Source organism: Pelodiscus sinensis, chromosome 2 (assembly GCF_052426305.1).
Source record: "Pelodiscus sinensis isolate ZL-2025 chromosome 2, ASM5242630v1, whole genome shotgun sequence".
NCBI classification, from domain to species: Eukaryota; Metazoa; Chordata; order Testudines; family Trionychidae; genus Pelodiscus; species Pelodiscus sinensis.
This window is the reverse complement of record NC_143053.1, coordinates 42,677,166-42,806,809: the sequence shown is the minus strand read 5'-3', so window position 1 is coordinate 42,806,809 and position 129,644 is coordinate 42,677,166. Positions and strand designations below refer to the sequence as shown.

Sequence of the window (129,644 nt, the reverse complement as noted above, 5' to 3'; positions counted from 1 at the left end):
AGACCAAAACTTTCAAGAAGCTTATGTGCCCTTACATTTCAGGTAATACATTTATGATGAGCTTTTGCTTTATTAGAATCTCTGATTATATGAAGTTGTTACAATATATAGCAATACCATTGGTAACATATATAGTAATGCTATTATAAGAAGAGTTATATTTCAAAGGTTAGATTACATAAAACACTGTGAACTCTAAATATATCATGTGGCTTTTCTTATGTTACCAGCTTATTTTGTGCATAAAGAATCATTGACTCCCTCAGTATAAATGTCTGGCAGTAGATGGCAGTAAATGCATGGTAAATGTATTATGTTCAACCTTGTTTTAAGAAAGACTTACTATCTACTTTTTTCATATTGATTTTAATGTTATTTTTTAATCTCATCATAGTCCAGACTCAGTACTGAATCTATGAAGCATGAGAATAATTATGCCAACATCCTAGCATTGAATACAGTCTGTTCTCTGGAAGTCCAGTATTTATAATAATAATTCTTCTTCAGGTGATGCCCCTATGGGTGCTCCACTGATGGTGACGGGTCATCCCCGGAGCCGCAGTTTGGAGTTTTTTCTAGCAGTTTACGGTGGACTGCACGCCTGCAGCAGGTGTCTTGCGCTGGTGACAGTTGGACACCTCGTGTGGCAGCCCCACTCCCCCTTCAGTTCCTCTTCAACCACCCTGGGCCTCGGATGGACTTTCAACCTCTCTCGCCTCAGGCGGTGTCCCTCCTCCTCCTTACCTCCCTTAGATGCTTGTTACTCAATTGCTTCTACCCTGGGCTATTGCCCTTAATTGATTGACAGTTGCATCTTCAAAGGAAAAACAGCAAGGGAAAGAACAGACTGTCCCAGAGGCAGTCCTCATGGACCGCTGTAGAGGCGGCAGCTTTAATCTCGCAGATTGCCTGTCACACCAGTGGACAGACGTTAAAAAAAAAAAAAAAGAAAGAAAGAAGAAAGAGAAAAGAAAAGAATCCAATTGGAGGGGAAAGAACAAGAAGGCAGCCTGAGACCAAAAATCACTCAGTATGCTGTCCTCTACCCAGTTCAAGAAATGTGTAAACTGCAGTGAGCCCATGCCAGTGTTGGATGGGCATGCATAGTGTATGAGATGCCTGCGGGAAACCCATGCCCCCCAAAAGTGCAATCACTGTAAGGGGCTTAGAGCCAGAAAGGACCGCAAAATGTGGCTATGGATGTTGCTGTTTGAAAAAGCTGTGCAGCCCTCTGGCAAGCCTGACGTTTTGGCAAGCCATGGAGACCTGATGCGCAGGTCCGCGTCTTTGGTGCCTCGCAAACGTAACAGGGCAGCAGCCTCTCTGGCCAGGTCTCTGCCAGCAAAGCCTTCCCCCAGGCTATCCGCCAGGGAAGCTCTATAACCGACAGCTGCAGCCCGAAATATCTCGGAGCCGGCGCGTGGGTCGGTGGCACCACAGAGGTTGGGCAAGCACAGCACGGCACTGAGGCAGCCGGCACCACAGCGTTCGGTGCCGCACAACAAAGCGGAACTGCCTGCCAAGCAGATCCGCAAAGTTCCAGCACAGCCTCCTGCAAAACCATCACAGGCAGAAAGCCTCTCCCCATCAGAGAATTTAAAGCAGACGCAGCATAGCATAGCGCTGCAACGCAGAATGAAACCAACTTCCCAGTGACAGCTGGTAACTACAACAGTGAGCCGAATCCCTCACGCCCCCCTTGAGGGGTCTCCCACAATTTTTGGACTCTCCGGGTTCACCACAATGTCGGGCTAGACCCTGTCTGATGCAGGGGAATGCCGCAATTAATGAAGCTAATCGGAGGAGTGTCTTCTCGCAGCATTCATCCCCAACTGTAGCTCGTCATTTTCAACAGCACTATGAAAGAACTCATCATCCTTACTGGTACTCAGAATAGCAATATCCTCCTCCCTATTACCCTCCCAGGTGGACACCATGGGACTATTGGGAGCCACGCAGACACTGCCCACAGGGCACGATGGCCTCTGCTAGGGATCTCCCACTACCCTCTCCACCTCACACCCTCCCACTTTCGATAGATTCAGAGGATGAGGAAGAGGGACAAATTAGTGACAGGGAGAGTATCATCAAGACCAGCCGACAATGGAGAATAATTTGTCACCATCCTCCAACGACGCTGTGGTACCTGAAATATCGAGTTCTGCAGATGACCTCAGACAATTCCAGGATTTTTTTAAGAGTAGCCACCAGTCAGAAGGTGCACCTCCAAGAAGTCAAGGAGAAACAACATCGCCTCTTGAAGAACATCCGCCCCTCTTCTCAGGGAAAGATAGCTCTTCCCATCAATGAGGCAATAATGGAGGTGTCTGATGAAATCTGGCGCACACCTGCCTCTATATAATTAACCTCCAAAAGAACGGATAGGAAATACTTTGTCCCTCCTAAAGATCTGGACTTTCTCTTCTCTTACCCTCAACCAAACTCGCTAGTAGTGGATGCAGCCAACCAACAATCCAAAGCTCCCCAGTTCAAGGCTGTAAACAGTGAAAAGGAATAAAAGAAGCTCAACCTTTTCGGCAAAAAGACCTATTCATCAGCCACTTTACAGCTAAGAATAGCAAACTACTCCACACTGCTGGCGAATCACGATTTCTATAACTATTCTAAACTGGCGGAACTTATGGAATACCTACCCAACTCCAAGAGGCCCATTGTTAGGGCAGTCATTCACGAGGGACATACTATTGTCCGTACCTCCCTACTGACAACCATAGACGTGGCTGTTATGGCAGCCAGAGCTACTGCTACAGCTATAGTGATGAGAAGAACATCCTGGCTATATGCAGCAGGGGTGCTCAGGGAGCTGCAGACGAAAGTGGAGGATCTACCCTTTCGATAAACAAAAATTGTTCGTAGCCAATACGGACGAGATTCTGCATAGTAGCAAAGATTCTAGAACCACTCTACACATACTTGGCATGTACACACCACCATACAGGAGAAAGAGATACACCCAGTATAATAGAAACAAGGACAGCTATTACAACTGTCCACAATACAGGCGATATGACTGCAATCGATTTTGACAGCGGCTCCAGAGGAAGAGGCCTCCTCAGTCACAATCCTCTGGTTCCCAAACTGCCAAACAGCAGATTTGAGAACTTGGTCGAGGTCTGCCTGACCTCCCCAGTCATCCAGTGACAATGAGCCAAAAACATCTGTTCACCCACAGACTACGCCCCTTTCTCCATCAATGGGTCTCAATAACATCAGACCAGTAGGTGCTAGAGATCATACACGTAGGATACTCCATACCCTTCACGGCACTTCCCCCTACCTTCCCTCCTACCCTGTCCCTCTTCAGGGACCCCTCTCACGAGACCCTCCTCAGACAGGAGATAGATTGCCTCCTTCAAATCGGGGTGATAGAGAGGGTACCCAAAACATACAAGCAAAGAGGGTTTTATTCAAACTACTTTGTCACCCAGAAACAAATAGGGGGTTGGAGGCCAATTCTAGATCTCCACAGGCTGAACAAGTTCCTACGCAAACAGCATTTCAAAATGGTTACACTGGCTTCGATAATTCCAGTGCTGGACAAGGGGGACTGGTTTGCAGTCCTCGATCTACAAGATGCATATTTCCAAATAGCAATACATCCTTCCCACTGATGTTATCTCCAGTTCACATTCGGAGACGACTGCTTTCAATATATGGTCCTCCCAATTGGTCTTTCCTCAGCTCCATGTGTCTTTTCAAAGGTACTCACAGTAGTGGCAGCCTGTCTTCAACAGAATGGAGTCATCATTTTCCCGTACCTTGACGATTGCCTTATCAGGGGCAGATCACATGCAGAGGCATCCAAGAGAGTCTCCAAAACCAGACATCTCTTCGATTATCTCAGACTCATTATAAACCAGAAGAAGTCAACCCCCAATCCAGTTCAAAACTTAAGAGTTTATCGTGGTGTGCCTTGATTCCATATCGGCCCAGGCCTACCTACAAGACAACCAACAGTTCAATACACTCCGAGACATAGCGACTACCTATGGACCCATCGCCTACAGCCCATACCTGTCTACAATTACTGGGTCATATGGTGGCCACTACATATGTGGTACACTATGCACGGCTCCAATTCCGAGCCATGCAGAATTGGCTCAATTCAGTCTACAAGCCCTCTCAACAGTCTCTTGACAGATGAGTCAACATCCCAACACCCGTAATAGACTCTCTCAAATGGTGAACTTCCCCTCACAACCTCCTTTCAGGGGTTCCCTTCCTTCAACCTGAACCATCGGTGCAGATTATGAGAGACGCCTCATTAATAGGATGGAGAGCACACCTGCAACACCATACGGTGCAGGGGAAGTGGCTACCACACAAGGCCCTATTGCATATCAATCTCCTTGAACTAAGAGCAGTCAGAAATGCATGCAGGCACTTTGCCCTCTTTATCAACAACTACACAGTATGAGTCCTAATGGACAATACACCAACCATGTTTTACATAAACAGGCAGAAGGGCGCTCGCTCTCAATTCTTTTGTGCATAGTCGATTCGCCTCTGGAATTGGTGTATCTAACATGGAGTTACCCTCAAAGCATCATATCTACCAGGGATCAACGATGTCACAGCAAATACTTTGAGCTGCAGCTTCCCCACAGATCACGCGTGGGAGCTGCATCCATCAACCATAAAACTCATCTTCTGCAGGTGGGGCTACCCACCGATAGATTGCTTCTCAACCAGGGACAACTCCCAGTGCTCCCAATTTTGCTCTCAAGCGGGGCTTGGTCAGGGATCCAAGGCAAAGCATTTCTGATCACCTGGAACAAACCACTGCACTACGCATTCCCTCCAGTTCCACCAATCCCCAGGATCTTGCAGAAAATCTGGTCAGACACAGCACGAGTCATCCTGATAGTCCCATCATGGTCCAGACAGACCTGGTTCCCGTACCTTCAGCGCATGTCAATCGAGCCACCCATACCATGACCACATCGGCATAACCTTCTCTCTCAAAATTGGGGTAAGTTGCTTCACCCCCAGCCACACATTGTACACCCGCACACTTGGCTCCTGTATGGTTCCAAGGGATGGAAGCCCAGTGCTCAGAGGAAGTAAGGAACATTCTCCCCAACAGTAGAAGGCCATCCACTAGAAGGACCTACTTGCACAAGTGGGAATGGTTCACATCTTGATGTCGGCAGGCACAAATCAACCCCAGTCAGCCTCCATTCCCTTTCATCCTAGAATACTTTCATTATTTGAAGAATAATATCTATCTCCTCCATCAAGGTATCTATCTCCTCCAGCAGCGATTGTGGCATTCCACGAGCAGGTCGATGGTTCATCCGTATTTGCCTACCCGATCACTAGGAGATTCCTCAAGGGCCTCCACAATCTCTATCCACCTCGCAGGACCCCAGCACCCTCATGGGATCTGAATCTGGTCCTGGACTGCCTCATGAGGCCTCCCTTTGAATCTATAGCCATATGTTCACTCCAACTTTTGACAGTGAAAGCGCTGTTCTTGGTGGCGATCACCTCCACAAGGAGAGTTAGTGAAATAGGAGCCCTCAAACAGCACCATTGTACACTATAATCACAAAAGACAAAGTCACACTAAGACTACATCCATCATTTGTGCCTAGGGTCAGTAACTCTTTCCACATTAATTAACCCATAGTTCTGCCTACATTCCATCCAAAACCCCACACGTCTCACAGAGAGGCTATGCTCCACAACTTAGACATTTGACACGCTCTAGTCTAGCCTTTTACATTGACAGAACACAACACTTCTGCAAATCCCCACGCCTCTTCCTGTCTACTGCAAAACAATCCAAGGGGACCCCGATCTCAACGCAACGAATTTCCAAATTGACTGTAGCATGTATACAACACTGCTATGCTCTTCATAATAAAGATTTACCAGGTCCAACTAGAGCACATTCCACTCGTGTCACTGTGACATCTACCGCCTTCCTGAACGGGTACCCCTCAAGGACCTATGCAGGGCTGAGACATGGTCATCCAACCATTCCTTCGCCAGGCATTATGCCTCAATTAACAAATGATACAACAGTGGCTATAGCGGTACTATAGTCTGCTATAAAGCAGTAACTTCAAATCCCACCATCCTTAAGGAATATTGCTCTGTAGTCCCCATCAGTGAAGCGCACCCACAGAGACATCACCCAAAGAAAAAAAAGTAAGTTATTCACCTTGTGCACTAACAACTGTTCCTTGAGGTGTATGTCCCTGTGGGTGCTCCACGACCTTCCCTTCCTTCCCTCTACTCAGAGTCCTTGTTAACTCAGGTGTAGACAGGAACTGAAGGGGAGGGTCAGGCTGCTACACGAGGCGTCCAACTGTCACCAGCGCAAGATGCCTGCTGCACATGTGCAGCCCAACCATAAACTTCTAGAAAAAACTCTGAATTGCGGCTCCAGAGATGACCCGTCACCATCAGTGGAGCACCAATGGGGGGGGACACAGCTCGAGGAACAGTCGTTACTTCTGTTATAATCTCATGGTTTTAGTTCATAATCCCAGAAAATTTCAGGAGAGATATTATTTTTTTAAGTTTGAGTAGTATTTTGCTGAGTATGCATTCTAGAAAGGCAAACACTGAACTTCCTGTTTCAAATACATTTTTCACTGCTTAAAAATAATCTGAATGCTACAATTAGAAATGCTTAAAATGGCTAATCTAAAATATATTTTACATGTGCATTGGTAACTTTGGTTAATGCTGGAAATTATAGGTTGAACCCCTTGTCCGGCACACTCTGGTCCAGAAATATCCGTGGTCTGGCATGATTGTAGTTAGCCGGATGTCCACTTCATTGTGTGGCCAACTTTCTCACAGTCCCTTACATTTTGTTTACAGCCACCAGTCCTGGCTCTTATTGCTTTGTGCTGATATTTAGCTCTAATTTACCCCTAAATGTCTTCTAAGAGCCCAGTAAGCAGTGGAAGTGTTGGTAATGCTGCTAGATAATACTGACCTCTCATGGTCCAGCAAATTCGCTGGTTCAGCACTGGTAAGGTCCCAAGGGTGCCAGACTAGAGAAGGTCAATGCGTAGTATAAATCAGAGCATTATCAGCAGTGAGCATTGCAGATAATATCAATATAGAAAATATTTAGTGTAAAATCACTGTCTGTAGACAGAATTCAGGGAAGAAATGAATACTGAAATCTTTCTGCTTCGGGCAATACTTTCTGAATAGATAAACTAAATAGATTGATCTCTTGAATTCTCTCACTTGAAGGCCTTGTTTCCCACGTTAGAATAATTTTTGTGATTCTTCAGCATTCTCTTCAATTTTCAACATCATTTTAAAAAATGTGAACACCAGAACTAGAGGCAGTATTCCAGTAGGGTGGTTTCACTTATAGCATATGCAGAGGCAAAATCACCTCCCTAACTCCTACTACTTTTTCGAGTGGGGTCCCCGTGGGTGCTCCACTGTAGATGTCAGGCTTGTCCTGGTGCCGCAGATTGGAGATTGATCAGCAGTGGTCTGCCAGACCGTGCATGCGTGTTAGGCACCTCATGCTGTTCACACCGTTTCTTAGAGCGTGCAATCCAGCTCCCGCCAGTTCCTCCTAACCGTCCTCGGTCACAGACGGAGTGAGCTCCCTCTCATCAGATCCTGTCAGAAGTTAAACAGTTGTTATTTAATCATTGGATAGGTAGTTGTAGTGTTAATAGTTCTTAGTTTAGTTAATCTTAGCAGTATAATCTAAGATTATAGCTGTTTTAAAAAAAAAGCAAAAGAAAGGACAGATGTCGCAGTACTGCGCATTTTTGTTTGTTTGCTTGCTTTTTAAGGAAGAACAGAGAGAAAAGAAGAGAAAATCACCTGAGGAAAACCATGCTGGGATCACCCCATTTAAAAAAAATGTGACACTTGCTAGGAACTCATGCCTGCTTCAGATGGGCACTCCCGCTGTATTAGGTGTCTAGGTGAGGGGCATATCCCACAAAAATGTCCTCTCTGCTTCACGTTAACAGCACAAGCACAAAGGGACAGGGAGATGAGGCTCAAAATGCTTTTATTTAATAAAGCACTACTGCCTTCATAGACAGAGCCCTCCCTGCCCAGATCGGACTCTGTTAGAGCCGAAAAGCACTGGGCTGTCTCGCCAGGGCCTTGTACTCTTGCGAAAAAGAGGCCCTCTCCAATTTGCTCGCTGCCACTGACTCGTATTAGCATCAGAGATAAGCCAAGCACTTCAGGGATGGCTCCTACTTGCCATCTGGATAAAGCGAAACCAAGCCATAGCACATCGGCACCTAGGCCAAGCCTACCATGAAAATTGCGAACTGCGGCACCGCTACCAGTCTCGGGGCCAGATTTGACACCTACAATTACAGCTGCACTGTCGGTGCAGTGAGCACAATTGGCACCGCTAGCACAAGATACACCAGCAACGTCTTTGGCACCACAGCCGGCACCGGCATCGCAGCCAGCTCTGCAATCAGCACCGGCACCGCTGTCAGCACTGACTAGATTTCACACAGTTCGTCGCGTGTAGCCGCGGGCACGGAGTCCGCACTAGTGGACATTTAAAAATGGCAGCGCCCGGCAACATGCAAATGAAGCCTGGGAAATTCAAATCCCGGGCTTCATTTGCAAGTTCGTATGACTACATTAACCACCCTAATTCGAACTAGGGTGGTAGTTTAGACATACCCTAAGGGTTTTCCTGGTTCTACTTGTAGGTTACAGGACATTGAGGGACACATGCAATCTGAGTGATCTTGGGCAGTCTGAAAAGAACCATCTTGGAGCAGCCTGTGGTGTACCTCAGTGGGCTGATTGGGTTTTGTTTCTTTGGGGAGTGCTTTCTGGGGAGAGAATGATGTGTGTGTTGTGTTATAGTTATAGTTCTGGATATGAAGGTTACTCACTTTGTGCAGTAACTGGAGTTCTTTGAGATGTGTCCCTGTAGGTCCTCTACACTTGGTCTGGGTGCTGTCCTGGCACCTGGATCAGAGATTTTTCCAGCAGTCCTGCATAGATCGTGCACGTGCGTGCCATCACAGTATGCCATGGTGGTCTAAACCACATGTGCACATTCAAAGCCTTCCAGTTCTTCCTGTATATCAGAGGCCACCATCTCCAAAGCAGAGGAGAAGAGGGTGGATAGTGGAGCACCCACAGACACATTCATCTAGAAGAATGCCATTGAGTGCACAAGGTGAGTAATCTTCACTACTGCTGTGAGAGATATCCTGGTAGGTGCTCCATGCTTGATAACTAAAGAGCAGTTTTCCCCTAAGGAAACTAGGGGCTTTGGAGTATGTCACAATGCTGAAGAGAGCATGACACGTTCTTCTTCAAGGAGTGTCCTTGTGGATGCTGCCGGTGTTGGTCGGAACCACAGTTGCTCTCCAGCTTTTCAAACTTTATCTTGTTCTTGCAGATAGTAGTGTGTGTTATAGGGTTTGTATTTAGTAATAGTAGTAGTTTTTTCTAGTTACAGTTAGTTGTATTTTTTAAAAGAGAGAGACTTCTATTGTTGTTAAGGCCATTTTTTGCCTTAGCAATTTTTTTTTCCCCAGGATGTCTGGTTCCCCAGGATTCAAATGCTGCCTCTCCTGCAGGCTCTCAATTCCTGTCTCCAGCACTCACAGTGTGTATGGTGTCTGGTGCAGACACACGCTACCTCTCAGTGCCGACACTCTAAGCAGTTAACGGCCTGCACGCACAAGGGAAAGGAGCTCCAACTTAAACTTCTCTCACTGGAGAATACAGTGAGGCCAACCTCAGACCCAGAGCACTCTACTCCACCTTGACAGCCCTGTTTTCCCACCTCTCCCCTAATTCTTGAGTGGTGGACTTGGTCCACCACAGGGGAAAACAGAGCCCAGCTAGAACCCTGCCGTATGATAAGGAGTGGAAGCGCCTAGATCTCATGGGTAGGAGAACATATTCCTCTGCATCATTACAATTGCATATACCCAACTACATGGCAATGCTCGCAAAATGTACGCATCATATCTTCACGTAACTTTCACATTTTATTGACAGCCTTCCTGATGACAAGAAGGAACAGTTCAGGGCAGATATCAATGAGGGCACCCTAGTCTCTCGTACGGCTCTGCAAGTGGCCATAGACACATCCGACCAAGGAACCTGGTCAATTGTGAATGCTGTTCTGATGAAAAGGTCACCATGGCTACCCCTCTCCAGTTTGCCCTGTAAAGTACAGGTCACAGTTGAGGACCTGGAGAGATGGTACATGTGTCTATAAGGGCATGCTTATCTGCTATAGTGCCTCTTACAGGATCCCCATGGGCTCTGGTATTGCCAGTGTGAGGGATATGGCATGAGCAGAGGTATATAGAGATGCCCATACCACGGTGGTTCCCAGGGGGTAGACACTGCCTTTGGGGATGGATGTCTGGTGGAGAGAACTGGTGAGGAGAAAAGATAGCCTCATCTCCATCATCATCTTCACTTGAAAAATGGGATGGTGCCAGAGATACATAATGTGGTGTAGATGGTTTAGGAGAGACATCGGTACCAAAGAGTGGAGATTGTGGCATTGAGGCAACTGTAAAATCAGCGTGACTCATAAATGGTGGTGGTACCAATGATAATGGTGCCACCGTATTTGAAGTTGTGAGTGGCAATGGTGTTGAGTGTGGTGCCGGAGTCGTTGGTGCCATTGTGGTAATGGTCTGTTTGGCAGTCAGTGCTGTTGTTTGGTGGTCAGTGTTTTGGCAGTAGCGGTCGATACTCTCGCTGTGGGTGGCACCATTGGTGCTAACTTTGAGGCAGGCGGTTCGGCACTCTTAGGCTTGGTACTGGTATGGTGGGTGCTGGTCATAGCAGCACTATGACTGGAGGTGCTGGGACTCAGGAGTGTCATAAGTGCTCACATGAGACACTCTGTGTCGCTGAGCAAGATCTTGTGACTGACCATTTCTTAGCATTAGGGTCCCTCCTCTTCTTTGAGAAGGCTTTTGAATTCAAGGCGGCTGGAGGTGAGGGAGCCAGAGTAGGCTGCTTACCAGGGTCCGAGGCTGGACAAAGGGATCAGTACTAATTTCAGTGTAGTGAGCAGAGATGGTCGCTCACTGACCCAGACAGGGGAGGAACCCATCTCCCAGCCTGGATGGACAGAGCCTGGTCCTGCCCCTTTAAATCTCCAGAAGCCAAGGGACAGGGCAAATAGTATAAAAATCCAGCCTAGGAGCTCAGTAAGGCCCCAGCCACTGGAGGAGAAAGAGGCTTGTCCTAAGCTCCTGAGCAGGAGCACCACTGATGACCTTGCTGAAGCTGAGGACTGCCCTGGACTGCTGAGCCCCCACACAAAAGAGGAGACCTTGGCAACCCTGTAGGAGGGTACAGTATCCAATAACCCCCAGAACCTGCAGCAACTTATTTTGGTGAAGGTATAAGCATGAAAATAAATTTTGGACTCCTGTTATAATTGCTTGTCTATTGCCCCCTTAGTCTGTTCTTCCTGAGGTTGTTAATGGTTATCATGGATAAACATGACTGTTATAGTCAGGCAGTTTAGTTAAAATGGAGTCTCTGATGGGTTCCATTTTGTGTGACCATGAAAGCAGGGAAAGGAGTTTTCCTGCCAAAGCCAGTGTTTGCACTCAGTCTTCTTTTGCACCCCTCTCAAACGTTGTGCACTTAGCTCCCTAGAAGCTGCACAGCCCTTCACAGCTGCACACCATCCTGTGGAATCTATGCACACGTCACCGAATTATGCACTCAGCACCCATGGACCTTTTCCCGTCCAAATGTTAATAAAACCCCTCTGTTCAGTTCCATTCGGGTTCGCTTGGTTCACTTGTTGTGAGTGAGTTGTTCATTTGTCTACTCCGTCTGTCTGTGTCTATGTATGAGTGAGTGAGATTGGTTGAGTTTTATCATCTTCATGAGTGTAGTAGTGTGGCCTCAGCTGTATAGCTATCCCGTGGCCACAAGTCCCATGTTTTGGGTTGAGGCTAGGGATAGTGGCAGTTAGACATTTACATCACCGCCGCCACCATTTTGGACTTAGTGAATGTACTGAAGGGTTATTCGCCCCTGGATACAGTGGAGAGCTACATTCCAAGAGGTCAAGGATTCCTGGACGGTCCTGTGTCGGAAAGGCCTGGATACCAGTTTTGAGGGATCTCCTCACTGATCTTCCGCTAAAGCTTCACACTAGCCACAGCATTGTAAGTCGTGAGCAACGGCTGTACATTAATAATTTGTAATGTATATTTCCTTTTGTTTGAGGCATTTTCTGTCTTCTTTCTTCTAAGTTTAGGGTGGGTTTGTATTTCTGTTTGTCATTTCCTGTGTATGCTGTTTTTGAACAATTCTGACAATATATGGTTTGGCCCTAAATTTGGTGTCTGCTTGTTTATTAAAGAAATCATCGGTGACAGATACAGATTTATAGGCGTTCCTCGCTTCTAAATCCAGGGACATATAACAACTTTAGTCAGAGCAAGCCTAGTTTATTCTTAATTAAGTTAAAATTAAACATTGCAGCGTTCCCTGTGCAACATTAAGGAAACACTAACGGACCTAGATATAACTTCCTGATAAAGTAATTGACAAAAGGCAGTATTCTTTCAAAAACCAAAGTTACCTTTTTATTGATATAACTAATAATCTCCAATACAGTGTATCCTAAAAATCCTAAAGGAGGCACACAATTCCTGAGACATGAATCCCTTATTGCAAGTTAAAGAGCATTTAAGCTATAATAGTATATAGATAAAAGATTCTAAGTAAAGTAATTTATTGTAAGTGGGCAGTTTGCAACAAATTGCTGACAGATCTTAAATTGCTTTGAAGTATACATGGATGTTTTGCAATTAATAGACTTTTATGCATTCTTATAAACACACACATACTAACTCTATATACTATCCTGCACAAAATATTATACGACATTATAAATCCATTGCTGCTTCCTGTTGCTGTCCAGTTCCTGGTTAGTCAGCTGTACTTCACACCAGGTTTCTTTAATTTCTCTCTGCAGCAGTTTTTCTTTGGCTTCTCTTGATCTTCCTCCGTAGCACTTTCCTTCTCAGACACAGATTTCCTGACTAAATCATCTTCTCTTTGCACCATCTGATTGCTCTACTAAGTGTCTGGCTTTATGTACTGCTATTGGTTGTCAGGTCTTTGCCTAAACATGGTTTGGCACATGCTCAGGGTTGTGGTTTCCTTCAGATTTATAATTCTACCAATCCCTATACACACTGGCTGTGTCTACACTGGCCACTTATTCCGGAAAAGCGGCTGCTTTTCCGGAATAAGCTGCGAGCTGTCTACACTGGCCGCTTGCTTTTCTGGAAAGCAATGACAATCTACTGTAAAATTGTCAGTGTTTTTCCGGAAAAACTATGATGCTTCCATTCGGGCAAAAGTCCTTTTCCGGAAAAACTGTTCCGGAAAAGGGCCAGTGTAGACAGCACAGTAGTCTTTTCCGCAAAAAAGCCCCGATCACAAAAATGACGATCGGGGCTTTTTTCCAGAAAAGCGCATCTACATTGGCCACGGATGCTTTTCCGGAAAAAGTGCTTTTCCGGAAAAGCATCCTGCCAGTGTAGACGCACTTTTTCTGGAAATACTTATAACAGAAAACTGTTCTGTTTTAAGCATTTCCGGAAAAGGGTGCCAGTGTAGACGTAGCCACCTCGTTTCTGCCAACAGAACTGAATTTTTCACCCTGACTTAGTATTGAGCTTGCTCAAGGTCTGAAGCATCCATCTCAGGAAAATTTCTGTTGTAATACCTCGAGGCAGCCATCCCTTAACCCAGATTAACTACTCAGTTTTTATTAAGGTGTAGGGTAGGCAGGGCCTTGCTGAAGCTGTAGTCTATGTTATATCACCATGAAGTTCTCTATGACAGCTCTTACAGGAGAAGGAACCAAGGGCATTTTTTAGGACCTTTGAGCTGAACCTTGGCTGCTGCATATTGAGCTCTTTCACCTCTGAGCCCTTCTGGAAGCCCGCTAACACCTCCCCCCAGTCCAAGTTCATGTCCATTTATGATGACTCCCAAGATGTCACGAGAGGAAGTGTGGGTAAGTAGCCTATGCAAATTAAGCTCTTTTCCCTTTCTCCCACAGAAAAATTATAGAGTACTTCCCCCTTTGGAACTCCTGGCAGTAAGACTTACACAACCTGGAGTAAGTTTAGCTCAATATGTGTCTGAGGCATCTCTGAACTGCTTTTGTAAAAACTTGGTGACCTTCAGACAATAACTGAGGTTTTCTGCTTTAAAAATAATCCTCCTGGATTGTGTTGTGTGTTACTCTTCTGACAAGCAGATTCAATGTGACAATGGCTGCAAAGAATCACTTGCAGTTTAAAAAAATTATGAATATACATATTTTTTCTAAAAAGCACAACTCTGCCCAAGCTACAACTGTGTTGGAACAATAGTTCCCACCCTGTCCTTTACCATTCAGGTCCCAAATTTTTCTTTCCTACAGCAAGGAGGGAAGAGAGAGTATCCCTTTTCTTCTCCATTCTCATCCCACCCAAAATGTTTGTCACACTCCTGAAGGCACTGTCCTCTTTTTCACTTTAAACATACATACAGCAGCACCGGAGGCTGAGACAAGGGACACTGACTACCTTCAGCCCTACAAGTTAATTTGGGTACCAGCTTATTAGAGAATAGCAGCGTCTGAAGAACTGACAAAAGCTCATGTTGAAACCTCATCAATTATTTAATTCCTATTTCTGTGTAGAGGCACAGACTCTGAAAGTGTTTGTTCCAGAAATATGTAGAAGTAAGATTAATTATTTAGTGGGGAAGTTATGAGTGTCCCGATTAAATAATGCATTTATAAAATATAATTTTTCTTTAGAGTATAAATGAATAATAAAATTGTAATCTGACCAAGACTGAAACACAGACATTTTTAAAGAGCTTTGCTTCAGCTTATGTAGTCTTGGAGCAGTATTGACTTTGAAATATTGTCTCACAGGTTTCCTCATATAAAAGTTTCAGTCTTTTTTCAACAACATGGTGAGAAAATTCCTAACTGTCCAGTTAGATGCGGTCAGATAATCCCTGTAGATTTTACGGTTCTGATTGGGTAACCCTCTAAATTCCACAGTCACAAGTGGGTGGTGCTGTTGTACTGAAGGGTGAATGCTTGTATTGTCATTGTTTTCCTGTATTCCATCCTGCTCCAACTGGATAATTCCTGCCTGAACCTCAAAATTGCATTGGTAAGGCTGAAGGGAGAATGCTTTTGCAGGGCACAAGGAAATATGCCATTTCTCTCACTTGTGGTTTTGAATGAAATGCTGAATTATAGGGGCTACCCCAAATTGAGCCAACACAGTAGCTTGGTCTCTGCTAAACTAAACCCAGATTTCCAAAATGTACAGTGAGAGTCAGTTAAATCAGAGGACTTGAGAGGGCAGCACAAGTGACAGCTTTTGCTAAGGAGATGAAGTGCTCTTTGTCAGAGTGAGGTTACTGTTAAGGCTTGGCTGCACTACTGCGGCAAGCCTTAACTGAATTACAATAATTCAGGTATGTGAATAACATAGCTGTAGTCAACATAGCTTAGGTTAACTTACCATGGTATCTTTGGTGCACTGTATTAATGGGAGACTCTCTCTGGTCAACTTAGTTTACTCTTCTCTGAGAGGTGAAGCACTGAGGTGCTCTGCCATCCATTTAGTGTGTCTTTACTAGTCCTGCTAAATCATCAACTGCTGCATCGATTACAGCAGCATCGATCTCATCGGTAATAAAGACAAGCCCTTAGTGCAGAGTAGCTTCTAAGTGCTGCACATTCCTTGCAGGGCAGGAGGAGACTTCACAGGCTTCCCTCTGCTCCCTGGGAGAAGTCTTTTGCTCCCTACCCTCCAGCATGTGGCGCTCAAAGTCAACCGCCAGTGTTGACTCTGAGCGCTGTGCGCTCTCCTATACCTAGGCCCTGATTGGCCTGGGGGCAGGAGAGTAACAGGACCTCTGAGGGCAAGATGAACCAGCTTGATAGGCCGGATCTGGCCCCCGGAGGCCCTTTTGCCCACCCCTGCTCTACAGCTTGAGCTAAAAGCCAGCTGATTTTCAGCTAAGCGTGTACCACACTCATTCTTTCTCTCTGTAAGTGGTGCCACTAGATGGGACAGTGAACTACACCCAGCAGGTATGGGGATTGCACTTCTAGGATTTGAATTCAACACATTATTTTATACAACAATAGAAAATGTAATTGAACAACAAATTGAACCGCTCTACTCCAGCACCCTCAGGACCTGACCAGCGCCAAACCAGAGAATTTGCCAGACCACAGGAAGTCAATATTGTCTAGCATCATTATAAACACTTCCACTGCTTACTGGGCTCTTAGAAGATATTTAAGGGGTAAATTAGAGCTAAATAACAGCACAGAACACTGAGAGCTAGGACTGGTGGCTCTAAACAAACTTTATGGAACCACAGGAAACTTGGCCATACCCATGATAAGTGGACATCTGGATAACTAAATCATGCTAAAATAGAGAGGTTCAACCTGTAGGGACATATTTCCTTCTTCAAAATCCTTCTTATCTTCAAAGTACAGCTTCAAGGTTCTAAAACCCACATGCTTTCTACAGCCTGCATTAAAAAAAAAGTGTAGGTCAAGTTTTTCCTGGGGCTATAGATTTTGAATACGATGGAGATGAATGAGTAAGCAGTCATTTTCTGTTTTGATCCTGAAATTCAGTATTGTACTCTTTTATACAGCACCACAAAAAATTATTTTAAAAAGGAAATTTGGACTGCATGCTTTTTGAAAGAATTCAATGGCAAAATGAAGCAGCGATTGATCTCCACCCCCTTTTTTGTTAAACAGAAACACCCTTAATATTCCTAACACGCACCAGGCTCTGCTCCAAAAATATTTTACTTATGAGTAATTGGGGGAAATGTGCTTTTCCTCTGTGGCACAATTCCTGCGCATTTTACTTATATGACTCATCAGATGATTCAGAATGAGTTTGGAAAGCAGCCTAGAATAGGGATCATTGAACAACTGCATTTCTATTTTGCTGTGAAGCATATGCCATCACAGTGCATGTGTTGCAAGATAATTAAATATGTATTAATCTATTTCATATCATCAGTATGCTTTATTACTTATTTATACTTTTTTCTTTTAAAGCTTCATTTTAATATAGGAAGTCTGATAGATACAGGATTTCTTAATGTTATACCAGTACTGTGTGTAACAGTATAAATCCATACTTTTGGGAGATTTCCAAGTTAATAATTATATTTGCTAGTGTTACTTTATGTGTATTTGTGCCAAGTGGTCAGTCGATCAATATTTTAACGTAATCTGTGCATTCCTCTTGCATCAGAAAAACCCAAGGAAAACATTTACAAAGAGATGAAAAGTCTTATATGCACTGACTTCTGCCCTCTACTGAATGGTAAGTATTACAACCGTTCATAGGTATCAGTCGGGTGGTTGTGTTAGTCTGTAACAGCAAAAACAATGAGGAGTTCCCTGATACCTTAATATTAACCCATTTCTTTCAGCATAAGCTTTTGTGAGCAAAAACCCACTTCATCAGATGCATTGGATCATGTTCATCAGCTGTCTGTTTGCTCTCACTCCTGGAGCAAGATTCCTTAATGCACCAAGGAACAACTTGTATTTCTGCAGCCTTTGGTCACAACTTCTAACCTCGAGGCCACGTAGAGGAATTTGACTAACACCTGTAATTTCTTATATGACTATGGATTAGGCTTCTGTTTCCCAACGAAATCAAGGGGTAGAACAAGATACACTAAAAGCCCCAAAGTTAACAACATCATCATTGGTGGCTCAATGCATTTTCATTGTGACATGTGATCCTGGATTATTATCCATTATTCACAACTATGGAAAATTTCATAGAGACATCATTTTGATAAAAGGATATGAGAGTTATATTTCCATCTGAAGGAATCGGACTTTGTTTTGCTGTATATGTTGTGTCAAGTCAGACACTGTTCTTCTTTGCTATATTCCATCTTAGAGTCTCATCCAGAACCCACTGAAATTAATGGAAAGAATCTCTTATTAACTTCAGCAGGTTTTGGATCAGATCCCTAGTGAAAATAAATGCTAATATAATGTAATCCCATAAAGGCAATATAGAACATATTTTATAAAAATAAATCTGGAAAACTCTTGATTTATTTTATGGTATGTAAATATATGGTGTGTAAATATATATTTATTTATGACATGTTAAGCTACCCAATTTAAATCAGAAAAACAGGAATACAATATATTGTGCTACTGCTAGCTCATAGTAGGCAAGCTACCTTCTTGTATTTTCTGATCTAAAAATGTCTCTAAGCCATTATCTAGCCAAATGCAATTTTAAATGAATGAGAGGGAAATCTTCACTATCTGGTATTAGAAGGTAGCCATGTTGTTCTAGATCTGCAAAAACAACACAGATTCCTGTGCTATCTCAAAGACTAAAAGATTTACTTGGACATAAGCTTTCACATACAAAGACTCACTTGACAAAGTGGGATGAAGTGAGGCTTTGCCCATGAAATCTTATGTCTGGGTCTTTGCCCATGAAAGCTTTTGCCCAAAGAAATCAGTTAGTCTTTAAGGTGCCACAGGACTCCTCCTTCACTATCAGAGTTAATTAACTGCAGATACAGTTAAAAATGTGCACCAGAGAGTGAGGAATTGTAGTAAGAGGCTGGAATTATGATCAAATACATTTAATTTTCAAATTCAGCTGTAGCTATGATAAACATTCACTGTATTTAAGAGTCTGTATAAAGAACTGACATTTAACTAGACAAGAATGTCACATAGCTCTTACACCACCAGTGGTTTCAGTGGGATAGGCATAATTTAAAGCAAGTCTTAGTGTTCCCTTGTTCAAGAATCACTTGAGTGAAGCACTGGTTTCAGTGGTGGGTTAATGCATGGGCTCATGGGGCCCTTGCCCAGGGGCTCGCGCCAACCTGGGAGCCTCCAAGAGCTGCGGATCCTGTGTGGAAGTAGGGTGGACACAGGTGCTGGAATTGTCGTCCTGTTTCCTTCTCCTCCTTTTTTCCCCAAAGCCCTACTGCCTGGCCAGGCTGGAAGCTGGACCTGGGCCATGGTAACAGCTACTCAGGGAGCCCAAGTCACTGTGGGAAGCCTTTGATCCTCCACCTGCCCTAGGCAGGGCAGGCAGAGAGTCCAAGGCTCCTCATAGCAGCCTGGGCTCCTTGGAGGCTCTTATACAGTCCAGATCTGGCTTCTGACCTGGCCAGGAGATGGGCTTCAGGGAAGAGAGGAGCAGGGGTTTGTGAGAGGCCCAAATGTTCTTTATGCCCAGGGCCCCAATAAATCTTAATCCACCTCTGACTGACTTCAATATCCTAAACTTTGCCCAATACCTTCAGATTCCAAATCTTTCTCAGGTTCCCAACAACAAAGTACAGAGTGTTTTATTCTGATGGTGAGATGATTAATTACCTTGCTTGTTTCTTTCAGAATGCAACAAAGATCATGCTGACCTTCTTCTCCCATATCTGTCGTTCTGCTCTATTTTATATATCATTCTTGTTTTCTGCCTTTGTGACAGTTATATTGTCATGGGCTGGAGTTTACAAAATCAGAGGCTAGGGCTAATAAAGTGTCCTTTTGCTATTTTGTAATGGGCAGCCTGTGACATTTTAGGGATCATAATGAGGAATAAAATAGCCACGTGAGTCCCTGAATTAACTACTTATGTACTATCTGTTTTTATGTCAATTTCTTCTGCCTGCTGCTCTGTAACATGGGATGCATGTCGACACTAGGAAATTATTTCAAAATAACTTATTTGAAATAAAAAACAGGACTATGTAGCACTTTAAAGACTAACAAGATGGTTTATTAGGTGATGAGCTTTCGTGGGCCAGACCCACTTCCTCAGATCAAATAGTGGAAGAAAATTGGCATGACCATATACACCAAAGGGATACAATCAAAAAAATGAACACATATGAAAAGGACAAATCAAATTTCAGAACAGAAAGAGGATTGGGGGGGGAGGTAAATGTCTGTGAGCTAATGATATTAGAGGTGATAATTGGGGAAGCTATCTTTGTAATGGGTAAGGTAATTAGTGTCTTTGTTAAGACCTAGATGTAAAGTGTCAAATTTAAGCATGAATGATAGTTCAGGGGATTCTCTTTCAAGCCTGGTGTTAAAATGTCTTTGAAGCAAGATGCAGGTAATCAAGTCGTTGAGACAATGCCCTTTCTGCTTGAAATGGCAAGAAACTGTTTTTTCTTTGTGATCCTGTCTAATATCTGTTTTGTGGGCATTGATTCTTTGGCGAAGTGTCTGAGACGTTTGTCCAATGTACATAGCAGACGGACACTTTCGGCACATGATAGCATAAATTATATTTCTAGATGAGCAGAAACAGTTTCTTGCCATTTCAACCACAAAGGGCATTGTCTCAATGACTTGATTACCTGCATTCTGCTTCAAAGACATTTTAACACCAGACTTGAAAGAGAATCCTCTGAACAGTCATTCATGATTAAATTTGACACTTTATACCTAGGTCTTAACAAAGACACTAATTACTTTACCCATTACAAAGATAGCTTCCCCAATTATCACCTCTAATATCATTAGCTCACAGACATTTACCATTCCCCCTCATCCCCCTTCTGTTTTGAAATTTGATTCGTCCTTTTCATATGTGTTCATTTTTTTGATTGTATCCCTTTGTTATATATGGTCATGCCAATTTTCTTCCACTATTTGATCTGAGGAAGTGGGTCTGGCCCATGAAAGCTCATGACCTAATAAACCATCTTGTTAGTCTTTAAAGTGCTACATGGTCCTGTTTTTTGTTTCAGCTAGACCAGACTAACACGGCTACATTTCTATCACTAGTTATACCAGGGATTCATTTGCTTTTCATATAAATTCATAAGAAAAATGAATGGCAAGAAAACCCTTTTTTTTTAAAGTGTGTAATGGGTGCTGATAGTTTTGAGAACTGTCTGGTTTCATATCACTACATCCGATCACTGCTATCATTTCACTTCACATCACATCACACCCGTTTCATATCGCTATAGTACGACCAGCTTCTACATTTCTAGCACCTCAGCATATGTGCAAGAAAAAGCTTGAAGGAGCATAATTTATTATAATACCATCCTTTATGCTTGTTTTGTCCTTCACTGAAATGACTGTGGTGATCCTGATGTCCTCAGAGATCTAACAACTGGCAAGCATAGAAAATGAAAGCTAATATCTGGCATATAGCATTAGATACACAGCTGTACTGTATGTGTGCCAGGGTAAATTTGTCTGCAGTACACATGGTATTCCAGTTGCCTAACTTCTAGTAAGGTCAGAGGGAAATGGCTGTATAAACTTTTTTTTACTTAAGCTTCCATGTCATAAGAAAAAGTGTGTTGTCAGTGCAAGCAGTTTTAGTTAAAAATATGTTCAAATACTACTCTGCATATGTATCCCATGTGTTACCATTTTGGATTCTTTGTAAAGTGTCCCTTTCTCATTTTGATATGAGAAATACATTCAAAGTTTTTAATCACATATGTTATACTAGGAGACTTACCCAGCATTGGCTGGCTTCTTCAAGGCAGGGGGTGGTAATGTGGGGGTACAGGAGTCAGGACAGGGAATGTAGGGGAGGGAGGGCAAGGGATAGGGTTGTGGGGGGATACAGGACTCAGGGATTGAGAGGCTCAGGGTAAGAGACTGGGGATGGGTACAGGGTGCGAGAGTGAGTTGGAGGGTGAGGAGGGGCTCATCTGGTGGGGCTTCCCCCTCAGCCAACAGAGACCTTTCTCCTCCCAGACCTCATGGCCAGCAAAGGCCTTCTCCCCCTTCCCATCCTCCCCTGCCCTCTCCCGCCCAGCAGATGGGGGCCTTCTGTCCCCACTAGCCAATAGGAGCCTTTACTCTCCCTCCAGCCCCCTCCATCTGGCAGGGGCCTTTCCTCTCCCTGCCCCCTCCAGTGCTGCAGCCAAGGGTTTTGGGCAGGGAGGCTACTTACCTGGTCTGATGGCAGGCAAGATGGTGAGCCCCAGCTAACCACTGTCTTGATGGTGTGGTTGTGCCCAGTTGTCACTGCAATATAGCTCTCCCTGTGTTCACTGTCCTCAGTGACCACTCTCAGTATTGCATCCCTCCTCTCTGTGCCCCCTCCAATTCCATATTATGGAAAACAGTCCCATTCTCAGTACTTCCCATTTTCCTGGCACAGCCAAACCCTGGCCTTGCTTAAAGTTAGAATAAGAGGAAGGTGCCTACCAAATTTGGTGGTCTTAGTTATTACCATTTAGGATGAGGTCTTAAACAAACAGGCTCACAGACAGACAAACAGATGCACATTTCTAAAATATATAGATAGGTCTGTGGATGATTTAATTACAAAGGAAATGGAAGGGAAAACACTAGGTTTGTTCTTTATAATTCCTTCTGGGATTTGATTACATTATTTTTATTCATACTTCCTGATGCAAGCACCCTTATCTTATTTATGCTAATGGTAGATGCAATCACATGAAGATTACTAACATTTTGAAACATTAAACTGGAGATAAAGATTAGCAAAATGGTAGATGTTGGATTCAGCAAACCAAATTATTTCCAGATAATTCAGTATCTAATTATAGTTTATGCATTTTCATATTTCTTATCTGAATGGTGTTAATATCCTTGGGTATACAACTCACTGCAGGAGTTGTGGCGAGAAATTGAGGGATGGATATAACCCCCTGTTGTTGCTTTGATGGAACACACAGCTCAAAACAGGTGTTTTGATAACTGTAGGTTAAGAAGTTAATCTAGCTCTTGCCTTTGAAAGATAAAAAAGAAAAACAAAGGTTGAAGTAATTAACTCCAGTAATTATCAAAGGTGAATGATTATTTTAAAATGTGGCTATGATGGTGCTGCTTGTAAATATATTTGGTATTTTAAAACTACCATTAATGTTATCAGGGCTGAATTAACTCTTCTGGAGGCCTGGGGCTATTAGATTTTATAGGAAGCCTTAGACTCTGGGGTAGGGCCAAATGAGGGCTTCAGAGTGCAGCAGGGGGGCTGCGGGTTCAGGCAGAGGGTTGAGGTGTGGCAGGGGGAGCAGGCTCTGGATGGAGATACAGGCTCTGAGGTGAAGTTGAGGATGAGGTGTTTGGGTTGCGGGGGGTAGGGCGGGGGAGGACTCCAGGCTGGGGTCAAGATGTTTGGAGTGTGGGAGGGCCTCAGGGCAAGGGAATGGGGTGAGGATGTGAGATCTGAGTGGGATTTAAGATGCAGGAGGGGTTCATGGCTGGGGCAGGGGTTAGGGTGCAGATCACTTACATGGGAAAACCCCCCTTTGGTGGCACAGGCCCTGGGAGGGAGGGGAAGTTGTCTGCGCACAGCCCTGGGCTCATCTCATGGCCAATGGAAGTTGTTGGGCAGCAGAGCCTGCAAGCGAGGGAAGCTTGTGGACAGAACTTCCCAGCACTTGCAGCTGCAGCCAGGGGTGGGGCAATGGCAGTGTGCCGCATCATGAGCCCCTTCCTCTCCCATTCAAGTGGGATCAGAACAACAGGGGCGTTAGTGGCTGCAACCCAGGGCCCTAAAGGTGCCCTTCAAAAAGATCTGCATTTTTGGCAGCCCAGAGATCTTTTTGAGGAGTCCCCCTTAGCCTGTGGCCCCTAAACCCCTTTCTTAATCTGACCCTGAATGTTATAAACATGTAAATACACATAAGAGAAACAGGAATACTTACTGCTACATGCTAGTGCAGTTTAACAAGCTGTCCTAAAGTCTGATTAGTATGTGATAGCTAAAGCTGAAATTTACACCATACGATGCCACCTCGAGTTTCTATGTACAGTATCTTATACTGGCTGGTCCCCAGCATGTGCAGTTTTTAAATAACTCATTCCCATGACCTTTGCAGCTCACCAACTTCTGCAACAGAGACAAAAACTTCAGAAAATGGTTACATTTGTATTATTTTATAGCTTACATGTAAAACTTGAATGTAATGAGTTGCTTCACCAAAACAAAAAGGCTGCCAAACACTAAACTCAGGTAATTGTAGGAATTAAAGGCCTTTTGGAGGTGCACAAGTTAGTGAGAAGGAGGTGCCAAAAACTTTCAATGTTTATTAATTAATACTATTTTATTTCAGAAGCACTGACAGGCCTTTGTCAAGACCAGAACCCCCTTGTGTTATACACGGGACAAGCACACCAAATGAGAGTTCCTGCTCTGAAATGTATAACTTAAGCAACCAAGACAAAGGGAACAATGCAGTGACATCATTTTTCAGAAGGAAAAATTGAAGCATAGAGAGATTAAGGTTCACATTCAAGGTCATGCAGGTAGAACCAGGATTTGAACACCTATCTCCCACCTCCTCAGTGCCACTCACTTTCCTCCCTTGGCCTCAATTTTCTCATCTGAAAATGGAAAGAAAATAATACTGCTCTCCTTTGTAAAGTACTTTCATCTCTACTAATGGTGGTATCTGAATTATGAAGAAGGCCACGTTTCCTCTCCTTATAAGTTAATTGGTGGGAAAATATACACATTCACATACACTCTCTCTCTCTCTCTCTCTCTCTCTCTCAAACCCTCCAACATGACTATGTAGACTCAAGTACAACAGAAGACTCAACTAGCTAAATAGACAGGGACACTGATGCTACTCCATTGTCTGAGCAATATACTCTCAGGCTTGAGGTGTATTGGTCATATTGCTAACACAAGTAACTCACTCTCTCACCAAACCTTTTCAGCCAGTGGACTTTGATTTTGTCTTACCTGTGGCTTCTTTAGTGAAGATAACACAGTGTATCTGCTACAGCTGACATGGAGCTGGTTGCAGCACCTGGACTAGCCAAACATCTAAAAGAGCCCAAAACACACAGCATCATCTACTTTCCATGAATGAAATGCAAAACAAAGGCACTTAAAAATTGAGGAAGATGGGTGGCTTACCTTATTGTTTAAAGAGATCAGGAACTAGTTTCAAATTTTGGCTTCTATGAGCTAATAGTTAAGATTAGCAGTCGTTATAATAAGATGGCATTGTTTATTGTCAATTCTATTTACATATCACCTGATAAGAGCCTGGTGGGATGGAAAGGGGAAGTAAACATATACTAACTCATCTATTAAGAAAGATTTCTGTAATAGAAAATTAAAAGCATAAAAATACTTAAAGATTGTAATAAGTGCTAGCAGAGATAGCATTTTTCTACTGTTATAAAATGCTAACTGCTATGCACAATATATTAGTTTACATAGTGAAAATTAGAGTAATAGCTCTGACAGGAAGGCAATATCTGTTTGTTTGCACAGCAATGAAACATGCTGTCAGTGGTGATGAATAAATAATTTACCCCTGAACATACTGGCTAGCCAGTTTCCTGGTTGGAGCCTGAATCATTAGAGCTGTTCTAGCTGCAGATGAGAGAGGAACTGGATTTGTGCGAAGTGGCGCTGGTACAGAAGTCAGACACACCCTGCTTTACTCATGGAATCAGAAAGAAAACATGGGGGGTGATAACAGTGAGTCTGTCCTGGTACAGATTGCAGAATTTGGAGGCTTGGCAGATAGTTGGGTATTTTTAAATGAAAATAGGGGTGGGGAGAAAGAAGGGTGTGGGAGACAAGAATTGACTTCAGAGGATGAATAAACTTATTCCAAAGTATGCTTCCCTTTAACCAACCAAACTTGAAAGAGGAGAAACTGAAAAATGTCCAAAATAGTTTAGTAGTAGTCAGTGAAATTATTCAGATCTATTAATATGACTAACATTTATCATAATAATAATAATGAAAAAGCTCTAATCACTTAACCTCCCAGACATTTAAAAATATTTTAAATACTGTATTGTAAAACCTTAGGAAAATTCTGCACAGAGAATGTTATTTCACTTCAAAGGCCTGATATTTAGAAGGGATCTTGCTTGGCCTCCTTTTTGGCCTAAACAAATGCCTGAAAGCAGAAGTAAGCACACAAACTGTTTTATGCCTCTGTTTACTTGATGTATAAAAACTTTTACTAGACATCTGGGCAAGAGACAGAAGTGGACTGACTATACACTGCATGGACCATCCACCTGCCCTGCCCAGCATGGTTTATTATAATTGCATCTTTTGGGCTTGTTTTGTCTTTCACTGAAATGACTATGGTGATCCTGATGTCCACAGAAATCTGACAACTAGCAAGCGTAGAAGATGAAAGCTTTTATCTGGCACATAGCGTTAGATACACAACTATAGTGTATGCATGTCAGAGATGATCTGTTTGCAGTACGTGTTGTATTCCAGTTGCCTGACTTCTAGTAAGGTGAGAGGGAAATTGCTGTACTGGAGTATGAGGCAGACACTTTCTCTTTACTGCTTTCTTTTCTTTTCCTTAAGCGTCTGTATCTTAAGAAAAAGAATGTTGCCAGTGCAAGCACTTTTAGTTACTAATATGACCAACCAAAGGTGAAAGTAAGCTGGTGTGCCATGTTGCAGTACGCTGGTATGAGACTGGCAGCCACAGCCCCCACAACCCCAGCGCTCAGGCAGTGTGGTCCCCGCCATCTCAGAGATCCAGCAGCCATGCAGCACAGTGGCTGCACTCCCAGTCCCAAGCTCCCCACACTCCAACCTCCCTGTCATCAACTCCCCCATACCCACACACAACTCAGCTCTCTTTCATGAGTGTGCTTCCCCCCACCACTCCTTTCTCCCCTTGGACAGTACCTGAAATAAATTTGTTACTTTCACCTGTGTCCGAATACGACTCTGTATATGTATCCCATGTACTACAATTTTGGATTTGATGTAAGGTTTCCCTTTATCGTTTTGATATGAAACATACATGCAATATTTTAATCACATATATCTGTGCATGTATTTAATTGCAAAGAAAAAGGACAGGAAAATCACTGATTTTATTCTTTCTAAATTCTTATGGGATTTGATTAAATTATTTCCCTGATGCAAGTACGCTTATTAACTTATTTATGCTAAGGGGAGATGCAATCATGGGAAGATTACTAATATTTTGCTACATGAAACTGGAGATAAAGCGTACCAACAAAATGGTAGAGGTTGGATTTTGTAGGCACTGAGGTGGGGCTGGGGATGAGGCATTTGGGTTGCAGAAGGGAGCTCCAGGTTGTGGCTAAAGGATTTGGAGTATGAGGAGGGCTCAAGGCAGGAGGTAGGGATAGGGATGTGGGGGGTCTGGATGGGATTTAGAGTGCAGAAAAGGGCTGAGGCAGATTGAGGTACAGATCATTTGTATGGGACAGCTACCCTTTCATGGCACAGACCCTGGGGAGGAGAGGGGGCAGGTGGCTCTGCACGTGGCCTTGTGCTCATCTGCAGGTGACCAATCAGAGTTGGCGGGGAGTGTGGGGGTGTAAAGCATGCAGGCAAGAAAAATGCATGGACAGAGCTTCCCAGCTACTGCGGCTCCAGCTGGGAGGAGGGTGGATGACAGTGTGTGGAGCTATATTCCCTTTTACCCCTCCCCCCCAGTCAGGCAGGGCCAGAAAGCAGGGGCTTTAGTGGCTGCAGTCCAGGGCCCCACACAAAGATGTGCACTTTTGGTGGCCCAGAGACCTTTGTGTGGAGCCCTCCTTAGCCCAGGACTCTAGACTGCAGAGCCTAAAGCCCCTTTCTCTATCTGGCCATGAACGTTATATACATGTCAATACACATAAGAGAAATAGCTGTATGTTAATGCAGTTTAACAAACTGTCCTGACTTAAAGTCTGATTTGTCTGTGATTGCCAAAGGTGAAATTTAAACCATAAGATGCCTCCTCAAGCTTCTATCAATCTTGTACTGGCTGGCCCCCAGCATGTGTCAGTTTTTAAATAACTCATTCCCATGACCTTTGCAGCTCACCAAATTCTACAGCAGTGCAAAAAGAGCTTCACATAAGTGCTTAAGACTGCCAACATTTAAGTCAGCATATCTCTAAATGATCAAAAGTAAAAGGAAAGTAAAATATTGATTTATATAATATCCAGTCAATTCAAAAAGAGTTCTACAATGGTGTCAAAGAATGTTACAGAGGTGAATCTGTAGTCTCAATAATTGCAGCTCTGTACAAGGACAGTTAGCTAGGCAAGTAAGCAGAGGCTAAGGGCAAGGACACAACAAGTAACTTGTATTTGTTTTTTTAATGCACATAAACTAAACAGGCAAAGTTTAAAGCAAAGAGTAAATATTTATGTGAAAGGGGTTTACATAAGATAATAGCTCTACTTATTAACCAAGAAGGAAAACATTATAGCTAACTCATCAATCCGTTAATATCAAAGATGTTCCTAAACAAATAAAGTTGTGGGAGCACAGGGCTATTGTAAGTAGGTTTTAAATTAGAAACTCTTATAAACTCCTTTTAGATTTTGTTTAGTGCTATTGCAATAGTTGACAGAAATCTTGAGTTTACACCTCCCTGTCTCCTGCCACTGAAAGAAATAGTAGTGGGTAGCAGACCACTTTTGTCTAGTTAATATTCTAATCTCCATTGTTATAAGTGCAGATGGACCTAACCTAAAACCTTAGTTCCTAAAAACTTTGAACTCTGAGATAGTGGATCAGAATTCAAACCTGAATCCAAATCTGAATTTCTGGGCTATCCTCTATTTCCATAAGTATCTTCAACTCAGAAGCAGACCTCCATGCTAAGAAAAAGCACTGGACAGTACTTAGCTGAGAGACAGTACCATTTGCTTCCCAGAACGGCTATAATCATTGCTGTTTGGTTTCATAGCAGCAACTGCACTGACTGAATGCTGGCTGAATATTGTGCAATCTAATCCATCTACTCCCACCCTCCAGCTTCCTCCACAAATACATAATGCATAGCACATTTAACTATTGGCCATATGTCAACCCTGGATATTTTATAGTGTTGTCAAGCTTTTAATTAAGGTTTTGTATTTTACTGTAAAAGAAACTGATATGTCTATTTCTTTATCAGCTGAAGGCAGAAAGTTCTGTGTGACAGTGTGGAGTCTGTTATTAGTGGAAGTGGGCTGTTTGGCATTAGGTAATGTTAAGAGGTATCCCATAATTTGTTTACTTGCTTGTAGAGTTTGCAATGGTGAGACATCACATTTAACCTTATTTCCTTTTTTAACAAAATTTTTGTTCATGGAAAAATCAATCTATGTCTCTATATCTGTCTATCTTTAGCTAGATAGAGAAATATAATATGGTGCTAATCTCAGCAAGTTAAGAGTGCTAGCTGAACACATTTCTATCATCTTCACTTTGATGGGATTCAAAATGATCAACTATATAGCATTTTAAATGTACCAAATTAGTAATAAAGTCCCTAGTTCTAATAGCTAACAGGCTAACAGCATGAGTGGAAATAATGCAGTACAATACAATAGAAAACTGTGTCTGTGACCCTAATGCTTCACTGAACAGATGACTTTATTGAATAGTTTTAAAGCAGGAAAGAGAAGAGGTTGGGCTCCATAAATCAGGAAGTTGGTCAAAGGGAACTGGAAGCCTTTATACCAAGTGGAGCTGTATCGGTTATTAGTAAAAATGGCAAAACCATACTATTAGAAAAAGCTAAGAGAACATTTTATTGGTGAGTCTCAGTGTCCTAGTCCCACAAAGTGCTGAATGCCCTTATCTAACATTCAACTCAATGGAAGTTGAAGGTGCTCAGCTCCTGAATGCTGTAAATAAATAAAGGATTTCAGAACAGATCAAAGTGTAACAGTAAGGTGAGTCTCCTCATACTGCCCTCCAATGTGCCTTTAGTCTGACTTGGAGCACCCGTTCTAGCCGGGAGAGGATAAATTAGTCTCCATGCTCTTCCAGACCTTAGTTGTCCCATTTAGAAAGAGCACTGGATTGCAGCCAGACACATTTTTGGAGAGAAGAATTCTTTCTTGAACTCTCCAGTGCATGGGAGCAAGAGCACATCCACTGCTATTCTTTTTCATTAACTACAGGATATTCTTACTGTGCTGCACTGATCCCGCTCTCTGGGCCAGTGCAAGGATAAGGGATCATGACCATCTCTTTCTTTCCTACTGGAATTAACTTCTTAATTTCTTCCTCTTGTGTACTAATAGAACTGTGAGGCACATTCTGGCCCTCATTCCTTAAATTGCCCTTGCTGCAAGTCCACAGTGGTACCAGTTATGATGGTGGTTTCTATAATACTCTGAATTCATTGATCCTGTTATGAGGGAAGATGACCTCATGCTGTTCTTTCCTTCCCATGAATTAGGCCTCAGTTGGGGTAGTGTGTCTAGTTCTGGCCTACTGGTTGGATTCTTGACTTCCTACCATTTATTTCTGTGTTCAAAGTACCACAGTCTTTAAAGCAGGGGATAGGGGAATCCAGGACATCCTACTCTACTGGGACCCAACCCAGGGCCCTATGTAAATCAACCCTGAGTTGGGGAGCTCTCAATAGGGAGTCTACGTCCACTGCCCTGGGCTACTTCCTACTTTTGTCCCATCAGTTTAGGGCATGGCTTTATTGTCCAAGTGCCTGTGGTGGCTTTTTCTATTAGTGCCCCCTTGAGGACTGCAGGCAGCATCATGCTTAGTCCTGTGTTCCTTTGGGTGGAGCAACCATAAATTTGATGGAGTCATAACCCCCATAAAGTCTCCAATCTTTGGTCACATGTGTTCTTCTTCGGGTAGTGTCCCTGTGGGTGCTCCACTGTGGGTGTCGGGTCCCACCCCGGCGCCGCAGATTGGTGATCTTTTAGCTGTTGTTTGCTGGACCGCGCATGCGCGGTGGCCGTCTTGCGTCTTTTCGCACTGTTTTCCATCGTGCGGTCTGGCTCGCCAGTTCCTCTTAACCGTCCACACACGCAGACGGAGAAACAGCTCCCTCTCCTGTTCTTTAGTTTTCCTGAGAGGAATAAGTTAGTTTAGTGTAAATAGTTCATAGTTACTTGTATATATAGTTAGATATTGTTAAAACAAAAACAACAACAACAACAAGATTTTCTTCGTAGTTATTAGTTAGTTAATTCTACAATGCCTGGCTCTCCAGGATTTAAGAGGTGCTCACTTTGTAAAGACTCCATGCCTGCTTCAGACAGGCATTCGGCGTGCATAAAATGTTTAGGTGAGGGGCACATACCACAGAAGTGCCCTCACTGTTCGAAACTCATGGCCAGGGCTTGCAGAGACCGCGAAATGTGCCTCAAAATGCTGTTATTTGATAAAGCCCTCACACCGCAGTCGGACCCTCCGGTGGAGGCGCTTCGTCATGTCCTCACGAAGGCCACTTATAAGAAGAAATCTTCCTCTCTGTCTCGCTCTTTACCATCAAGAGTGAGTATGGCTGACAAACCGGGCACCTCAGGCTTAGGCTCACTGGTGACCTGCAGGCTCGAAGGACAAGCACGTCCGAAGTGCATCAGCACCAAGTCCATCCGAGTGCGCACCACATCGAACTAAGTCGGCTACAGAGGCACCGTCTTCGGCACCGGGGTCCGTGGCACCGAGACCCTCATCCTTGGACTCTTCCCCACAGAGAACCAGGACACCGCCCTCGTCACCGGCACCAAGAGACAGGGCACCAGCATCACCGCTGGCACCGAGAGACAGGGCACCGGCATCACCGCCAGCACTGAGAGACAGGGCACTGGCATCGCTGCCGGCACCGAGAGCCATGGCACCTACGAGTGTGTCGGCACTGAGACCCACAGTGCCTCCTCCTACTAGTACCAGCACGGCGCCAATACCATTCCGAAGGTCGACCCCCTCTGCATCGCCCATCCAGAGGTCCAACGGAGTGAGGGCGAGAGCTCAGCGGCTTCCTACTCTGTCTCCTAATCCAGGACCGGAGACATTTTCACCTGAACCACCTTCTCCACCGCCCCGCTCTCCTAGGGTGACTCACCATCACTCTCCTATCACGCACCACTCTTGTTGTGCCTCCCCTACACAATGTTACTACCGCAGGTGCTACTCTCCATTGCCCTCTTATTCTAGGCGACACTCCAGATCCCCGAGGTCTCCATCATATCACATACCCTCATATTATGGGCACCGTTATGTGCATCACTATGATTATGCGCCATATCATGACGACCGCTGGTACAGGAGATGACTCCAGGGATCGGTCGCCGCGATCACCGTCTCACTCGGTGGCTATGTCATTGTCACTGGCTCCATCATCCTCAGTACCACCCAAGGCCGTATCCGTTTCCCAATAGCCTGACAGACTACCCACACCTTCAGGCAAGCAGTCCATGCCTTTTGAGCCTATGCAACCAGATGCAACCTACCCACCCGATACAGAGGATTCCCATCGTCAGTCCCCAAAGGAGGTGGCATCATCGTTCCCTGATGATGCTGTATTCCAGGGGGACACCTCTCCCATGGATGACATCAAAGATTTTCAAGATTTTTTCAAAAGGGTCGCTAAGAGTCAAAATATCAAAATAGGAGAGGTACAACACAAACAACATCACTTGTTGAGAAATCTTCACCCCTCTCAGTCTGCAAAGATAGCTCTCCCACTAGATGATGCTATCTTAGAAATAGCCAATCTATCTGGCAGATGCCAGCCTCTGCCCCACCCACAAACAAAAAGGTGGATAGAAAATATATCCCTGCTACTTGCATGGAATTTTTGTTTAACCACCCTGGGCCTAACTCTCTTGTTCTTGATGCAGTCCAACAAAGAGCAAAAGCACCCCAGTTTAAGAACACTGCAGAGGATAAGGATGTTAAACGGCTGACCTATTTGGCAGGAAAGTCTACTCATCCGCCACCTTGTCGCTCCAAATGGCTAACTATTCCGCCTTGTTAGCTAACCATACCTTTGACAATTATGTCAAACTGGTTCCTCTCCTGGAACATCTTCCGGAGTCTAAGCACCAGATACTAAAGGGCATTATACAAAAGGGCTTCATGTCCTCACAATCAGCGCTTCACATCGTGCTAGATGCGGCGGACAAGGCAGCCTGCACCACAGCGACAACAGTCGTTATGCGACAAGCATCCTGGCTTCACATGGCGGTGACTCCCAAGGAGCTCCAAACCAAAGTAGAAGATTTGCCTTTTGATCGGCAAAACCTGTTCGCAGACAAGACGGACCAGGTTCTGCATTCTGGAAAGTACACGCGTACTACTTTAAAAACTTTGGGGATGTACACCCTGCCTTTCAAGCACAAACGCTACATGCCTTATCAGAGGCAGAGACCATTCCCATAAGCACCACACCAGAGTAGACAGTACGATGCTCAAAGAGGCCGTCAACGTCCCCAGAGACATCGCCCTCGGCAACATAGACCAACACAACAGCAGTCGAGCAAACAGCAAGTTTGACCTGAACGTCGAGGGGTTACGAACCATTCCGTTGATACCCGACTCCAACGTTACCAAGGCATTGTTCCACCATCGCTTAAGGCCCTTCCAACATCGCTGGGCTGCAATCACGTCAGATCAATGGGTCACACAACTAATAACATCTGGTTACGTGATTCCATTTCTCTCGTTCCCTCCCACCTCCCCTCCCTCTTCAGGGACACTTCTCACAAACCTCTTCTCGCTCAAGAGGTATCCCCACCTCCTCGAATTAGGGCCTATAGAGAGGGTCCCACAGCCCTTCCACGGCAGAGGGTTCTATTCCTGTTACTTTCTAACGGAGAAGAAATCAGGTGAGTGGAGGCCTATACTCGACCTTTGCCAATTAAATCATTATCTCTGCCGACAGTGCTTCAGGATGGTGACACTGGCAAACATAATTCCAGCACTGGAACAACACGATTGGTTTGGATCCCTCCATCTCCAAGATGCCTACTTCCATATCGCCATACACCCAGCACACCGGCGGTTTCTGTGTTTCATAGTAGGAAACAATCATTATCAGTACAAGGTCCTACCATTCGGACTATTGTCAGCTCCGAGAGTTTTCTCAAAGATTCTCGCAGTAGTTGCGGCTTACCTTCGTCGCCTAGGAGTTATCATTTTTCCCTACCTAGACGACTGTCTTCTCAGAGCACACTCGTTTGAAGAAGCCTCTGAAGCAGTCACTATTACCACCCAGCTATTCGATATACTGGGTCTTATACTCAACATTCAAAAGTCTACACTGACTCCTCAACAGTCCATAGAATTTATTGGGGCCCACCTAGACTCCACGACGGCACGTGCGTACCTGCCTCTCTCCAGGTTCCGCACCATCCAGGAATTAATACAGATTCTCACCACAAGCCCCACTGTAGCTGTCCTCACGTCTTCAACTGTTAGGTCATATGGCGGCCACAATGTTTGTGGTATCCAATGCCAGGCTCCACCTCCGCTGTCTTCAGCACTGGGAGTCCAAGATATATGCACCTGGCAGACGCAGCCTACACAGGTCCGTAGTAGTTCCCGTCATAGTCAAGCGTTCTCTTCATTGGTGGACGGCACCAGGCAGCATCATGACGGGCATACCCTTTCACAAGCCGCAACCCACGATACAGCTTACAACGGACGCCTCGTTGATCGGATGGGGAGCGCACACTCAAAGCAGTCAGGTGCAAGGTCGATGGTCCCCAGAGGAGTCTCTTCTCCACATAAACTTACTAGAATTACGGGCCATCTTGAATGCATGCAGACACTTCCTTCCCTGCCTTCGCAACAAGGTTGCCACAGTTCTGACAGACAATATTACCACCGTTTATTATATAATCAGACAGGGAGGAATTCGATCCCATTCCCTGTGCATGGAGGCCGTCCACCTCTGGAACTTCTGCAATCTCCACAAGGTGACTCGGATTGCTGCTTATCTACCAGAGAAAGACAACACTACGGCCGACACACTCAGCAGGCAATTCACTCACCAGCAATAGTGGGAGATACACCCACACATACTACGTGCTATATTCAACAAGTGGGATCACCCACTAGTCGATCTCTTTCCACGCAGTACAACGTGAAATGCGCTCACTATTGCTCCAGAGCGGGCATAGGCTGAGCCTCTCTAGGGGATGCTTTCCTTTACAACTGGAGCGGGAAGTTGCTGTACACATTCCCTCCTATCCCACTAGTAGCCAGAGTCCTAGAGAAGATACTTGCGGACAATGCAATGGTAATTTTAATAGCACCATTCTGGCCCCGGCAGATGTGGTTCCCTTACCTCTTTTGGATGTCTCCACATCATCCCTTCCATCTTCCGAATCTTCCGGACATTCTCACGCAGGACTACAGCCGCACTCTCCATCCACAACCATATCGCCTTGCTCTTACGGCTTGGCTCCTGTCTGATTCAAACAATCAGAGATTACTTGTTCTCATGAGGTAGAGAATGTACTTCTGTACAGTAGAAAACCCTCAACACAAAATACTTACCTTCATAAATGGCGCAGATTCCAACAATGGTGTACTGCTAATAAATTACTTCCAACCACTTCAACATTGCAGTCCATACTGGAATACATTCTACACCTTAAACAAACAGGACTCGCTAATTCCTCACTCACAGTACATCTAGCGGCAATTATGGCTTTTCATCAGCCTGTAGAAGGATTCACCCCCTTTTCTCACCCAATTACGAAGAGGTTTCTAAAAGGAATTACTAATCTCTTCCCTGAGTACAAGCAACCCGTGGATTCTTGGAACTTAGAGCTTGTCTTAGATACGCTGATGCTCCCTCCACTTGAGCCCTTAGCTACATGTGACTTTAATACACTCGCCATGAAAGTCATATTCCTTTTGGCTATTACTTCAGCCAGACGGGTGGGCGAGTTGTCCAAACCTCTGTATACCATCTTCACCCCTCAGGCAGTTATCCTTTGTCCTCAACCATCTTTCCTGCCAAAGGTTAATTCTCCCTTTCATATAAATGAACCCATCATTTTACCGGTTTTTTATCCAAAACACCATACCTCTGAACAGCAAGCAAGGTTGCATTCCCTTGATGTACGTAGAGCCCTTGCCTTTTACATCGAAAGAACTCGAGAAGTAAGGAATTCCCACCACTTGCTCGTTTCCATGGACGCTCGTTCTAAGGGTTCCCCACTTTCCTCGCAGAGAATCTCCAAAATAATCATTTCCTGCATAACTCAATGCTACAAACTGAGAAATAGACCATTTCCACACACCATGACAGCTCATTCTACCAGAGCAATAGCTTCTTCAGCGGCTTTCCTTAAGGAAGTTCCTCTCAAAGACATCTGCCGAGCAGCTACTTGGTCTTCGGACTCCACATTTGCAAAGCATTACGCTCTACAGAATATCATCATGGCTGACGCGGCTGTAGCCACAGTGGTGTTAACCTCAGCTAAAATCCACTGATTCCGAACCCGCCGCCTTTGTTAGGCTACTGCTGTGAAATCACCCACAGTGGAGCACCCACGGGGACACTACCCGAAGAAGAAGTTACTCATCTTGTGCAGTAATGATGGTTCTTCGAGGTGTGTGTCCCCAGGGGTGCTCTACTACCCGCCCTCCTTCCCACTTCAGAGTCTCTCTCTCTTATGTCTTTCAGACTTCGACGGTCACGAGGAACTGGCGAGCTGGACTGCATGATGGAAAATGGTGTGAAAAGCCACAAGATGGCCGCCGTGCATGCGCGTACCAGCAAACAACAGCTAAAAGATCTCCGATCTGCGGCGCCAAGATGGGACCCAACACCCACAGTGGAGCACCCATGGGGACACACACCTTGAAGAACCATCATTACTGCACAAGGTGAGTAACTTCTTCTTCCTCTTAGATTGAGTGTTTCTAGCTCTCTTCGGCTAGGCTAGGAAGCCAGTGCTTGGTTCCTAGTAGCTAACTCTACTGGAATACTAGTGAGCCTTCCCCTCAGATAGGGAGAAAACTAGTTCCTGCCTCTTCACCAGTCAGGTCCAAATTGAGCCAGGCTCCCATCTTTTTTCCCCCCTCTCCTGGCCTAGCACTGGCTAATTGTATAACAGGGTGGAGCTAGCTGTGCTGAAAGGCTCTATAACTTCTGTGGTGGTGGACAGTTTCTCCCAATAGCCAATTTTACAGCCAGAAGCAAACTTTCTGGCCACTGTGAATGGGGCAAGAATCTGTCAATCTCATTCTTATTTGTAGTGAAATGGACTTGGAGATTTAAGAACACACCCAAATACAGTAACACTTCTTTTGGCCTCTGAACAAAGAGATTGATTTGGCATAAATTCTTACACAGATACTATGTCAATCACCCAGCACACCACAATATTATTTTTAAACTGTGATGTTTTGAATTATTGGAGTATTATTTTTAAGGATAATACTTTATATTCTATTATATTCTACTGTTTGACCTTTATATGAAGTGTTACCAGAAGTTTCCAAGTACACACATTCTGACATCTCAAAAGTACCTAAGTAACATAACCTAATTTCTTCTACTGCTTTCACTGCAGAAACGTTAAATATATTGGCAGATACAAAGAAGCATAAAGGTGCAGATAGTGCTAATGTTTTAATTTTATCATTTTCAAAAAGATTACTTCCAACATTGCACAATCTAGTTATTTAAATGCATCACCTGCTGCCAGAGCAAAGTTTCAAACAACTTGTGAGTGGTCATTCTGCCAGCCTAAAAATAGTAATGGGTGGAGACAATCAAAAGACCATGTATGTGTTAGGGAGCAAGTTAACAAAAGCTTTGTTCATGTTAAGTACTGTACTTTAAAGTTTCTGGTACTAAGTGAGGACAAAACAAGAATAAGCAAAGTAAAAAGACAGAATATCTAAGCTAGTGCAGACTCCAATTGTCTGCTGTGACGTTAAGGTACTTTGCAAACACCAGAGGAAAATTATACTGTACTGTAATTTTAAAATTAATTTATGCTCACAAACAGTACTCTTGCCTCCTCCTTCTCCCAACAAACAGTTGCAGCAAAGGCAATACTTTGAGTAAAATACATTCCCCTCAGTATTCCTCAAGCACATCAAGATGGGCAACGTCCAGGGTTGAGAAGATAATTTTGTTTCCAGGGACAACACAAAATCAGTTTTAATGATGATTTTTCAATCTGAACACTATCAAGCAAATGGGCACTTCCAGACATTTCCTTAGCTTTAACTTTTCAATCTTCTTCACATCACCCTTTTTTGTGACTGATAGGAATCCCAGCAATGATCCCCCTAATCTCTTCTCAATGATTGTACATGTCTAATGTTAAAAGATGCCATCTCTAGTTCTGTAAACTCAACATTTAATGCCAAATAGATATGATTAAACTGCAATGTACAAAGAGGGTAAAAGCTGATTGAAAGGATTTCCTCTCTTCTTCTCTCTTTATGCATAAAATCTCTTAAGAGGGAAAAACAAAAAAACCTCAAGTTTCCACACTTTAGCTGACTGTTGTGAGTAGCACTCATTAATGGATTTCAAAGTCACTGTATTATTTCAAACCAATGTCAAAAGCAAGCTCAACAGGGAAGCTACAGAATTAATTTAGTTTACGAGTTTGATACCTATAACAGAAATCTAAACAAAGACATTGGCTGGATAGCCTGCTACATTCCACATCCTAATGACATAAAAAAGGGTACTTAGAGTGGGTACTTAGTACTCTTATCACCTTAATTTAGCATGGACACTCTAATTGACAATTTCCCCCCTTTTTTTCCCCTCTTCCCCCCATCTCCTCTCTGTGCTATTTATTTGAAAACTGGACTCCTTAAATTCCATCTGAAGAAGTGGGTTGTGCCCACAAAAGCTCATGATACCATCTATATGTTTTGTTAGTCTCTAAGGTGCTACTAGACTGTGTTGTTTCTTAAGTTTTTCCAGTTACAGGCTAACTTGCTACCCCTCTGAAACTATGGGTTAGCAGAGTGTGATAGAGCATAAGGGGCCTTAGCATATAGAAAGAGTACAGCAGTGAGTCTGAAGCCCATCCATAAACCAGAAGTGCAAAATCAAAAGGGGATTTCTGAAATTTGCAAAAAGCTCTTATTCTCCAGTCTGCTGCCAGGCCCAGAAGGTACCTCTGGTGATTTTCAGCAGTGGCATGTAAATGGAAAGGCAGTAGGCAGGTGTTAAATCAAATGTTGCTTTACAAGAAGCTCACTTTTTGAGCCACGTAGTTAGTACTGTAATGAGCAGAAGGAAATCGGCAAGCACGCCAGGAACAACCCACCGCAGGCTGAACGCAGGGGGCGACCGGGCTCGGGGTGCCCCAGGCTGAGGGAGGAGACAGGGCAAGCACCGAGGCGGGGTCACTGAGGCTCGGTCTCTCTGCGTCTGTGCCTGTCAGGAGGAACATTGCTGCCTGGCGCGGTGCGTGGAAGAAGCCTGGGGAAAAGCAATTACCCCGCACGCAGCGCGTGAGAGAGGAGAAGCGAGGCCCGGCCCGGCGACTGCTCTTCCGGAGAAGGCGGGCGCGGAGGGTGCGAGGGCGGCTGCTGAGACAAAGCAGCCGCATCCTCTCCCGTTAGGCGGCCGTTGAAAGGGGGAGGGATCCGTTTCTCGAGCGGCCGGCCCCGCCCTAAATGGGCAGGGCTGTGAGCGCCCCTCCTGCGCGCCGGCCCCGCCCGCTCCGGCCGGGTCACGCCCGGGCACTCGGAGGGGACGGGGCGCTACGCTGGGACCGCTCCGCGACACCGCCGGTGAGTCCAGGCCTCCTGCGTCACGCAGCCCCTTCCCCTCTCGGCCAATGGGCGGCCCGGGGTTATAATCGCGGCGCGTCACGGCTGCTTGTGCGGGGCTTCTTGCTCGCTGCCGGGAACGGGGCGCGCCGGTCTGATAGTTCCGCGTCCTTCCCCCCGCTCCGCTCCCGGGCGCGCGGAACGAGTCTCCTCAGCTGCGGGTGGCAGCGCGTCCCTAGAGCTGGCCAGGTGCGTGTGTGCATGGGCCGGGCCGCGGGGCTGCGTCACCCCGCCGTGCCGCTCGTCCGGGCGGGGGACTGGCGCGGTCGTGGTGAGTGGCGGGGCGACGCGCGCTGCCTCCCGGTGCGGCGGGGGAGGCCGATGTGCGCGGGGCCGTGCTGCGGGGGCCGCTGTGGAGTTATTCGCGCTCGGTCCTCAACGATGCGCGGCGCTTGCTGCTGAGGCTGCTCGCTGGCGGCGCAAACCGCCGGTGTGTCTGTCGCCTGGCTCCTTGGTGGGTTGGAGAGCGGCCGCTGCTCCTCTTTCTTCGTGCTCCTGTGTGGTAACCTCTCTGCCTTGCTTCCCCGGGCTGCTGCTGCTGCTTTGTGGATGTTGGCGGCTTCTTGTTGTGACAGGAGAATGTGTGTGTGTCCTGGGCCGAGGCGGATCGGTAGGTATCTTGTTGCGCTCTTCTTTGCTGAGTGGCTGGGACCGGGGTCGGGTGGGAGTTAAGGAAGGGAGGGATGCGCATACTGCTCGAGAGAAGGACTCTAGCCTCTGATGGGGGCTAACACCTGAGAGGCTAAAACGCCTGCTTTTTGGTTCGTCTCTCACCCACAGCCTTCTTAATAGGGGAGACTGGTCGGTTCACTTTTAAGCACAGGTCGATTTAGCATTTGATACTGGCACGTGGTAGCTTTCATACTGTAAGATATGCAGTTAATAAAACATACAATTAATAAAAACCAGCAATATTTTTTAGAGAGGAGCCATTTTTGTGTAGCACCAAAATCCGGTGACTTAATATCTTGACTAATACAAATGTCCCAATGCCTTAAAATGTTATTAAACTATATATGTATCTGTTATGATAGTGAGTAGCCCTGTAATAAGTACTGCACAAAATCCAGAGGCTCCACAGCTATGAATACAATATCTACAGAATGGTATAAGACAGTTCTGCACTTATAAATGCATTTATTGTATGAAAATGTTATTTCTAAGCCATTTGTGTACTGGGGGGCTCTTTTGAGGTAGGCTTGGCTCTAAAAACTTGAGAATTGGCTAGGAATATTTCCAGCTAATTTTGCTTTTGAGTTTTTCCTGTGTCTCTATCTTCTCTTGGACCAAATTTCTCAGTACTTGGTTTTTTTAGAATACTTTGCGTAGGCCATCATGAAAGTGTCCTGTAGGGATGTAAACGAGTAGTCAAATATACAATTAACTGAAAACAAGCCTAGGCTTCTCTGTTAATCTTCTCCATTACTTGCCTCTCCCCCATTGCCTCTGTATCAGGGGGGGGGAAGCAGGAACCAATGCTGGGGAGGGGGGGGGGGGAGAGCCAGCTTTAAAACAATTTTCCCTTAGCACCAGCTCCACGATGCCGCCTATCCTCTCCCCACCACTGCTGCCTCTTTCAGATGCAGCAGCATGAGTTGGGGAAGGGCTAGAGGAGGCTGCTTTGCAGTAGCAGCCCCTGTCCATGGGGGATCCGAGCTCCAGGTAGACAAAGGCTGCTCTGCATTCCATGGAGCAGCCTCTCTCCGCGGCAAACTTGGGCCCACTGCAGACAGAGTCTGGTCTGCAGGGAGCTGGGATGCCACCCTCCCCCATTCCCATATCAGAGGCAGCAGCGTGGGACAGCAGGCAGCCAGTCCGTGAGGGGGACTTGGTTTTTAAACTGGCTCCCCTCGTGGACCAGCTCCTGTCTGGCAGCAACACAGGGTAGCAGGGTGCTCCCCGGGCGTGGGACCAGTGTGTACTGGCTGCTGGCAACTATAGAATAATCAAGTAACCGTGCCATTACTCAACTATTCTGTTACCCACTATCTAACATACCTAGGCTATGTCTACACTGCTGGCTTTTGCCGGCAGAGAGTATGCAAATGAAATGCTGATTACTTAGCATTGTCACACTTCATTTGCATCATCTATTCGAGCCGTTTTTGAGCAAGGGATTTTTGCATAAACCTCTTTTTTTGAGGAAAAGCGGCTTTTCGACAAAGGGGGGGAAGGGTCACCAAAAAAAGCCGCATCTAAACTACTTTCACTTTTGAAAGCTCCTGCGGAATTTGCATATCCTCTTTCAAACCTTTCCCATAGTCTAGACGAGCCCTCTACGTCTTCCCTATGTTGTTGAGGGTGTGAAGTTTTTTAACTGATAGAGATAATACGGTTTTCAGTAACTTAACCGCTGGTGGCACTGCAGAGCAATTATAGCTGCAAAACATGAGTTGTGTTTTTGCTTCATCATGGAACAAACAACAAAAACTGTTAGAGTTCTCTCTACAAAACTGTTCAAATAGGGTGATTTGGGAACTGAACACAAGTTTGAAATTAGCATTCATAAAATCTTAATGAAATAAACTTCTGACGAAAAACAATTACATAACGCCCAATATCCACTCTTCTGACCATAAAAGTACCTAAAGAACCTATTGAGATGTTTTTCTCCAAAAAAAAAAAAAAAAGACGCTACATAAACAAGGCACTCAAAACGAATATGTATATGAATTTTTTTGCATATGTCTGTAATGGAGGGGACCACTATAATTTGTTGGAGAAGTGATAATGCAATGCTTTGTGTGTGTTCAAGTATGTCCTTTTCAACCTACTTGCTCTGGTCAGATTGGAAGTTTTCTTGAGTTAATACAATCATCTTGTACAAGTTATAAGCTTTCATTCTAATTTAAAAAATAAATCAAGTAACTAGACTGTATGGTCCATATATGAATTGTGTGGAAACCAAATAGAGAACGATTAGAGTAGGAGAGACATCATCCTGGTAACTGAATGCAGAATGATTAAGGGAGGGGCAAAATAGTAGAGACCTTCACATCTACTTAGCTCATGGCAGCCAAGGGGTGGAGAACATGATATGGCATATTATCTCTTCTAGAGCAGAGGTGAAGGAGAACTTCAAATTTGACAAATGCCTGTTATCATTGGATCAACCTACAGCTACAGCCCATGAGTAAAGCCCATGAGACTGAGAGTAGAATGGGTAGAAGAGACTGAGAAGCTAAAAGAGGAAGAAGATAGGGAAACTTTGACGGGAAAATGGAAGGGGAAAAGCATAGAGAGAGAGAAGGAAATGTGCTGCTGATATGAAGAAGAGATGCCATGATCATATAGAAAAGAGGAAAAAGTAGAATGAAACTGAGAAGGAAAAAGAGAGAATGGGGATGGTTGAATTCTAATCACCAAATGTTACATTGACATTGGTCAGTTTATTCAGAAAATACTTTGTTCATCATGTGACTACTTTGATAACTGGGCAAATGCATACTTTTTAAAATGAATACTTTTACTGTTAGTTGCATCAAACAATTCTGATTAGTAACATTACTTATGTTAAATTTTTTGACTGTATGACTTTAGCAGGGACCATGATCTGGAGCAGGCGTGGGTAATAATTTTTGAAGGGGGGGCACTTCACAAATTTCTGAAGTGGCTGTGGGCGAAGCCGGAAGGGGCATAGCCTTGGGTGGAAGGGGCGGGGTGTGGGAGTGCATGAAGTCTTTTCCCTCGTCCTGCCTAAAGTGACCTGCCTGCTGTTCTGAACATCTGATAGTTCCCTCTGGTGCCTCACACCCCTGGAGGGGGAAAGAGCTTGCACAAGCTCCCCTATCCACAGGTCTTGATGGGTCTGGGAACAAGGGAGCAGCAGGGTGGCTGTGGGCTGGATCAACCTGCTTGACGGGCCACATCCGGCCTGTGGTTGCTCTCTTGCCCACCTCTGACCTGGAGGGATATGGTGTTTAGTGCAGGCATTTTCCATCTAGCTTCTTTGTAGGAGAGATGGTTTTGGGTCATCTCTTCTGTTGCTATGTAGAATACTTCTGTTCGATTCCTTTGTAGTAGATCTGCTTTGAACCTTTCTAGCAAGAAGCTACTTCTTAATTTGGGGGTGAGGATATGAAATCTGTCCTTTTACATAAGGCTTGTAAGTAGAAGGCTTAACTTAAAAAAAAATCCATTTTAGTTGATCAGTGAGAGACCTCTTTTGTAATGTTTGTTCTTTATAAAGAACAAACTCATCTTATTTGGGACAGATTTCCCTGATAATAAGACATTGGAACAAACTATAGTTTCTGTTAATAGTATGTACATTTGCAGTTAAGTAGCTTCTACAAGACTTAAGGCTATTGTTTTAAGACCAAACCTACAGGGTATGCTTCACTTGGCTCAGTTGTTTGTTCTTTAATCTTTGTTTTTTAACTTTAGGAATGTCCCCTTAAATTGAATATTTAAGACAATGGTCAGTACAGATAATTTTGTGTAGGCTTCTCCAGAATGCCTAATTTAGACAGGTAAAATTGCCCCACAGTGTGTATCTAAGTGTTGTTCTCTAACTCCTCCATGTGGACAGTGAGGGCATAAATCTAAAGGTGTCTACATTTGCACTGAAGTTCTCTTCATTGTCTAATAATTTTAATAAGGAAGCTTCCAAATTATATTTCGATAGTTTGTTTATTTACTAGCAGGAGCCTCAACATTGGAGAGGCTTCAGATGTAGAAGAGGCTTTAACTCTCTTAAGAGACTAAGTATTTCTGCAGAATCTTCAGAGGACTACATTAGTGTGCACTTTGTACCTTTAAGTTTGCACCTGCAGCATTCGCATAGGTGAGTTAAATCCCAGCACTTTGGTGTGTACTACTTCTTGTGCCTCCGTTAGTCTGAATGTATATTGGGAACCTGCCTAACAGTACAAGGATGGTATTCATTTAACTTCCTTCCTTGTGTCTGGTTCAAAAGACTAAAATATCTAAATCAGATATTTAAATACAATATAGTTCATGTTGCTCCTGAACAGGATGATAGACTTCTGCAAGCCTTTCTTACACTGCCTTTCCCTCTTCCCTAAAAGGACTCTGGGTATGGCTGTATCATAGTGTACAGTTTCATCAGCTTTACCAATTTTTCTTTACTGCCTCAAAACACTAATTTATTTTGTTCTATTATAGCTAAGATTTCTGTGATACAAATCTATCTATGCTAAAGCTCACTGCTTCACTAAACCTACTGGTGTGGTTTTTTTTCCCTCTTGTCTTTCAGCAATTCCTGTCAGAAGCTCCAGACTGCCATTATTTTCTGATGCCATGCCAGCACCAACTCAACTATTTCCATTGATTCGTAACTGCGAGATTGGCAGGATATACAGTACAGTGTGCCACTGCCATCACAAACATCTTTGTTGTTTGTCACCTCACTTGGCTCACAATCATTTGAGATGTACGCCTCAGAAGAAACTTGCAGCACTCTGTTGTCCAAAAGAGAATTTTAATCCCTTTATCCATACAAGGAGTTACGTTTCCACACCACAGAGATTTTACCTCACCCCTCCACAGGTTAACAGCATTCTGAAGGCAAATGAATACAGCTTTAAAGTCCCAGAATTTGATGGCAAAAATGTAAGTTCTGTTCTTGGCTTTGATAGCAACCAGTTGCCTGCTAATGCTCCAATAGAAGACAGGAGGAGTGCGGCCACCTGCTTACAAACAAGAGGAATGCTTCTAGGCGTATTTGATGGCCATGCAGGCTGTGCTTGTGCTCAGGCTGTCAGTGAAAGACTGTTCTACTACATTGCTGTCTCTTTGTTACCTCATGAGACTCTACTTGAAATAGAAAATGCAGTGGAGAGTGGTCGTGCCCTGTTACCCATCTTACAGTGGCACAAGCATCCCAATGATTATTTTAGTAAGGAAGCTTCCAAACTGTATTTCAACAGTTTAAGAACTTACTGGCAAGAACTCATAGACCTCAACAGTGGTGAGACGACTGATGTAAAAGAGGCTTTAATTAATGCTTTCAAGAGGCTTGATAATGATATTTCATTAGAAGCTCAAGTAGGAGATCCAAACTCTTTCCTGAATTACCTGGTATTACGAGTGGCCTTTTCAGGAGCAACTGCATGTGTGGCTCATATAGATGGTGTTGATTTGCATGTTGCTAATACTGGTGACAGCAGGGCAATGCTTGGTGTTCAAGAAGAAGATGGATCTTGGTCTGCAGTCTCTCTGTCCTGTGACCATAATGCACAGAATGAAAATGAAATAGAACGAATAAAACTGGAGCATCCAAAGTCTGAAGAGAAAAGTCTTGTAAAACAAGACAGGCTTTTAGGCTTATTGATGCCTTTCAGAGCTTTTGGTGATGTAAAATTCAAATGGAGCATTGAACTTCAGAAGAGAGTGATAGAATCGGGCCCAGATCAGTTGAATGACAATGAGTATACTAAATTCATCCCTCCTAACTATCATACTCCTCCCTATCTCACAGCTGAGCCAGAGGTCATACATCACAGATTAAGGCCTCAGGATAAGTTCCTGGTGTTGGCTACAGATGGCCTGTGGGAGACCATGCATAGGCAGGATGTGGTTAGAATTGTAGGAGAGTATCTCACTGGAGTTCATCACCAACAGCCAATAGCTGTTGGTGGTTACAAGGTAACTTTGGGACAAATGCATGGTCTCTTAACAGAAAGGAGAGCCAGAATCTCCTCAGTATTTGAAGATCAGAATGCAGCAACTCATCTAATACGTCATGCAGTGGGAAATAATGAGTTTGGCACTGTTGATCATGAGCGGCTGTCCAAGATGCTTAGTCTTCCAGAAGAGTTGGCTAGGATGTACAGAGATGACATTACAATTATTGTGGTGCAGTTCAACTCTCATGTTGTAGGTGCATGTCAGAATGAGGAATTCTGAATTTTAAATGGATGTACAATTTACCAAAGTTATAACAGTGACTAGCCTGATCAGAAGATGAAAATGTATGTGGTGAGCAAATCAGAGGGTCTGCTCATTGGAATTAAAATGTGTGCAAGTGCATTTCTCCCTCCATTGCCCACATTTTTATTAGCAATGTGGAAAGTGCTATTGAACTAACACTGTCTTCCAAGAAGATGGCACAACTTGGAAAGAGAGACTTGAAATGAGTTTGTACTATTGAATCAATGAATGCTGCTAGAACACTATTTTTGGGTATGGTAGGGGTAAATAAGAGGGAAAGGGATAAGTAACTGTTAATCATCACATTGTTTTGACTAGTCATAAAACAAAGCCCATGTAAATATCAATACAGCTATCTTACTAGATAAAGATAGGAATATCGTTAAATATAGGAATTGATAGCAATGACATTTGTCTGCAAAGTAGATTTGGTTATTCTGCATGTGTGTGGTTTTTTGTTTTTTTTTCCACCCTATGGAAAGGAAGTTGCTTTAAGTAGTAAGAAACTATCTTGATAAACTCTTCCCTTGAGTTTTCCCAATTTTGCTTAGTCAATGTCATTCTTCACTTATATATGTATTTTTAACTTCAAATGCAAGTCTCTTAAGCCATACTCAGCCAGAACTTAAGATAACTGGGCTAAGCATATTAGGATCTCGTAACTTACACAAATGCAGTCTTAAATTCCTTCATGTTGACAGTCTTCTGAGGTGTGTGTTTCTTGGAGGGGGGATTTTTTTTTTGCACAACTTTCAGGGCAATATCATTTTTTTGCCATCACTGAATACTCAACTGCATAAGAAAATTCCATTATGGAAGATTTCAGCTCGAAGTATGAAATCACAGCTCTGCCTTTTGCAAAACATGGAAGTATTTTCAGTCAGAACTGTAATGCCTGTCCTAAAGGTCACATCCTTGGCAGTTCATACTATTATCTGGTACCAAAAATCTCCTCTAATCGCCTGATGAAATCTAATATGAACTTCTCAAGAGACTAGAAAATCACTGTTGCCTATTTGGTGGCTTAGTAATTAACATTCCTGTTAACTTTGTTTGTTGTAGTACTGTCATCTGGGTCACTTGTATATCTTAAATATTAACATCAAGAGAAACTAACTCATGTTATAAGTTGGTAAACTGAAAACTTCATGAAGATTAAAATTTTCTCTATTAGCGCACCTGTTTACAAAAACTAACTGGCTTGCATGCTGTATGCATAACAATTGTTTGGCATTATAGCATCAGTTACTGTAAATCCTTTGAAAAGTCAGTAAATACATGTTTTCTTGCATCCACAATTTCATGATAGAAGTCTCTTAAATGGCTCTCTATTGTAATGACTGAATTTGCAGAGTTAAAAGGAGGAGATTACATGGTATTTCATAGTAAATTTTATACAACTGTTACAGCTGAGAACGTGACTCTAATAGGCATATAGGCCTCATAAAATGTTTTCAGTCCATCTTCAACTATATCCAAATAAGCATAACATGAAAAAGAAAGCTCTCAATTCAAATTGGCCCTTTATGCACTTAGTGATGTTCCTGGAATTGAAAAACCTTACAGTTCTGATTTTTTAGAAACCTTTTTGATTACATGTATTCTAGTAATTAGCTGTGATCTTGTTTATAGAAACCCTAGAGCAGTTATAGGTCAGCATGTTCAGTATCTTCTATGTTGCATTATTAAATACCTTATTGACTTTTTTTAATTCCTTTTTGGGAGTTGTCCATTATCTACTTAGGGAATCTTCTGAGTCAAATTAATATTTATATATGTTGTCAAAGCAAAGTTTATTGTCTCAGTTGGTAATTAAGCTATTTGAGCTTTCCAATAAACATTAGCACTGCTAGATAAGCTTACTGTTACATATAATACTCCTAGGACAAACACCTGAACTTGTTTATAGCACACACTTTTTTTCATCTTACAAATGCTGTGCAGCCTTAACAAAATATGCTGGTCTTCCTGTTCTCTGGGTAGAAGAAACTTGATCTTTTACGGCAGATTTTACTTCATTCTCCTCCTTGATATCCTCCCTAATTGAGAATGTCGTCAAGATGTTCATATTTTTTTGGAATGTAAATGACAAACTGGCCCTTCGAGAAAAGTTGAGAATGCTGTCCCAAACAAATGCTGGTTGTTATAATCATTGATTTTTATGTTGCTTATTGATGACTAAATGTCATTAGATAGGTCAGTATGCTCTTTTGTCGTCCTATGTTGTCTTTCCACTATACAATGTATTTAAGCTGTTACATTACTTACTTTACACTTTTTTACTGTTCAACATAATATGTATATTGAAATGCTCAATGTGTGACTTGTTATGGGTTTGGTACAGTCATAATTGGTTAAACCAACACAATCCTATGTACAGCATTCACTTATAAAAGGCTTTCTTTAATACAGAAATTGCATATAGACAGGATCAGTATTTATATATGGGCTGGCAATTTACTCATGTATGCAGTGAACTGAAGCAGTATAACTGTACTCATTGAACACCATATAACAATCTGCAGCCGTCATCTAATAGACTTCAATAAAAAGATCAGTTATACAGCTATCGTTTAAGATAATATTTTGTTCTACACCCTAAAAGGAACATTATTTCACCTTTTGTCCCCTAAAAGCTTAGCTATGGGTGTACTAAAATTACAGTACAGGCAGTCCCCGGGTTACGTACAAGATAGGGACTGTAGATTTGTTCTTAAGTTGAATTTGTATGTAAGTTGGAACTGGTACATATTGTAGGGGAAACGCTAGCCAAACATTTCTCCAGAGCTCAGTTTTATTCTCCCACACCTCACTTCCCTCAGTCCTTTATTCTCAAGCTGAGGTGTCTGCTGAGAAAAGCCGCTCTGCGACTCCCTGGTCTGCTGGGCGGGAGGGCGCTAGCTTCGCGTCTCCCTGGTCTGCTAGGGGGAAGCAGCTAGTGCGGGGTTGCCTCACCCCGTTTGTAAGTAGGGATCCGATGTAAGTCGGATCCATGTAACCTGGGGACTGCCTGTACTACAAAAATTGAAGCCACATTCTTAGGCCTTGTACAAAAATGCCTAGTGTGACATTCTCTGTTCTAAAGAACTTATTCTAAATAGACAAAGCAGTGGGTAGGGAAATGAAGTGGTTTAACTTCTTTGCTGGGGTAATCAAGCTGATTTCAATGTACCTCATTGGGGCCTGGGTACTTGATCCTATTGAGGGCTCTAATTCTGATTCCAGCTATCCTGAAGCTTGTCTCTCCCATGCATGTTACAATGGTGTGTATCATATAAAGATCTTCCTTTACTTGTCATAGGTAATGACACCCTTGCAAGGTGAACATGGGTATAAACAGGCAAGAAGAAAAGAGGGTAATACCAAATGTCAAGCTCACACTATTCAGCTCTATTAAACATGTGTCCTGCACCTTTTCTACTAAGACAACGACATGCAGTGGAACATCCTCAGATAGAAGAGTTTAATATGCACAAATAATAGATGTAAGTCATTGCTGTGAAATTCCCAAATTTTTTGGTGGTGAGGTTTATTTCCTCTCATCCTCTTCTTCCACGTTCTATTTCTGAAGTCAGATAGAACTAACTTCTGGAATAATTTCGACTATAAATAAAATGTAAATGATCACACTTAAATGCTGTGGAAGACAACCCTGTTGTAGAGTAAGAACTGACATTTGTGGAGGCACTCCTGCTTCCTAGTTTACCTGAAGCAGCTTCACAGTTACTATGACAGTTTAAAGCAAATATGCCCTTACCATTCTTTGTCTTGCTGTAATCTACCTTCTAAATAAGCTGTGTTTACATCTAGCTATCTGATATGACATGACTTGAGCTCCAAAGCACTGTGGTTAGTTTTCTACCACTCAACCCACCAGTTTTGTCTCTACTGCAAAAACTAATATATCCTAGATGGCAGTACTAAAGAAAACAGTAAGGCTATGTCCTGAAAATAATCAGCTTAGCGGCATTGTGCAAAAGGGTTTTTCTTGCGCAAGAAGGGACAGTGTAGACAGCTCCTTCTGGTGCAAGAGCCTCTTGTGCAAAATGGTGGCTCATTAGATATGCAAATGAAGCTCAGCAATATTCCAAGCTTAGCCTCATTTGCATACTTCTGGCACAAGATCACGCCAGTGTAGAGACAGCCTAAATTTGTAGAAGTTGCCTTGAATAAACTTACTACACTTGATAAATAGTAATTAAGCAGAATATGAATCAAATATAAATTGTGAAGATACATCCATGTTAAAAGTGAATTTCCCATCTAAATCCCCCTTGCTGCAATTTAAACCCATTGCTTTTTATCCTATCAGAGGTTAAGGAAAAATAATTACTCTCCCTCCTCTTTGGGTGTGTCTAGACTACATGCCTCCTTCGACGGAGGCATGTAGATTAGCCAGATCGGAAGAGGGAAATGAAACCGCGATTAAAATAATCGCGGCTTCATTTAAATTTAAATAGCTGCCCCGATCTGCCGATCAGCTGTTTGTCGGCAGATCGGGGGAATCTGGACGCGATGCCCCGACAAAGAAGCCTTTCTTCATCGACACAGGTAAGCCTCGTGAAACCAGGCTTACCTGTGTCGATGAAGAAAGGCTTCTTTGTCGGGGCATCGCGTCCAGACTCCCCCGATCTGCCGACAAACAGCTGATCGGCAGATCGGGGCAGCCATTTAAATTTAAATGAAGCCGCGATTATTTTAATCGCGGCTTCATTTCCCTCTTCCGATCTGGCTAATCTACATGCCTCCGTCGAAGGAGGCATGTAGTCTAGACACACCCTTTGTGACAACTTTTTAGGTACTTGCAAGCTGTTATGTACCCTCTCTGTCTTCTCTTTTCCAGACTCAAACCAATTCTTTCAATCATACTTCATGTTTTCTAGACCTTTTAATCATTTTTGTTGCTCTTCTCTGGACCTTCTCCAATTTGTCCACATCTTTCTTGAAAGGTGGTTTCCAGAGCTGGACATAATTCTCCAGTTGAGGCCTAATCAGCATAGAGTAGAAGAATTACGTCTCGTGTCTTGCTTACTACAACACTCCTGCTAATGCATCCCAAAATAATGTTTTTTTTGTTTTGGTTTGGTTTTTTTTGCAACAGTGTCACACAGTTGATTCTTATTTAGCTTATGGTCCACTATGACCCTTGGATCCCTTTCTGCAGTACTATTTCCTTAACAGTCATTTCTCCAGTTTGTCCACATCATTCTGAATTATAATCCTATCTTTCAAAGCACTTGCAGTGCCTCCCAGCTTGGTATCATCTGCAAACTTTATAAGCACACTCCCTATGCTGTTATCTAAATTATTAATGAAAATATAGAACAGAATTGGTCCCAAAACTGATCACTGTGGAACCCCCACTCATGCCCATCCAGCATGACTGTGAACCATTGGATAGCCATTCCCAGAGAATAGTTATCAATCAGTTATGCACCCACCTTATTTAATCTGGAATAAACAACTTGCATCTCAGGGCATGTCTACACAGCAGGGCTACATCTAGACTGGCATGATTTTCCGGAAATGCTTTTAACGGAAAAGTTTTCCATTAACATTTTCAGAAAAGAGCATCTAGATTGGCATGGACACTTTTCCGCAAAAGCACTTTTTGCGGAAAAACGTCAGTGGCCAATCTAGACGCGCTTTTGCGCAAAACAAATCTCAGCTGTCTACACTGGCCCAAAAGGGACTTTTGCCCAAACAGGAGCAGCATAGTATTTCCGCAAGAACAGGGACAATCTTACATGAGATCATCAGTGTTCTTGCGGAAATTCAAGCAGCCAGTGTAGACAGCTAGCAAGTTTTTCCGCAAAAGCAGCTGATTTTGCGGAAAAACTGGCCAGTCTAGAAACAGCCCAGGGCTAGAGCCAAAATAAGCTACATAACTTCAGCTATGTCAATTGCATAGCTAAAATCAAAATAGCTTATTTTGGCTTTGTCTACACAGCAGGAAGTCTGAGGAAGAGCACTTCCTCATAAAATGAGGGTTATAGGAGTCTGAGTAAGAAGTTCTCCAGCTTGACATTATTTAGACATGTCACATTAGGAAGGTCACATTGTCAAAATAACTGCTTGTAGAGTAGATGCAGATTGTTATTTCAGAACAACATCAGTTATTCCAAAATAACACTGCTGTGTAGACGTACCCTCAGTCTGTAAGTGATGGAATATTTTGCTTCAACCCTTTGTTTGGTCTAGGGAGCAGTAAAAAGTCCCACCATTGTGTTAGTATACATGTTAGCTGATGTGTGTTAGTGTATCTGTAACCATTGAGAGAGGGGGCATTAGCACTTGTGCTTCATTAGCAATAAAGCTGGCCCAATGCCTTCACTGTTAAACCAAATCTTTTGGTCTTATTGGACAGTTGGATGGGAGCCTGCTGCACAGTTGTCTGGCCAAACCCAGTTTAACACACAGAACACACGCACACAGCTGCATGTCTGACAACCACCTCAGAGTAAAGGTATGTCTAGGCTGCGTTGCTATTTCAGGATAATGGAAGTATCCCAAAAGGGCAACACCACGTCTTTAAAAGTGCCCACTCTTTCCTGAAACAGTGAGCACGCTATTCTGGCATCCCTGTAACCCTTGTTCCACGATGGTTAAGGGATGTGTCAGAATAGTGCTTTATTTTGAAATTTGGCTCTGTGTACACAGCATCCGATGTCAAAATAAGCACTTTTGACTTAGACTGAAATTGCGTAGCTTATTCTGACAGAAGTGTCTAGACACGCCCTACGAGAAGAATATTTCCTTGACCATGCTCCTCTAAGGTAATCTGCACAGGCATTCTCTTTGGCTGTCCAGAATAATCAGGAGCTCTCCCCTTCATCCATTCAAGTTATATAGTCAGTCCTCTCCTGTCACTTGTCCAGATGTCTAGTAAAAGTTTTTATACACCAGGGAAACAGACAGTACATTGCCTTACCTGAATCTGCACAGATATAAGACAGTTTGTGTCCTTACTTCTGCTTTCAGGCATTTGCTTAAGCAAAAAAAAAAAAAGGGGGGGGGGGGGAACCCAAGCACAATCACTTCTAAATACCGAGCTTTTGGAGTGAAATAACATTCTCTGTGCAGAATTTTGCTTTGTTTTTCTTTTTAATATTTAAAATATTTTAAATGTCTGGAAGACTAAGTAGTAATTAGAGCTTTTTCATTATTATTATGTTAAAGGTTAGTTATATTAAAAGGAGATTTGAATAATCTCATGACTGCTAAACTTTGACAGTTTTCTGTTCTTCCTCTTTAAAGTTTGCTTGGTTAAACGGAAGCATATTTTGGAATGTGTTTATTCATCCTTTGAATTCTTCATTGGAGTCCATTCTTGTCTCTCACACTCATCTCTTCCCACTTCTATTTTCATTTGAAAATACCCAACTACCTGTCAAATGCTGAGCCTCCAAATTCTGCAATCTGCATGAATACAGAATCTCTGCTGTCACTCTCCATGTTTTATTTCTCCCCACTTCACCAAACTGGCAAACACTTTTTTCCTCTCTAGCGCTCATCCCCAAACTTTTTGATTGCAACCCTCCATCTTCTACTGTTTAAATGAAATGGGTTGATCAACTAACTGTCACTCCTTTTGCACTGTTTACACAAGGAACAATCTCTCTTCAAGAAGAACCCGACTTGAAGGGAAGTAGTATCAGGAGCCAGATAATGGTCTGGCCACTCTGTTATGGGCAAGGGCATTACCTAAATCAGTGGTCACCAACCAGAAGATCAGGATCTACCAGTAGATCTTGGAGCCTCTGACCAGTGATTCTGACTGGTTTGGTTGGGAGTCTATAGAGTGCTGGCACTTCAGCTTTCCCTCCCCATGCTGCCTTGCTACTCCTGCCCAGAGCCACCTCCTGGGAGCCTCCTGCTTGTTGTGCAGAGTGGGGGAGACCGAGGCAGGGGGCACTGATGTCAATCTGTCTCCCTTCCCTGTACCCCATCTTGACAGAGTAAGGAGGGCAGGGCCTCAGCAAAGAAGAGGGGCAGGGCCTCGGAAAAGGGGCAGGGCAGGAGTATTTAGGTTGGAGGTAGATCCTGGACTGATTTAAATTCAAAAAGTGATCTTGTGCTTTAAAAGGTTGGAGACCACTGGCCTAAATGTTTGTGAGAGGCTGCTGATTTAGGTCAGACAGGTGCAAAGCAAACATGATATTGACTAGTTTTTTTTCTGTAAAGATTCAATGAGACTAGAAATGGGAGTGTGCAGTTCTGTTAGTAGCAGCACATACAAAATATGGTGCTAACTTGAGTCCTTTTCATTGTTCAGGTTGTTTTTCTTGCTTGTACTCTTATTGAACTCATTGTAACTTGCATAGATACAGACAGAATATCACTATTCTACATGCAAGGCACCAAATTTAGCCCTTTGGAATGGAAATCCATCAACCATATGAAAAAACTTGCACAGATACAGACATATCACTATCCTACATGAAAAAGTAATGTTTGCCTTATTTCCCTGTGAAGGTAAAGCACTAGTGATTCCTCGGAGTCCATGCAGAGTTCATAACTGATAATCCATAATCAGAGTGTGTTATGCACGGAAGCCATATGAATTACTCCAGCTTGAGAGCAGAAGTAGACAGAGAAATTTTTAACAAGAACCTGAACCAGATTTTTAGTTGTAGGACTGTGCTAGAAACATTTATATGGTTGCATGTTTCACTTAATGTTTTTGTTGTGCTTGGAGGGATACCCAGCAATGCCCATTCTATCCCCTACCTCCTGTGAAGAGACCATGTTGACAGTCTTAAAAGTCAATATAGCATAAACTTTTTCCCCGAAAAATTCAGATTGAAGTTGAATTGTTTGATAGAAAAAAGTTAATTTCTCCAAAAAAAAATCAAAAGTATTAATTTGACATTCTCTGAACAAACTTTTTCAATTTTTTTGTTCAAAAATGACTTAATTTCTAAATTTAATTCACTTTTATTAGAAAGTATTAAAGGGTTAAAAAAAACCTCAAAAAAAGTGAAATTTTTTTTACCCTAAATATTTTTTGAGTTACTGAAAAAAAAAATTCATTTGATGTCAAACAAATTTTTTTTTTTCAGTTTAACTAGAGCCAGTGAACTGAAGAATCAGCTGTTCACACAGCTGTATATGCAAACAATTCATTACTTTTCAATACCCTGAAGCAAATGTGAATGCTGCTGTTTCACGTTGCAAGTTGTGGTGAGGACTGGCTCTGAGACACTACAGTGATAATTCAGACAGTTCAGTTTAAGCTCTTTCAAGTCATGAATGATTAAGTGAACTGAGCAAACCACAAAACGTTCCATGTCTAGAGGTCTATTGTGCCTCACCAGAACTTGGCAGTGCAGAGAAAGAAGGTAAAGAGGACTAGTACCTGCATTATAGGCAGTAGAGAGGAGTAGGGTGCTGCATGCCTGATATTTTCTGAGGTGGTGGGAAGAGAAGAATGAGAATTCCTCCCATTCTTCCAACAGATAGCAGGAGGAGAGAAGGTAAGCATTTTATGGGTTGCAATGTTACTTCATCTCCTTTTCTCCCTTATCCTGGAACAAGTTTGGAGCAGGGAAGTAAAAATGATTCTTTCTGAGGTATTTTCCCCTCCCTCAGCGCTCCTCTTAAGCTAATGCCCCTGCTGCCCCTTACTCAGGAGTTAGCTTTTGCTTAATACAGCCCTAAAGGAGTAGGTCATTCATTGGATTGACTTCATAGTGCCTTGAGACTGTCTAATGCAGGAAGCACATTTGACTATGCCAAAGGTTCTCTGCCTGTACCATCCCACTCTTGCCTCACTGTGATATATAAATAACACTTTCCAGGATAGTAACAGACTGTGTTAGTCTGATCTTAGTAAAACAAAAGGAAAAAATATGTAGCACTTAACTATCTTATTAGTCTTTAAAGTGCTACATATTTTTTACTTTCCAGGATGACATACATCCCCCCTTAGTTTCAGACAAACACACAGGATACTCATCGAGCTACCCACAGCTTGTCAATGGAAGACTGGGAAATTGCAAAACTAGTATCCAAAGGGGCTACAATAGCTGTAACATGATATTTTCTCATTAGGGAAGAATTTGATTTGTCCCTCACATCTTAATTGCAAAATTAATCCAATTTGACTTGGCCCTGCACACTGTCAGAGAGGCTGAATGCTGGCAGAAGGACAGCAAAAGAAAACATGATGAGAAATAGCAGGAAGGTGATCAATGAACTGGCACAATGATTGTATTATGCCCAGTATTATTCAAAAACTGTGCTAGTGATTTGGATGAGGGTTTCCCATACCATTTCTGCATTATAATGGCAGCGAACATGTAATCCTGGATTTCCTGGAGCCGGTGCATGCCCACCCCCAATGCCACTATATAGGCTGATTGCTGATTCACCCACCAGGAAAAGAAAAATAAAGCCCTGCTACAAGTCTCTTCACTTCCTTTTCTTTAGGGCTTCTTTTCTTTCCAAAACAAACTCAAAACCAGAACAAATCAGTTCAAACTACTAGGTAGTAACCAGCCAAGGCCTTACCAGTGTCAGCCAGCTGGGAGAGGACAGGACATTCTCTTCCTTGTGGTAGCAGGTGCCTTGATGGGAGAGAAGACACATTAGCAGCCTTTTCTGTCTACCATAACGAAACACCTCCCACACTGCCACCACCAGGAAGGCTGCTCTGACCCTGGGTTTGCCTTTTTTGCTGCTCTCAGTTAAGAGTCAAGAAGCCTTATATTTTCCTGGAGGTCACATTTTTTATCTTAATCATTTATCCTCAAGCTACCGCTCCTAGTTTTAAAGGGTCCAAGGGCAATAGTAGGCATGCTCCCCCAGGCCTACTACCTAGTTACATACTCTTTGTACCAGCCTACAGAAGTGGTACAGGGCCTTTCTCCTTGGCTTGGTTCTCAAGGGATGCAGAAGAGGGGTATTGCATCTCCATTCCACTCTGTCCCTCTGTAGAATTCTTAAATTGCCCAATTTTGTATGGGTCCTCTATGCAGGATGAATTTCATCTATGGTAAGCTACATGTCCCTTGTCATAACCTCCAAGGACAGTCCTTCAAGAGAGTTCACCATTACTGTACATTGAAACTAGTAAAGCACCATAATGACTAAAGGTTATAGTACCATAAATAAACTTTGTATGCTGCATTGCTCCTTCCATCACAAAATAGGAGAGGATTCAAATTAAAGTCCGTGTGAAAACAGAATCCATGCTTAGCTGTCACTGCTTCCCAAGATCAACAGTGCTAGTCACCTAACTGGTGAAGCAAAGAACCCTGCCCAAGAGAGTAGCATAGTACTTAAGACACCAAAATATGAGTCATTAAGAAGAACTAAAGCAGAAAAATATTAAGCTGCTACACAAGAAATGCCACATTAGCAGACAACCCATTAGAGTGAAATGTGCAAAATGAAGGTAGACCCATCAAATACACAATTAATTCCCATAATCTGGAAGCAGAAACCGGCAGGTACAATGTACAGTCTGAACCCTGAGAAAAGCGATTGTGCAATCCTTATGACAGAGGAGATATTGAGACAGAGAGATACTTTCTACTCCAACGTCATAACAAGTGTAAGAAAAAAAGTGCAAGAAACAAGCAAACAAATGCAAGGAAAAAGTTCACATATAATAAGATATTTCAAAAGGTGACTGTGTCTGACCCTGGAAGGAAGAAGAGAGATGAGCAACTTGCCAAGAGATCAGAAATGAGCATTGCTGACAAGTAAACACAAGAGATCAAACACAACATGCAGCCTTAGCCTGTGTAGAATACAGCTGCCTCTTACTGACAGACATCTGCAGGTCTCTCTCTCTCTCTTTTTTTAATGTTTTGGCAACACTTGTGTCCCATTTCATGCCAATTGAGCCTTAATGAGTTGAACTGAATTCTCAGACTTCAATTTCTTATAGCTCTGGATGATTACTGACTATCCATGACATGACAAGGGTGTGAGAACTCCACAGTGGCAACTCAACAAACCATGAAATAAACAGAGAAAAAAACAGAGTAGAATGGATATGATAAGAGTAAGTCTACAACAACCCTGAAATTAATTAGAAAGATGGACGGCAGCTGGCAAGCATTCAAACTGGTATTATTAATTTATAGCCACTGAGCAAACAAAAAGTTTGATAAACTAACAGTGGCCTTATAATTAATTGTGGCAGGGTTTCAAACAATTGGAATATACAATATTCTTGATAATAGATACAATCCAGACAATTTAGATGTCATCCTGGGCAAACATGATGCCTATTGTTCTCTCTAACCTGCACTAAAATAGAAACATCAGAATGCTGAATGCTGTTTCCAGATGCAGCAGTCTGCAGAAACCTTTGATGCTTGTCACAGAGGTGAGATTAAAAGCTTATTCCTGAAGTAATGGAGTCATGAGAGCCTTTTTGATATGACATCAAGTGTTCTTGGGGATGAACATAAAGGAGGCTTGGGAGCACTTGCTTAGAGAATCAGCTAACTCTGGGGGTTACACTAAGACATCTGTCAAGCTAGTGACTTGAGAGAAAAACGCATTATGATCTTTGGGAGAGGCCCCTGCAAAACAACAGGCAGAAGTGGGGACACAATCATAGAATAGGGAAAGCACTGAACTGGGCATTCTTTCTACAACACTGAGGGAGGCAAACTGTGAAACTATCCCTTAAAAAAATCCTTCCTATAGTCAAACATTTACAGGGGGGATATTATTTTATAAGAATATCCTTTAAAACAATGGAAGCATACATGTGTTCAGAAAGCTGAGGACAGAGTTATTAAATTTATAGGGGACACCAAGACGGCAATGCAAAAGAAATGAGAAGAGATGGCTGTAAAGACAACTGGACTATATCACTCATGGCTGAGGGGACAGTACTGTCTGGACACAATGCAAAAGCAAACCAGACTATACTGAAGGATCAGAAATGAATAAAGTTTAAGACTTAGATAATGGAGAAACAGGAAATCCTGAAAAACTGAGCAACTGACTGAGGCACAGTCAGGCTCTTCATTTAATCAGGCTCTTCACAAATGTTGTGGTCCTGAGCTAGGCTTACATAGTGATGGGAAGGCTTGTCTATATTTCAGGCATGGTTCAAATGAATCATGTTCTGCTTTTCATGAATAATCATAAAAACATTAAGTGAGAGAGGTATTCCCTCCCTAGTGGTCTGGCCACATATTTATGGCTCTCACCACTCTGCCAGGTTAGAACATTACTGTGCAGTGTTTACTGGGTAGACAGTTTTTCCAGCTCCCTCTATTTAGGGGGAGTATGGGTATTCTTAAGCATTATGAATTGTTATATTAAGTGGCATAAAATAAATAAATAAGCTCACTACAGGGATGAGTTTTGTTTCTCTGTGTCTTTTTTTAAGGGCCCTCAGAATACTCATGGATCCCAAAGAGCCTACTGAGAACATAAGCCCCCAGTGTATTGTTAAATACCATTTAGTAATTAAATAATACTGAGATGGCAGAGGCAGAGCTGCTAACAAAAACTAAATGCTTTACAGATCTGCAAACATTTGAAGAGTTTGTTGGCTCTATGCCAGACTAAGTTTTCAGATACTTCCTTGGAGATCTATTTAGTTCTAGAATATTCTGTTAACAGATTGTAGCTGAGTCTATGCTGATGGTGTGGTCACCTGGGTAAAACCTGTAAAGAGCATAACCCCAGCATGCAGATAGTCTTGGAGTTATATGAGCTGGAATTCCAATATAATAATAATGGCATTCCTGAAAGCCAGATTAATGTCAACAGTAGTGTAGCCAGACATGGAATACCAAACCCAGAAAATAAAAAGGTGTAGGTGTGATAATTATATAGGCAATGTTATCCCTAATTTGACAGTTAAAACATGGGTCTTCAGGATAAGCTGAATATAAACTGTGCCTAGGTGGGGCTTCTAACTCATCATGTGGAATAGAACTAAAACAGTACTTTGCTACAAGCCCAACGTTAGTCTTTTTCCATCTATATAAAAAGAAAGCAACTTAAAATAGACTGGATGTGGTCCTACGCATAACTTCGTAAAGGGAAGCTAGTAAGAAGGTGTAATTTGTAATTTACTGTAAAAGATCAACACAAATCTCCCAGGAACAATTTTCCCTGGACCTCCTTTGAGGAGGTCCCTATCTGAGTAGCTCTGTGACCCAGTGCATGGGGTCACAGCACCACTTAGGTTTGGCCAAGCCATGCCTCTGTCTCTGTCTTCAGAAGGGAGGATGAGCCAAACTGTTACGTCTAGACTACATGCCTCTGTCGCCAGAGGCATGTAGATTAGGCTACCAGGCATAGGAAAATGAAGCGGCGATTTAAATAATCGCCGCTTCATTTAAATTTACATGGCTGCCGCGCTGAGCCGATCAGCTGTTTGTCGGCTCAGCGCGGTAGTCTGGACGCGCGGATGTCGACATTAAAGGCATTTGTCGACCACCCAGGTAAACCTCATTCCAGGAGTAATACCTGGGTGGTCGACAAATGCCTTTGATGTCGACACCCGCGCATCCAGACTACCGCGCTGAGCCGACAAACAGCTGATCACTCAGTGCAGCAGCCATGTAAATTTAAATGAAGCGGCGATTATTTAAATCGCCGCTTCATTTTCCTATGCCTGGTAGCCTAATCTACATGCCTCTGGCGACAGAGGCATGTAGTCTAGACGTAGCCTAAGACTGTGTTCCACTTTAGTCACCTGAAATGCTGGGAGATGTGTTAACACCACAGAGAGTGTCTTTGCAGGCCGTTTCTTCAGGGTACAATGTAGTGATTGCACAATCTTCAACAAACCTCCCAAAAAAACAATGCAATTTAATCTAACAGCTTATTTTCCCCTGACACAGGCTTCCTTGTCAGAGCCCTGTCTGTTCCAATTCTCTTTAGGCTATCTGCCCAGGAGTCCTGCTCCAGGACCTGCCACTACAGTTAACCTGTTTCTTGGAGCTTCCCTTCCTCAACAGAGCTCTTCCAGTCTTTACAGAAACCAAGTGCTCATCGGGCAATCATCCAGCCCCTTCCTAAGTGACGAGCTACTCCAACAGGCCCAAACAGCTATTCTTAAAAGGGTGCTATTAGCAGAACTGGCTGGTTCCAAGCTCCCTGGCCCTTCAAAGGGCAGACTACACCTGCCTGCTCTTAAACTTTCCCTAACCCAGGGCAGATCTACAGCTGCCTTACATCACAGAGTCTTTTTCTTTCATCAAGTCTCAGGTTTCTGTATAGACTGAATCATTTTTCCTGTTCTAGTTCTAAACATCCTGCTTGCATTTTACTCAATGGAAGTGATCCTTTAGCTCAGGGATGGCCATCCTAAACCTGAGAAGGAGCCAGAATTTATCAATGCAGATTACCAAAGAGACACAGATCTATGTCACTAGCCCTGATCATCTCCCCACCATCACTCAGCACATTCCACCCATGGGCAGCCTCACCGGTCAATGCCGCTGCCTCCTTTCCCTCATGCCCACTGTGATCAGCTCTTTCTCAGTGGGAGACACTGGAGGGGGTGTGGCAGCATGGGTGTGACAGGCTCAGTGGAGAGGGTAGGAAGTAGCAGGATCCTTGGGGGAAAGGGCCTAGAGCAGAGCCTTGGGTTGAATAGTGAGCACCCTCCAACCCAGGAGGAGTTGGCACCTGTAACTCCAGCCCTGGATTAGGTACCTATGTAAGGAGCTGCATATTAAGTTCTGAAGAACTGAATGTGGCTCTGGAGCCACCGGTTGGCCACCCCTGCCTTAGCTTGACTAAACTTTTTGTAACCTCAACATTTTTAGTAATACTTCCTTCTTCAGTGTATCTGTGCCTGTCACCCACTGGTTTTGCCCATCTGCTAGACAATATTTCACCTTTAACTTTCAAACTTTCCTACTTTAACCAAAAACTATTACAGTGGTATTCTGAGGAGATACTACATTCTAAGAAGGCTGTATTTGCCACTGTCAGCCGACGGTCAGGGCAGTGTGTGTGTGTGTGTGTTTCTGAGAAAAGGTTTAATGTCCATGTCTTTACTGCTAGGACCAGGGTCCCATCGCAGAGGGTAGCCAGCAAGCCAACAGACGCCCCTGTTTATAGGAAGAGCTTATTACACCTCAGAATTTAGCTGCTAGAACACAGGGTTCCTTCGCAGTGGGAAGCCTAGGGAAGGCTGAGAAGTGCCCCAGCGGACCTGTCACCTGAGAGTGACACAAATCCAAATGCCCAAGCTCCTCCTATACCTGTCCCTTATGACCAGCTGAAGTTCTTTTAAATTGTGCTTGGTTCTGTTACAGCAACTGAAGGAGTCAGGTTAAAAACGTAAACAGTTACAGGTTTATTTAAAAGAAGTATAAAAGCATATGGTTACAATGGCTATTGCTCTATTTCTTAACTACTAGCAAATATAGATTTTAAAAATGGTTACAAAGAAAGTAAAGATAGAAAATAGAAATAATGGTACCAAGTGACAGCTTAATCTTTAAAGAGCTCTAAGTCTATGTGTACACTTAAGACAAAGGACCACATCCAGGTACAATTTTTACCCCTTTCTGTGCCTCTTGACTCCAGCGTGTCAGGCCAGGGCTGGTCTCTCAATTCCTAGGAAAGACGAATACGAGGTGGGCGTCCCCTCTTGAACCTCGGGAGATCAAACACCTAACCCGACCAGCAGATAGATGGTAGATTGACGCTCAGAGTAAATGTGCTGCTGGATCCATCTTTATACCCCTGGGGGCCCGTATCCTCTTTCTTATCTAAAGATGCCAAATTGTACTGGTCCATTTTGTGGCGCCAGTTCTAACAAGCAAGTTTCAAGTTAATTTACACTTGCAAGAGAGATAACTAAATTGTGAGTACTAGACATTTTTTTACTGGGCGAGAGATTCCTCCCCCTGCGGACGGCTGTGTGTTCGTATCAATATGGGTTAAGTCAAGGGCACTCCTTGGCAGCCTCTTGGTCAGCAATTGGCATATCTCTGTTTACAGCCATTCACGGTCACACAGCCTGGGCCTTCTGCTCTGTGTGCCCTGTATGCTCCATGCAAGCAAAAATGGATGTTACAGGGGGGTTCCTGTCTGGCTACAGCCACGTGATCTTCCAGTCATTCACTATCATGATGTCTGAATTCTTCTCTTCGGGAAGCTTTTAACTGCTTGCAACTATTCAGTGGGTAAATCAGGAATGATTGCACTTTGGCAGACACGGGGAACCAACAGAAAATAGATGGGGTTGTGGTTCTATTATAATATCATATAGGGAAGATACATTGGAGGTCTACTGAGAGAGACAGAGTGAAGATTTACTCAAGTTGATGCCTAGCCTTGTCTCTGAAAAATGTCCCCGTCTTTCCAGGATGACACAAATGAGCATAAGTCACTACTAGCAATATCTAAACAGCATTTCAGTAGTATGTCACCTTAGTGTTAGTGCTACATGATGGCTTTACAGTAGCATGGTTACATGTTCATGCATATGCCAGAGAAAATAAGTGTGTGTTAATAAAGAACTGGATCCAAGAAACAAGAGGCAACAGCTATCCCCCAAAAATGGGCAAGTCATGTACACACAATTAAGGTAGTTGTAACAGAGTCCACACAGAGGCCCCTTGACCTTTGGCCCCTTTTGTGTCCACAAACCAGCCAGAGACCTCTCCTTTAGTGCAATCATCTATGATCTTCATCAGGGGCGGATGACAGTTTTGCGGGGCCCAGGGCACGGGGCCTATTGAAGCACAGAGCCCGGGGCAGCACAATTTCACACATGTGCCACGGCCACAGCCGACAGGTAGTAGCGCGTGCATGGGGCCTGGGGCAGCCGCCCCGCTTGCCCTGCCCTATATCCTCCACTGCTCTTTATTGTCAATGTCAGTGCCCATCACCTTCTATGAACAGAGCTTCAGAGCAGTCAGCTCAGACACTGCTAGGTTCGCAGCTAGCTGGGGAGCACAGCTTTCCACTTCCTGGAGGAGGCAGCGGCGGCAGCACCTGCTGCCCTCCTTCCTTTCATCTTTCCAGTATTATATAGCCTTGTGGGGAATGAGCCCTGCAGCTTACTCCACCAACTCCAATTACCCTTTCCTGCTGGAGCTGGCATGACAGAGCTCTAGCTCAGGCTTCCTAGCCAGAAACATGTCATATGCTTCCCCCCTTATGAACTACCAGTTTGGCCATCCTCAGCCCCTGTGGCCTCTGCCAGTGAAGGTCTCTACAGGGAAGTTCCTCTCCCTTTTCAGGCAGCCCCTCATGACATCTCCTGGGGGTTCCTTCATCCCCCAATCACAAAAAGTACATTGATGGAGGTGAGGGAGGATATCCCCATTATTCTATCTCCACCTGCAGGTAATCACACCAATCACATCCCTGCATGAGCTCCTTCTCCTGTAACCCCTTTACTCTGGATAGGAAGCCCCCTCTCTTGTAGGATCTCTGGGTCTCAGTTTCCTGCAACCCTCCTTGAAGGGGTCAGTGTCTCCTCCCAGGCAGCTGTGTTTTGGGGAGATCCAGTTGTATATTCTCTCCTTCAAAGCTGTCTTCCCTGTACATCCTTCACCTCTGTCCACATCCTCTGGGCTTTGTTGTCTAGGGTTCCCTCTCTTACTTCCATGAAGACTTTTCTCCTTCTTCTCCCTGGAGTGCCCCAGTCTAGGAGTCCCCTTCTCTTCCTTTGAGGCACCTTTTCTTTTTCTTTGGGTGGTGGGTTCCAGTTTCTACCTTACACCACTGGGTATGGCGGCAACTCTACTTCCCCATCCAGTGCAGTTTTACCACCCCCTTCTGTATAAATGAACAGTCTGAGGTTGTATCTACTTGACCCCTCTGTAGTTTCCTCCCCATCCTCACTGGGGTGGTGGACAGTCTCTGCCCCTTTTTCTGCCCTCCAACATGAATCCAGCCACAAAATCCACCCTGCTCCCATTCAATATCTGGGCAGTCCCATTTTTTGTGTTCTGCTCTCCTGCATTGCCAGCAAACCGTTGTGCCAACCCCGCCAGGTGTTCTGTGGTGTAGCTTCCTCCTTTCTAGGCCTTTCCTGGAATGGGGATCCCTTAGTTTCTTTCTCAAATCTTTGTCTTTATAGGACCTTCAATTGCAATGGCTGTCGTGGTGCAATGGAAAGCATAGAAGCCAAAACTAGGGATACTGGGAATACTGCCACATCCCTTGGCTTGAAGTGGTTTTCATTATAGACAGATAAGGCCCTACCAAATTCATGGCCACATTAGTCAATTGCACAATCATAGGATTTTGAAAATAATGAATTTCATGTTTTCATTTATTTAAATATGTAATTTCATATTGTTGTAATTGTAGGGGCCTGATTCCTGACCCAAAAAGGAGTTGTGGGGAGATGGTTAAAAGGTTTTTGTGTGGGAGGGTTGTGTTTCAGCTATCCTTACTTCTGCACTGAGGAGTACCGGTAGTTCGGAATAGGCACCCTAGTCCGAACTACCTAGTTCGAGCCCCGTGTAGCCGTGCTACACGGGGTTCGAAGCAGCGGGGATTTAAAAATGGCGGCTCCCCGCTTATGCTAATGAAGCCCGGGAAATTCAAATCCCGGGCTTCATTGAAGCCCGGGAAATTCAAGTGCGGTATGCCTACATTACCCTCCTAGTTCGAACTAGGAGGGTAGTGTAGACATACCCACAGCTATTTGCACCTTCATTGAATGTTAGGTTGGTAATGTCCCAGCCATCCCTCATCCCGACTGAGGTCATTAGCATGAAAATTGAACTTGCAGATGAATTGTAATTCCAACACTTCTCTGTGTATTTGACTGGTAGAGTTTGTTTGTGACAAGACAGTCACCTGGACATCTTTTAAAGAGTGATTCCGTAGATTGAAGTGCTGTCCAATATATATAGCAGTGGGGAATTGATGGCATTTGATGGCATAAATCAAATTACTGGAAGTGCAGCTGAATGGTCTCTTGATTTGATAGGTTATGTTGTTGGCTCCAGTGATGAATTTGCTTATATAGATATGTGGACAGAGTTGGCACCGCGGCTGATTGCAGGGCTGGGTTCCTGGATGCTTATGATGTGGTTGTGTAGCATGGTTACCAGAAAGAATTCATTTACAGATAACCTCCCAACCTTAAACAAGAATAGGCTTTTCCCCAAAGACCTCTGGGGAGTGAGGGATAATTTTCCAAAATGGATTGCAGATTGTGTATAATGCGTTGGAGGGGTTTGAGTTGTGGACTATAGGTAATAACAAGTGGACTTCTGTTATTCTCCCTTTTGGGTCTGTCTTGAAGTAGTTCATGTCTGGGTACTTTTTTGGCTCTGTCAATTTGTTGTTTCACTTCTCCAGGTAGGTATTTCAGTTTTAGGAATGCTCTATAAAGATCCTGTAAGTGTTTGTCTCTGCCTGTGGGATCAGAGTAAATCTGATTGTATCTTAGGGCTTGGCTGTATACAATAGATTGAAAAATGTGTCTGGGATGGAAGCTGGAGGCATGAAGGTAAATGTAGCAATCAGTGGGTTTCCAGTATAGGGTGGTAGAGATTTGTCCATTATTTAATTGTACTGTAGTGTCCAGGAAGTGGATTTCTCATGTGGACTGGTCCAGGCTGAGGTTGATGATGGAGTGGAAGTTGTTGAAATCCTTGTGAAATTCTTCAGAGTCTTTTTTCTGTGGGTCCATATGATGATGTCATTGATGAAGCATAAGTAAAGTAGGAGTGTTAGGGGATGAGAGCTGAGGAAACATTGTTCAAGGTCAGCCATGAAGATGTTGGCATATTGTGGTGCCATGCGAGTGCCTATGGCTGTGCTGCTGACTTGGAGATACAAATTGTCTCCAAATTGGAAGTAGTTGTGGGTGAGGACAAAGTCACAGAGCTCTGTAATCAGGTGTGCAGTGCTGTCATAGGGGATGGTGTTCCTTATAGCCTGTAATCCATCTTCATGTGGAATGTTGATGTAAAGGGCTTCCATGTCCATAGTGGCCAGGATGGTATTTTCAGGTACATTACTGATGTTTTGAAGTTTCCTCAGGAAGTCAGTGGTGTTGCAGAGGTAGCTGGGAGTGCTGGTAGCATAGGGTCTGAGGAAGGAGTCGATATAGCCAGATAATCCTGTGGTAAGTGTGCCAATGCTTGAGATGATGGGCTTTCCGGGATTTCCAGATTTGTGTATTTTGGGTAGCAGATAGAAAGTTCCTGGTCGGGGATTCTGAGGGGTGTTAGTGTAAATTTGTTCCTGAGCAACATCAGAGAGTTTCATGAGCAGTTTTTTCAGGGGTTTTTGGTATTCGTTAGTGGGGTCATAGGAGAGAGGCTTGTAGAATTTGGTATTGGTGAGTTGTCTGTTTACCTCCTGTTCATAATCTGTCCTGTTCATGATGACTACAGCACCTTCTTTGTCCACCTTTTTTATTATGATGTTAGGATTGTTTTTGAGGCTGTGAATAGCATTGTGTTCTGCATGGCTGAGATTGTGTGTTATATGTTGTTTGCTGATAATGTCAGCTCAAGCACGTTTGTGGAAGCAGTCGATGTAGAAATCAAGTCTTTCTCTTGTTGGATTGGTGGGGGGAACAATAAGGTCAGTGTGTTGTACATCGGTTTGTTGGAAGTATTCCTTCAGGCGGAGGCAGCGAAAATAGACTTCCAGATTCCCACAAAACTGAATCATATAAGTGGGGGTGGTGGGGCAGAAGGAGAGTCCGCGGGCTATGACAGATTCCTCTGCTGGGCTAAGAGAGTGGTTAGATACACTGATGACATTGTTGGGTGGGTCAAAAGTTTCTGGAATGAGAGATCCTGAGGCATGTAGCAGTTCGGATAGTTTGTCCTTTTTCTTCAGAAGGGAGATGAAGTGGTTCTTTTAGGTGGTTTGTTTAATTGTAGTAAAATCTGGAAAGATGAAGTGTGTGTGAAGGCTTGGTTTTTTATGATGGTTTATAATGTTGAGAGTGCCTCAATTTTTTTTCTGTTTGTTGTAGAGAATGCTGATAAGGTGGTTCCTTAGGTTTTTTTGAGAGAGTGTAGTATAATCTCTGGCTGTAATCCGTGGGATATGTAGATTGTAGTGGGTTTTTCACCCTTAGGCTCTTAGGTATGATGTCCATCTGTTTGCATTTGGAAAGGAAGATGATGTCAGTTTGGATCTGTGCTAGTTTCTTTGTGAAGTTGATGGATTTCCACTCCATACAGCTGAATGCAGTGCCTCATATGTTCAGAAGCTTCAGGGGGTAGCCGAGTTAGTCTGTGCAGGATAAACTTAAAAAACAAAAACTGGTCTGGTAGCACTTTATACACTAACAAAACATATAGCTGGTATCATGGGCTTTTGTGGGCACAGCCCACTTCTTCAAATGACCGGAGTTTTGAGTTTAGGATGTGCACAGCCAAAATAAATAGGGGATAAGGGAAAGGGGGGAGAGGAAAAAAGGATGGGGGTGGGAAACAAGGAGCAGAGGTTATGAAAATATCAAAAGGAAAAACAGGAAGGCAGAACAGGCAATCAGTAAGCACCTGAAGACTCTTCTGCGCTGCTTCTGGTGAAGTGCTGCCTTTAGAGTTGGGTGCCCAGCCAGCAGCTGCCACTCTCCAGCTGCCTAGCTCTAATAGCAATGAAGAAGTAAGGGTGGCAATACTGTGACCCCCGTAAAATAAACTTGTGACCTCCCCTTCAATACCTTTTTGGTTAGGACCCCTGATTTGAGAAATGCTGGTATTCCCATGCAGAAAAGACAAGAGTTTATGAGAGAGGACCACATTTCATGGAAGATCACCAGATTTCATGGTCTATGATGCATTTTTTCCTGGCTGCAAAACTGGTAGGGCCCTATATATGGGATTTATAGATTGGTTCAATGGCTCTCAACATCCCACTATACAAGTTACTCCAGCAATCCCAATGAATAGTTAAACTATCTATGGAACTATAGGTTTTAAGCAAACTTAGAACTGGCTGAAGATGGCACATAAATGTGTAATACTAAGATGGCAAATAAAAGTGATACTAAAAACCCTGAGAAGAGAAACTACTAGAGCTAGGTAGGCATTGGATTTTCTATTTCACAGAAAATTCTGTAATTTCAAAACATTTTCCATCCTGAAATGAAACAAAACCTAAACATTATGGCTACGTCTACATTGGCCCCTTTTCCGGAAGGGGAATGGTAATTTTTGAGATCGTAATAGGGAAATCCACGGGGGATTTAAATATCCCCCGCGGCATTTAAATAAAAATGTCCGCCGCTTTTTTCCGGCTTTTAGAAAAGCCGGAAAAGAGCGTCTACACTGGCCCTGATCCTCCGGAAAAAAAAGGCTTTTCTAAAAGCCAGAAAAAAGCGGCGGACATTTTTATTTAAATGCTGCGGAGGATATTTAAATCCCTTGCGGATTTCCCTATTACGACCTCTGAAATTAACATGCCCCTTCTGGAAAAGGGGCCAATGTAGATGAGCCCTATGGGTATGTCTACACTACAAACTTAATTCGAACTAACGGACGTTAGTTCGAATTAACTTTCATAGGCACTACACTAGCGCTCCGCTAGTTCGAACTTAATTCGAACTAGCGGAGCGCTTAGTTCGAACTAGGTAAACCTCATTGCACGAGGACTAAGCCTAGTTCGAACTTACTAGTTCGAATTAAGGGCTGTGTAGCCCCTTAATTTGAACTAGTGGGAGCCTAGCCCTCCCCAGCTTTCCCTGGTGGCCACTCTGGCCAACACCAGGGAAACTCTTCTGCCCCCCTCCCGGCCCCGGACCTCTTAAAGAGGCACGGGCTGGCTACGGTGCCTGTGCCAGGTGCAAGCCTGCCAGCACCCAGCCAGCAGACCCTGCACCTGGCACGGCACGAACCAGCCACCCACTGCAACCCAGCCCTCCGCCTCTTCCCAGGACAAGGCTGGCGGCCCTCGGGAGCCTGGCCAGGACCGCAAGAGGCGGGCACCCTCCTGGTCTAGTGCAGACATCGTGGACCTCATCCACGAACTCCGCACTAGGCACAGGAAAGTGGCCGTCTAGGGCAGGAGAGCTGCCAGCCTGGCCACTCAGGAGAAGGTTTCCATGAAAATCAGGATGGTCCACTGAGACCCCCGACCCTGAGCCCTGAGCTTAGAATGGCAGTACTGGGTCAGACAAAAGGTCCATCTAGTCCAGTAGCCTGTCTGCCGACAGCAGCCAACCCTAGGTACCCTGGAGCGGATGGACCAAAGACAGTGACCAAGCCATTTGTCTCGTGCCATCCATCTCCAGCCTTCCACAAACAGAGGCCAGGGACACCATTTCTACCCCCTGGCTTATACCACTCCATGGACCCAACCTCCATGACTTGATCTAACTTCTCTTTAAACTCTGTTCTAGTTCTAGCCTTCACAGCCTCCTGCAGCAAGGAGTTCCACAGGTTGACTATTTGCTTTGTGAAGAACAACTTTCTGTTACTAGTTTGAAGCCTGCTACCCATTCCTTTCCTTTGGTGTCCTCTAGTCCTTCTATTATGGGAACTAATGAAGAACATTTCTTTATGCACCCTCTCCACACCACTCTTGCTTTTATAGACCTCTATCATATCCCTCCTCCGTCTCCTCTTCTCTAAGCTGAAAAGTCCCAGTCTCTTTAGCCTCTCTTCATATGGGACCTGTTCTCAACCCCTGATCATTTTAGTTGCCCTCCCCTCTCCCAGCCTCTCTCTTCCCCTCTCCCATCTCTTTTTCCCAGTCTCTCCCAGTTTTGTTCAATAAAGAAAGATTCTATTTTTAACACACGTTTTCTTTATTTTGTACATCCGGAAGGGGGGCTAGGGAAGGATAAGTGGAAGGAGGTGAGGGAGAAATGGGGTACGCCCCCGATGGGGAGGACTGGGCTGGCTCTGCGGGCTTCTCGGGGTAGAAGCTCTCCTGCAGCCCCCCCGATTGCTCCCTGCCCCCGGATGGCAGCCTGTGGCAAGTGCAGCCGGGGTGATGGCCGAGTGCTGTGATGGTCCGCGTGTGGGCACTCAGGGCACTCCAAGCCAGGACTGCTTTGCAAGCGGAGAACCCTGAGAACTGTCTGTCCGGGGTGGGGGTCGGGTCCCTTTAAGCACAGCCCTCGGCTAGCCTGAGACAGCAGCTCCACGCTCTATGTCCTCATCTGATGCCCTGCCGGCACTGCTTCTGGCCATCCTTAACCTCTGTTCAGGGTCCACTCTGTGTGGACATGCTAGTTCGAATTAGCAAAACGCTAATTCGAACTAGTTTTTAAGCCTAGCTGCGCTAATTCGAATTAGCTTAGTTCGAATTAACTAATTCGAACTAAGTTAGTTCGAATTAGCACTGTAGTGTAGACATACCCTATGAGATTTCCCACTAAATGAAATGCTAAAAACTAGTGATGTGTGAGTTAAGACATTTTATTTAACTAAAATTGAAAAATATCCTTCAGATTTCAGCTTTTGAAACATTTATAATATATTAGAATATTTACCCAGTGTTACTTGGGTCCTTAACTCAAATAAGTTTTGTCTTCATTTAAATCATTATTCTGTGGTTTAGTATGCAGACTGCCCTGGGGAGAGAGGACTACTCCAGCCCTCTCTCCATAGCAGCTTGGAACCAGGTGAAAAGCACCTCCAGAAAAATGCTATAACTTCCAGAATTCAGGCTTAGGAACTAATTTTTTGCAATGCAATAACTAGGAGTATTTGCTGCTCATAAGTTATTATTTGAATATGCCAGCAGCAACATTTCTAAAACTCTCATCTAATACTTTAGTGCGCCACATGAAGAGTCTATCTTTATCAGCCATAGTATTCCAAAGATGAATAGAACACATATTGTCAGTCAAGACTTCAAACAACTTGCAGATTCCTGTGAATTTCAGTATGTGATAATAAGTCTACATTAGAGTTTTTTCAAAGCCTCAAATACAGTGTGAGTGAACATTAATTTTGAGTTCCAAATGGATATGGCCATTTTTATACCTTTTATTATCTGGTGTTTTCAAGCATTCACATTAATTTTTTTTCTTTCAATCAGAGGTGAAAGTAACTTACAATTTCTTAGAGATACTGTCCTATTGCAACCTGGGTTCCTGCCAGCTCTTTAAATAGCTCTCTGATGGCTTTTGCCACAGCTCAGCCAGCTCTTGCCAAAGCAGTGCCCCAGGGTGCACCCGCTTACTTTCACCTCTGCTTTCAGTGAATGTCTGGAGAAAGGCTTTATTCCATTCAAATATCCATGTAAGAGAACAAAATTCTGTGTATGATCAAGAGTGTTTGCCATTCACTGATAATTATTAGTTATTTGTTATTTATTGTGCCTTAGAGTTTCAATAATTCATTCAGAGAACAGAAACAATGCCATGTGAATAATCACACATTAAAAATGGTGACTAACAAATGGCTGCCATGAAGAAATCACAGGCTTAAAATAGTTCATTAATATTATTTAGTGGATCAAGAAAAGGGGGAAATCACAAGGATTTTTGGAAATTCCTTGTTATCATTTTACATTTCATTTAAATGTCAACATTAAAAAATATTAGCTTTATAGTTAGTTAAAAATGTGGTAAATTCCAAACAAATTTAAACTAATTTTTAATATCAATATTTTGTCAACATTTCAAAATTCAAACACTTTGACCGTGTCTATTAAAAATAAATACATTTACAGAAACCAGCATCTGCTCATGAATGATTCAGCAACAGAACAAGGACTTAATTAATTGGATCATTAATCTTAATGCAGAACTCAACCAGTTTTATTCCACAGTGTCAGCAGGCAAGTGGGAACATAAAGAACCAATAAAAAATGGTAATTAATATCTGAAAATGAAGAAGAACTCTCTCTTGCTCCGATTTTTGGGCAATCTTTTGCACTAATCTGCATTCTTGGAGGAAAAATCTACATCTCTGCTACAGAAAGCAAACCACTGAAAATGAAGCAAAACCTGCTTTGTGATTATACAACAAAACAAATCATAGATGAAATCCTGGCACCTTTGAAGTCACTGGTAATGTTTTAGTGCCAAGATTTTACCCCTTGTCTTTAAAGGTACAAGACATAGTTAATTTATTGTCCAAGTAAAACACAAATGAGTCTGAGAATCAGGAGATATGGGTTTTGATTCTGACTTTGCCACATATATCGGTTTACTCTCAGACATATCACTCAGGCCATCATTTGAAAACCACGAATTTTGCATGACACCACATTTGAATTTTATAAGAACATAAAAATGGCCATTCTAGATCAACCCAAAGGTCTATGTAGCCCAGTATCCTGTCTGCCAACAGTGGCCAATGCCAGGTGCCTCACAGGGAATGATCAGAACAGGCATTCATCAGGTGATCCATCCCATGTCACCCATTCCCAGCTTCTGGCAAATATTCAGTCTGAAAATCCCAGGCCCTAATTTTCAGAGGTGCTTATCACATGCATATCCTATTGACATCAACTGGGGATGGGGGAATAAGTATATATGAAAATCAGGCCACCATAGACTCAAAATGGGCTCCTGAAATTAATGGACACTTCTTAAAATTTGTGACCCATTTTCTCCAAGTCTCCATTTCCTCATCCATGAATTAGTCATAAAACTACTTTGAGTGTGATGGTGCTTGTGAGCCACATTGAGACCCTAGCATGAAAGTTCAAAATAATATTATAAAACCTGCTTTTACTCACGTATTTAACAATTATGCATTTAGCTCTGTCAAGAATAATAGTTAATCATACTTTCTTCCCCAGAATTTATGCAGCAGCCATAACAAGAGCCAAACGAAGCTAATACCTTCATCCCTGGAAAATGTCAGCGAATGTGTCTGGCATCATAGCTAATTGAGTTTAAGGGAAGATTTGGCAGGCTAGAGTATTCCAGTGATTGGTTTGCTTAATTTGTGTGTTTCTTTATTTCATTTTATAGCTCTTTGTCATAAATAGTTTGTCTTTGATGGTCTTTCGTTTTTTTGTTTATTTCTAGTCATAAAACATCTGTTCTCCACATAATTAGGAACAGGCCAAATAATACATTTAGGCAAACACTCACTAGAGTATGAATCATCTTCCTGACTGGAAGGTAGCTGGTAGAAACCCTCTGTTTTATGCAGTATTGATCTGTGTGAGTTAGATATGATTTAGTAAAAGGTAATATATATTTTTTCTTAATGATGTCTATGTAAACTTGGCTCCTCCTGGTGGATAATCTATTAAAACACAACACCAAGCAAACATGGTGAATAAGAACAGCATTAATGAGACTTGCTGTTCTTTCTGACTCAACAGAACAATACTGTGTGGATTAAAGAAAATATATATAAATGGCATAATGGGATTAAAGTCACTGCACATGGGTGCTTATGGAAATAGGAAGGAGAGGCTAGAGCACTAAGGAGTTGAGCTCCCTCTCCCATTGCCAACTGCAAAGAAACAGCTCTCACGCTTCTCCCTGGCCTTGGGAAGTGCTGTTCCCCTGCATGGGCCTGTGAGGTAAAGATTTACCAGGCAGGAGAATGTGAAGTGGGAGAAGCCAGAGGAACTGCTGCCTGGCTGTTTGTGGTGACCCCAGTCTTTCTTGCCCATGAGGGAAGTAGCTACAGCACCCAGGAGCACTGAAAGAGTGTGTATATTGGGTGTACTGAAAGACACTGAATCAAATTGTAAACCCTGTAGATAATTGAAACCACTTTAAACTAGGGGGTCATTACAGTGCCCCCCCCACCCCCACATCCCTAGTTCCAGCACCTATGATAGCACCTAACAGGGAATGACAGGAGTCCTCTTATCTGCTTCCTCTCCTTTAAAAGGAGATCTTCCCAGTATTGTCTCCTCCCTGCTTTCAGAAGGAGAGGGGAAGCAGGAGATGCCAAAGTACTTTCTCTCCCTGGCCAGCTTCCTTTCTCCTCTGGAAATACATAAAATTTGGCATAAAATCTCTTTTGAAGTGGCTTTAAAGTATAAAAAAATGTGCTGGGTAGAGGGCACTGCTTAGGGAAAAACCCCTGGAAGCTTTGTTGACTTGTGCATAAATTCAGGAATTTAAATTTTTAACCTAAGCAAGTCTCGATAATTCAATTTAAAGGAAATCTGTGGATGTGAGGTGAGGAGTAGGTGTAGAAACAGGAATGTGGCCTTGTACAGCTCCACATACCGCAGGCCTGGACATATTTCTGCTTGAATGGCAAGACATCTGCCTAGCAATAGGAATTCCTTTCGTATACATTGCTTCTCTTGTCCCCGTTCTTTTCCCCTACCTGCATCCCATCATTACCAGAGGATGCAAAGCCATGTCACCACATAACTTTGAGACCATTGTTACATGTTTGGAACAAACTACAATAGGACATAAGCCAATTGGAGGAGGCTCAGAAGAAACTTGCCCTATGGACACGTTATTTCAGCATTGCCCACTATGGATATTCTTGCACCTTTTTCTGAAGTGTCTGATATTGGTCACTGTCGGACACAGAGTACTGGATTAGCTGGACCATTGGTCTGATCCACTACGGCAATCCCTGTGTTCCTAAACTTGACCAGTTCAGGGAAGTATTTGGAATAAAGCTGGAAAGGGTGAGTAAGAGTACACCTGTGGGAGTTAATAAATGTGACTCGTGGGAAACAGGTTCACCAGTAAGGAAGCCAAATGAGCAGGCCTATCTGCTCTGAGTACTGTCCTGGGCAGAGAGCTATCGATTAGTTAAAGAATCCAGTTGGTTTTTTTTCAGAAAGCAAGTAGACATTCACAATCTTGAATTAACATTTTAGAATGCCTTGAATATATTTGGTAGCAAAATGCTGTCAATCATAAGAAAAGAGCAAGGGAGGTTGCAGTATGATGCAATCATGGGACTGTCTTTTGTTTCAGATTTGTTACATTTGACATAAGCTTTAGCCCAATTAAATTCATGCCAAATATTCTAAAAGCAGAGGCAGTCTTGAAATGCGAATATAAACTACAAGTTTTGAGTATGGTGGTGAGTGACTAGCTCACAGACATCTAATGACTCCTGTGCCAGGAATGTATTTTTCAGAACAGCTGTAAGACTTTAGATTGTTCTAATTCTGATATGGTACACCTGCTTTTCAGTTGAAATCAAGGAACATCCAGGTATATCTGATAATGATTTTGGATATCCTTGACCTGCACTTATTTTTTAAAACTAAAACTAAAATTTTGCATTTCACAAACAAGAGTTATTTTAGCCTTTGAAAATGAATATACATGTTAACTTTGTCAGTTTCTTTATAAGTCCTTCCCTCCATTTGTTTTAGCTGAGGATTACTTAAAAAGATGTATGTTCTTAAAGCTATTGATTTTCCATTGTGTTTAATAAATAGCTTTCTAGAGGGAATTATTGGAAGTCTAGTTAATATTGACCTTCAGGGTTGTTAGTGTATTATGTGCCAAAAGCAGAAAATATGCCAAAGGGGAGCTGGATTTTACTTTAATAGAATTATTTGTGTGACTAAGACCACCAGGATTTGGTCTAAAAATCTTTGAAGTAATTTTTAATTGTCTGTTCTCACCATAAAACTTATCAGCAATAGTTACATTGGTCAGACAAAATTGTTATTGAGAGCTGAACTATACAAATATAATATGTATTTCATAGAATTAGTTAAAAATGACATTTTTTAGGGAAATTTGAAATAAAATTGTTTTATTTGAAAAATATGCTGGAGGTCTCACTCTGTCAGTACTAAAACATCCTTGGAATTTCTAACTATTTCTTAACTTGATAAGTGTTGCAGCCAACATGCAAAATTCTATATTATGCTTTGTCCAAAGAGATGACCAGGGGCTGTGACATTCAAGCATCACTGCATCAACACTGCCAGACCCTACCAGGAAGGCCACCAAGGTGAGGCTGGGGGAGCAAAAGGGGCAACTGCCCTGCAATTTCAAAAGGCCTGAGGCTCCAAGCAGCTATTCCCAGCCCTTTCAAATTGCTTCTGGTTGCCACAGCAGCATACCTGGGGCTCCTGGCTGCTACAGTAGAGGTGGCCATGAAGGACTGTCGGGGGATTGGGGAGCCTGCCCTTCTGGAGACCCAGAACTACACCCTTTCCAAGGATGCTGGTCTTAGTGCAGGGCGCACCAGTAAGTCCTGGTATCTACTTTCACTGCTGACTAAATATCTGGAAACAAAGAATGTAGGCCATACTCAGAGCCTTTACCAGGTTCCCCACTGGCCACCCTGGACCTCGTGCTTTGGGGACCCCAACAGGGACCTAGCACCAGTAACACCTGGTGCCTGCACTCATACACAGTGTCAGGAAGCTTTTTAGGACATATTGTCCTGAGAACTATGACAGCTAAGATAGTGGTGCCCACCATGTCCAAGGCATATTGATATTTAAGTGATAATGCTACACAGAGCACTAATCAGACTATTACTAAGTAGGGCTGTCAGGGCTTCAGGTCAGCACTAGATGATGCTTGGTCCTGCCGTGGGCGCAGGGGACTGGACTCAATGACTTCTCAAGGTCCCTTCCAGAAAAAAATAGGAGGTGCTCAGCACCCATCAGCCACAGAGGTTCAGAGGGGCTGCTAAACATTGTTCAGAGAGGCTGCTAATCCAGTTTGGTGTCTGGTAGGAGGTGCTGGGAGAAGGTAGTGAGCAGGAGGCGGGCACCGGGAAGGGGTGAAGTGGAGGTGGGAAGAGGCAAAGCGAGGGTGGGGCTGAGAGGAAGTGGGGAGAGAAGGGGTGTTTAGGTTTCTGAGGGCCAGGAACCATAGTAGAGGCCCAGTATGGTTTCATCTTATCCTATTATCCTGTGGAAAAAGGGAGGGATGAAGATACTGATTAGAGCCCAGGAGGATTGGAAGATAAACTACATTTAAGGCTATTTTGAGTATAACTCCAGTGAAGTCAATGGAGTTCTGCCAGTTTATGCTTGCTGTGAATCTGACTGTATGTATTCATGTGTGTATATGATAGAGAGATGAAATTAACACTCGCATTTTCTTTACACTGAATTTTATCAGCAGACAATTCAACAGATAGCTACATGTTCTTACATAACTGAAAGCAATGTGGAATGCTGACCCAGATAGAAATGAAACAGAATAGCTCAAGAACGATTGAAACCAGAGCAGACCGAAATATTCTTGATGAAACTTTTTTCTTTTGAAATATCCCATTTAAAACCAAAGGAGAGAAAGAAGGGGAGAGAGAAAGAGACAACACATGTGCTGGCCGATAAGCCTGTGGTTAGGATGCCCAGCTGAGATGTGAGAGGCCCATGAATGAACTCACTCCGCCTGATTCAAAGAAAGGAGATATTCTAGGTATTTTAAATCCTGACTGTGTTCCCTAACCATTAGCCTCTTTGCCATTCTGGTATAGGTATCTCTCGCTCTCATCTTTTTTCACAAAATTACTTCAAAAGGACTCACTTTCATTAGGGAACAAAACCAAACTTTGAAACCTCAATATTTTTCATGGAATGGAATTGTTTTCTAGGCAGCCCTAAAAGCAGCAACATCTGTGATCCTGTCACAGTTTAGAATAGCCTGCCTTCCATCAAACCATTCAGCATCACTACAACAGTTTATTTTAAGACAAAGATCTCTCAAGAATAGGAAAGAAGGAAAATTGTCAAATGTCCTCTGTTTTCGGTAGTGGTCCAGTTCATTTGTTCTTCCTCTTGTTTTCTCTTTTCCTCCTGGCTCTCACAGATATCAACTGATAGCTCCACTTAGATCTTCAGGGCCTCTGACATCTATCCAATTTTCAAGGAAAAATGCAAAGCAGTTATAAACAATTGCAAAGGTCATCTTGAGTTTATAATAATAATTTCTTAAGACATTTGCTACAAAAGAATGATGTAAATCTTCAGGTACACAAATCTAATTATTTTTATCTATAGCAAAAGAGTGCTTATTAAAACTGCCCAATAGAACTAGGAAAAGTAAAAAAAACCAACAACCTCACAAAGCAAAATAAGAATAAATGAAAGATGGTAAGTAAGTTTTATAAGCTTTGGAATTGCATGTTTGTTTTCATATTCTAAGGTACATTACATGCTGTTTTATCAATCACTGTACCAAAATAGTGCCCTTCTGGGTCTCACAGACAGCTTTAATAATTATTTGGATTTTAATAGCCTTCACAGTTAATCCTTTCTCAGAAGTCTTCTCCCCTTTTTTTAGTAATATAAATATAACATGGATTGAATATCTCTTGAACTGGAGCATGCAATGTGCCAGTGTTGTAACTTGGATTGGATGAAACCCCAAGTGTTTAAATGACCATCCAGGCTATAATTGCTGCATGCTACTTTCTATAATCTCATGTTTGGGAATTTTGTGTTATAACTGAAGTTAATATTTTGCAGAAAGTGAAGGACTTTGATTTGAGCACTTTTATTTATTAAATAGTGAGCCTGACCTTTTAAAGGACATTTGAAGTTTGTTCCCAAATAGGAACACTTTGTTACAAGACATTTTACACAAAAGTTATTGCAATGTGGACTCTAGGATCATATGGAGAGTCTGTTGCACAAAAGACTTGCTAGCCTGCCTCTGAAATCTGTTGGCATTCCCTCTGAAATTCTTCCATTGTTTCTATTTTCATGCATTTACATTGGTATTTAGAAATAGTGAAGATTAAAATAGCTTGAAAATGCCCCATCCTCACTTTTGCACTCGGTCTGAGTTTTGCCATTGATATCAGTACAGACAAGATGTTACTTAGGATTTACCTTTCATCCTGAATTCTGTAGGATATACAAAAAGACAATTAGGAGTCCTGTAGAACCTTGGAGACTAAGGGTACTATACTGCACACTTATTTTGAAATTAGCTATTCCAGAATAATTATTCTGAAATAGCTTATTTTGAAATAGCATGTCTACACTGCAGGGAAGCCCCAAAATTAGTCCAAGACAGGCTTCCCTAATGTAAACGTGCTATCTTGATTTAGAGCCCCGTTATGCCTCGTAGGATGAGGTTTACCAGGGAGGTCGATAAAAGGCTTTCATGTCGGCAGGGGAGTGTCCAGACTAGCGCGCTGAGCCGACAAACAGCTGATCAGCTGTTTGTCGGCTCAGCGCGGCAGCCATGTAAATTTAAATGAAGCCGCGATTATTTAAATCATGGCTTCATTTCCCTTTGCCGATCAGCCTAATCTACATGGCTCCATCGATGGAGCCATGTAGTTTGGACACAGCCTTTCAGTCCTAGTATTCTATGAGTCTGTGAGAAATCTCAGAGGGGTAACCATGTTATTCTGTATTTGTGAATGCAGAGTTCTATGGCACCTTAGAAACTAGCAGATTTTTTAGGGCATAATAAGCTTTTGTAGGAAGTTTAATTTACACAAGTACCCTCTTTTGTTGTTCTTACATATATACGCCTGCCTCTGTAAACTCCACTCCAGTTCATCTGATGAAGTGGGTTTTATCCACAAAAGCTTATTCCCTAATAAATCAGTTAGTGTGCATTTACACTGCACCGTTATTTTGAGATAACTAGCGGCAGCCATGTAAATTTAAATGAAGCCGCGATTATTTAAATCGTGGCTTCATTTCCCTTTGCCAAACAAATCTACGTGGCTCCGTCGATGGAACCATGTAGTTTAGACGTACCCGAAGGGAACTTGAGAGGTCATTGAGTCCAGTCCCCTGCCCTCATGGCATCATGTAGGATACATGGTCATTTTTAGCTCCTGTGTTAGGGCCTTCTTTATTGGTGAACCAGGGACTGAGAAAGCTCCTAACCATGCTGATTACAGTTCCATTGTCCCTGATGATTGCCGTTTTGATTGTCTGGGTCTTGGAGTGAGACACCATCTTTGACATAGCTTACAAACAGGTAATAGAAAACAAATATAGCAACACTATGCCATTCCTATCTCTTGCTATCTTGGCATAAGGGGAGAAGTGGTGTGGTATGAAGGGGAATACTACAACCAGTGTTGTAGAGTGGTCAGATATGGTGCAAAAGGCTGTGTTCCTCCTTGATATCCACCCTTTTCACTATACATCCGTGCTATGACAATCTGTCTCTTTTTGTGTGACTCGACCTGCTGGCCAGGTCATGCACTCCAATCCAGCCCTTTCAAGATACATCCAAAAAAGTCCACAAATAGAGAAGTCTCCAGATCACAGCTTTCTCCTTAGGCTGGGGACTTGGTGTCTAACCCTTTGTGTTTTCAAGGCCTTCCCTTGGTTCTGCGCTGAGGCATAAGGTCCAATCCTTGTCCCTTTATAGGCAGTAGTAGGGAAGTCTGGCCCCACCCCCTTCCACTAGGTTCCAATGCAGGGCCCAGTGGTGGGCAGCTAAGTCCTGCACTTTGGCTTGCTATGCAGCTCCCTCCCTGGCTCACTTCGCACCCGAGTTCCCTTTTCCCCACAGGGCAAGTTAAAGAACTACACACAAAATAAAGTATCTGCTCTCAGAAACCATCACCAGTCCCTCCTTCGCAGGCATGGTCAGGTCACTATTGCTGGCCTTCAAGCAACAAAAGCTCCTGTGGTGGCCCTTCCCCAGAGCTGCAGGTCTAATCCCAGCCACTCTCTGCCTCCCTCAACGCTGCTCTGATTCCCTTTTTTAGCTCTGCCTCCTGCTCTTGCAGTGTGGCAGGGCCACCTGAGCCTAGAGCTGCTCCTTAACCCCTTCTTCTTCACTGTGGGGTTTATACCGCCATTATACATGGTCAGGATAGCCTGGCACTCAAATTATCCCTGCTCCCCAGATAGCTCCTTGTGGCCATAGACAGCAATTCACAACATAAGGCAGTCCTGAGGCTGCGATAAGTTGCACTAAAAACTAAGCTGGTCCTTGGCAGGTCCCAGGGTTCGTGAGCAACCAAGGTGATTTAGTGCCAGCTTTGCCTCTCCCTCTGGCCCAGTGCTTCATGGAGCACAGCTCAGCCCGACCCGAGGATCCAGCCCATTCTGATCTGATTGCAGTTTTATAAGGGATTACTATGAAAATGGTTTAAAACCACCAACAGAACCTCACAACTTCAACTCCAGCAGATGGTGTACAGGACTAAGGGTCGGGAGCCCTAGGGGCTACTGTTGACAGTGCCACTGATTTAGCATGTGACCCTGGGCAAGTCACTTTCCTTCTCGGTGTCTCAGATTGTAAAAAAGGGAAGAATGATCCATTTCTCACTAAAGCTACTGGGCAAAATCCTGCCCTCCCTTAAGCCAATGGGAAAACTCCCAATATCTCTAAATAAAATACTTTTCTAAATTAAAAGCCCAAATTTTATTGAAGCGTTTTAAACACTTTCATTTTTCTCCCCAGACTATGCTGGAATGGGAGTACAATTTGCAGAGCGAACATGCATACCTGCCCGTGTCTGTTCCCATGGTAGCACTGTGACAGCAGCACTCGCCTTTGCTACAAATTGGTTCTGGACGCTCCTGTGCCAGCTGAGTCTGTCTGTGTACATCTGCCTCTCCCCAACCCGCACCCTTCAACTGTCTGCTGAGCTGAAGGGGGGGACACCCCATTACGCTCTCAACTGCCTGCCAAACTGAGGAGAATGAGACAGCGTCCCCACTCCATGGCTGCTTCTGCAAGTGGAGTGAAAATCCCTCATTCCTTTTAGGTGCCAGTTTAGCTGAAGGAAGGGAGATGCCTTCCTGCACCCACCTTCCAGTCTTTTTGCAGGCTGAAAATGCAGCCCCTAGCCAGAGCTTGCTAGGTATGAAGTTCACACAGGTATAAATAGGGCCCGGCAGTATGCTGGCTGGCCTTGACAACAGCCAAATGGCTAGTCTCCTGCTGCAGTGATCATGGTTAATTCTACTTGCAGTTAAACCATGCTGAGCAGCACCAGCTGCCAATATCTGTTCTCAGAGATGGGCAATGTTGCTCATGTCAATAGAGCTTTTGGATTTAAGCTCCTCCAGTGCAGGAGCACTCTTCTTGTCTGTGTTTGCACAGTGCCTTGCAGAATGGGATCTGAGGCTCAGTGGAGCCCTATTGCAATGTGAATGGTAATTGTGAATAGCAGTAAGTGATGCTGTCAGAGAACGGCCATGCGAGTAGCCATTTCTTACTCTGCTTTTTAAAATGTTAAGTATTTGCACAGGCAGAAACTGTCCCGCACTGATATAGGGAGTCTCCAAAATCTTTACAAACTGAGTTTCAAATCTGCTATATATTTGACAGAGTTTGTGCATCTATCTGTGTGTCCTTCCATCCGTGAGTCCATTTGTTTAAGAACGCTTCCTACCCGCTAAGAGCTAGGACCACCCAATTTGCTATGCAGCTTCTTTTTACCATCACTTGAAGCAAAGTTAGGGTTTGGTTGTGCCAGGACAATGGAATGTGCCTGAAATGGGATTGTTTCCCATTAAACAGAAAGGGAGGGGTGTGATAGCAGTGGCAGTTATTCTACCAAATGACCACAAGGGACCAGCAAGCATGGGAAACTGTTATACTCCAGAATGACCATAGGGGGCAGCAAGTGTCCCAGCCCCAGGGAGCAACCGCTGGCTGGCAGCACCCCCACCACCACCACAGCCACCTCCAGGGAGCAGCTGCTGCGTAGGCTGTGCAGCACCCCCTGCTCTGAGCCAGCCCAGTGAGTCCTGCCTGGGCTCTCTTCCTTGCCCTGGGCCAGCCTGGGGAGAAGCTGGTGGGCCGTGCAGTCCCCACTCCCCACACACTCTGGGCCAGCCCCATGCAGAAGCAGACAGGGGAGCTGTATGGTTCCCCCTCTCCATACCAGGCCACCCCAAACTCCCTGCCCTGAGCCCTCCCACACCTCCCAACCTCCTGCCATGAATCCTGAATCCCTACCTCCTGCCCTGAGCCCCACATCACCCCCACCCTGACTTCTGAACCTCCAGTTCCCTGAGAAACACTAGGTAAGTCTTCCAGTATATATATATTAAGCAGTGAAGTCTGTAAGTGGCAGTTGCTTGCAGTAACCAACAGATGGAGCTGTGTTGCTGCTAGCTTAAGTACCTTCAGCTAGGAATGAAGGCAAATAATTTGCCTCGAAATGGTCCCTTTTCCAGTGTGTAATCACGTAACACATAATGTGGAACTTTATTCCCTGTGGCCAGGCTGTGACGCAAGCTGACAAGCACAGAAATTAGCAGTTGGCACTTATGTCATAAAATTGTTCTGCTGCAGCACAAAAGGCGTATGTGGTGCTTGGCTGAGCAGAGAATACAGCTATACACAATGCAAGGTCCTTGCCGCTCCTTCCTTTCTACCACTGGGTTTTGTCTGCCAGACAGTCTGAATAACTATTATGGAAAGCAGTGACCTGGCATGTGTGGAAACTGTCTTTCCAGTAAAACCAATTTTCTCTCCTCTTCCTCACTGCTGGCTCCTCCCACCAAATAACCTGGAGTTCAGCCATTGAGTCACAGGCCATCTAAGGAGAGGCACAGATTCCAGCCAGCAGCTCTATGTGCGCCATACTTACACGTGCACAACAAGTTAGGGCTGTGACTCTCATGCCAGCTCAATGACATAGCTAGAGCAAGTACAAACAGCAGTGTAGCCAGGATAGCCCAGGCAGTGGCAGCAGGGGCATGACTGAGCTGTGTTGCGTACAAACCCGCTTGCCCCATTGTGGTTATGTGTACCTCTGCAGTCACTCTTCAGTGCAACTGTGGCTACCCTGCTCACACAAGTGTATGCAAATGAGACCCAGACCTGTAGCTTATTGTGTAAATGTAGACAATAAGGACTGGAAACATCCAGAGCCCTCTGGGGATCAGGAACAGGGGAAAAAAGGCAGACCAGGGGTGACACATGACATGATCAGCAAGCTGGAGGCAGCAGCTAGGTCCTAACCTGCAGAGGACAGGACACAGGAAAATGGCAATTATTTGCTCAGCAGCTGATTTTACCGAGGGATGTGGTGACACGCACGGTCCAGTTAGTGCCAACTGCCAAACGGTTCCCCCCTCTCCATGTCAGAAACTCCGGTCTTACCTGGCAAACTCACTACACCTAAAATACCACTTCCATGGTATGTATTAGGGATGTTAAAATGTGGTTAATTGACTAGTCGAGTAGTCGATGGAATTTCCATCGACTAAATTAGTCGATAGGCACTTCCACATTCCTCTTTTGAAATGTACAGGAGCCCTCACTGGGGCTCCTGTACATTTCAAAGGAGGAATGCGGAACTCCATGAACAGCCCGGGGCCAGTGGGAAGTCCCACTGACTCCAGGCTGCATGCCGGTGTCTGCTTTGAAATGTACAAGAGCCCCAGTAGGTGCATTTCAAAGCCATAGAGCCCAGAGTCAGCAGGGGACTCCCCAGATGACCCTGGGTTCTGGGGAAATGCCACGTGGAGCCTGGGATCAGGTAGGAAGTCCACAGCTGACACTGGGCTCCATGGTTGCCCCTTTGAAACACCAAAGCTGCCCCTTTGAAACATCACCTCCACACGTTTCAAAGGGGCAGCTATGGAGCCTAGGGTCAGCTGGGAACTCCTCAGCTGACCCCGGGATCAAGGGAAATGCCGCTTGGAACCCAGAGTCAGTTGGGGAGTCCCCAGCATACCCTGGGCTCCGTTGAAATGCCACGGGGAGCCTGGGATCAGTTTGAGAGCCCCCAGCTGACCCCCAGGTTCCGGGAAAATGCTGTGAAGACCCTGGAGTCAGCTGGGGAGTCCTCAACTGACCCCAGATCCACAGCACTTAGGCATTTTAAAGGGGCAGTGCCACACAGCTGAGCCATGGATCAACTGTGCAGCAGCTGCCCCTTTGAAATGCCACCTTGGGGTTTCAAAGCTGCAGTGCTGCACAACTGATCCGCAGCTAAGCTGTGCTGTGCTGCTGCTTTGAATTACCCCTTTCCTCCCTTTGCTGCCCTCTATCTCATAGAGGCAGCAAGGAGGGCAGGAATCGATTAGTTGACTAGTCAAGAGACTATCTGATAAACAAATGCTTATTGAATAGTCAACTAGTCGATTAGTCCTTAACATCCCTAGTAAAGATTGCCTTGGAAGGTATGGTGTGGCAGCTGGGAACACACAGGCCATTAATATAGTCGAGAAATAAGGGTATGTCTACACTACAAAGTTAGTTCGAACTAACGGACGTTAGTTCACACTAAGTTTCATAGGCGCTACACTAGCGCTCCGTTAGTTCGAATTTAATTCGAACTAACGGAGCGCTTAGTTCGAACTAGGTAATCCTCATTCCACGAGGATTAAGCCTAGTTCGAACTAGCTAGTTCGAATTAAGGGGTGTGTAGCCCCATTAATTCGAACTAGTGGGAGGCTAGCCCTCCCCAGCTTTCCCTGGTGGCCACTCTGGCCAACACCAGGGAAACTCTTCTGCCCCCCTCCCGGCCCCAGACCTCTTAAAGGGGCACAGGCTGGCTACGGTGCCCGTGCCAGGTGCAAGCCTGCCAGCACCCAGCCAGCAGACCCTGCACCTGGCACGGATCGAGCCACCCACCTGATGCCCTCCAGCCCTCCCCCTCTTCCCAGGACCAGGCTGGCGGCTCCCAGGACCTTGCCCGGGACCGCAAGAGGCGGGCACCCGCCTGGGCTAGTGCAGACATCGTGGACCTCGTCCACAATCTCCGCACTAGGCACAGGAAAGTGGCCGGCTAGGGCAGGAGAGCTGCCAGCCTGGCAACCCAGGAGCAGGTGTGCAAGAGAATCAAGGGGGTCCACTGAGACCTCCGACCCTGAGCTTACAATGGCTGTCCTGGGTCAGACCAAAGGTCCATCTAGCCCAGTAGCCTGTCTGCCGACAGTGGCCAACGCTAGGGACCCTGGAGGGGATGGACCGAAGACAGTGACCAAGCCATTTGTCTCGTGCCATCCCTCTCCAGCCTTCCACAAACCTTGGGCAAGGACACCACTCCTACCCCCTGGCTAATACCACTCCATGGACCCAACCTCCATGACTTGATCTCACTTCCCTTTAAACTCTGTTCTAGTTCTAGCCTTCACAGCCTCCTGCAGCAAGGAGTTCCACAGGTTGACTCTTTGCTTTGTGAAGAACAACTTTCTGTTACTACTTTGAAGCCTGCTACCCATTCCTTTCCTTTGGTGTCTTTTAGTCCTTCTTTATGGGAACTAATGAAGAACTTTTCTTTATGCACCCTCTCCACACCACTCTTGCTTTTATAGACCTCTATCATATCCCCCCTCCGTCTCCTCTTCTCTAAGCTGAAAAGTCCCAGTCTCTTTAGCCTCTCTTCATATGGGACCTGTTCCCAACCCCTGATCATTTTAGTTGCCCTCCCCTCTCCCAGCCTCTCTTTTCCCCTCTCCCACCTCCTTTTCCCAGTCTCCCCCAGTTTTGTTCAATAAAGAAAGATTCTATTTTTGAACACACGTTTTCTTTATTTTGTACATCAGAAAGGGGGGCTAGGGAAGGGTAAGTGGAAGGAGGTGAGGAAGGAATGGGGTACGCCCCCGATGGGGAGGACTGGGCTGGCTCTGTGGGCTTCTCGGGGTGGAAGTTCTCCTGCAGCCCCCCGATTGCCTCCTGCCCCCGGATGGCAGCCTGTGGCAAGTGCAGCCGGTCTGATGGCCGAGTGCTGTGATGTTCCGCGTGTGGGCACTCAGGGCACTCCAAGCCAGGACTGCTTTGCAAGCGGGGAACCCTGAGAACTGTCTGTCCGGGGTGGGGGTCGGGACCCTTTAAGCACAGCCCTCGGCTAGCCTGAGAAAGCATTTCCACGCTCTAAGTTCTTCTCTGATGCCCTGCCGGCACTGCTTCCGGCCATCCTTAACCCCGCTTCAGGGTCCACTTAATGTGGACATGCTAGTTCAAATTAGCAAAACGCTAATTTGAACTAGTTTATTAGTCTGGATCCGTTAGTTCGAATTAGCTTAGTTTGAATTAACTAATTCGAACTAAGTTAGTTCGAATTAACGTTGTAGTGTAGACATACCCGAAATGTGTAGACTGACGCTATATTAGGAGTTACATATATATATACTGAAAATATACTTTAGAGTTTGTGTCCCATGCAGGGATGACAAATAGTTTTTTTCCAAACAAAGAGAAAAGCAACTTTCTTTCACATGGGAGGCAAGATAATTACCGCCCACGCCCCCCCCCCCAGCCCTCATCTCTGATGTAGATGAAGCATCACAATGGAAGGCAAAACTGCCAAATGGATGTAGTTACACATCACAATGGAAGCCAAATCTGCATTTAGAGTAAACAAGGGTATGAAAAGACCCCAGAGACAAAACAGCTGAAGGTCATTCTGACTCTGAGATCAAAAGGATAAGTTTTGGGAAATATGAGAAAATGCAAGAAACCGCTTCCCTGAGGAATACCCTTAGTGAAGGGTGTGTGTGTGTGTGTGATTTGTAACATTTTGGATCCTGGTTTGATGGAAAACCCGCAAGCTCTGCAGAAATGGCTTATATCTGGTCTACTCTACAGATACATATCAGTATAACTAGGTTGTTCATGGATTTGACAAATCCACCCCCCGGAACAATGTAGTTATACTGACTTAATCCTCAGTGTAGACAGCACTATGTCAGCAGGAGAGATTCTCCTGTTGACATAGCTGCCACCCCTTAGGAAAGTGGATGAAGTATGCTGAGTGTAGAGCATCTTCATTATAGTGCTACAATGGTGCAGCTACATCAGTGCAGTTATACTGTTGCATCTTTTTAAGTGTAGACCTGCCCTTAGACCAAGGACTATAGCCTGTTAGAATAAAGTTTTAATCTTTTAAAAAGCGTGTTATATTTCGGTTTACGTATAACCTGTTGTTTTTATTATCCTTGCTCACTTAAATTTTTACTTTTGTGGATTAATTTATATTTAAAAAGCAGATAATGCTGTGTAGTTAAATTGCAGCTGATACTCGGTAGAATCAAATACGCAGTGTGTGTATTGTCTCTTTGGGGACAGCTTACCTAGTAATCATTGTGAGCATTCAGTGACATGGACTGGACTCTGTAGGGGGACGTTTCTGAGTAGTTCAGGCACTGGGACAACCCAAGTGTTAAACTCCAATGCATAAACATGGCTGGCAGGGCCCTGAGGAGAATGCTTGAGTGGCAGTAAGGCTGGTGGTGTGTAGGAGCTGACACCCAGGTACTACAAGAAAGGTTCTCTTATACTGGAGGCAGGAGAGATACAAAGTGATTCACAGTCCTGAAAGCCCCGAGACAGCGTCCACAGAGATGACCTGTAAATCAAGTTGTTGGATGAAATTTTGGACCAACTGAAGACAATGGCAAACTTCCCACTGACTTCTTTGGTCCTGGGTTTTACATCATGTTTTTTGTCAGTTCGTTGCCATTCCAGATCCAATACATCAGAGTAAGGAGAAGGAATTGCAAACCAAACTTTCAAGGCAGAGTTTAAAGATCTCTAGTTCCTATATAAGGAACTAGATGGAGGGGCGAATTGGGGGAATAGTCCCCGTATAAGCTTTGTGAGCACAAAAAGCAAATTCTTTCCTATAAACAATGATAGCTTCTACAGTGGAGATGAGTCAAAGTGGCTACAGCTCCACGTGGCAAAGTGATCTGCAGAGGGAAGCCTATTGTTACATAATTTGTGTAGCATTCATGGCTATTTGTATTTACAAAGTAATAATGCCAAAAATGCTCTGGCTGGACTTTGCATTGGCACTAAGTGCTGAGTAGGGGGCAGTGTGAAGCTGCATTGCCCAAAAAGGAGCAGTGTAGAAGATTGTGTCTGGGGCATCATGATAGCAAATGAGGAAGGACTGTGTTCTGACCCATAGCACTTAGGCTGAAAGCTCTTTTGGACAGGGATTGCATTTTTATTCTTTGTATAATGCCTAGCACAGGCAGGGTCTTCGGTACTCTAGTAACACAAATTAATAATAATACTCCTAGGTTGGGCACTGAAAAGATTTTAGACAGTGAGGCAGTGAGTGGAATCTCTGAGCAGCGGCGGATATAGGGCAGAGCGAGCGGGGCGATTGCCCCAGGCCCCTCACTTCAATAGGCCCCATGCATGCGCTAATTCCTGTCGGCTGTGGCCATGGCGCATGTGTGAAATTGTGCTGCTCTGGGCCCCGCAGCACTCTCATCCGCCCCTATCTCTGAGCATGGACTTCAAGTTCTCATTTTTATCTCCATTGCTAATAAAAGAGGTAAGTTACTAGAAAGGCAGATTACAAAGTACCAACACCTTTTGATAGTCCAAGGAAATTTATTTCATCTTTTTAGGTTATGCAGTTTCCCATTTCTTGAGGATAGCAGAGCTAGTTTCTATTAGGAGACAAAAAACTTCATTTTGCTTTTTTAGTCTTAATGAGAAATGAGTAGGCCAGTCCAGATTCTTTTTCTTCTGATGCTAGTAATTTCAACCTGAATTTTTTCTTGATAGTTTACTAATAAAGTAGGACCCTCTGAAAATCCATACTCTAGGTGGGTGTGTATAATTCATTCCATTGAGAATGGAAGGCATCCGAATATAAGAACAGCCCTACTGAGCCAGACCAAGGTCCATCTAGCCCAGTATCCTGCCTTTGGACAGTGGCCAATGCCAGGTGCCCCGTTAGCCCATTTCCAGATTCTGGTAAACAGAGGTGGACACCATCCCTGCCAATCCTAGCTAATAACCATTGATGGACCTATCCTCCATGAACTTATCTAGTTCTTTTTTAATTCTGTTATAGTCTTGGCCTTCACAACATCCAGTGGCCAAGTCTTTCATTTCTAAATTCAAATTTAGCCCAACTCAGTAATAAGTAATAACTAAATATTATTGCCATCTGTTGGCTGTTTTGTAGCCAAATGCACCATATACGAAAGTAGGCTTTAGTTCAGATCTAGTGGACAAATATTCCCATTACAAATGTCACCAATGCACTTCTTTGTGAAGAGCCTCCGCACAGAAGATAATAGTAAATGGGCCTGGAGAGGAAACTATCCTCTGAGCTCATCCTTTGATTCTATTGTTGCTATTTTTCTAAACCAAACTGTTGCTCTTTCTCCTCTTTTCCATTTCACCATTGTAAAGGGCTTTCAGATCGCTACAAGATGCAATACAGAACTCCCCCTATTCAGTCTTTGAGATTTAGTTTTCTCTAGGGCCAACTCTACTGTCATATTATTGGGCTGCATTGCTCAGGTTCTTCAGCACAATGTGGGTATGTCTACACTACAAAGTTAATTCGAACTAACGTATGTTTGATAGGCGCTACACAGGCAAACCGCTAGTTCGAACTTAATTCGAACTAGCGGAGCGCTTAATTCGAACTAGGTAAACCTCATTCTACGAGGACTAACGCCTAGTTCGAATTAAGTAGTTCGAATTAAGGGCTGTGTGGCCACTTAATTCGAACTAGTGGGAGGCTAGCCCTCCCCAGCTTTCCCTGGTGGCCACTCTGGGCACCACCAGGGAAACTCTTCTGCCCCCCTCCTGGCCCCGGAGCCCTTAAAGGGGCACGGTCTGGCTACGGTGCCTGTTCCAGGTGCAAGCCTGCCGGCACCCAGCCAGCAGACCCTGCACCTGGCACGGCATGAGCCAGCCACCCGCTGCAACCCAGCCCTCCGCCTCTTCCCGGGACCAGGCTGGTCTAGTGCGGACATCGTGGACCTCACTGAGGTTTGGGGGGAAGCCTCCAACATCCACAACCTCCACACTTGGCACAGGAAAGTGGCCGTCTAGGGCAGGAGAGCTGCCAGCCTGGCCACCCAGGAGCAGGTTTGCATGAAAATCAGGGTGGTCCAGTGAGACCCCCGACCCTGAGCTTAGAACATAAGAACATAAGAATGGCAGTACTGGGTCAGACCAAAGGTCCATCTAGCCCAGTAGCCTGTCTGCCAACAGCGGCCAACACTAGGTACCCTGGAGGGGATGGACCGAAGACAATGACCAAGCCATTTGTCTCGTGCCATCCGTCTGCAGCCTTCCACAAACAGAGGCCAGGGACACCATTTCTACCCCCTGGCTAATACCACTCCATGGACCCAACCTCCATGAATTTATCTAACTTCTCTTTAAATTCTGTTCTAGTTCTAGCCTTCACAGCCTCTTGCAGCAAGGAGTTCCACAGGTTGATTATTTGCTTTGTGAAGAAGAACTTTCTGTTATTAGTTGGAAGCCTGCTACCCATTCATTTCATTTAGTGTCCTCTAGTCCTTCTATTATGGGAACTAATGAAGAACTTTTCTTTATGCACCCTCTCCACACCACTCATGCTTTTATAGACCTCTATCATATCCCCCCTCAGTCTTCTCTTTTCTAAGCTGAAAAGTCCCAGTCTCTTTAGCCTCTCTTCATATGGGACCTGTTCCAAACCCCTGATCATTTTAGTTGCCCTCCCCTCTCCCACCCTCTCTCTTCCCCTCTTCCACCTCCTTTTCCCAGTCTCTCCGAGTTTTGTTCAATAAAGAGAGTTTCTATTTTTGAACACACGTGTCCTTTATTTTGTACATCAAGAAGGGGGGCTAGGGAGGGGTAAGTGGAAGGAGGTGAGGGAGGAATGGGGTACGAGCCCCCGATGGGGAGGACTGGGGTGGCTCTGCGGGTTCATCGGGGTGGAAGCTCTCCTGCAGCCCCCCGATTGCCCCCTCCCCCAGATGGCAGCCTGCGGCAAGTGCAGCCGGGCTGATGGCCGAGTGCTGTGATGTGCCGAGTGTGGGCACTCAAGGCACTCCAAGCCAGGACTGCTTTGCAAGCAGGAAACCCCTGAGAACTGTCTGTCCGGGGTGGGGGGGGGGTCCCTTTAAGCACAGCCCTCGGCTAGCCTGAGACAGAAGCTCCACGCTCTAAGTCCTCATCTGATGCCCTGCTGGCACTGCTTCTGGCCATCCTTAACCTCGGTTCAGGGTCCACTCAATGTGTACATGCTAGTTTGAATTAGCAAAACGCTAATTCGAACTAGTTTTTAGGTCTAGATGCGCTAATTCGAATTAGCTTAGTTCGAATTAACTAATTCAAATTAAGTTAGTTCGAATTAGTGCTGTAGTGTAGACATATCCTGTCTTACTAACTCCATGGATGAGTAGATTCACCAATTGAACAGAGTCCAGCTCACTTACTACCTCTTTTTCATAATTTTATTCTATATAGGTCCTTATGCTGTCCTCATCACTATAGTATTTAACTAATAAGTATTTTGTATTGGTAGAGTGGGAAGGGTGGTTGTGGGGCATTGTTTGGCTGGCTTTTTTAAAAGTTCATATTGTTACATGTTTGTTAGAGAAAGACAAGTCTGAAGAAATGTGCCTGTAACTTGGAGTAGAGGCTGATGATGTTTGTGATGATCCTGAGTTCCTGGTGGAGTTCATTTCACAATCTCAGACTGGCACCCAATAAAGTTTTTCCTCCTGCACAGATCAGCTTTTCTCTTGGGGGCAAAGAGTTCCATTGTGCTGGAAGAGCAGCCCTGTCGTCCACAGTCTTCATCCTTGCACTTCAGGTGTTCTTTCAGATAGCCTTCAAGATAAGGACTGAGACCTTTGAATTTGACTCAGTTGTCCATGGGAAGCCAATGTAGCTGGCAGAGGACAGATCTGATGTGCTTGCAGAAGTGCATGTTGCTGAGGAGATGTCAGAACCCAGAATACAACAGCCCCAAGTACATCACTGGGCTATGCTTCCACCAGGTTTCACCAGCCTAATATCACGTTTCAGCCTTTCCTCTCTATCATTTGTCTCTAGCTGTCAGCCTGTTTATGCTTGCCAGCTGGTCTTTTCTGAATCCCACCAAATTAAATCAAAATAATACAATAAAAATACTTTGTCCATTTCCAATTATCAAACTACTTACATTATATAATTTTGTATAAAAAAATGTTTTATTATATCAGAGACACACAAAATTTGGAACTCAGTTCTGCAAACCTCCATTTATATCAGTGGTAGAACACTTCTTCCATTCCCAAGCCTCTACCTACCTGTCCCCTCAAAAGTCACCTTACCCATGCAAAGTTTTGACACCTTCTCCCAAAAGAGAGATGTTTCAGACACTCAGTGTATTTCTATGGGAATTTCACTGTTGCTATTGACTTTACAGGGAAGGAATTCAGATACTGTAGTGATGGGCAGTATAAAATCAATAGATAGGCAATCTCACAGATTGCTCATATGAGTAAGAAATTTGCAGGATTGAGCCCTTGTATCAGAATTTACTAAAGCAATTAAATTCAAGGAATTCCATTTATTTGGGTTATGATCATAGTTTTAACTTCACAATACATCATTCCTTCAATATCATGTTGACAGAAAACATGAGCTCCAAAACCCTACGGCTATTTTTGTAGCACTACTATGTTTGTTTTCTCATCCAACTTTAATTACGACTTGACAGATTCAGAAACACATTTTAACAAGTGCCCTTTATTTGTTTTTCCATGGAAACTTTCATTGGTTATATACATGGAAAAAATAACACTATGCAAATGTCCTCAAAAATAAAAGCTGCCTACGTTACTTCATGAAGCAAACAGAAAAACTGATCTCATTCAGGGAAATGCTGCATTTTGAAAATGGAACGTGGGAGATACAAGTGGAAACCTAACTAGTATGTGTATGAATTAATAATTGGAGTACAATTACTTGTAACAACTATAGCTGTAGCACAGGAAATACTCTCCCCCTCAAACTCATACTCTGCACACAGTGATTTTAGTACAATCAGGGCACACAATAGGGAAATACACACTCCTCCTCCGAGGCAAGCCAGAACTAAGGACTAGTACTAGGGGTGCACTGTACATCCTTCACAGTGTTAGAGTGCCTAGCAGCTGCTGCTCCTCCAGGTATTCTCCCAGCAGTGTTCGGTGTCTATCACCGCAGGTGGAACATCATCAGCCAGAGTTCTATATAGCATTAGTTTTAAAAGTCAGAACTTCCATCCATCTTCACTTCTAACATGCCCAGAACTGACATAGGTAGATGCTTTCCAGTGGGTTTAAAAAAGTGGGAATTGTTCAAATATGACCATGCTCTTATTGTAGTCATTGGCTCCTGTTTCAAAGTGTGCTGTCAGATTGTCTTCTGCTTTCATTCTTTGGGAAATCCTTATTTGCAGAGGAAGCTTGTACATTGGAATGGTACAGAGGTAGGACTCTACCTGGTTTCTTTTGGGAGAGTATATGCCCTTATGGGTATTCTTTCTAAGCAATATGTCAGAAATGGGATGATTACAGCAAACTTCTGCTCCAGAGCAATGTCTCCCATGTGCATCAGTCATGCCTCAGCCTAGCTAATTCTCATGCTAGACTAGCTCAATACACCAATGTCTTTTATCTCCAGATCATTCTTATTCTCCAAAAAATAGCCCTGTGCCAGTGGTACTCCTCAGTGCTGGCTGCTGAAATGCAGCGTTGTGCTGCAAGCTCACTTTCCTCACTGGGGATTGCTGTTGTTTTGTTGAGGAATTGTTAGAGTGCCTTCAGCTTCCCAGGGTGACTGCTGCAGAAATGTCCCCTCAGCTGATTTCTGGAGAAAGTGAGAAAAGTCACCTTTTGCCCAGCACAGGTATGTGAAGTCTGATGTAAGCAAGGAGAGTATGACAGCGAAAGCATTACCCATGTGACACTAGGCCTAACTGACTTTGTCCAAATTTGTAGGATATTTTCAACTCTTAAAAATATGTACTATGCAAATCATAATTTAGGGACTACACAAAGTTCTTCCTATTGTGTTATGAGATTTTACATGTTACCAAATTTAACCTGTGTTTACAATTGGTACACATGTAATACAGAAATTCTCTTCTTCAGACTGCATATCAACCGCTGAAAGACTTTTAGGAAGAATTCTTCTTCTGTGTCATAAGTTTCCAGGGAGGATCCTTTAAATGTGTTGCTTTTTGGTCACACACGAATTTTGGAGAGTCAGATTATGAGCCTGATCCAGAAGACTCTCATTGATTTTGAGGACTTTAGATCAGTTTCCTGGAGAAAGTATTTTATAGATCCCACCACCTCTGAGATCTCTTATAATGCCCATGGACCTTCTGACTCACTTGGGTATGTTGTGAAATTTATAGTAGAGTACTTCTCTACTTCCATTCTTCTGCAATAATTCAGGATAAAATATAGCACGCTTGCTCCTCCTGAGTGTGAAGCAGGAAGAAAAGTAGGAAGGTCCATTCAGATATCATCATACATCTCTCAGCTGGAGATGTTTTGCGCCCATGTTTATAATTTCTTGTCAAGTTTTGTAGCTGATTTTTAAAGAGATAGAGTTTTATAACTGTATGATGTGGAATATGATACTGTTAGAATTTCAATGAGTTGTAATTTGTCACTGATGGATTGTTTTGCGTCTCTGAATGTCACTGAGCCCAATCCTGTGAGAGGCGGGAAGGTGGTAGGTTCCCTCACCTTCCACTGAAGTTAAGAGTTGTGGGAGCTCATTAGCACAGGGGCAGGCAATAACGTGTCAGCAGTTCACCAGGGTTAGCCCCTGGCAGGCCAATGCTACTATATTTACCTGTATGGCCGCAGGTAATAGTGATTGCAGCTCCCGTTGGCCACGGACCACCGCAGCTGGAGTGTTGTTCCTGTACATGCTTTGAGTAGTTAAATACGTCTCAAGGAGACAAGTTCCTGAGTAATTAACTGGTGCTACAGAAAATAGAAACTACTCTAGGGCTATGTCTAGACTGCAGAGCGTTTCCAGAATACCGGATGTATTCCGGAAGGGCTACACTGCAAAGGGTACGGCTACACTGCAAGGATCTATTGGGAAAAGATATGCAAATAGCGCTCCGCATTTTGCATGTCTTTTGCCGATACTTTTGTCGGAAGAGGCTTTCCCGAAATTTGGCCTTTCCCGAAACTGGGCCAAATTTCAGAAAAAACCCCTCTTTTGGAAGCCCCTTTCTTCCTCGTGTAATGAGGAAGACAGGGCTTCCAAAAGAGCACATTTGCACTTCCGCAAAAAAAAGCGGAAGAGCAAACGCGTTTCCTGGACGCAGTGGAGTTTTTTCTGGATACCAGCAATATCCCGAAACCCGCCCCACAGTCTAGCTGTACCCTCCGTGAGAGGAATAAGGGATGTTCCAAAAGAGGAGTTTTTTCTGAAATTTGGCCCTGTGTAGATGGGCCAAATTTTGGAAAAGCCTCTTTCAGAAAAAAAGCAGAAAAAGATACGCAAATTGTGGTTTGCAATTTACATATTTTTTTCCGACTTTTACATGCAGTGTAGACATAGCCTAGTATTTTAACAGGATTTTCTCCTATCAAAGCTCAGCTAGGAAAGGAAAAAAGGCTCATTGGAAAGGAGTCCTCACCGTACAAAAACTACTTGGCATCAACAAATGAATTCAAAGTGTGTTTACCCTGAGCTGTCACAAGGTGAATTTGGATATGTGACCATTGCTTATCCTGCTGAAGGACGGATTTGATTTGTGAATGCTCAGTGTTTACAGCAGGGAAAGTGATCTGGGTAAAACAAAAGGAAGGAATTATTCTTTGTCAGCTAAGTACCTCTCCAAAAAGAAAGATAATATACAAGTCTTAGTAAGGCAGCTTGGGTAATTGCCTAATTTGGAGGCTCTATTGTTCTCATTGTAATGACACATTATATTTTCTGCACAATGAGATCATTTTATTATAACATTTGGCATCTGAAATAAAGCCAAAGTAGCAATTGGCCTTTTCCATGCTGATGAAAAGGCTGTGTTCATATTTTATAGAATGAGAGCTATGGGGTACAGCAGGGTGTTCCAATATGTGGATGCACTGATCACTACTCCTCATTAGTGACTGTATAAGGCCTCAGGTGCCACTGCAGCCCCACAGGCTGTAGAAATAGCATCAGAGCAAGTGCGTAGCTGCTCTGCATTTAGTTGCTAGGCTGACTAAGAGGCGGCCTTCCACTCAACTCCTCCGAGATCCTTTGCGTATAGCCTATCTAATCTGGCTTTATGCACAGTGGGTGCAAAGACAGTTGGGCAAATAGAAGTGAAATGCACTTTTTAAAAATTTAGAACTTTTGCAATGTCTCTCTCCATTTTGGACTGTTGATTTCCCCCTCATATTCTTCAAACTTATGTAGCATCGTGAGCAACCAGCAGAAAACTCCACATGAGATTAGTCGAAGCACATGGGGCCTTTGATAGTCCAGAAGTCAATATAAAAGGGAAAGAACAGCTGCACAGTGCCCATCATTAAATAAAAAATTGAGTGCTAGGAGTTCTTTACAGCTTGTAAAAGAAAAACCATGTTGAATATGCTTGAAGTTCAAAGAACAACCCCAAACAACTGCTGTAAAACAAACACATGGCATGCAGCCAGAAATCTGTCAAAATAAAACATCCAAATAAGTGCTCTGCCCTCTTCATGGTTCTGTACATGAGGCACACTTAACAGCAACAGATGGACTATTGCATAAGCCCTGTTCTGACTTTCAGTTTATAGCACTGAGCGAGCCATACACTAGAAGTACATTTCTCTCTAGTGCATGCCATTTTATCCAGGTCTCTCTGTTTCCCCTGTAATATCTGGTTCCACTTATTTCCTCTATATTAAAATTGTTGGTTAGGATATGGAAAGATGAGAAAATACACAATTATCAGAAAAGAAAAAAGCCATCTGGCCCAGGTTTTATGGTCAATCTTAATCCCATCATGTTGGAGGGGTTTGTTCATTCTCTTTCACCCTTTCCTCCAGCAACAATCTCTGTGATCCTGTACTGTTTTCTCAGTAACTTCTTCCAGATGGTCAGTTTTGCGCAAAATAGTTTCCTTTTAGTTTTCCTTTTATTCATAGTTTCCTTAATTTTACATTATGTTTTGACTCTCTCTTCCCTGTCATCTTTATTGCTATCGGACACTGTTTGCGTCACAAAGAAAATTCTTTCCTATCCACAGTTCCTGTCATAAAAAGCTAAAGAGGCTTCCTAATATTAAAATGGAATTGGGCATAGAGACTGGGGTAGGGGTTCAGCCAGAGTTTATGGGTGGCCCATAAATGTGAATTCAGCATTATTTGCTAATAGAAGTACTCAAAGTGCTGTTTTTGTTGTTAGTGACAAAAAGGAAAATAGAATATTTGATGTAAAATGTTTCAGGAATTCTGTATATAGATTAATTTTTCACTAACCTCCTAGAATGTTTTGGATATTTGTAGACTCTTGTGGAACCTTCTAAACTTTCTGAGAACTACGTTTTCCTCAAACTTCTTAGAATGTTAAACTTAAAAAACAACAAATGGTCTGGTAGCATTTTATACACTAACAAAACATGTAGATGGTATCATGAGTTTTTGTGGGCACAGCCCACATAACTCCAGTCATCTGAAGAAGTGGGCTGTGTCCACAAAAGCTCATGATGCCATCTACAGTACATGTTTTGTTAGTCAATAAAGTGCTACCAGACCATTTGTTGTTTTTTAAGTTTATTCTGTACAGACTTAACTTGGCTACCCCCTAAAACTTCTTAGAATGTTGTCATCCATGACCTCACAGATATATATGAAGTGGAGTATTACAATACAGAGAGATATGAGAACTAAGTGAAGTGAGAGTCCAACGGTGATATTGTGAGCCTTGTTTTGATTGATCTTATGGCAAGGAAGATGCTTGATATGTTGCTGAGGCTTGGCAAAGCAAAGTACTGTGCTGTGATTGTGGACTATCTCCCAACATTAGCCACATTGAAAAGATGTTGTTTACAGTTAAACATGTTTGCAATGATAATGGCTGTGTCCAAGTAAAGGAACACTTTATCTGTTTCCAGTTTGTGGATGACTGTACTGGAAAAGGCCTAGCAGACTGTGGTGTCGAACACGCTAGCCACTAGCCACATGTGGCTATTTGGCCAGTTGAGTGTGCTTCAGAACTGGTTTGACACCACAGATAGTAGAACTATTTATGAACATTTTGAATGAGAATTAAATAAATCTTCAGGACTATACATCCACAGCTCTGACAATGGTGTGAACATGAAGGGAAGAAACAATGGAATCCTGGTAAGGATCCAAGAGCTTTCTGCGTTTCCTGAACCTAGTTGGGTAAGCTGCAGCATTATCTTCTTTAGATTCAGTATCTCTCTTCAGAGTACTGCAGAGGATACACATCCTGTTTTCAGCATCAACCACCAGATGGAAGATCCTCCTGGACATTGTTAAAATCTGACTGAAAAGCTATTAAGTGACACTTGCTTAGAGAGCAGCATTGACAGCACAAGATCAGTGAAGTACCAAGTGACTGAGGTTTCTGATGCCTTGGTGGAACTGGTGCAGGCTGGATCTGACAGGAGACACAAAGCCTAGAAAACCTGATCACTAACTTCAAATTTATGGTCTCAACTGTGGTTTGGCACAATATCCTATTCCACGCACATGTTGTAAGCAGAGCATTACGAACGTAGTTGATGGACATTGCAACTGTTAATACTTTGATGGGAAGCTACCCTGATTTCATTGTGTTCTACAAAGACAACAGATTTGAAGACGTCATCACTGCTGCCAAATAAATGGCAGAAAACTTAGGTGTTGAGCCTGTCTTAAAGGAAATTCACATTCATCACAAGAAGAGAGAGTTTGGTTACAAGGCCAGAATTGAGGTGATGGAAAGCTTGGAAGAAAAATTCAAGAGGGCATTTATTTATTCACACGTTGACATAGCTCAAGTATCCATCAGAGAAAGGTTTGGACAGTTTACAGCTACATTACTGTTTTCTGCCCTACGCCTAGCAGATTGTGCTATTAATAATTTAAGCAAACGGTTTGCTTGGAGTTCCACAGATCATATGACTTAGAGCAGTAATTTTCAGACTACGAGTCACGACGGGTCATGGAATGTTAGGCACTGGGTCTCATTGCTGCAGGGTGATTAAGTGACCCAGTGGGGATGCTAAAGCAGGCTACCTGCCTGTCCTGTCACCATAGACTGTGCTGCGTCCCAGAAGCAGCCAGTAACAGGCCCAGCTCCTAGATGGGGCGGGGGGAGAACACAGGGGTCCATGCACTGCCCCTGCCCTGAGCACTAGTTCCATACTCCCATTGACTGGGAACCTGCTGCTGGCTGTTTCTGGGACACAGCATGATCTGCAGTGCTAGGAGAGGCAGGCTGGAATCACAATTTAACACCCCCACTGCACTGCTGACCGGGAGCCACTGAAGGTAACCACCTCCTGCCCCAGCCCTGATCCTCCCCAAAGCTGGAGCTGGAGCCCCCTCTTACACCTCAAAGCTCTCATCCTCAGCCCCACCCCAGAGCCCACACTCTAGTTAAATTACATTGGGTCTCAGCCATCAACAATTCTCTTCAACTGGGTCATGAGAAAAAAAGTTTGAAAACCACTGACTTAGAGTAACTCTTACATTTTAAACACACAGGCTATGTCTACACTACAGGATTTCTGTAAAAAAACTGTTGTTTTTCCGCAAAAACCAGTGCAGCGTTCACACCTCAAGCATGTTTTTCCACCAAAAAAATACAGTAAATTGACAGGACAGAGGGCTTTTGCCGGTAGAGTTATTCCTCTCCCCACAAGGAATAACTCCTTTTTGTGCAAGAGTTCTTGTGCAAAAAGGTGTGTGTGGATGCTCCACAGGGGTTTCTTGAGCCAAAAGAGCCTATCACAAAAAGCACAGGTGCTCTGTGAATGGCAATCAGAACTTTCTTGCACAAGAGCATCCATGCAATGTGGACACTCTCCTGCACAAGAGCATATCGCTTTTGCGATGCGCTTTTGAGGTGTGGACGAGATTTTTGCGCAAGACGTTTTTGTGGAAGATCTCTTCAGCAAAAAGCTTCTTGCACAAAAACCCTGCAGTGTAGACAAAGCCATAGTGTTTGAAACATATGCTGTTGGGTCTGACAAGCTCACATTCTACGAGATATTATCAACAGGGCCACAAATGTACCCAGCTTTGCCTTTTAGCAAATTATCCATTTTCTGGTGTTGTTGAATTTTTACTCAATGAAGGATAATGAAATATACAGTGTGGACAATGCAAGAACTGAGCAGCAGTATTGTTTACTTTTTTAACAGTTCATTGGCCAATCAGGATGTCCTCTTAGTTCTAGTGTTTTTAACATATAAATTAACCTGGTGTGGAGTAGTCAGAGTTACTTCTGTATATCACAGTGATTTTAAGGAATCCACAAATGCAGATCCTGAAGAAGGGAACTTCATGAAAGCTGGCTAGTTTCTGTGAACATAAAACTGATTCTGAAAGTAGTTCATTATCCTCTCACTTCTTTAGTACCAGTACATTCCCTCTTCAGTTTCTACTCCATTCTCTTTTTCCTCCTTTTTCTTTCCCCCCTCGCCTCTGTTCTTTCTCACCAAACTCCTCTTCTTCTCCCTTACACTCTCATCCCTTAGAACTTGCCTTCTCAGGAGGCTATAGACTGGTAGCAATAGAAAGCAACATAATCAACTCATTTGTATGAGTCTGAATTTCCATGCTTTAGAAGGCAGTGTTTATAAGCTCACACACAAATGCATGTAAGCAAATTATGTCAGAGCTGTGTATGATGGGTCAGTATTTTTCCACAATATTTTTCATGGATATTTTTACCATTTCTGGTGAGTACTTGTCTCTCAAATTTTACTTATCCCAACAAACGGAATGAAATTGTCTTTTTGCTTATCATTCATGAAATTTTGAACTTCAAATACTGAAGCCACCTTTCAATCAAAAATGCCCTCCTGAAAACAAGCAGTTTACTGGCTAAAAGATGGCTTCAGCATTTGAAGCTAAACATTTCATAAGTGTATGTATAAAGTGGGGAGGGTGGGCAGAGAAACCAAAGATAAAAGAAGTGACATTTCACCAGAGGCGGCCTGTGGATGTAGGCAACCTCGGCAGTTGCCTAGGGTGCTGTGTTTAATGCGGCGCCCAATGATGACATCATGCCATTGAGGGCTATGGAGGCGGGGGCGCCGATCACGCATTCCGCCTAGGGCACCAGTTGTCGGCAGCTCTCCTCAAGCCGCTCCTGCATTTCACCCAATGTTATCTTTTATAGAGCACAATTAAGAGCATTTTATAAACACTATGGCAGAGACAGATTTCTCTGTAAATCATGGATTTCCTTAAAGAAGAAGTATGTTATTTAAAATCCATAGGATTACAGATGGCAATAATTTTAAGGTAGATCAAACTCTAAACCTACAGACAATTACTTGACATTGTCCGTAGAAGTTTATTCTGTCTGTTTCAAGATTTTATGGCTTACGTCATTGAGTGTTATGAGTTTTAAATGCGTAAGTGATGTATAGGAGGATTATTTGATATTTGAAAATACGCAGCATACAGACTAGTAATATTTGTAAAGCAATCACTTTCATTTAAAGGAAAATAAAATTGCTGATCTATTTGAAAATAATGGAGAATTTCAGAAAAACATATTTTTTCCGTCTTTGATTTTATTTCATTTTAACAATATTACCATTAATGTTAAAAACCCTTTTAAATCCTTAAAGGGTTCAAATTATAAACATGAATGTCTTTTTAAATTCCTCTCATTATCTCATGCCTTTAGTCTTTCTTCCCCTCACACTCAAAACATGCTAGAAACAATGAATAATCTAACAACAGTACTTACAATCTTACCTATAGCTCTCTAAGTACTTCAAAGTCAGGTAGTTAGCATTGCCCTCATTTTACAGATGGAGAAACTGAGTCCAAGAGATCTGAAGTGATTTGCTGCATGTCACACAAGAAGTCAGTAGCAGAACTGAGACCATAACCCAAGTCACTTGACTTTCATTCTCAGACCACAGTCCTGGTGCTATTTCAAGGTACTACATTTTCAGCAAGATTCAGATTTGGCTAGTTATTTTTTCCACCCCTAATTTCTATATAATATCAGTCATCTATCTATAACCAGTTTCAGCAAATGGAAGAAATGACAGATTGTATCAGCTCTAGCGGACTTCTTAGATCTCTTAGAGCTCCTGAATATCTGGGTAGCAGACGTTTCCAAAAACAGTTTTTTGGCATTTGTACTTCTTGACAAATAGGTTTGAATTCCTTTCTTTCAGCTGCAGACCTTGGCAGGATTATCCAGGTTTTGCCATCTTGCCGATGGATTCCTAAGTGCACTCTCCATAGGGCTACACTTGAAATCCATCCAGAAACCCTCGCTAAAGCAAAATGCAGGCTATTACCCATTACAGGAGGCCAGAAAATGGGGAAAGTGGTAGTTTCTATTGAAAATTTGGATTTTTCCATGAAAAATAAAAAACTGAATATATTTGATCAAACACAGAAAAAAAAATTATTTTGTAATGCCTCTGCGGTGGTGCTTATGGGAATTCCAGTTTGGATTTCTCAGCCTCCCATTCTCCTCCATGGGCCAGAGTTCCTGGCTAGACTACAATTGCCTACTGACCATAACTCCCCTTCAAAAAACCCACATACCATCCCAGTACATCCTTCCAGCATCCCCACCCCCAAACTTCCTCCCAATATACACAGGCTAGACAACTGGGAAGGGGACACAAAAAGGGCAGTTACCCCTTACCCACGTCAAAGGGGCCCAGGGCTCCTGGCCACTGCTGCCACTGTTACCACAGGAGCGGTGGCAGTCAGAGCCCCAGGCCCTTTCAATTGCCACTGGAGCGCTGTGTGGCATCTTCTGGCTGGCTCTGAGGGCTGCCTGGTGAAGGCAACCCAGCATGGCAGACTCCAGGTGGCACAGCTCCTTGCCCGTTGCCTGAGGCCCTTTCTAGTACCGTACAGCTGCTCCCCTTACTTTGCACAGCGGCCCAGCAAATCTGCACCCACATACCTCCAGCACCCTGAAAAAACCCTTCCAATATACACACACACACACACCTCCAGCTCTTCCCAAAATACCCCTTTCTACACTCTCCAACTATACCCCCTTGCAAATCCTGCCAACAGTGTCCTCTATTTGGGATATTGAAATATTGTAACTCTACCAATGATGCACAGTAATCTCCCTTTTTGCTGAGTCATTGTAGCTCATCCTTGGAGACCCTGGCCATGAAGCATCATGAGGGATGTAGTCTGAGACAGGAATCAAGGCCACAGCGGAGAACAGGGGCATGAGGCAACTAAAGTATAGTTCCCGTGAGGTTAAACCAAACCATAAGATTTTGGATTTCAGCCACAATATGAAGTTTTCAGGTTCTGGGTGTTTGTTTACTTGGTTTCCCCCCCCCCCCTTTTTGTTTTCACCATAAGAGAAAATTTTACAACGAAAACAGGCTCTTTTAGTTAAAAAGTTTGTTTAGTCAAAAATCCAAATTTCTGTCTAAAAACATTTAGATAGAAAGTTTCCCATCAGCCCCAATAAGCATGTTATACTTATCAATAGTTATTGAATCCAGCCCTGGTTGCTACTGGCTCCATCTGGCAGAAGGGTTACATACTTATCTTGATAAAATCTAAGGTTCATAAAACTGCTTTGGAAAGATTTCATAATATTCAGGCACATCTTGCCACTGCAATTGTAAGAGGAAAATCTACTGGCCTTTTCTTCTTAGAAAAGACTCTTAGTTATAATTTAATATTGTTCTGTTGGTAATATGCCATCAAAGATGTAGCTTTTACTATCACAGGTAAAGCATAGCTTCTGTGAGTTTGTCTTTTCAAATATACTTATAGTAATCCAAAAATGGTCTGACATGTCCTTGTCAGAAACATATTGCTCTGAGGCCAAACAAGGAATTAAAACTGCATTCCATTGCTTTATATTTTCCCTTGTGGGGTGTTGCCTTTTCATGCAGCATCCAAGGGTATTTAGGGAACTAAGTGCTTTTATGCATGCAGCCATCAAAAGTTATCCACTTCGCACTTTTCATCTAAATGTACAGGGTATAATGGAAATGGCCCATTCATTTTATCTTTAAAATTATAAATACACAATTAGCACGTAAACCATTTTTATGGTGCAGAAGTAGCCATGTATACAAATGTGTACTTGTTTGCAACTAGTTTTAAAATGTCATCATGTATATTAGCTTCTGTGTGCATCCTGAAGGCTTGTTTCTCAGCTTTCACAGATCCATCCAGCAGTAAGGTTTTGAAATGTAGCAAACTTTGAAATAAGAATTTTGTTGCTATAAACTTTTTCTCTATTTGTTAAGCAAATTAGTGCTGAGTGACAGGGCTAGGTGATTTTTATAGTAATTAGCCCAATTTTTTTCATCAGATTGTTTTGCAGGATTATGTACCCTGATACGTCAATATTTCCAAGATTTAAACACTTAGGCTACGTCTACACTGGCCCCTTTTCCGGAAGGGGCATGTAAATTTCACTAGTCGTCGTAGGGAAATCCGCGGGGGATTTAAATATCCCCCGCGGCATTTAAATAAAAATGTCCGCCGCTTTTTTCCGGCTTTTAAAAAAGCCGGAAAAGAGCGTCTAGACTGGCCCCGATCCTCCGGAAAAAGTGCCCTTTTCCGGAGGCTCTTATTCCTACTTTGAAGTAGGAATAAGAGCCTCCGGAAAAGGGCACTTTTTCCGGAGGATCGGGGCCAGTCTAGACGCTCTTTTCCGGCTTTTTTAAAAGCCGGAAAAAAGCGGCGGACATTTTTATTTAAATGCCGCGGGGGATATTTAAATCCCCCGCGGATTTCCCTACGACGACTAGTGAAATTTACATGCCCCTTCCGGAAAAGGGGCCAGTGTAGACGTAGCCTTAGGCTGTGTCTAGACTGGCCACTTTTTCCGGAAAATCAGCCGCTTTTCCGGAAAAACTTGCCAGCTGTCTACACTGGCCGCTTGAATTTCCGAAAAAGCACTGACGATCTCATGTAAGATTGTCAGTGCTTTTGCGGAAATACTATGCTGCTCCCGTTCGGGCAAAAGTCTTTTTCCGAAAATGGCCAGTGTAGACAGCAGAGATTTGTTTTCTGCAAAAAAGCTCCGATCGTGAAAATGGTGATCGGAGCTTTTTTGCAGAAAAGCGCGTCTAGATTGGCCACGGACGCTCTTCTGCAAAAGTGCTTTTGCGGAAAAGCGTCCTGCCAATCTAGACGCTCTTTTCCGAAAATGCTTTTAACGGAAAACTTTTCCGTTAAAAGCATTTCCGGAAAATCATGCCAGTGTAGACGTAGCCTTAATGTTTCAAAGTGATGCATGTGGTAGCTTGGAAAACCCAGTCTATGAATAACTCGCAAAGTTTATTAGTATGCATTTACAATGGGAAGTGCAAAAATCTGAGAATCTCCCTAGATCAGTGGTCACCAACCAATAGATCCGGATCTACTGGTAGATCTTGGAACCTTTGACAGGTGATCCTCACTGGTTTGGCTGGGAGGCTATCAAATGCCAGCACTTCATCTGCCCCTCTCAGCACTGCTCTTGCCCTCTGCCTTGGAGGTGCCCCTCACTCCTGGGAGCCTCCTGCTTGCTGTGCAGGGCATGGAAAGAAAAGGAAGGGGGGAGTGCTGATGTCAGGGTGCCCCTCCCTCCACCCTGTAGCCCAGCGGTTGCCAACCCATGGCTCATGAACCGCAAAAAAAATTACGGCTCCTGACAGAATCGTGACAGAACCTGGAAGTGCTCAGGTCAGCCGCTCTCACGGCTGGGCCACTGTGAGCCACATGCGTGCTCACAGCCCATGCCGTTCCGCTCACAGCCCCCAGCGCACTGCATCAGATCCTGCACATGCAAGCTGGGTTGCACACAGTGCCCAGCCTGCACATGCTAGCAGCCGGCTGCTGAGCACAGGCAGCAGCAGCAGCAAGGGCTTCGGGTGTGGCAGCAGCGCCAGCAGTTCTGGGACCTGGATATAAGGTTAGTGGGGGAGGGGGCTGGCTCTGGAGAAGGGGAAGGGAAGGGAAGGAAGAGGAGGGGGATTGGGTGTGGGGGGATGCGCATGAAGTCCCGGATGCGCATGGTGGTAGAAGCGACTCTGGCTCCCGGACCCAAGCATAAGGTTGTGGGGGAGGGGGACTGGGTTAGAGTGGGGAGGGGAGGTGTCTGGCTCTTGGGAGGGGAATTGGGTTGTGGGGGTGCATATAGTGTGCCGGCCACTCAGCGCATGCGCCTCAGCACCTGGAGGGAGATGTGCAGCTGTAGAAGCAGTGGCTCCACCTCCACGACCCGAGAATTAGCTTATTGCGGGGGGCGGGGAGGGTTTTGGGTTAGAAGGGGAGCAGTGCCTGACTCTAGGGAAGGAGGGGGATTGGGTTGGGGGAGGATGCCTGGCTCTGGGGAAGGGGTTGAGTGAGAGAGGGGGTGGTGCCTGGCTCTGGGAGGGAGGGTGTTGCCTAGGGTTGCTAGGTGTCCGGTGTTCACCCGGACAGTCTGCTATTTGTGGGCTCCATCTGGTTAAAAAAACCAGGAAATACCTGACATGTTCAATGTCCGGTATTTCCTGTTTCTCTGGGACGGAAGCCGGCGGGGACAATTTTCCTCTGCTGCGTCTGGCAGGGTCAGGGAAGTGAGGAACGCGTCAGAGTCTAGCGAGGGGGAAGACAGGAGGGGTCAGTTGCTGGGTGCCCCGCTAGGGGTTGCCAGGCTGGCGTGGGAGCAGAGCTCACGCTGCTCTGGCCCACGTGACCAGCAGAGACCAGGGAGCAGCCATGTGATGCCTCCCTCTCTACAATGCAAACCGAGGCAGACGGACCGGGCAACAGGAGCAGCCATTTTGAAAGTCCAATTGTTCCTCCATGCCTGGCTCTGCAGGCAGGGGGAGAAGAGAAGAGATATGATTGGAGCGGAGGCTCCTGACGCTGGGGATACCTGCCTCACGGGGAGGAGGGAGTGCACTGGGATGGCAGAGGTGCTAGGGCAGCCTGGGTCTGAGGCAGGAGTGAGTACATTGGGATGGGGGGGGGCCACTGGGAGGCCTGGCTCTGAGGCAGGGGTGAGTACATTGGGATGGAGAAACTGGGGCCTGGCTCAGGGGGAGAGGTGGGTGCATTGGTGGTTAGTGTGTGTCCCAAACTAGACGGAGTGGTGCAACTTTTGCTTAACTTTGGTCTCTCCCCTTTCTCCCCCCCCCCCCCCCCCGCACTTGACAATCCCAGTGGGTTTTTGGGGGGGGGGGCACGGGGATGGTATTTTTTGTTAAACCATCTGGCAGCCCTAGGTGTGCCTGGCTCTCAGGAAGGGAAGGGGGATTGGGTTAGAGCAGGGGGGTGTCTGCAGGAGGGGAGGGAAAGAGCAGCCAGCACGCTTCCTGAGACCCAGGATCCCCACATACTGGGCCCAGCTGTCTCTGTTTCCTCCCCTTGGCCAGACCCCACCCTCTATGAGTACCCTGCCCGAGTACCCACCTGCACCCTGCCCCCACCAGCACAGTTGGGGGCCACATTAGTGAGGCCTGAGGGGGTTTGGAGCGGTTGTTTTTTTTGCATCTCACTTGTGTGGCCCTGATTGACTTTTCTGTGGGTCAGTGACCCTGACTCAAAACAGGTTCCCCACCCCTCTCATAAATAAAAACAATGCTGAAACATTTTGGCTATGTCTACACTCGCGGCTTCTTACGCGAGTAATATGCAAATTAGGCTAAGCGTGGAATGTCGCCGAGCCTCATTTGCATACCTAATGAGCCACCACTTTTTTCAGAAGAGGCTCTTGCGCAAGGAGGAGCATCTACACTGCCCCTTCTTGCACAAGAAAAACCCTCTTGCACAATGCCGTTACACCTATTACTTTTCAGGAAGAACGGCATTGCACAAGAGGGTTTTTCTTGCGCAAGAAGGGGCAGTGTGGATGCTCCTTCTTGCGCAAGAGCCTCTTCTGAAAAAAGTGGTGGCTCATTAGGTATGCAAATGAGGCTCGGCGACATTCCACGCTTAGCCTCATTTGCATATTACTCGCACAAGAAGCTGTGAGTGTAGACATAGCCTTTGTGTTTGACATAGTATTTTATTTAAAAATGAAGCCTGGCCAACAAGACCCCAATTGGGGTCAAGACCCCATCTGGCTGCAGCATCATAACACTCCTTCACACCACCACCCCCAGACCTCAAACCTAAATCTATCATGCACTGGAACCCCTTGTCCTGAGCCTCTCACATCCCCAAACTCCTGCACCCCCACCTCTCCAGTCTTCTGCCACAACACTCCCGCACCATCCACACACTGCAAATCTGTGTCCTGAGCCCATCATACTCCCAACCTCCCTGCCCTGAGCCCCTCATGCACTCCAGCCCAAGCTCCTGAACCCTCACAGCCACAAGCCTGCAGCTTGCTCAGCACCCCAACCTTCCACCTGACCCCAACACTCTCCATCCTGGAGCCCCCTCCCTGATCCAGCATCGTCTTCTCTACTTTCTCCTGCACCCAAACTCCCTCCCAGAGCTTGCACAACTCACCCCTTCCCAGTGCTTTTTTTGTGATGGTATGCCCTGGGATGATGTACCCGGCGCAGGTTTTTTTTTTTTGCTCAACTGCTCCCCACTCCACCCCCGATACATGGCTCTTTGCACTCTATCCACTGCTATTTTAGCTCTTTATCTCTAACAGGGTAGCCACCCCTGCTGTAGCCTATCTCCACAGAGCAGAGGTAGGGGGTTAGGGAGGGAAAGAGTTTGTTAGCTGCTTTTGGGAGTGGTGCAGAGCCAGGGTAGGGGTGAACCTGCCTTAGGCCCCTACACCACCACCCAGCAGCCACCTGCAGTAAGCATTGCCCAGCTCAAGCCAGCATTCCAAACCCTGGCCCCAGTCCTGAACCTCTCCTGCATCCCAAGCCCCTGACCCCAGCCTGATAAAAGTGAGAATGGAGTGAGCAGGGTCGGGGCCTTGGAGAAAGGGTAGGAAGGAGGTGGAGCAGGGCTATTTGGGTCTGAGGTAGATCCTGGATTGCACTTAAATTCAGGACATGATCTTGTGCTTAAAAAGGTTGGGGACCACTGCCCTAGAAGCTACATGGCCTCAAGAAATAGATAGAGGCTACGTCTACACTGGCACCCTTTTCTGGAAATGCTTAAAACGGAACAGTTTTTCCGTTATAAGTATTTCCGGAAAAGCGCGTCTACATTGGCAGGATGCTTTTCCGGAAAAGCACTTTTTCCAGAAAAGCGTCCGTGCCAATGTAGACGCGCTTTTCCGCAAAAAAGCCCCAATAGTCATTTTCGCTATCGGGGCTTTTTTGCGGAAAAGACTACTGTGCTGTCTACACTGGCCCTTTTCCGGAACAGTTTTTCCGGAAAAGGACTTTGGCCGAACGGGAGCAGCATAGTTTTCCCGGAAAAACAATGACGATTTTACATTAGATCATCATTGCTTTTCCGGAAAAGCAAGCGGCCAGTGTAGACAGCTCACAGCTTATTCCGGAAAAGCAGCTGCTTTTCCAGAATAAGTGGTCCAGTGTAGACACAGCCAGAGGGTGGGGAGACTGGACTTCCTGACTTCTGTTTCCCCTTTTCCACTGGTGGGCCTTAATACAATGCCTTTTATGAAGGATTCAATCAGATATCATAAGACCTTTTTGTAGGCCTCTCTATAATTTTAATTAGTGTAATTGATTTGGCTTGAAAAAATGCTCTCACATGGTTTTGGAGATTTCTTTTGGCAGGGTGTCAATAAAGTTGATCAAACTCTTTCTGGGGTACAGAAATGTAAAACAAATTTACTAACAATTGAAAATGTGTCTGATGTTTTTATTGTTCCTCTTCCGTGATGTCCAACCAGTTCTGAAGTGAACTAGCCCCACTCAACTAGCCAACTAGACACACTCAATCAGCCAAATAGTCACGTGTGGCTAGTGCCTAATGTATTGGACAATACGGCACTAGCTCATTACAATTTGTTATTGCCCCTTAAAACTTTCCCTGGAGTTACATCTCCTTATATAATGCTTAGGCGTTACTCCTTCAACACTCGTTATTGTATCTCAGAATAATATGGACAGTTTCTATCAGAGGAGAATTAGGCCTATAACACTCAGGAGCCTGCTAAGATGAAACCTGTGGTGGCTTAAAAAAGTCTTTCAGTTTTGCCTTTATTCTTTGTCATAACTGCATTCAAAATCAAGGCTCATGGCTCCCTGCCAACCCCACTGGGCTACATCATGCATAAAATGTAAAATTTCTCATTTTCTGAGGCGTCTCATTCAATTTTTGTCTGCAGCACTTTCTTTAGGGAACAGTATAAAAAGCTAAGGTATGTGCTCATCAATAATCAAACCCAGAGTTACAGAGTTGAAATAAGTGCTCTATTCATCAGATGTGGGAGTTAGGGAAAGAATGGTTCGTATGAACCAAAATCAGGGAAACTCATTTAATCAGAAACCACAAGATACTTGACCTGATTCTCATTTACAGTAAGGACCCATTACACTCATTTCAGTGGATCCTTACTGTATGCATAAACATAGATTGCAGGATCTGGCTTCAGTTAATACCTGTGAAGAAAATAACCAAATCAAGTTCAAGTTTCTTTTAGACCAATGAGTAAATTCATATGACCACATGAAGAAGATGTGGAAGGATCCTAACAAACAAAATAAATTCAATTTATAAAAAAAAAATCTGCACAATATGAGTTCCCAAAGCAGGTGGTGCATTGTCCCTAAAGAAGGGGGGATTCAGGGATCTTGTGCCCTCTTACAGAATAAGAGCACCATCCATGCACTTCCTGAAGGAGACCAAGTCTGAGGCTAACTGCTAACCAGTGAAATGGGATGCGGAGGTAGGTGAGGCCTTATCCACTCTTCATGAAGGAACACATAAACAGCATCCTCTGGAGGGGTAACTTAAGGCATGTCTACACTACTCACCAGATTGACAGGCAGCAACTGATCCAGTGGGGGATTGATTTATCGTGTCTAGTATAGAAGCGATAAATCAACTGCTGAGCGCTCTCCTGTCAATTCCAGTACTCCATCGGGATGAGAAGCGTAGCTGGCGTCAATGGGGAGTGTCTGCCATCACCTCACCACAGTGAAAACATTGTGGTAAATAGATCTTAGCACACTGACTTCAGCTATGCTATTCACATAGCTGAAGTTGTGTAACTTAGGGTATGTCTACACTACAAAGTTAGTTCGAACTAACGGATGTTAGTTCGAACTAACTTTCATAGGCGCTACACTAGCGCTCCGTTAGTTCAAATTTAATTCAAACTAACGGAGCGCTTAGTTCGAACTAGGAAAACCTCATTCCACGAGGATTAAGCCTAGTTCAAACTAGCTAGTTCGAATTAAGGGGTGTGTAGCCCCTTAATTCGAACTAGTGGGAGGCTAGCCCTCCCCAGGTTTCCCTGGTGGCCACTCTGGCCATCACCAGGGAAACTCTATAGCCCCCCTCCCGGTCCCGGACCCCTTAAAGGGCCACGGGCTGGCTACGGTGACCGTGCCAGGTGCAAGCCTGCCAGCACTCAGCCAGCAGACCCTGCACCTGGCACGGATCGAGCCACCCACCCGATGCCCCCCAGCCCTCCCCCTCTTCCCTGGACCAGGCTGGCGGCTCCCAGGAGCTTGCCCGGGACCGCAAGAGGTGGGCACCCGCCTGGTCTAGTGCGGACATCGTGGACCTCGTCCACGATCTCCGCACTAGGCACAGGAAAGTGGCCGGCTAGGGCAGGAGAGCTGCCAGCCTGGCCACCCAGGAGCAGGTGTGCAAGAGAATCAAGGGGGTCCACTGAGACCCCCGATCCTGAGCCCTGAGCTTACAATGGCCATCCTGGGTCAGACCAAAGGTCCATCTAGCCCAGTAGCCTGTCTGCCGACAGCAGCCAACCCTAGGGATCCTGGAGGGGATGGACCGAAGACAGTGACCAAGCCATTTGTCTCGTGCCATCCCTCTCCAGCCTTCCACAAACCTTAGGCAGGGACACCACTCCTACCCCCTGGCTAATACCACTCCATGGACCCAACCTCCATGACTTGATCTCACTTCCCTTTAAACTCTGTTCTAGTGCTAGCCTTCACAGCCTCCTGCAGCAAGGAGTTCAACAAGTTGACTCTTTGCTTTGTGAAGAAGAACTTTCTGTTACTACTTTGAAGCCTGCTACCCATTCCTTTCTTTTGGTGTCCTCTAGTCCTTCTTTATGGGAACTAATGAAGAACTTTTCTGTATGCACCCTCTCCACCCCACTCCTGCTTTTAGAGACCTCTATCCTGTCCCCCCTCCGTCTCCTCTTTTCTAAGCTGAAAAGTCCCAGTCTCTTTAGCCTCTCTTCATATGGGACCTGTTCCCAACCCCTGATCATTTTAGTTGCCCTCCCCTCTCCCAACCTCTCTCTTCCCCGTCTCCCCCAGTTTTGTTCAATAAAGACAGATTCCATTTTGGAAGACACGTTATCTTTATTTTGTACATCAAGAAGAGGGGCTAGGGAGGGGTAAGTGGAAGGAGGTGAGGGAGGAATAGGGCACGAGCCCCCGATGGGGAGGACTGGGCTGGCTCTGCGGGCTTCTGGGGGTGGAAGCTCTCCTGCAGCCCCCCAATTGCCCCCTCTCCCCAGATGGCAGCCTGCGGCAAGTGCAGCCGGTCTGATGGCCGAGTGCTGTGATGTGCCCACTGAGGGTACTCCGGGCAATCCAAGCCAGGACTGCTTTGCAAGCGGGGCACCCCTGAGAACTGTCTGTCCGGGGTGGGGGTCGGGACCCTTTAAGCACAGCCCTCGGCTAGCCTGAGACAGCATCTCCACGCTCTAAGTCCTCCTCTGATGCCCTGCTGGCACTGCTTCCGGCCATCCTTAAGCCCGGTTCAGGGTCCACTTAATGTGGATATGCTAGTTCGAATTAGCAAAACGCTAATTCGAACTAGTTTTTTAGTCTGGATCCATTAGTTCGAATTAGCTTAGTTCGAATTAACCAATTTGAACTAAGTTAGTTCGAATTAACGTTGTAGTGTAGACATACCCTCCGATTGACAGCCTACAGTAGTGTAGACTAAGCCTAAGGGCCAGATTTGTAAAGGTAACAAAACTATACTGCATTATGCAGACCTTCTGAGTCTGGTTCATGGCTTGATCTCCATCCACACTGCAAAATGACAGGGCTTGGATCTGATTCACAGCACAAGTTGAGTTCTGACTCTCTTGGCTACACGGACCTGAGTGCCTGCTGACCTGAGACACTGGTTTGTGTGCAGACAGAAGAGGGGCTAGGGCTCAAACCTGAGTCACATATACTTTGAGATCTGCTAACAAAACAGCTAGCATCCCTGATAGCAAAGAACGGCTCCTAAGTAGCAAGACGATATGAGTATTCTTTCACTTGTTCAGGGCAGTGATTTTTTGCCTAACAAGATATTCCAGTTGTCACACCACCAGATCCTTAGAGGGAACATGAGGATTATGTCAAGAAACAGCAACAGAGAGCCCTGCAACAATCAACTCCCACGGAATTATGGACGTATTTCATTTTATGGGAAAAATCACCAGAAGCATTTTTGAATGGCATGGCTAGTGTGTTTCACAGGTTTCCCAGCGACAAGATAACAATATTTATTTGTACTCTGTATATAAGAAAAACAAGGGTGTGAAACATCAACTGCCTTTGCTCTGTTTCCTTCTGTGTCACATGTAAACGTTTGTCAGCAAATTCAGGAAAGCCTTAATCATATGTATAAGTTCACATTTATAATTTAGTGTAACTGAACAAACAATGCTTTGCATGAGTAGAGGGGAATTTTCCCCCTAAGAGTGTTCACTGTGCATAGACTTTAAATAAAAATTGAATGTATACAATATAAATGGTTTTACACTAGCAGAGTTTTGCTAGCCAGACAAGATGCCCATTACATTCTTCATGCAACAAACCCCTCATTCATAGTTCATATACTGTCAACATTATAAGATGATCTTTTAGATTAGTCAAGTAATGGTGACTGAACATCTATTGATCTATAGAGCACTTGCTTTCCTTATTGTGTTTTTTCAGCAGACAGTACAAAATGGTGGTTAGAAAAAATATGTATAAGGACTAGATTTAATGTTGGTGTCTACCAATGTTGTGGATTTCATCTGAAATGTATTATCTCAGCGCTGAAGTACATCTGGTGTTTTTAAGTTTTAGTGTCAAATTAACTTGCCTGAGGTTGAAGGCAGGCTCTTGTGGTAACTAGGCAACGGTTCCAAAACAGTGGTTAACAAGGGAATCAGATGTGTGAAAATGGTCTAAAGGGCTACAGCTGAATATAACCTCCCTTTTTTATGCCCTCTCTGTTTGCACAAGGTCATTAGTGCATATGCACCAGAGGGGTTGTGTGACCATCTTTGGACTGGACTCAGTTTGCTGTTTACTGTTGGGGTTTCTTGTAATTTCCTGCGAGACCCCTTTCATAAGGCGGCAGATATTAAAGATTGTTCTTTAACATATAACAGGCCACTGCCTCCAGGAGCCAAGAAGTGGGAGTGAGTTCCCGGTGTGCCAACCCCTACCCGCCTATTCACTTTCCACACATTTACCCACCCAGAGGTTTCTGCTGCTCTAAGACACTCCTGAACCCAAGTAGCCCCGGCATTGCCCGTTAAAAAGCTCTGATCCAGGAAGTCAGCTATAGCCTCATTAGTGATCAAGACCAGAAGTTAGGAGCTCATCTTCACAACACTGAAGAAATGACATCAGACACAGCAAACATTTTGGATTCTCATTTTAACTTCCTAACTTTTACTTACATAAGAACATAATTTCAGTCATTATATATGATTTCCCACGGTCCCAACTTCCTCAGATTAGTACTTAAATACCACGGCCTTCTGCACATTATCCATCACCCCCTGTTCCTTCCCAACTCCCTCCTATAAATGAATACCTCACTCCTAAAGATACATAAACAAATATTTTTTGCTGATTTGCTTCACAGGCATTGAATTAGAAATGGGGCTTCAGCAGGTAGATGAATGAGGAGACTGTAGGGACCTGACCATATCCATGTATTACTGCCAAAATGAAATTGCACATTTCACAAGCAATCCACTATACAAACAATACACAACCGAAAAATGTTATGATTAGACAAAATGAACATGGGGAATGTAAAGCGTGACATTTTCTATGGGCTTATAAGCTACTAAGAGATCAGTCTAAATGGGTGGAATAGCTTATACCACTGAAGATTTTCAGACTCATCAAGAAAGAGCAGCAATGGGTGTTGTTGACCACAACTGAGGTTTGTTGCTACTGTCATCAAGGATCACTGTCCATGCTGAACAGCGGTTACATCATAGTAAGACAGATATCATGGCAGGCTGTGGAGTAATCTGGACCCATAACTTCAGAGGATGGAGGTGAACCAGAAGCTGATTTCACAAAGGGGTTTGAATCCCTTAGCCCAAAAGAGCTGAGTAGCACTGTGATGTACATACATATTGATACTAACTGTAAAATACTATGATACATACATTATATTAACTGTGTAGAGCATTAAGCAATCCCATTAACATTTTTACATAGGACTTAACATACATGTATACATTTTAAGACATAAGGATGACCTTACTGGGTCAAATCAATGGTCCATCTAGCCCAGCCTCCTGTCTTCTGACAGTCACCAATGCCAGACATTCCAGAACAAAGGAATTATTGAGCGATTCATGCCCTGTCGTCTAGTCCCAACTTCTGACAGTCAAAGATTTAGGGATACCCAAGACATGGGATTGCATTCCTGACCATTTTTGCTAATAGCCATGATGGCCCTGTCATCCATAAACATAACTAAATCTTTTTTGAAGCCAGTTACACATTTAACTTTCACAACATTCCTTGGCAACAAAATCCACAAGCTGACTGTCTGGTGTAAAGAGTATTTCCTTGCGTTTGTTATAAACATGCTACCTATTAATTTCATTGAGTGCCCCTGGCTCTTGTGTTATATGAAGTAGTAAATGACATTTCTGCATTCACTTTCCCCTCACTATTCATGATTTTATAAACCTGTATTATATCATGCCTTAGTCATCCCTTTTTTTCTTTTTTTTTTAACGAAAGTTGGACAGTCCCTGTCTTTTTAACCTCTCCTCACATAGAAGCTGTCCCATATACGTACCTAATCATTTTTGTTGCCCCTGTATGTTTCCAATTCTAATATATCTGTCTGGAGATGAAGTGACCTGAAATGCAGACAGTATTTAAGGTGTAGGCATAGTACGACTACCCCCTTATCCCATGATTGCCTTGTTGTTTAAGAGCCTTTGGTGAAGGACCTTATCAAAGGATTTTTAATGTCCAAGTGCACTATATCAGTGAAACACCCTGAGCCACGTTTCGACATACTCAAAGAATTCTAATAGATTGGTGAGGCATGATTCCCCATCATTCCTGTTCCACATATTATGTTAATCTACGTGTCTGATTATTTGTTTTTTACTCTCATAACTTATCATACTAAAACTGATTGCTGTTTAATTTATCAATTTGTTCCAAAATCTCCTCTATTAACACTTTAATCTAGGCCTGTTCCTCAGATTTGTTACCTAAAAAGAATGGCTCAAGGGTGGATATCTCCTTCACATCCTTTACACTAAAGACCTATGCAAAGAACTAATTTAGCTTCTCTGCAAGAGACTTCTCTTCCTTGAGCATCTCTATCAACTGGTGGCCACACTGAGGCTATGTCTAGACACAGCCAGGATTTGAATTTCCCACTTTTCTTTTTGAAAGAACCGAATCTAGACCACAGTTTCACTTTCCCGGCTTCATTTGCAATTTTGATATGTCTAATTTACATCCCTCTTTCAAAAAAGGGACGTAATCTAGACTGTGATTGTTTGGCAGTCTTCCTGTTTCTGATCTACTTAAAAAAAATCCCGTTAATTTCTGCTAGCTGTTCTTCAAATTATTTTGTGTCCTGCCTAATTATACTTCTATACTTTACTTACCAGAATTTAAGCTCATTTGTATTTTCCTCAGTAGGATTTGACTTACAATTTTTAAGATACCTCCTTTTTTCTAACCACATCTTTTGCTCCATCTAGAGATGGTGGCATTTTTTAGTTGTTACTGTTTATTTTATTTGAGCTTCTATTATGACGTTTTTAAAATGTTTCTACGCAGCTTGCAGGTATTTCGCTCTTGTGACTGTTCCTTTTAATTTCTGTCTCATGAACCTTCTTATTTTTTGTGTAGTCCACTTTTTGAAGTTAAATGTTATTAGGATGGCTTTCTTTTGTATTTCCCCCACTACAGGGATGTTAAATTCAGTTGCATTATAGTCACTATTACCATACTAGTCAGGGGTATTTACCTCTTGGACCAGTTCCTGTGCACCACTCAGGACTAAATGAAGAACTGCCTCTCCTCTTGGAAGTTCCAGGTCTAGCTACCCCAAGAAATCATTAATAGCATATAAAAATTTTACATATTTCCAGTCAATCTAGGGATAATTGTACTCCTCTATTATTAGTGACAATTTTATTTTTACAGCTGATTTAATCTTGAGTATTTTACAATTACCATCCTGCTCCAATGGTCAGTAGTATATTCCTACTGCTATTCTGCTATTATTCAAGCATGGGAATTCTATCCCTAAAGATTCTATGGTACAGTTTGATTCTTGTAAGGTTTTTACTATCTCTGACTTTATGCTTTTTTTCATATATTGTACCAGGTCCCCATCAGTGTAATTTGTCATTCATGTATATTTTGTACCTGGGTATTACCACACTTTATTGATTATAATCATTCCAATTCTCTGTGAAGCCTATTATATCAATATTCTCAGTTAATACGTGGCATTCAAGTTCACCCATCTTGGCATTTAAACGTCTTACATTTGTGTACAAGCACTTATAAATGTGTCAGTATTCTGGTTTTTTGCCTTCATGTGATGTAAACGAATGGGATCTTTTTTCATCTGCTTTTTTCTCTTCAGTTGCTACCTGTAATATATCAATTTCTATTCTTTTTTCTTTACTAGGATATAGAGTAGCCCCTTTAATAAAGCCTCCTTCAAGTGAGGCCTCTCACTTAGGTGGATTCCTCCACATCTGTCAGCTTTCCCTTAACCCTTACTTTAAAAACGCCTCTAGACCTTTCAATTTTACATGCCAGCGATCTGGTTCCATTTAGGTGGAACCCAACCTGCCTGTATAGTCTTTCCCAAATGATTCCCCAGTTCCTAATGAACCTAAATCCCTCATCTGAACAGCTCTTCCCTGGATGCTACCATGGTGGTTCCATGCTACCATGAAGTTATCATGGTGGTACCATACAAATATGATGCAATGCCTGGACTTCAATCTTTTATCTAGAAGCTCACATATGGGCTCCAGGTCCTCTCCCCTACCTTTTATTGGTATCTACGTGTGCACAGGGAAGTGCCCAGAGGGTGGAAAGTAGAGACATTGTCCTTCCCCAAATCTCCACATGTCCCTGCAGTTAGAGCAGGGAGGAAGCAGAGGGTAGCTGGCTACCAGTTGACCTCCTCTGCCCCCAGCTCTACTGTTGCAGCCTGCTGCTTCCCCTTCCCTGCTTTTTGATTTCCATGTGCTGCACATACTGCCTCTACCTCCAGCTCTTGACTCACCTCAGCAGGCATCAACAGAACAGGCAGCCATGCTGGGATTCCAAAAGCAGGGATGGAGAAGCAGCCGGTTATAGGGTCCTCCCCTGATCCCTACAGCCAGCTATATTGCTGTTCTTCTCTGCTTAGGCTGCAGGGACAGAGAGAGCCACTGTCCGGGTTGCTGCTGCCTGCTTGCTGCTGGGCAACCCTGACAGTGGCATTCAGAGAAATGAGGGAGGGGTCACACGAACCTTTCATTTGTGTGTGTTTATTACCCCTTCCAAAGTGTTCAAATTTTAAATTCCTGTGCACTCCATTGCATCTACAGTGACCACCAGCTCTTCCCCAGCACGGCCCTTAAGCTTGTCTGGATGTCTCAAAAGGTCCACAACCTTCATATCTAGCCAACAATACACCATGTGGTTCTCCCAGTCATCGCAAATCCAGGTAGCCATATTTCTAAGAATTGAATCCTCATGACTATTACCTGTCTCTTCCTAATAACAGGGGTCCCCCGCTCTGGAGGGGCATCCTAAGTGCAAGATGATACTACAACACCATCTGAAAGGAGGGTCCCAACTATGGGATCATTTCCTTCCACTCCTGCTTAATGTTTACCTTCCCCCAAAACTTTCATTTCCCTCAACAGCACAGACACTGTTAGATTGGGGCTGAAACCACTCTACTGTGTCCCAAAAAATCTCATCTGTGTACCTCTCTGGTTCTCTTAGCTCCTTCAGTTCAGCCACTCTGGTTTCAAGAGCCCAGTAATGGGGTCGACTCACCAGTGTGGTGCCTTCAGCAAGGGGACTTTGGGGAATTAGCTGGCTCTTCCAACACACCCCTTTCCGCTGGTATCTCCTCCATCAGTATGGCACTGCCCTCTGGCAGTGCCCACTCTGGTCTTTGTCTGCACCCTCTTCCGGGGGGAGGGGGGTCATTGCTCTTCCTTCCCTATACTCCAGGGTCCTCCCTACAACTCCCAGTTCTTCTACCAAGGAATACCCAGCTCCCTCCAGGAACACCCGGTTCCCTTACACCCACCAGACCTCAGTGGCCCACTGCCAGTCCCTCTCTAGCCCCTGTCTCCAGGCAGACTGCAGTGCCTACAGGCCACTCCTCCCTGGCAAAGGGTGCACATCTGCTACCTGTGCCTACCAGGTTGTCTCCTACAACATGGCCTTCAGGCCTTACAGACTGGGGGGCTTCCCTGGCTCAAGCTTCCCCAGCCTACCACATCTGCCTCTCACAGCCCAGCCTTGCATGACTGCCTCTTGGCAGCCCCACCCACCATAGCTGCCTGTCACACCCTTAGGGCCTCAGGCCTGGTAACCTGGGTTCGCTAGGTCCAAAAGCCTCCCCAGCCCTGCCCTCTTCTAGGGAGCTTCTTGCTTCCCTGGCAGCCAGGGCTCTGCTGCCTTCCCTCCAGAGTACCAGGCAGGTCTCCCTCTACTCCTTCCAGGAGTCTCTTTATAGCTTCCACCTCGGCCCTCATTAGCTGCCTCAGCTGGGCTTGCCTCTGACTCCACTCTCAGCTGCTTAAAGGGCCAGTGCATGGCAATGAACTGTCACAAGCCCACACACAGTCTCTGAAGGCCATGCACCAAATGATCACCTCAGACCACAAGGCAGATAACTGTATATGCTGCATTCAGTGTAATAAACTTGATGGCTGCATCTAGACTGGCATGATTTTGTGGAAATACTTTTAATGGAAAAGTTTTTCCATTAAAAGTATTTCCGCAAAAGAGCATCTAGATTGGCAAGGATGCTTTTGCGCAAAAGTGCTTTTGCGCAAAAGCATCTGTGCCAATCTAGACACGCTTTTGTGCAAGAAAGCTCCGATGACCATTTTAGCCATTGGGTTTCTTGCGCAAAAAATTAAGGTGCCTGTCTACACTGGCCCTCTTGTGCAAGTATTCTTGCACAAGAGGGCTTATCCCTAAGTGGGAGCGTGAAAGTATTTGCGCAAGAAGCACTGATTTTGTACATTACAAAGTCAGTGCTCTTGCGCAAATTCAAGCGGCCAGTGTAGACAGCTGGCAAGTTTTTGCACAAAAGCACCTGCTTTTGCGCAAAATCTTGCCAGTCTAGATGCACCCGATAATTCCCACTCTGCTGCTAGACTTCTGACTCCATTATTTTTTTACTGTGGCTGGATCCTTGGTTTGGTTGCTTCTAAGTGGGATTTTTGTTGTTGGTTTATTTTGTTTTATTTAAAGGGGGGGAGGTTGCAAAGGAAAGGGAGCCTTATTGGCTTAAGTTTAGAGACTGTTTATTAGGATATTACAGCGGGCTGTCATAAATTCCCTTTGAAAAATCTACTCTTCTAGGTCATGTTTTGGTGGGTCCTAAAATCATATTGGACAGACATGTAGAGTGCACATGGTCCAATATAGAAACTCATAGCCAAGATGTGGTTGGTGATGGTAGCTGAGACCAGCAGCCACAAATGCCTGCTGGTATGTATATATATATGTATATATACATATATACAGGGCTCAACAATCTATGTAATCTACTTGCCCGTAGTGAGTAGATTATATCCCGGAAGAGCCGGGTTCTGGTGATCTGCGCATGCACAGAACGATCTGCGATGCGCAGAACTCCGGACAGCGCGGTTGGCGAGCGGGGCTTGCTGTGGCTTGGCTAGCCCTGTTTTATATATATATATATATATATATATATACACACACACACACATACACAGGGCTAGCCAATTATATATAATTGAGAACTCTTGTTCTTTCTGCCTGACTCTAGTGTTCAAACTTTGTTCATGGTCATATTCACCCAGGTTAGTTACATATGCTATAAATTCAGGGCTTGTTTTTCTTGTGTATTCTAAGTGCTGCTTCATTTTTTTCCCTTTTATAGAGCTGTCCTGTAATGAGCCACTGGGATCCCTCTTCACCTACTGTACAACTTTTTTGTGGAGGAGGCAGGGAGAAAGATGATTTATAGGCACTCTCCAATTTAATCTAAAAATACTGCCTTAACTGCTTAACTGGAGGGGCTTGAGGGCAAACACAACACCTGATTTAAATGTGTTTTTGAAATGTTATTCTTCCACTTATTATAGTTTATAACCTGCATTATAATTCCCACTCTGAGTTGAAATAGTTATCCATCTGTAAATGAAACTGTTGGCGATTCCCTTCACAAACTATCTTCAACACTGAATTTGTTTTTTATCCTTTTTTGCTTATGAAACTTGCAACAAAATACCATGGTCTTAACGTACTTTATAAAATATCAGCCAGGCTAGAAATCTATGACAACATAATATAAACTGCAATAATCCCTCTAATGTATTGCATTTTAGCATCATATTCCCATAATTGCTTTCTTTATCAATATTTTATAACTAGCCAATAGCCAGTCATAAGACGGGATTTTCAGGTCTCTCCTCCACGTCTCTCTCTCTCTTCTCCTCCTACTGCCTTCCCCCCCTCCCCCAGCTCACCTCCACCTCCTGCCTCTCTCTCCGTCTCTGTCTTTCTCTTCTTCTCCCCCTCCTGCCTCTCACTCGGGAAACCACGGAGCCCAAACAATCGTTTGGGCTCTGCGCTCCCTGTGCTACATGGGGAGTGCGGAGCCCAAACGGTTGTTTGTGCCACTTGCTCCCGCGCGGTGGCCCAGCTGAGCGGAGCAGAAGTCAGCTGAGTGCCACTGTGGGAGGTGGGGTGGTGACGTTCACAGCCAAGGGCGGGGCCTGGAGCCGCTGTCATGCCATATGTCACCACCCCACCTCCCTTTACCTCCTGCCGTGGTGCTCGGCTGACTTCTGCGCCCCTCAGCTGGGCCAACACGTGGGATCAAGCGGAGCAAGCGGCCATTTGGGCTCCCCTGTGGCAGCCTGGCTGAGCAGTGCAGAAGTCAGCCGAGCACCACAGTGGGAGGCAAAGGGGGGCGTAAAGGGGGGCGGGGCAATGATGTACACAGCCAGGATCCACCCCCTGGCCATGTACATCACCGCCCCTTTCCCTCCCACCATGGCACTTTGCTGACTTCTGTGCTGCTCAGCCGGGCCGCCGCAGGGGAGCAAGTGGCACAAGGGACCATTTGGGCCCTGCGCTCCTCATGCAGCACAGAGGTTCTGTATGGGGACCACGGCGCCCAAATGGCTGCTTGCGCCACTTGCTCCCCCGCAGAGGCTCAGCTGAGCGGCGCAGAAGTCAGCCGAGTGCCATAGCAGGAGGTGAAGGACGTGACTCAGGCAACAGCCAGCATTTCAGCATTACAGAGTCACAGACATTGGGTTACTATATATATGATGAAGGCCACAATCCCACAAATGCTTATGTATCAGCTTAACTTTAAACAAGAGTCATGTGCTTTTTTTCACTGAAGTCATGTGCTTTTAAAATTAGCCCACAAGAGCTCAAAGCTGAATAATAGGTTATTTTTTATCTGTCTGAACTTTCTGAAAAAATCTTTTTGGTGATCTTCCTTAAAATCAGACATTTAATTATTTATTATTTATTTGTTGAGCTCTGACAATATGCTAGTTTAACAACCTCTAGCCTAAGTTATCAGCTGAGTTGGGACATAGGATCTTAATCATCAGCCTAGACTTCAACTGCGCAAACTGGTAGGAGTAGCAGACTATTTTCCTTTAGTCAAATAGAATATGACGTGACATCGTCTGTGCTAAAGTGGGTTAAGACTTATATGATAAAAGCTCGAAAGAAGATACCATCCCTACTCAAAAGAGTCACAACTGAAGTTGTATGTTTGTTCCTTCTGCTAATTGAACTATTACCTTATTTTTCATAAATTATGTTCTTTTTATATAATTAGTCTTTCACTTTATAAAATCTAAAGATTATACATATGGGCTACGTCTAGACTACATCCCTTTTTCGTAAAAGGGATGTAAATTAGACGTATCGCAATTGCTAATGAAGCAGGGATTTAAATCTCCCCTGCTTCATTAGCATAAAAATGGCTGCCGCTTTTTTTCTGCACGGAGCTTTGCCGGAAAAAAGCGCCAGTCTAGACACTGATCTTGTGGAAAATAAAGCCTTTTCCGAAAGATCCCTTATCCCTTTATGAAATAAGGGATAAGGGATCTTTCGGAAAAGGCTTTATTTTCTGCAAGATCAGCGTCTAGACTGGCGCTTTTTTCCAGCAAAGCTCTGTGCCGAAAAAAAGCGGCAGCCATTTTTATGCTAATGAAGCAGGGGAGATTTAAATCCCTGCTTCATTAGCAATTGCGATACGTCTAATTTACATCCCTTTTATGAAAAAGGGATGTAGTCTAGATATAGCCATGTAGTCCCCTTACTAAAGGAGCCTCTCACTTTTACTGGGAGGATCCTTTGTGCTGCAATCTAGCCCTAGAGACTACAACTCCCATGAGCCCTTGGGAAAAAGGAGGGAACTATGGCTCTTCCAGGCTATGCAAGAAGAGAGTTAGGAGGCTCCATTGTGGAGTGAGGAGCCGGGCTGCTGGTGGGGAATCTTTTTTCAGACCAGGAGTTGTTGATTACAGCTAGAGCCTGCCAGGGCTTGATGATTGTCCCTAGAGGGGAGAGACTCTCGCTGTGCCTGTGATTGAGAAGAGCCTACATAACCCTGCATAGAAGGTAACTGTGGCTCTTTGGGAAAGTGCTGCCTGGGACAGAGCACAGAAAATAGACTGACTCTGGGTGCAAAGAGAGGCAGAGTGACCAGCCCAGTGAACCAGAGCTGCTGGCATTTGGTGGGGCCTGCTCCAGTGGCAGAGGGGTTTTGCAGCTGGCTGCCTGCTGGGACTGACACACACAGAACCTGCACAGTGCTGTCTCCACTCCAGCTGCAGACCTTCAAGCGCACCCACACAAGTGTCTGGGATTCTGAATCCAAAGGAGTGCTCACTCTGGGGTGGGATAAATGGTGGCAGTGTGAATACCAGCTAGATATGTTTCCTTTATTTCTCTATATTTTGTTAATTGATTTTGTTCACTTTTAATCTGTTAAATCCTATTTCATTAAGTGGTTAAGTTAAAGAGTGTTAATTATAATTTAATTAGTTAGATGTATATTGTTGTGTTGGAGTTAGATCCAGATTACTGCTGGAATAATTTTATTCCTGGAGGCTCCCAAGGCACACCATAAGGCTGTGTCTACATTGGCACCCCTTTACGGAAAAGGGATGCTAATGTAGACTTTGGAATAGGCAAATCCGCAGGGGATTTAAATATCCCCCGCGGCATTTGCATTAACATGGCTGCCACTTTTTTCCGGCTTGGGGAAAAGCCGGAGAAAAGCGCCAGTCTAGATGTTATTCTCCGGAAAATAAAGCCTTTTCCAGAGGATTTCTTATTCCTGCTTGAAAGTAGGAATAAGAAATCCTCCGGAAAAGGCTTTATTTTCCGGAGAATAACGTCTAGACTGGCGCTTTTCTCCGGCTTTTCCCCAAGCCGGAAAAAAGCGGCAGCCATGTTAATGCAAATGCCGCGGGGGATATTTAAATCTCCCGCGGATTTGCCTATTCCAATGTGCTTCATTAGCATCCCTTTTCCGAAAGGGATGCCAGTGTAGATGTAGCCTAAGTGTATACGGGGCCAGCCACGTGGAGGCTTTGTATATTTCCTTTAGGAGCAAGGGACTTGCTCCATTGTATATTTTCTTTAGGAGCAAGGGACTGCAGCAGGGGGGTGGATAGGGAATCCCCAACTAAACAACATCACCACTCAGGATCTCTTTTTATGTTAAAAACCTCAGGCGCCCAGGCACACATGCAAGTGTGATCTGCTCCAGAGTAACCCAGGGAGGACAGAGGGTGTTACACATACGTGAGTAATTTTTTTCATGTTGAAAATGGTGGGAATCTCTATTTACAAATGAATTTACAGTGCTTAGTAAATGGCCAGCAGTATGTTTGCTCATCTGATTTGTCTCTTGTGTGGGTTGTAGGTTTTGGAGACAATTATGATCAGAGCATGGACACATCATATAAGACTGGAGTTCCTGGTTTGTGCCTTTGACTGAGCATCCATGATGGATTTCAGTTCAGACCCCTTTGTCCCTTTCCTCAGGGGCCAAAAATTAGGGCATATCACATTAAATCATGACTGTTACAATCTAAAGCCTACAATCTAAGTCTTTAAAAACACTTTTAAAAGTGAAAGACGAAAATGAAAAACACATCTTGGTCTAAGATTGCACCTGTGTTCACCTAGGCTCAGTAAAAAACGTTCATGTTATGGTAGAGAAAGTCATACGATAAAATGATCTCATTTTCAGAAGCCATGGGCTGTGTTTGTTCCTCCAGATTTCTTAAAGTGTGGCTATTATTCTGTCTGGCAAGCTGAGTTTCTTTCTTTGAGGTCAGCATGCCCCTTGTACAAATGTTCTCATCTTGATATATTTTTCCTTGGTAGATTGACAATGCGGTTTGCTAAACTAACATAATTGTGTCAGGACCTCAGTCCCTTGGCACAATATTCATTTTATGTTCCCATTTTATTTTCTATCAAATAGAGCTGTTTTCTTCTGAGTGGACAGGCTGTTCCTATCTCATGTATTTTAAGATTATTTCAAAAATTCTACTATTGTCATAGATGTTATTTGCTCTTTGTCATGGCCAGAATACAATTTAACTTGTGTGTTAGTAACCTTCTGTTCCTAGGGAACTGACTCTCTTTCCCATCAAGAGTGTCACATACAAAACTATTCTTTCATTTTTGTGATTTATTAGTTACAGGCACAATGCCAAACCCAACACTTCCCTTTATGATTTTTGGTCCTGAATAATTCCCTCTTGTATAAGGTTAACATCTTATAGGAACATTTTTTCAAGCATGCCTTTCTGGGCCTGGCTCTTTAAATATGACAAAGCCAAGCCACTGCAGCATTCAAGTGGCCATATTGCAACTAACCACTATGTTGTTCTCTGTTTTAGTTACTATGTTATGTGTATGTCTACACATCAAAGTTAATTTGAAATAACAGCCGTTATTTCAAATTAACTTTAATAGCGTCTACACAGGCAAACCGCTATTTCAAAAACAATTGAATTAGCAGGGTGCTTATTTCGAATTTGGTAAACCTCATTCTATGAGGAATAATGCCAAATTCAAAATAGCTAATTCGAAATAAGCACTGTGTAGACACTTATACTGAAATAGGGGGCCTCCAGCCCTTCCCAGTTTCCCCTGGTGACCACTCTGGTCCAAACGAGGAGACAACTTCTCCTCTCCCTCAGGCCCAGAGCCCTTAAAGAGGTAGACTCTGGCCATACTGTATGCCAGCGCCAGACCTGCCAGCAGTCGCTGCCCCTCACCTAGTGGCCAGAGAATGAGCCAGGCAGCCAGTGCCAGCCAGCTGTCCCCTGCCCAGTCTCCCAGCTCCCAGGAGCCAGCCAGGGGCCGGAGTGGTGGGCACCCTCCTGGACTAGTGCAGAGATCATGGATCTCATTGAGGTTTGGGGGGAGGCCTCCAATGTCCATGATCTCTGCACTAGATGGAGGAACACCGCCGTCTACGGACACATAGCTGGCACCATGGCCACCAAAGGCCACATGCGCACACAAGAACAGTGTACATGAAGATCAAGAGCTGCGGCAGTGTACACCAAGGCCACTCAGGGCAGCTCCTCAGCAGGGGCAGACACCTGCCCCTACTTCGCTGCTCTGGACCGCATCAGGGGTGGCGGGACGGTCTGTGCCACCCCAGGGGGCAGCGATCTGGGACCAGAGGGCCCTGACCAGGGCGCAGAGGAGGAGCCACCACGGAGGGTGCCACACTTCCTGGACCCCCAAGCAGGTGGAGAGGAAGACCAGGTACCACGCACGTGGGTCTTTCTTGCCACGGATCATGGAGCAACCTGTGCATGTGCGAGCACGTGCCATGCCACCCCTGGGCAGGTGGCTCCAGCCGCCTGCCACACAGGGGCCATGGCCTGATAGCCACACGCATGTGTGAAAAGACCTGACATGCTCCTGACCCCAGGGCGGGACATAGCAGGACGCCCTCCCTTCACAAGCCCCCTCTAGAAAGAGGCAGGGGACATCTTCCCCCCACCTCAGCCACACAATACACAGCACAGGGGCATGGGTGCAGTCTCAGGGCAGCTCCCACTCCCAGGGGGTATGTCTACACTAGAAAGTT

The 129,644-nt window shown here is 44.2% G+C and overlaps 1 protein-coding gene, 2 long non-coding RNA genes and 1 other non-coding gene across 11 annotated transcripts in view; 2 read left to right on the top strand and 2 right to left on the bottom strand.

Annotated features, from left to right (window-relative positions):
- Positions 1-19,044: 19,044 nt before the first annotated feature.
- Positions 19,045-19,173, bottom strand: LOC112545144 (small nucleolar RNA SNORA5). Its single transcript, XR_003088577.1, has one exon. It is a non-coding gene; the product is annotated as a small nucleolar RNA SNORA5 (small nucleolar RNA).
- Positions 19,174-27,975: 8,802 nt separating this feature from the next.
- Positions 27,976-39,191, bottom strand: LOC142826998 (uncharacterized). 2 transcript variants are annotated; one of them, XR_012901320.2, is made up of 3 exons: positions 39,050-39,191; positions 35,080-35,203; positions 27,976-30,852 (listed from the first exon to the last, which is right to left on the bottom strand). It is a non-coding gene; the product is annotated as an uncharacterized LOC142826998 (long non-coding RNA). The 2 variants fall into 2 exon arrangements; XR_012901319.2 differs by having other exon boundaries at positions 35,080-35,199; positions 39,050-39,190.
- Positions 36,610-49,018, top strand: PDP1 (pyruvate dehydrogenase phosphatase catalytic subunit 1). 7 transcript variants are annotated; one of them, XM_006111014.5, is made up of 3 exons: positions 39,422-39,518; positions 40,133-40,167; positions 44,776-49,018. In XM_006111014.5, the coding sequence occupies exons 2-3, from the start codon at positions 40,137-40,139 to the stop codon at positions 46,425-46,427; spliced, it is 1,683 nt and encodes a 560-aa protein (XP_006111076.1). In that variant the 5' UTR covers positions 39,422-39,518; positions 40,133-40,136; the 3' UTR covers positions 46,428-49,018. The 7 variants fall into 7 exon arrangements, with proteins under 7 accessions (XP_075776498.1, XP_006111077.1, XP_006111076.1 ...); XM_075920382.2 differs by lacking the exon at positions 39,422-39,518 and adding an exon at positions 39,626-39,746; XM_075920383.2 differs by lacking the exons at positions 39,422-39,518; positions 40,133-40,167 and adding an exon at positions 36,610-36,632.
- A 76,948-nt stretch (positions 49,019-125,966) lies between these two features.
- LOC112545122 (uncharacterized) overlaps positions 125,967-129,644 on the top strand; it is a 6,256-nt gene continuing 2,578 nt past the window's right edge. Inside the window, exons 1-2 of the long non-coding RNA XR_003088547.3 lie at positions 125,967-126,136; positions 127,257-127,327. This is a non-coding gene — a long non-coding RNA (uncharacterized LOC112545122). The remainder of the gene's footprint in view (positions 126,137-127,256; positions 127,328-129,644) is intronic.

What these genes read in the sequence shown, in the direction of transcription:
- PDP1 (XM_025182576.3), top strand. Translation starts at nt 40,107, where the DNA reads ATGTTGGCGGCTTCTTGTTGTGACAGGAGAATGTGTGTGTGTCCTGGG. An exon ending in TCCTGGGCCGAGGCGGATCG is followed by an intron (nt 40,168 to 44,775) that starts GTAGGTATCTTG and finishes CTTGTCTTTCAG; the next exon opens with CAATTCCTGTCAGAAGCTCC.